Genomic DNA, 144,179 nt, shown 5'->3' with positions numbered 1-144,179 from the left:
TTTCCTCTGGATGAGCTATCGTACCCTGATATCCACACACACATATGCTGGCTTCCCCACAGGGGAAGCACTCATATAAGTCTCCCTCTGTCCCTGCAGGAAAAGTACTTCTAGTGTTCTTCCTTCCTTTCATCTTTCTGAATAAGTGCAAGAAGGATTCCCAAAGCAGTCTCTTTTGCCAGCTGCTTCTTCTTCCATTAACTTACCATCGCACAAAAACCAGAAAGCCACTAACTTCTTCTGCTCCTATCAGCCTACAAGAGCAAAAAATCTTGTCCAGCCACTTAATTCTAGACTCTTACTCACTCTGTGCGAGGGCTGGCCTTAACTGAGGAAGGCATCCTTGCCTTGCCTCTGGCTTTATACCTGTGGCTGGCTGGCCTCCTCTGACTCACGCCCCTCCAAACTCTTCCAGGACTGGCTTGCTGTCCTTGAATGCCCTTGTTTGGCTACTTGATTGGCTAATTAGCACCTTGGCTCTACACAGAGGGTTCTTGAAAAGAGAAAATTTCTTAAATGGGATATTGAATTAGTCCTACAACCTGCAGAGTGGTAAGAGGGATGTGGAAACAAATTTTATTTAAGGAGATGGTAAGATTTACAACTGAAAAGATTGCAATACTTTTAATTTTCCTATAACAGAACTAAGTTCTTTAGTTCCTAGCTCAGCTTATTACTGCTTGTTAGCTTTTCTACCTACTAGCCAGTCCACAACTTCCCACAATAGGGAAGGTACCTATAACATCACAACAGTTGCTCAGCAAATCTGCTACCTCCTGGCTAAACTTCTCTGTCCATTCCCCATGCTTCATAGCAGAGCTCCTTCAGCATCTAAGCCTGTTTTCCTGTGCATTGATTCTGAATCCTTTGGGATCTATCCCTTCTTATCTTCAGAACTTCTGCAAAAGTATTCTTGGGGGAGGGGGAGAACAAAAAAAAACCCAACCTTAATCTGTGGTTGGGTAACTTAGATTCAAACTTGGTAGATCTTAAAGAAAGGGTCTAGAAGTCTGAGAAGGTTTCAAGGTTTAGGGGCCAGAGTTAAGGGATTATGCCTGCATAACATAGAAGATGGAGTTTTTATATATGCGCCCTAAACTGTACTGCTGTAAGTTATATTATCTGATAACCAGATCATTTGGTAAGTGAGGCTCCCTGAATTATAAGATGAATTTTTAATTAATTAATTGCAACTATAGCAATGGGAAGGACTGTTTCTAAAACAAAAATTAAAATGAGACAGAAACAAGAGTGCCTCTGAAAACAGTTAAAACAAGGATTATCATGTCCTCTACTATAGTGACTGTCACCTTAAAATGGTCTTTTGGGAGTGGGAAATCATTATTTCACTCCTAGGCTTTGTTCAAAGTCTAAAGTTCCGAACTTAAAAATTTTGGCAGAGATTCCTACGACTTTTGGCACAGCACAGGCCCAAATGCACTCCTACATTTGTTGAATCCCAAGAAGTGGAAAATTAAAAAACAAGAAAAGACTACTGGGATAACTCTGAAAGTAAGAGTCAGCACGGTGGAAATCTATTAAGATATTTTCCACAGTATGAATCTCTAAGGCTTTTCCACATGGGATGAGTATTTGGATTAAGGTAGATATCTTGACAGGCTGGAGGAATGGGCCAACAGGAGCCTCATGAAATTCATCAAGGGCAAATGCCAAGTCCTGCACCTGGGGCAGACTAACCCCTTGTGCTGATCCAGGCCAAGGTCTGCCTGGTTGGGGAGCAGTTCTGCTGGAAAGCATCTGGGAGTCCTGGTGGATACAAGCTGAATGTGAGACAGCAGGGAGTTCTGGCAGCAAAGCAAGCCAACAGCCTCCTGGGCTGTATTAACAGGAGCATAGCAAGTAAAATGATGGAAGCGATTGTCCCCCTTTACTTAGCACTCATTGGACCACATCTAGATATTGCATCCACTTTTGGGGTCTCAGTACAAGACAGACATTGAGAACCTTGAGCAAGTTCAGTGGGGGGCTACCGAGACAGTTGGGGTTGCAGCACTTGCCCACTGAGAAGAGGCCGAGGGAGATAGGCTTGTTCAGCCTGGAGAAGAGATGACTTCAGGGGACCAAAGAGCAGCCTGCCAGGGCCTATGGGGAGGTTGTCAAGAAGATGGAGCCAGCCTCTTCACCAAGGTCCATGGTGAGATAATGGATGTAAGTTGCAACAGGAAACTTAGACTGGATATAATGAAAAATGTTCATTCTGAGGGTAATTAAGCATTGGAAGAGGTTACTCAGAGAAGCTGTGGGGTCTCTGTCCTTCAGTGTTTTCAAAACCCAGCTGGACAAAGTCCTGAGCAAACCCATCTGATGTAGTGTTGACTCTCCTTTGAACAGGAGGTTGGACTAGAGACCTCACAAGGTCCCTTCCAACCTGAATAGGTCTGTGAGTCTGTGATAAATGTGGAGCCTGGTTAACTCCCAAGTAGACATTGTTGTTCCCTTCCGTATTACCTGCATTTACTTCAAGAGGCTTGCTGTATGCAAGTGGTAAGCAGTACTGCTAGCAATGGTTTATTAAGAACCTGCTGGGAAGGAAAAGCTGTGATTTTCAAACTCCTTTACAAAGCAAACAGATCTTCTTCATTGAAGAAATAGCTATATAAGGAAACTCAGTACAGTGAAATTTATAGCATATGTTGATTTTTGAATGTGTATTTCTCATCTGGCCACAGAAGAGTTTTGCCATCTAAAGCAAAGGACCATATTCTGCTCTGAGGCATATACAAATCCCCTTAGCTTCAATGGGAATAGCATATACATAGCTGAGGGCATGGTTTGGCCCATGGTCAATAGCCTCCTAAAAGCTTTTTCCTACATTTTTTTTCTTGCAGTATTCATCTTTTTCCTTTCCAAAGGTTCTGATGTCATTCCTGTTGCCACAGTTATAGAGTTCAATTTAGTTGGAACATCTTTGAAGTCTAATTAGATTTCTTGAGAAAGACCATGGGTAATCTGAAATACAAATTCACAAGGTTGCTTCAGGCCAAAAGTGTCACACAGCAATATTAGATCAAATATTATGCAATTGTTCTGTAATTCATGCTCTCTTCCCACTCATGAGTTGGATTTGAAAAGCTTGTAGAATATATATGACATATCAGAGAAGTGCCAAATGTTCCTCATATAGTCCATTCTCACATATCCTATGGAAAATGTCCTTTCACACAATCTTCTCTTTCCCACATTAAGCTGAAGATTGTCCATTACACCAGGGTAACATCATCCATGTCCATGAAGTTGCAAAACATAACTTGGTTCACTGCAATTTAGAAATACTGTGAAGGGTATTGATAATTTATAGGGAATTTAAAGGGAATATATTGCACATGTATGAGAAACTTCACAACAGACTGACATCCACTGTATGTCAGCAAAGCATGGAGTACCAGTGTAGAAAATTTTCTATACAGTGTCAACATTGGGCAGAAGTGGAGACTGCCACAAGGCATCAGAGAACGACAACACAGGACAAGATGTGCTTAGGCCTTACCTTGCCTGGGCCGGCTCCACAGACAGGATAGCTCCTGTGACTTTCCCAATGAAAGCCTCAATTGTACATGAGATCTGTTCCGACTGCAGCGTCCAAGGCCAGGTACAGACTGCATCCACAGAGCTAGCAAGATAAAATATTATAAAATAAACACAGCTGGCATCTATGCCCTTTTTCTAGATATGCATAAGTAATTATGCAGAATTATTCACATATGACTATAAGAACTTGAAAATTGAACCTTACAGCCATTCTGAACCAGTGCTGGCCTTGTCCGTCTGCCACAGTGTTTGCGGTGGGTGTGAAATCAGGTCTGATTTGCCTTTGGAGGAAGGGGCAGAGGGCAGGGAGAGGAGGGGATGAGATTACACACACACATGCCCATGCTTTACTCGGGTGGCCCCTCACAAGGCTCACTGGGAAGTGCTGGGGACTGGAGAGAGACGCTGTATCCCATCTCCTAGCATCTCATCGCTTCCCTCATGCCCAGCAAGTGCGTGCCTCGGCTTTGCAGCACAGCAAGGAACGCAGATGGACTGCTCTTACACTACAGCAACTTCTTGTTTACAACTGCAACATTTTCAGCCCAGAAGATCCTGAAGTTTATTTACAAACTCTAAGTTAAAATTTACTCTTAGTAACTTACTGTTAAGCCATATTCTGTCTTCAGTGGAATAACGACAGCGAAGCTTGTGTCAGGCTTGTCCCAAGACGTGATTGTCTCCATGGGCTGAGCTCAGCCATGTTCATCTTGAAACACCACAGCCACCTAACACAGCCGAACACTGCTGCGCTTGAGGAGGGGGTGCTATAAAGAAAGGCTCTCCTGGCTGAATTGCTGCAAGAATTTAACTAGAGAGATTGCAATGCCACAAGATGAAATATCAGTGACACACTGGCCTTAACAGTTCAGCAGCTGAGCAGAGAGCAAGGCACTTCTGTGCTAGTGGCAAGTGCTTGGTTCATGTCTCCTCAGCACTGCCCCCACTGCTCTGCCAGGGACGGGGACCCCAGGGCCATCTCATCCCAAACCCTCACTTTCCTTGGAGGTTTCTCACTGAGGCACCAAGCAGGCATGACCCTGTTAAGATATTAGGAGATTGTAGCCCAGGGTTGTATGGCCACACGTCGTTACTAACACACCAAAACAGACTAGGAAAAAACAGTTGAGTTTTCCAAAAACCTTGAACCGATACAATTGAAACCATAAAATGGGTATGCGTGTTGCTCAAGGTCATACAGAATTGTTTTTTCTTTTTTGTTTGTTTGCTTATTTGTTCTTACCCCTCTGGGCATCTGTAATATTGCCTAAACTACCGGGTTGCAGCAGTAACATTTTTCTTATTAAATTTGGATCCTAAGGGGAAAACTCTTCTCATAAATTTTTGAGGTGAAAACAACTGCAGGGGTGGCTATAACTGAGGGAGAGAGTTAAGCCCTTAACTGCTGACTAATAGTTTATAAAAAAATAGAGTTTGTCAGGGAAAAGTATGATTATGAGAAAGCTTAATTCACTGTCAAATATTTTATTGCATTTCAGAATCAAATTGCGAGCTCCAAGCTATTTTAAATATTAAATAGAGGAATATAACAGTGAGATTCTATAAACAAGGCAAAATGTAATGCACTCACGATATCTTTAGGAAGGCACTCTAATACTACAGCAGTGAAGGTAGATTGATTTCATAGAGAAATAAAAGGAAAAGACACTAGATATGTGTGTATTTTTATTAATGGTTTTCTTTTCCTGTCAAAAAATGGATTGATTGACAGTCTAAAGTGAAACTGCAATAATGTTGATATTTCGAAGGAAAAAAAAATGAAGATTCCTCAACCTGGTGTTAATTTCTCATTTTATGTAATAAAAATGTCAGGAATGAGGCTAAAGAAAAGTAGTGTTGAGCTTAACTTAACTTTTGCATCAGTGCCTTCTCTGATGGTTTGAGATTGCTTTTTAACTTGTTTAACAAACAAGGAGAAAGGCAGAAGTCCTAGATTAAGACACAAACTGAATAATGCCCAAAAATATGCATTATTAGCTTGATTTGTAAAAGATATATTTCTATAGCTCCAATAAAACGTTCTTTAAAATAAATTCTAAACTAATGCATATTCATTTAATCTTCCTTGAAATTCAAGACATAATACAGTATATACTTGTAGGAATTTGAACTAACAAAAAATAGGGTTGCAATTAACTTTGCAATGTTTTAATTAAATGTTTAAATGTTTCCTTTAAAAAGGAAAAAGAACACTTTTAACTTTTTTTTTCTTACAACTTAATCCCTACTAACCTGGGAACAACAGACACAAACCACTCCTGAGACCAATGTTCTCCATATTGGCAAGGTGCAGGTTCTGATGTTTGCATTGTTCACTTTGCATCAGGATAGTAAAAGGGTGAAATCTGGCAGGACTTAAATCAATAGCAGATTTCTTATGTCAATAACACTGTGCTTTCATCAAGTTGACAAGAAACTCAATGTTGCAACCCAGGAAGGTAGCCACCTTAAGGACAGCTCATACTGGTTTCCTTTGCACTGTTCTGTCACTGGTGTCAGAAGAGTTCCTTGTGCCTCCAGCCAGGACATATGGGTTGTTCACGTATAAACTGTAGCACAGACGTGTCTTTTTGCCGTTGCAGGAAAGGCAACAGCAGTGTGCCATGAGTAAGGCTGTCTCCCCTCCTAGGGAGCTACTTGGCTTGTTTCAGGTGGACGTGTGTCGTTTGGGTGACCAGGAGAACATGGCTTCAGAGCAAAACACGAAAGGCACCAGCTTGCCAGTACAGATGCACTCATAAACTTCCTATGGATGCCATATTTACATCCCACAAAGCTATCACACATCTAAGTCTCCATGTGACAGATTAGCACACCACAAAAAATATTAACAAGGCCAAACATATTGCCCAACACTTCTGTTTTAGAGCATATTCCAAGTCTTAATCCATAGTCATAATCCTTTTCTTAGGCAGTGGTAGGAGACCTGCGGTGTATTTCTCCTAGTGGACTCATGGCCATGAAAGTTACATTCAACTGTTACTTTTTCAACAGGTAATAACTCAGATAGTTAAGGAAAAATGAACTATTAAAGCATTAAAAACCCAGATTCATCCAAACATCATTCTAATGTTACTCTAAATGCCATTTATATAACTGGAGTTATGCCATAATGAATCAGGACTCAAAGCTATGCACTGTAAACCGATGGTTGTAACCAAATATAAGCTTTAATTCACATGAAGGGATCTGTTGCTGTTTGTGGGTTGTGGCATCAGTAAAACTCTGAGAATAAATTATGGGCCTACAGTATATTTATTCTATGGGCTGTATTCTCTTGACAATTGCTTTAAATTCTTTGTGAGAAATAAGCACTGAATATACAGAATGGAAGGCTTTTATCCACAAAACTTTAATTTCAGAGACACCAAAAAAATGCTGATTTTGCCTGTGGATTCAGTACGTCCAAATAACTCCATGTGTACCTTTAATTCCATTCAAAGTGGGGTTATTATACTGCAGGAGCAGCCAAGATCCTGGTTACTCACCCGTTGTGCCGTGGGCAACACAAGCCCCAAACAAAAAGACAGTCCCCTCCCTGAGCATCCATCGAAGACAGGATGATCCGTTTGGGATGCTGTAGACAGGAGGAACATTGGTTTGGGGGCATTTGGTGGGTGCCATAGCGTGACAGGGTGGGAATCCGCTCTCCATCATTTGGTAGGGCCATGCAGATGGGCACAGATGCATGTGGAACAGCGCAGGGGCAGGAGGGTAGAGGGCTGGGTAGGACCCACCCATCCAAAAACCCCCTAGTTGGACCTCTCTGACCTATCATGCTTTCCTCCCCACTTTCTGTAGCAGCTGGTTTATAAACCAGGAGGGGGATGACAGCAGCCTAGCAGTGCCAGGGGGCTGGGGTCAGCAAGGGCCAGCTCAGGAGGAGCACCGCAGCAGAATCCCAACCCCAGCTCAGGATTTGAGCACTATGACCAGTGCCCCATCATCACAGCCCCTTTGCTCAGCAGCAGCAGTGTCCTCTCTATCATACTCCTCTTCACCTCTTTTTCTGCATTTTAAATGCTCTGAGGAGAAAGAATTAGGATCCTTAACTCATATGCCTTCTATGGAATAGCCAACTTGTGTGCTAGAGGTGCCAGGACTTCTCTTCTCCTTACAGAAAAGTGATCTCTTCCGTTATGCTCATGCCTTGGGTTTGTGTAGGAGTCTTCGGTAATATTAAGTACAGGCTTTTTCTCAGTTTCATCCAGTGGTTTTAGGTCTCAGGGGTACTACTCCTTTTCCCTGTCAAGGGGATCCCTCCTCCACACATGAACTGGTCAGCTAGTCATACAAATACTGTTTATTCTTCTGTTTTTGAATTATGCCTATTAAAGAATTTGCTTCGCTGCGAGAGCAGCGTCCCTGGGATTTGGAACTGGCCACATGCCACCATTTCCACATGGAGCTACTCTCAGCCTTTCCATCGTGGCTTTGTGCTTCTACAGCCTTCACAGGCATTGTTATTTATTTATTTCCTCTTTTTTTGATGTGCATCTGAAACTAGGCATCTGGTTGTGCCTTTCAAACTTTAAAACAAGTTAAAAAAGCATGAGTCGTGGATCTGATGAAGCCTGGTTGCTCTCCATCCACCAAAAGCTTCCCCATCATTCCCTGATAACCCCAGCACCCTCTTTCATGTCCCTGTTTATTTGGTTGGCAGACCAGAGGTTGAAGCAACGCATGCGCCGATTGGCAGGCTGGTGTGCCAACAGGCCAGAAACAGCCAGCTTTCAGAAGGGTAAGGGGGCACTGATGTTTCCATGTCTTGTATCCCCAGGTACCATTTTATTCCACCCCAAACTGGGATAAATTTCTACCTTTAAGAACTGTAAGCTGCTGTTGTCTTTCAGAAGTTATTAAAGGCAAGTGGCCAACTGAAAAATTATGTGATCGTGCAAATCTCTCTTTCTCCTGTTTTTTTTTTATTGTTATTTTTTAGAAAACCACAATAAAAGTTAAATCAGCAGTTCTTAAGCTTTTTTCTGTGGTTGCTTTGGGCAAACAATGGTGCCCACCCACTTTGCAGTTGTCACCGGGTTTGTATCTCCCCATGAAAAAACAGTCAAAATCACAGCTGAAAATAGAGTTGGGGAGGAGTGGTCCCATATGAGCAATAGGCTGCCAGTAAAGCCTATTAAAGGGACACTGCTGTTGTTGCTGTGTATTATTGATGTACTACCAAGACTGAATATCAGCCTTATATGACTGCTTTTTTCTTGAAATACTACTTGGGTAACAAGCAACGTATCTCACTGGAGGCAAATATCATATGTCATAGCCTTCCATGCTATGACTTACAGAAATCTTCCTCCCTTTTCCTCAAGGGAGCAAAAAAGGTGTGGATCCAAAGAATATCAGCAAGAAAAAAAATCAAGTAATTACAGTACACTTGACACCATGAAACAGAGGCCTTGAAACAAAATAGGCAATGAGGTTCCAAAAAGCTCAACTGGGAAATTAGGGACACTTCCATAATTTCAATGTTTAGACCTATTAATTGTAATTTATTTTTAAAACAATAAGTAGCTGATCAGGAAGCCTAATTTCATTTAACAAAATGAGCCTTTATACTTCTACATTTTCAGCCATTTTACTTTTTTTCTTTTTTTCACGAATTTCAAGCCAGTGGAGCTGCATAAACAGCAGGCAAAGCAAAGTTCAGTGTTGTGACAATTGCTCAAATAGTTGTTTTCGTTGATTGATCTATTAAAGTACTAGTGTTTGTGGGACATCATAAATTGCGCAATGACAAACTGTATGACTTTGGTTTTCTAGTTTGGTTTATTATACTGTAAATAACTCACTTGCATCTGAATTGATTTGTTTATTCACTTGCATCTGAAGAAAAAAAACGACCCAGTTTTGCAATAGTTAAATAGAGCAATTGTGCCATCCAGTGGCTAGCTGGGCTAACTCATGCCTTCTCCTTCCACATGATCATTTGGTATTTCTTGTTTCTTATTCAAAAAATAGGTAACCATTGCAATGTACAATGTTCACTCCATTGCTGCATCCCATTAATATATGTAATAAAAATGTTAATTCTATTCACACTTTTTTTCTAATATCCTACTCAAACTGAAGGCCCAAAAGAGAAGAAAGATGTGCCATATATCCTTCTGGATCAGAGATAAGTTACAGGTTACTACACATCCTATCATCAAATGTCATGGACCATTGACAACAGTGAGCCAAGAAAAACATAGCTCTTGACTCAGCTTGTCTATTGTGCCCATGGACCATGGCAGAACCTTTGATGAAGTGTTCCCAATATAACTTTTTGTAATAACAACCGTAATTGAGTTTATAAACTGGTTCGTGAAACATCTCTGTGACTGTTTGAAAGAAAGAGTCATAGCGGGCAGATAATACGACAAAATAGTCCTACAGCATGATTACATTCTTATCTGATCAGTCTCACTCATTTCACCACCATAGTTTCTAAAGCAATTCTCTGGAGCACAAGGTGAGATCTGGTCTTTGTTGCCTGACTCTTACTTATCAGTCTTACTTCAATCCCTGTGAAAGTTACGGAACGGATCTTCCTGGGGGCCATCATGAGTCAAATGAAGCCAACACAGCTTCACCAAGGGCGGATCGTGCCTGACAAATCTGGTGGCCTTCTATGATAAAGTGACCTGCTTGGCTGACATTGGGCCAGCAGTGGACGTTGTGTACCTGGGCTTCTCCAAGGCTTTCGATACGGTTCCCCATGGCCTCCTCCTGCAGAAATTGATGCGCTATGGCCTAGACAAGTAGTCTAGTGCAGTGGATGAGGAACTGGCTGGTGGGACGCACTCAAAGGGTGGTGGTAAATGGCTCTTTTTCAAACTGGCAACCTGTCACAAGTGGGGTCCCCCAGGGATCGATATTGGGCCCAACGCTATTCAATACTATTCAATATCTTCATAAGTGATCTGGATAACGGGATCAAGTGTAGCTTGATGAAGTTTGCAGATGACACCAAATTGAGTGGGGAAGCAGACACTCTGGAAAGAAGAGTCACTCTGCAGGAAGATCTGGATAGGCTGGAAGAGTGGGCTGACAAGAACCTTATGAAGTTCAACAAAGACAAGTGTAAGGTCTTGCACCTGGGAAAACATAATCCAGGAGTGCAGCTCAGACTGGGATCCCTCTGGCTAGAGAGCAGCTCCGTGGAAAGGGACCTGGGGATCCTGGTGGACAGGAAGCTCAACATGAGTGAACAGTGTGCCACTGCGGCCAAGAAGGCCAATAGGATGCTGGGTTGCATCAAAAAGGGCATCACCAGCAGAGATAAAGAAGTCATTACCCCTCTCTACTCAGAGCTTGTCAGGCCACACCTGGAATACTGTGTACACTTCTGGTCCCCCTTATACAAAAAAGATGTGGACAGGCTGGAGGGGGTCCAGAGAAGGGCCACCAAGATGATCGAGGGTCTGGGAAGCCTGCCGTATGAGGATAGGCTGCGAGAAGTGGGTTTGTTCAGCCTTGAGAAAAGAAGGCTTAGAGGTGATCTCATCACCATGTACCAGTACTTAAAGGGGAGCTACAAAGAAGATGGAGACTCCCTTTTTACAAGGTGTCACATGGTGAGGACAAGGGGTACTGGGTACAAGTTACTCCCAGGGAGATTCCAACTGGACACAAGAGGTAAATTTTTCACAATGAGAACAGTCAATCATTGGAATAATCTCCCCAGGGAAGTGGTTGACTCTGCTATGCTGAACACGTTTAAGACTCAGCTGGACATGGTGCTGGGCCATCTCGTCTAGACTGTGTTCTTGCCTAGAAAGGTTGGACCAGATGATCCTTGAGGTCCCTTCTAACCTTGTATTGTATGATTCTATGATTCTATGAGTCTGTACTGAGTAGAATGGGAAATGTGGGCATGAGTCACAACTTGAAAAGGTTTCCTCATTTCCAAACCAAAGCCTACTGTGATCACTTCTGAGGAAGAAGGACCTTCCTGATTGCAATGTTTTGTTGGTGAATCATAAGCCTGTTTGGGGGGAAAGCTTCATTGCGCAATTTAACTTTCTGGCATCCATGTGAAGCCTCCAATTTGGACAAAAGCAACACGTGGGAAAGAAAAAAACAAGCAGAAGGTGCTCAGCAGACGGGAAATGCAAGAGAAGAGACTCGGACATGTATAATGCTACACAGTTGCTACAGTGTTGAAGAAGCGGAACGGAGTCTGATGGACTATTCTGGCTCCTTTTCCTGCTCCTGTGTTTTGAGACCTTCTATTGCCCTGAAACAATAGCTTTGTGCAGACGAAGCTGCACATCCGAGGGACTGTCACCTGGAGAAAAAGTGCATCGTTCAAACCGAGTGGAGGCCTCATGTCATGGGTACGGCTCACAAAGGGAAACCGCACAGTCCCAGCATAGTTAGAGCTTGGTTCTCATACAAGAGCCCTGTGCTTTCATGACCCTGGCAGCAAAGGAGAGGAGAATGCCCAGCCACCTCCCTCTTAACAGACAGACTGTCTGTTTACTTTCACTTGGGTTTAATCGTAGCTTTTCAGCTTCTTGGGCTCTGCACACGCTCTAGCTGTGGAGTCCTTCCAGGAGCAGCATAAAAACGCATTGTGACCCCACACAAAGCACCCTACTGCAGGTACAGCAGCCAATCCAGCCCACATTCTGGCATGTCCTCCCCATCTCCCTTCTCCACGGCATTCCCAACATAGTTGTGACTCACTATATCTCAGTGTGATTCCTCGAGGATTAAGTAATTCCCAACATATTTTCTTGAACACAGGCAGCAACTTCCCCTATGCCAAGAAGGACTTCCAGGGAAATCTCTGTGTAATTGTGTCCTGCCTTTCGGTGACATGAATCACTGCACATCGGTGCCTTATGTAGTCAGCCATGCTGCGATATGAGAGACTAGTTAACACGCTGATAATCCTTTTGCTACAGAGACATGGGAAGGCTCTCCCACAAGGAAACTCTTCGATCAAAACAAAATTGTATCTTGGCCTGAAGTTTAGAAGTTGGCTAGAGATTTAGAGAGTGTCTTGATTCCTAGAGGGCCAATCTAAAAAACAACTTTTCTCCTGGCAAAACCCCAGCAATTTCAAGGCTTCTTAAAAATGAGGCAGCAAAATCACTGGTCACTTTTGAAAGTGAGTTGTTTGAGGTACTTTGTCCCTGACGCACACAGCTCACATTTACAAAACAGTGTTAGTTCTCACCATACCTCCACACCTGGAAAGAACATTCATACTATTATTTTTATTTTAGGTATCACCAGTTCTTCAAAAATGGTGGGGGGGAGGGAGAGAGAGAGAGAGAGAGAGACTTTATATATAATATATACTATATTATGTATAGCTTGTTTATTTTATGTTATGCTATGTAATGCTATGTTGTATCATATGTTACATTGTATTATGTTATGTTATGCTATGTTTATTATATTATTTACAATATATACAAATCTATTTTTAGAATAGAGATGAATAACAGCTAAATGCAGAAGTTCTCTGTTAGTTGATTTCTTTCTTTTCTAAATTGTTATAAAAAACTAATGCATTTAAAAAAAAAACCCACAACCTAGCATCGAAAGGTCAGGAGGTATGGAGAATCAAGAACTTCCCAAGCCAAATTTTTCTCACCTCCTCACGGGTGAAAGTCTAAGGAGACCAAATGATAATTTTGAATATTCGTGAAAAAAAAAAAAAAGAAAAAAAAATCCTCCCCAAGAGCAAGACCCAGCCTCCTGAGGCAGATCAAGAATTCACTGTTCTGGGGCCCTTTGAAGAAGGAAAGTGCTGACAGTTGCCACTATTTCGCTCCCACTGAGCGTGTGTCTGCTGGGCAGACGTCTGCCGCCCCTCCTGCATGGATCCCATTGATCAAATCCAGCTGAAGTTGGGGCCAGGTGTGGATACAGATTTGTGGCTGAGATCAGCATTGCTGTGATGACCGTGGTTCAGATCAAAAGAGAAAAATGTTCAGTTTGAGCCCTCTTGAAGAAACATTATTGAATTTTTACTGAAGAATTTTTACTGAATAGATGACCTAATGTGCTCTGGGAAAGCTTAACAGTTTCTTACAGCCTAAATGAATATTTTATTGGTTTATAGTAAACTACAGTCCTCATATTTAGCACACACAGAAGAAAGCAGTACTAGTGCTTTAACATGGCTAATATTCTTGCCATGTGTTTAATAATGAGCCAAATGAAGGCAAGTGCTGGTAGGGATATTTTTCCATTCTCACCATATTGCTAGGGCTATCAGCACAGCTTTTTGCGGGAAATCTGAGCAGGAAGGAGATAAGGCCATGATCATTATGCTAGAGCAAATCTTCCTCTCAGAGGTTGTTACAGTAGCTTTCCAATTTGCATGAACTCCTGAGCATTAGACTTGGTGGGGGAGATTTTTTCAAAGGCATACAAGGGGTTTTGGAGTTTTCAAAACTTTCCCATGGTATCTATTAACCAGAAGAAATTCAAAGCTGGTCCCTCAGTGACACTTGGTGGTTTTCAAAACCTTACTCCTCCATCCTGGAGCAGCTCATTCATGTAAGTTCCTTAACTGTGGTGAAGCCCCGGTGATTTCAAAGCAGCTGTGGTGAGACTTTTGCTACTTTTCACAGGAACATGCCACCTACACCCCAGAAACCCTGTGCTTTTCACCACAAGACCCCAATATGCCCTGCTACATTGCAACCTTTGAGAAGGCTTGAGCCGACTGCACCCATGGTAGCTGTCAGGTCAGATGAAAAACATGCACCCCCTCTGCTCTGGGTAGCGCCTCAGCTTCCCACGCTGAGAGAGCAGGCTGGCACCAGCGTGAGCATTAAGTGGTCACCAGCATTGAGAACATGGGCTCTGAGCTGGGAGTGGGGCCCTGAGCTGGCGTGGTCACTCACGGCTCTGCGCTAGTAGCAGATGAATCGTGTGCCTGGTGATGAGGAGGGGGAATCATAGAATCATAGAACCATAGAATATCCTGAGTTGGAAGGGACCCACAAGGATCATCGAAGGATCATCGAGTCCAACTCCTGTCCCTGCATAGGACAACCCCCAAAATTATACCATATGTCTGAGGGCATTGTCCAAATGCTTCTTGAATGTTGTCAGGCTTGGTGCCATGACCGCCTCCCGGGGGAGCTTGTCCCCTTCCAGGTGGAAGGGGAAGGAGGCATACTAAACACCCTCTACCTGGTAAACCCGCCCTGTTGGTGCAAAGGCGGGACCTGCAAACAAGACAGCAGTCACTGGGCTGAGCTTTCAGCCCACTGGGGTATGTGTGGCTTCAGTTATCCCACTGTGTTCAGATTCTCATGTGCTGGGTTTTCATGGTTCTCTATTAAGTCTCTCCACTCCTTTTCCATTCATTTTTGCCTTCCTAAGCCTGTGTCCCTTCTCCTCAGGGAGCTCTTGGATGTGCAGGCATGAACTCCTGTTGAGGTTAAAGCTAATCTCTGACAGTTTTGATATGGCCTGGCCATCTTCCAGGGTCTGCTCCGTAAAAGCAGAAACACAATGATGAGTCAGGCTCATGCTTTTTAGGACTGGATGTTTGCCCCATCTATGGCTTAGCTATAACAGAAGATAACAGCCAAGCCTGACCTCTTCTTAGGACACATTTATTGGCACAGTGTTAAATGGTTGTTTTCATTTATCATAAAAAGTAATTGCCATGATATCAAGTTTGGCAGGAAAATTTTGTCAAAAGCAATTGTCAGACATGATTCTCTGTCTTCTTCCAGCTATGAATTCTTCTGCAGCAGTAGTATTTTTGAGCTGCCCTGACACAAGTTGCTCTCGATAATTAATTTCTCTCACAGCCTGCGTGGTCACCACCCAGGGGAGGATGCCAAACCTCTTTTTCTGCTGTCTCATTAGTCACAAGTAATGAGCACATGTACAAATTGCAACTCTGATTCCTAAAACTTCAGACAGGGAGGCAGCATCAGGAATAAAGTACGAGAACTCAGCAACAAATTTGTTTTTGGCTGCACTGTTTCATGTTCACATCTAGATCTACAGCTACTTGGTAATGTGTGTTCACTCATCTTTTCTCACCATCTCAGGTTACGGTAAACAGACTTTTTCCTCCTTTTTAGTAGTGTCATCCCATGAATCATTTTCCTGCTGTGCTTTCCAGTGGACTTTTCATGTGTAAGACTCTCTTGTCTTAGGAATTCATGTTCGCTTTTAGAGAAATTATGGTTTTACTTTAAAAGTTTTCAGTAATATGTTGCATTGAAAGCTCAGGACCCAGTCAGCAGCGACTGCCTGCTTTCAGTACTGGTACGGAGTCTCGTAGACATTACAGTTCTCCAAATTTTTTCTAACATTCCTGTTCTAGGAATATTTCTGTTGTTGTGATTGCTGGTTTATAGAATATAACTGTGAAGTGAAGCAGACTACCTGCAGGATAGTCCTAATTTGTAAGAGGCTACCTGACCTTAATTTTTCACAAAGCTGCTTCCAGAAATTCACATTCACTTGTTGTCTTCTTCCACATCTGCAGCATCACTAACCTTCTGGGGATGAAAGAGAACGATTAAGTAGTCAAGCTGTGAACTATTAAAAAATTGATAGTGTTGAATGGTACAGGCTTTTGCCCATCACATCTGGCGTTGGCCTTCCTGTGACATGGGAAGGAGATTTTAAAGTGGTTTCCTCAAAATTATTCCTCTGCCCAGACCACCTCTGGTGCGTACATGTTGGCTCAAGGTCTGGTTTTTGCACATAACTAACCATGATGGGTCATAAACGCACATTGTCTGGTCACAGGTGGAGTTACTAATAAGGTAACTGACTATAAACAACTGATTATAAACAACAAGAGACATGAACTCTAATTGGATGAGATGATCCTCAGTCAATGTTAATAACAACTGCACATGGTGTAACTTACAGATCAAAATAGCTCCAGCACTGCTGTAGCTTTCATGGCTTCTAAAAAAATTTCTTCCGCTGAAAGCTCCCAGGATTCATTTCTCCCAGATTTTGGTTGATTTGATGAATAATTATTGATTTTGATGGGTTTGACTTTTCTTTTGTTCTTAGGGAGTTTGCTACCATTTCATACAGCTTTTATGGGAGAAGTTTATGGAAATACCTTTGTCCCATTTGGGGACAACTCGCAACAAGGTCCCCATGCTCAGATGAGCAAAGTGCAAGCAGGGCTTCTGTGGTCATCCAGGAAGAGCCCAGCTGTGGGGCAGATGTACACTGGCACGCAGATGTGCACAGGCACGCACCACCACATGCGGGCCCAGGTGGCAGCTGTGCGAGCTGGATCACCAGTGGGGAAGAGAGGCCCCGCGCCCCACGGAGAGTGTCACACCGTGTACAGAAACATCACAGGGCTAAGGCTGTGTCAGGGCAGGGGCAGAGCGATGTGGAAACCAGGCCTTTTTCTGTGGTCACCAAGTCACCAAAGTGCTTTAATTTGTGTTAGTCCAAAACCCTGAGAGTACCAGCATGGAAAAAATTAATCACCGTGAATGATACAACGTGAAGATGAAGGGCAAAAAGATTAAGTTTTTCTGAGATGAGGTCAGAAGAGTAAAAAGAGAAACAGGGCACAAAGGAGCAAAGTTAATACAAATTTTAGTTCACCTTACTGTAGAAATTCCCAGGTGAATTCATTTTTACCATGAAGCAAAAGTGACTAAGATAAAAGTAATTAAGTATTGAATGAGAGGCAGACTTCTCCTGCAATTACACAGATATGCAGTCCTCTCTCTTTCAGTTTCTTTCCAAATCATTGGGAGCTCCTCTGCCCAGATAGACATTTCACCCTGATCCTGTAAATTAAAACTGGTCACAGGCAATTTGCTAGACCTGACCATCAGGCCAGCACTGGGATGGGAGAGCAAAGCTTAAGGACAGAGTAGCATTATGGGCTCAGTTTGCCTATGATCTCTTGGAGTTGCTGTTGTGTCACTAGCACAAAATGCATTTGCAGAAACAGGTTGAACAAAATTTGGCTGAAAGTGCAAGTTCTAAGGTAGTTTTTAATTCCAAATTCCTTTTGTAAAATAAAATGGGCATAGAACCACGGCCATCTTTTTCTGAGATAAAATCACAGACTTAGGAACTTGTGGTGACTTAATTGGTTATTCATTTACTTTTTTTATTATTTTTTAACAGGCTGCCTTAATTTCTTTCTAAAAACTAGAACAAAGGCTTTTGCTGAGTGTTTGCTGGCAGGATCTGGGAACTGGCGCACCAGATCAAATGCTGCTGCTTAGAAATCCAGTTGTCTTTTGCTGAGGGCAATGGAATTGCATTACTGTATTTCTTTACTTCTGTTAAAGTGGCACAGACGCCCTAACCCACAACCAGCCTTTTCATGTCAGATGCAATGCACAAAGCTGTGTGACTTAAATAAATCTGTTAACACAGGGTAGGAAAAGTAAGTGCTTAATTTTGGGGAGAGAAAATAAGGAAATTAGGGCAAGACAGCAATGAAGTTGTAATGGGGGTACCCAAGAACAAGCACTTGTCTAAGGTCAGCTGCAGGGATGTGGCTTTGCTGGCAGTGAGTAGATATGTTCCTGCCTGCCTCAGGGTGGGTTAACTGCTGAGTGCAAGCAGATGTGGAGCTTATTCCCACATCATTGCTGCTTCTTATTGCAGATATTTCCAGAGTTTAAGGTAGTTTGTTTTGTAGGACTGGAAGACCTGCCGTGCAAGATGGCCTCCTCTCCTCCCCCACTGACACTGAATTTATGAGCTCTAAAGAAAAATATAGCCATTTGTACCAGGTAACACAGTCTGTTGTGGCTGTACAAAACGCACTTGCAGGTACCAGTGACCATGCTGACAAATGTGTCTACTCCTAAGTATAAGGCCAGGTTTTCAAATGTTCACCACTCAGAAGCTGTTAGTCAATGGGCACTTGAAAAAAAAAATCTATTTTCATCAAGAGCTCTTCTTCCTCACTGAGTGCCTTATTCAACAATTAATTGACTCCCAGCCTTGCTCTCCACAATTAGTGAATAAGTTGTTGAGAAGTTATTTTGGAAGGAACCCCAATTGTGGAATTTTTCTACTTTTTTCCATTTGAATAATGTACAATAACAGGTTTGGGGAAATAAGTGAGTTTTGTGACCAAAAAAAAAAATTATGTTCTTTCATGAAAACAACCCGGAAGATGAAAAAATATTTGGGTGGGGGCAGAAGAAAAGTTTGGATTTTTTCCCCAGAACAAAGAGTTCTCTGTTAGAGTGCTATATTTGAAGAGAAAAAGGAACGGAGAAATCTATTTCTAAAAAGTCAGAGGAAAAAATGTAAAAAGTTGTAATTCAGAATTAAAGAAAAACAAAATATTCTGCTTTTGAAATCCCAGTTTAAAATGTTTGGGGTTTTTTTGTTTTGTTTTGGCCAGAAGTACATGTAGGATTTGTAAAAGATTACAAACTGTTTTGGCCAGCAGGAAGGTGCATTTTTCCATGGAAGAGAAGGGTTATTTTCAATTTAGATCCACTCTCAGCTACGGGAGCTGCCCCAGCAAGCCCTGCCCATAAGAGGAACGTGTGAACTACACCTTGCTGCTCCTCTCCAGTACTGGTATCTCCAGCTGTACCCCCAGGCTATCAGTACAGGAAGGCAGAGTCCTAGAGGCTATCCTTTGCTTCCAGCTTCTGCATTTGTATTTTAAGTTCAATCAGCAGATGAAGAGTCTGGAGCAGTGATGGGGCTCCAGGACCTCAGTGCCACTCAGCAAGGGTCCAAACCTCAGTGAGACAGAGGGCAAGACTTAGTCCTCTCACTGCTCAGCTGCACAATTTGCTTTCTAACCAGCTTCATCAAAGAGAAGGAGTCCTGTCGTGGTTTGGAGGCACTGGAAGGCTTTGGGAAAACTCCAGGCTTGAAATGCCATGGATACTTGTTCAATACAAAAGTACAAATCACCAGCATGGGTGAAAAGTTTAATTTGATTTTGTGTTGTTCCTTTTCAAGTGTAGTCCCACTCATATTTTCAAGTCATGGTTTCTAGTAATTGCAGTGGGCTTATTCATACAGCACTAGAAATTCTGACTGAAGGTGTGTTTTCTAAACTTTCCCCAATATGTGGGCTGGACAATTTTCCCTCTTCGAGCTTCCACTCTTTTTTTCCATTTTACTCATCCAACAAAAGCTAGGCTATTTCTGCATATACTCTGCATGCTTTTTCAGCGAATTAGCTGATCAATTTTTACAGCCCAAAATCCAGTCATAGTGAAAAACTAGTTAATTCCGTTTTTTACATACTACTTACTCTGCACATCTGGGGTTCTTAACTCAACATGAAAAGATAAGCCTTCTATTATGGCAAACCTCCTTTTTCCCCCTTTACTTCTGGGGAGCCCTCAGAGGCCTTCCAGTTGGTAGTAGACAAACTGATTTGACCAAATGATAGCTTCTTTCTTTACATCTGTCCGTACTTTAATGACTAATTGAAAGCAACCTGTACTTTTGTTTCCTCATTAAGTGCTGTATCAGATCAGATAGCATGGAGTAAATATTATCTCAAGCTGAGAAAGGTATGAAAGCCATCAGATCACAGTATTTGCTAACATTTTTTGGTCAATTTAATGAGCTTTCAAAAATGTAATGAAAAATCTAAGAAGTGCGTGTTTGGAATAGTTCAAGCTACACAAATCGAGGTAAAACATTCCAAGCATCCTCTGCCTGCAATGGGAAATGCATAACCTGACAAGAGTACTCCTATCAAAGGGCAGCCCCAACACAGCTGCAACATCGACCAGATGCCACTGCCCTTGAAGCTATGCAGCTCTCCTCTCTGCACACCAGCAGTGCTCCTCTCCTCTTCCCTTCGGCTGTAATGCTCACCTCTTCCTGGTATTAGCTCCCTACATGCTTGTTGGCTTATGTGGCCTCCCTTTTAAAAAAAAGCCCAAAAAATCATTTACAGAAGCATCAGTCCAGATATGACAAAGTACTTAAGAAATTTTCATAGATGCTCATTACCTAACAGAATGTTTTCCACAGTATTAATAACCTCAACCTCTCTCATTAATCACATAGAGTACAGGATCCTTTAATACCCCTACTGCTGTCAGCTGGACCACTCTGCAGGTGCGAGTAGGTCCAACAGTTTTTTCTCCAGTAATGTAAGGGACATTGGTATTTGGCTGAAATGTACAATGCCATGGAATTTGTTACTCTGATGCAATTTAAAAATTGTTTGTGTGGTGATTTGGATGCAGTTGTCTCTTCAGATGCAACTTCAGTGGCAGGATTGTGAGACTGAGCTACCCAAGTGCTTTTAGTGAGGTGCTTCTAGTGACGTGCTTCCTGGACCAGCCTTTGCGGGGCTGGCTTTCTCTTCCTCTCAGAAATACATAAGTAGAAGGCCAACTGTGACTATATAGGCTTGGATCATTTAAATTACGAAGGAAGATTGGTTTGGGGTTTTTTTTTAACATTCTATATTTTTCTGTTCCCCTTCACCTGATGTCAGCATAAAGAAAAATTCTTCCTAATTAATATAATCATGCAATTGTAACATGAACTGTGGTGCAAGCTGGAAAGCACTTCTAACTGCACATCTTCAGGTTGCAAATGGAGGCTATACTTTTTCAAAGCTATCTTCCTTTAGAGATTTAACTGTGCTCTGTGATTTAGAAATTCTATAAGCATAATTTTTTCCAGCAGCATTTTGGCTTTTATACTTGCAGTCCCAGCTGGGTCCTCCAATTTTGAGATAAGCAGATCTGAAAAATAAAAGAAGACAGCCAACTTGAGCAAACCTCCAAAAATGCTGGATACTGAGTTTGGGATAAACCCAAATGCATTCTTTTATGTCATCCAGTTCCATTATCTGAGATCTGAATGGTGTATCAGAAAGAAACCAGCATTTCAGTGAAGGTAACAGCAATAAATAGTTAACTTTCAGGAAAAGCACTATCTGCTTTAACATTTCTGGGCCATTGGTTTTGATTTGTTTGGGCTTGGTTTTTTTTTCCCTCCCTTGGCTATGAAGGTTTTTAATTAGTTTCGTAAAAATGTGCAGTGTGTCAGCAAGTTCTCTGAATTGCCCCTCTCCCCTTCACATGACTTACACAGTGGAACCCATTTTCCATGTTTTTAATCTTCTTTCAGGTATTGAACATATAATAAATACAAAGTTAGAAAGCCTTACGATTTTTGCAGTGCCAGTGAGGTCTCATGTGATTAACCTGCCGAGCAGGGCATGAAATGCTAAGAAACAAATGTTCCATGAGACAGGAACTGCACACAGTAAATGAAGCAAACCATGTTTTAATGCTTTATATGAATGGTTCTGCTTTGTTTTCCCAAGGTAAATGAATATTTTATTATTTTTGGTTGCTATACTGAAACTGATAAATACACTAGTGTCAATTACTGACAACAGCTTATGGACAAAAAATAAGCAAACTACATGTGTGCGAGACAAAAAGGCATACAGTCCTGCTCTACTTAAGGTGAAATACATGAGTTCCAAGCTTAGCTAAAAAGCCTGACCGTTCTGTTTCATTTACTTATCAAGGCCACCTCCATTAGTCCAGTAAGCTGGATCAGGAGGTGACTGAATTTCTGAGTAGCACTTATTTCTAAGTAGCACTTGTGTTTCGATCTGTCACAGTGCCTCCAACAATGACAGTTACAAGTTACAGCTAAAGCCACAGTCATCCATAAGGATTTTGCTTTGGATTCTAAAGATCCACCTGGAAAAGGATCTTGAAGCAAGAAATAGTTTCTGACCAGCAGGGAAACATTCACCCAAATTTTGCATGACATAAAGTCAACTTACAATCCAGCCATGCTTAGGGCAGGATAATAGTTTTGGGGAACAGCTGCCTCCACAAAGCAAAACAGGTCCTGGAGAAAATTTTTCCTTCACATTGATTTTTTTTTCTTTGAACAAAGCCTCATACTGGTCCCCTTTGCTTGCTCAGTTATCGCTTCACAATATTTGTGCAAATCTGCACCTGCTCCAGTTTGACTTGCACTTCTCCATGTAGTGTGCAAATGCATTAAAGAATGGCAGGTACTCTGGAACAAACACATTTACCTCATAGAAGAAATCAGTGGTCTAATCAAGAAAAGTCATCAACTTTAGAAAGATCTCACTGTATTTTATCCTGCTTTCCCTTTGCCAAAGAATTTGCTGCATTCATAGTTCATGTAACCCTGGAGTAAAAACTGGTTCTAACAAATGTTTGGCTGCGGGACTTGAGCAAACTCTGTCACAGCCTTCAGTTATCTCCCTCTTTAGGATTTTCATCATTACACATTCTATAACAACCAGTTATTAAAGGACTGGCTCTTGCATGCCTCTGAAGAGAGAACTGAAATATATATAATGGAATAAGTGAAATATATATAAAATGGAATAAAGGAGATCTCAGTGGTTCATAGAACTTTTGTGAAAACATCTGAAGTCTGTCAGGTAAAAATAATAAATTTATCTCTGTTGATATTTGATTTTTCAGGAAGTGGCATGCATTTCAGAAATCCACTGTCTAGCAACCCTGTCACTTTGAAGTTGTTTTGACACTAAGTCAACCTTACTGTCTTAGAGGTAAGATCCTGCCAACCCAGGCACTGGAAATAACAAGGAAATTAGCCACTGGGATAATTTGAGAAAGGAATGAAATAAATGTTAATGTCTTTTGGAAAACTCCAGCTGAAATGCCATACAGATAGGAAAAATGTTTCAAGTGTTATACAGCAGATGTCAAATTTGGCTGGAATCTGGTTCAGTGAAGGTAGGTCAGAAGAACAACTGGGAACTGATACTTTTTAAGGAGTGGAAGACACAGCTTTGTGGATCCCTTCTAGGGAAACATGAAACAATTCCAGCTTTCCTGGGCATGGTTTTCCCAGGTGCTAGAGGAAACGATAGAAAATTCATCTTTATTATGTATTTCAGACTCCCGTTTCTTAAGCACAGTCATGTAGGAATACATAGCAGATTTGATCATGATGATGTAAATAATAATCCTTGTGTTTATAGATATTATATTATATGACAAAGACTTACCTTTTGTGGCAGGTCATTTTATCAGAAAGTAATTCATAATTTTCATTACATTTCTACCCAATAAACCTTCACACACTATGACTAAGGCTGCAAATGTTCCACAGTGTATGGTAAATTAATTTTTTGGTACGAAATGGGTGGCAACTTACCAATATTATACATGGTCTCCCTAAAAACAGTATGATTTTTGTAAGAAGATAAACATCATTTTCGACTGGTAGCTCTGAAGTTTTTGTTTTATTTTTGAGAAAATAGACTGCTTTCCAAAATTTAAAACTGAAATGTTCATCTCCTCACCTCCCAAAATACATCCCTGTGCTTGTTCCTGGACAAGAGCATGCCTGTGTCAGCTAAAACTGTGGCCTATGACAGACACAAATTTTAAAAAGTGTCTAAAATTTCTTTTTAGAACGAAAATAACTGAGACATTAGACAAACTCATATCTCTAAATTTTTTACATCCTTTTGTCGCCTTTTACATCCTTACATCACCTTGTTGTGATGTTATAGACTGTTCTGCTTACAAGGCTGGAAGTGTATTTCCCCTGAGCTGACATACAATACAGCAAAATCCAGTGCAATGTGAAGTTTGTTCTTTGAGTTCTCTGCCTGTTGGTATACATCAACCTGGTAAAATACAAGATCTGCTGAGCTGTACCCAGTAATGATTGGCTTCTAAATATTGGTCTTGTGTACCAGGGTAACTCTTTTATCTTCTGCACAGCTAAGCAGCTCTGCAGCTTACCTGGCCCCTCTGCCAGTAATGTTTGTTTGGATTAATTAGTTAACATTAGAAAGGGATGTGTCCTACTCATCACAATGTCTTGCTATGACTGTTCCTTACAGTATACGCATGGCAAAAGGCAGCTTCTCTATACTGAAAGGTAAGCTGAAATTAAGTCCACTCCCTGTTTCTGTCACCTTGTATGAATGTCAGGAGCAGGTTTCTGGTCCATAACCTTTTTATCTCTTGAAAATATTAAACATAAACCACCCTCTGATAAGCAGTGATAGTGCATTTTGTAAGGCAGTTGTAAAACAGATAAAGCAGTTAAGAAACCCGAGTTAAAGTTTTCTCTCTGGCTCAAGGGAAGTTCCTGCTCTGTGCATACAAAATCAGTCTACAGGGGAGACAATAACCAGAACTGCATGCAGGTTTGAGAGTACTACACCTCTTGCATAGTAATTGCAAATTCTAAATGATAAGAAGAAACAGGAACTGTGTTTTTATTTTAGCATTTTCTGACTCCTCCAACAAATCAGTAGTGCTCCCCCTGCCTATTTATGGCCCCTTTGGTGGAGGAAGGCATCTTATCTCTCTCTGTTAGTGGTTATGTCCAGTTATCTGCCTCCCCCTGTATAAACTTCCAGTCTATTTGCTAGTTGTTATCAAAAGTTTTAAGTGTAATTTGATTCTGATAACTGTCGCATTAAATGGAGATGAGATTTAGTAACAAAGTTCAGACTAAGCGTTGGTCAAACCAGTCACCAAATACATCCCATCTGCATGTCTCACACCAGCCCATAACCCTCAAGGGCCTTGTGGTGAGCGGGACACTTCATATCCCAAAATTTCACTTGTCTCTTTCAAATTATATTTTTACCACCGCTTTCCAAATTGTAATGCTTGATTTTGTAGCTGGAGCTCAATGCTAGGGCTCAGTATGTCTGGGCTAGGTTTACTTTACTGTAATTGACTTAACTGATTGTCTACTCAGACACTGTTCCCCAGTTTCTTGATATAAAATAAGGGAGATAAAAGGTTTTCCTGCTTCACTAGAAAGCTGACACCCAGCCAATAATGTAATGCTTGCACAACATCTTTAGTCTCAGATGACAGTCGTTATCAAAACTCAAGATATTACTAATTTAGGGGTGCTAAGTAATAACAGGTCTGAGAATAAAATCATTCCCACTGTGAGGGGGTAATGGGTGAATACCGAGTGTGATCAGAGAGGGCAGGGAAACATCTGGATTTTCCTTCAATGCCCAGGGATTTTTCGGTTTGTTCTGCAAGTTCTTATAGAGCAAAGACTGGGCCTCCTGCTGCCTTTTCTCGCTGGCGGCACACAGAGCAGCAGCAAGGGCACCTGTCCTTGGCGACCTTTGAGAGGCACGAGGCAGGGACAAGCACAGCTGAGCCTTGCCAGTAGCTGCCCAAGAAGGTTGCTGAGGCCATTGGTGGCAGAAAGGAGGAGTTATTTGAGGTTGAAGACAGAGGGGAGAAAGAACAGCCCCAGGAACTAGAGCAGGAGGCACCCTGGTTGCCACAGTGCCTTTCTATAGTGTTTTTTTATGACTATATAGCATGCAACAGAGGGCACATCTTTTATAGTGGGAAGTAAACAGGAATGACCTCAGCACAGTGTTTCAAGTTTTTTAATTAGATTGCCCTTCACATTTTTATCACATGTTTCAGCTAGAGCCCAGACTACAAACGCTGGCTACTGCAAGTCAGGCTGAGCGTGCTTGTATACGCGCGTGTCCCTGCATACTGATAATTGACCAACTTGTTCAGCTTTTTCTTACAGTGTTTCCTTACTGTTTTACTGTCATGGCAGGGTTGTTACTGAGGTAAAAAACAGTGCTGGCTACAGCTACTGAGATCTTTTTTCTCTCTTTTAAATAATTCGTTCAACATAACCTGTTCAGTATCAAGTACATATCTTACTTTTCTGTCTGTACAACCCGGGCACTTCACACTTTCTTTGCAATCTCACAGCACTTCTGTGGATCAGGGAAGGTGTATTTCATAAATTCCATTTCATAAATAGATAAATATTTAATAACTTCAATCAAATCCTCTTTTTTTTTTCCCAGTAAATGGGGGGACAAAATTATCTGCCCAAGATCATGCGAGTTAGTGTTAAGAGAGCTAAAAAAGCAAACGAATCCTAACATTCTAGATCATGTCATCTCTAACAATTGTTTTCTACGAGATTCAGTGCAAAGTTGCTATTACGAACCCAGGGGATGGATACAATAACAGGAATAAGGGATGTAATGTAAGGAAGGTTTTGCGTGGTGTATCAGTTTAATTCTCCACATTCACTTCCTTGAATCAAGGTTGAATCAACCACTTCAGTGTCTGATTTGCCTCTCCTATGAACCCTCTAGCTTCTGGTGGAAGAACTTCAGTCTAGTGTAATTCAAGATATGCACACAAAAGCAGCCGCTGGTAATACAAAAACACCCCTTAATTTCCATGTTCATGTCTCCTCAGTACTCAAAGTTTCAAATACTATCTAAAGGAAGCTACTTTGAACCTTTCTTTTGCAATATTTTTAGGAAAGCTTTTGCAGTGTAGTATTTTGAAGAATATAAAAATAATCTACCCATTTGGAGAATCTTATTTAATAAAATTATATATGAAAAGCCATTGCCTTTTTGTAGCTATACAAAAATTAATTTGCCCACAAAATAATTTTAAATGCATTTTGAAAACTTCCCTGAATGCTACATTTACTGCAACGTGCTCTTTCTCCTGAAATCCATGGGAAGAGATTCCTTCTTTGTGGAGTTTACAACCACCAGGAAACAACCTGAGGTCTCTTCAACACCATAGAAATATTGAGGCTGTCATGACAGCAGCATTTTAGAAATACTGCATGGTTTCTCACTCCTACTATTCATCTATATGGAATTTTAAAGTTATAACATGTCCTTCCCACTGTCACTGTGACACTTATACATAAAGCAAAGGAAAACAAGGTATACGTCTCTCCTCGACTCTCTACTCAACTTGTAACTCTTCCTCACCAGTTACGGTGGCAACATCGGTGTAGACAAATTTCATTATTTTATTTTCTTGTATTAAATGTGCTTTAATGGGCAGGATAAGTCTTGCCTGTGATACTGCAGTCTTTCTTCTTTAAAGAAGACATTTTAATGAGGACATCGCTAACAGCGAATTTTATCCAACACAGTAACATTCCTGGCTTTATATAAAACAGGCCATCAAAGCAGAAGAAATTAATACATATGGTTTAAAAACTGTGGATTTTAGCTAGTCTTTTTTCATGTGTGTGCCCACTGACACAACAAGCCATGCGACTTTTCTGCGTGTAAATACTCAAATCACTAAATGCAAGTCCATAATATTTACCAAATTCTTCAGTGCTGTTGATTACTGTAAACTCTTATAATATTTTCAAAACACATGTTGACATGTGAAATGAAAATCATCAGAAGGAAACAACCACAAGCACAGCTTTTTATAATGCAAGGTTCAACTGAGTGAGATGCTCTTTTCTGAAAGACTGAGCCTTATGTACTGAGTCTCAGACAGCAAGAAGTACAGGTATCCTAAACTCAACCTGATTTTTTGGTCTCCACGAGAATGTCAGCTAAGACTACTGTGATTCCTGCAGTGCACCAATTCAAGAGGATGTTAGAGCTGAATGGATTCTGTATTTTGTTTATTAAAACAAATAACATGGTTACTGAAAGTTTTGATCATCCTGAACCATCTTCTTTACAGGTTTTCACTTTGGGAACAAATGGGCTGACATTTGCAAAAATGTCATGATGTACCCCTTACATTCAAGTTGGGATACAGTTCCCACATTCAGACGGATCATTTTAGATGTCGGCTTGTAAAGAAGGCATCCGGCTCCCATTACTGTCAATGAAGGTCTAGTCTACAGAGCGAGTGAGATATCCAGAGTGCAGAAATCTGGTCAGCTCACCTTAAAGTAGACATCTACATTATTGACTAGACTCCTGTTGGCCATAATGGGAATTTGGACAAATAGCTCATATGCAGGCATTGACATGTAGTCATGTAAATGTAGGTACCTGAGTCTGTCAGCTGAATCCCATTCCCAGCGTAGGCTGTAGAAGAGCCAAGTGCAGTCCCATAATTTCCAAAGAGAATTTTAATCCTCCCCCACTAGCAAGGAGAATTTGCTAATCACCAGGTGTCTAATCTCGCCTGTAAAACCACTTCATGCGGTGTACATGACTCAGCTTTAATTGGACCAAAAGCAGAACTTGAAGTGCCCTACCAGCTATCGGATGTCCCACCAGCACAACCTCATCTCCTCTCTCCTGTTGCAGCAGGACCTGTGTCCTGGCCCTGGGGTGCCCTTTTCCTCTGGGAGACTCAGAACCAGACCCACATCCAGCAGAGCAGGAATGTAAATGTTGTGTGTCCCACAGTGTTCTGAGCTGCTGGTGGAGAAGGGCTTCTCTCCCTCCCTCTTGATTGTTTCTAGCACTTCAGTAAATCTTGGCTTTGTCCTGTCCCATGGCTGGACTTTTATGTGCTTTTGGAAAGGGAGGGATTGTTCCCTGTTGGACTCTGCTTAAAGCTATCATAAGCTCACGCTGGGCTTCGGGGCTGGAAAAGAGACAATAATCGCTTTCTTGATTAAAAAAGAAATAAATCTCCAAGATCTCAGGAGAAATAACTGGGTTCTGAGCCTAGATTCATTTTTACCAGGTTTATAGGGAGGAAAATGTTGCAGAATGTTGCTATTCCACAGCATTACAATACAAATGGCTTGGAGGTGTAAAAATGAATGACAAAATGTTCAGATTGTGTCTTCTTATTGGTTGTAGGATAGCATCCAATATAAACAGAATAAAAAATAAACTCAATGCATTCACAATGATACTGTCCAAAAGCTCCTTCTGATTGCTGTCTTGGACATATGGTATGAATTTACTTGTAATTCATTAAAAGCTTTTTTGAATGACATCAAAAAGGGAAACACACAGTGCATATTGACTTCAAGGCTATTTAGTAATGAGTTGTGCAGCTGGGATCGTCTAATTATTTCCATAAGTATCAATTCATCAGAATAGTACAACTAGAGAACGACATAGACTGTTATAGGGAGGAACAAGAGAAAAGAACCTTTTTTTTCCTTTTTCATTGACCTAAATAAATTTGTATCCATTAATAAATCAAAGTGATATTTGAGTAACAACCATTTTAAAACTGAATTTCTTCTTTTTCTTTGAGTTTACTTTTGGTGAAACTGATCCCAAGTAGTTACTTTTTAGAAAGTCTATTTTACTGTCATTCTGCAATGCAGCTAAAGATCCCTTAAAACAAAGTATTGCTTCCCTGAACATAACTTATTTTATGGGCCAGTTAATTAATTGATATGCTACCTGAATTCATTTTTGTACTAAAAGTCATTCATTAGACAATTATGAGACCATTCAGGAGCTTCAAATAGATTTTGATAGTATAGCATAGATAATTTGACATCTTTTTGAAAAGAATAAAGGAGAATTAAAAAATACATGGCAGCAGCCAGTTATTTTTCAATGTTCCTACCCTTTCTCTCATAATCACAGGCACATAAAGGAAGATCAATATATTTCAAAAGCTAGTCTCTGATAGTCTAATCTTTTTTGGCAGTCTGTTGCTAACTAGAAAAGCCTAACCATTTCCTGAATCTTAAACAGCTATTCAGGTATGTTCTTGTGCATACCTTGGAAGCACCAACTCCTCCTTAAAAGCAAATAGCCTTCATCAGACCTTTTTGATGCCCGTGTTAATTTAGGTCCAACCAGAAGTTCATTAGAGTTCTTGTAATCTGTTTAGAAAGTAAAACAGAAGGAAAGTTTGGGGAAAGCCTAAGCATGACTGTGCAGTGATGCATACAGAAATGTAAACTTACATAACTAGTTTAATATTGCAAACACAGTTAGAGCTAAAAGTTCAGCGCTGCATGAAAACAGTACAGATGGTCCTGTCCTCAGGTTTACATCAACAGGACAAAAACCAGGATCTGTATCTCACTAGCTCCCTTGGTTGCCTGAGCACTCCCCAGTCTATGTGAAGGGTTTCCTTCACTCTTGCGAGTGTAAATTGTTAAAGATTACACTGGACAAAACATGTTCCTAAACTCTGCTCACCTGTCAGCTGAAGGACTGGGTCAGGAACTTATGGGAAAAGGAGTAGTTTTAGATCCCAGTCAGCAGAGTATGCAAGTAACTAAGGTCAGTGAATACTGTTATTTCTCAAGTGGAATGAGGAAGAAGTAGAAAAAGGAGATTGTAGTGATAACTGAGAGTCTACCACATGGTACTCAAAAGGGGAGGATATTTAGAAGATGCTAGTATCTTCCTTTTAAGCACTGGGGTTTGACTAAGCTTTGGGACATGGAGTTCTTGCTATGCCTCTCATCACAAGCTATGTACATGTCAGCGAGCTGTAATATTTTGTTCCTCCCCTCAGCCCAGTCAGTCAGTCAGTCTTGTTCCCTCTGAACCAGAACTCGGTGCCATGGAAGCCAGCACCAGGACTGGCCACCACAGACACAGCAGTCTGAGATGCAGGAACCACTGGTTGGCAGAAATCCTACTGCTGTTGTCTGAATTGCGAAAACATTTTTCCTCGGAAGAGAATATGGACAAGTACATGTGAATGGGCTGCCATGGGAAAAAACCCAGCTACCCCAAGGGAAAACAATATTGTGACCACATAATGCAACTTTAAAAGCAGAAGTAACATTTTCTGTAACCCGAGAGATTTAAGCCAGGTTTACAATTAGGGTAATTTATTCTGGTGATCAGTTGTAGTTTGTGCACAAGTTGTACAAGGCAGCTGCCTTCAGAAATTTGCCCCATCTCCCCTGTTCCAAGATAATTCCTCATTAATCCTAGGATGCCTTCATCCTAGTTCATGCCCTCAGGGACCATATAACTTGGAGGTGACCATGAGGTGTAATGTTAGGGGATAGCTAGGATTTTCAACACTCAAGGCATGGAAAAAGGATTGGGAACTTCTAAACAAAGGAAAAATGTGGTTTTGGAGTGAGGGAAGTGGTGATACCAGCTGCACAGGCAGGTGCTGCAGCTCTCAGAAGAGAGGACAACCACTGTGAGGGAGGGTGTGGTAGCAGGTGATTTAGGAACAACTGTGCTCCTGAACCGCATGGCATCACCTCCAGCCCAGTCCTGATACAGCCACTCCATCAGTCAGGAGGTATCCATATATGTTATTTAAATAGGGAGTCCATTTTTATTTGTCTTCTTAACATTTGTTTTATTTTAGTTAGGGTTAAATGTTTTACATGTATCTTCAAACACTTATCTTCTGCCTCTGCTTTTTAAACTTTCCTTTTCCTAGATTAAATATCATTAGTGGAAGGTCACTGTCCATGCACATCTTTGCAAAAAAACCCATTCCATTTTAACCGTGGTCTGTGCTGGCAAGGGAAACACTCAGTGATGTGCTCATAAGAGTCATGAAGTGCATGCTTGGTGACCAAGGGTGTTTACATTGATTCCTTTAGATGAAAAGGACCGCATTCTCTGACCCTTGGGAGTATATAAACATTTAATCGGAAAATCATTCAGTAGTAAACACATGCTACCTGTATGAATAACACCTGTTTGATTCAGTCATGTTATTTAAATACAATATATATAATTATTTTTTTATATAAATATGAACAAAATCTACGAAATGGTAGATTATTGAAGGGGGAGAAGCTAGAGCAAAAGAGAGAGGTCCTTGCCCTCAAGATCTGACGCTGCATTGAGAAATACAAATATTTAAAGGAAAGTAATTGTCGCTTGTTCATTTCCTCTGAGAGTCTGGGAGTAAAGAATAAATGAACTGAAATTCTCTATTTGCCCACACCCCGTCCAGCGCTGCGCAGCACATTCAAAGTGTTGTTCAGGTCAAAGAAAGGGGCTTGGCTGGTGCTACACTTGTGGTAAAGACATCTGATATTTTCTTCATGTTTTCATATGTGAACTGTTAATAATTCACCATTACCTAACTTTTTGATGTGAGATGGGACAGTCCTTGAATAAGACCTTTCAGAAACAGAATATGTGGTTTCTACCCACCCAACTTCATTGTTCCCAGGGTTGTTAGTAAAACACTATGAAATCCTACCAGTGAACAAACTGTATCAGTAGCTACATCTACACCGCTAAAAATACCTAACTCCTGAAGAGTTTCATGGCCTTCATGGTTTCAACAGCTTTTATCCACTTTACTCAGAAATACCCCCTCTGGAGTGGGCTGGCCACATTTCTATGGTCTACCACTTAATCTGAGTTTCCTTTGGATCTCATGTGGTGCACCCAAAACCCTAAGACATACTGATTACTGAGCTGTCACAGTGATGTTACACGGAAAGCAATACCACAGAGAGATATTTTTGTAGTCCAAAGTGAAGGATATGGATTGCATGCTCTAGGATATGGCATGATGGTGTGCAGAAAGGAGGGCACAAGGACCATGTTCCAGGGCTACAGAAGATTGAAAGAACCAAAACTGTCCTATAGATATTAGTTTTTGAGAGCAAACTCAGGAATAAACTATTCTCAAAACCAAATCCCACTTTCATCTGAAAGTGAACGAATTGATTCACTCCAAAAAGAAGCCTCGAAGTTAATTAATGTGGATGACCTACCCCAGGATATGGACCAGGTAGCAAAGTCATTTGACAGTGCTTGAGATGGCACCTGGCAGTCGTGGGCTAGAAGAAGCTGCAGAAAAGGATGTTATGAATCCATCCTTGAAAACCACCCTGTCCTCTGAGGATAGGAGTTCACTCCTACATCACCCTTTCGAAGTGCTCTGCCATTAGTCCAATTTCTCATCAATTGCTTGACTTGACCTGAAAAAAAGAAAAATCTAAATGCCAACAGCTCCATCAGTAATCTGGCCCAGTGCTTAAATAGACATAGAGTTAATGCCAGTTCCCTAATACCTACTTTTTGTCTTTCTTACCGTAAATCAGTGCCACAGTACATATGGAGGACACTGGATTACATTGTTTTTGCAACAGTACCTCATATTTTTCTAAACTGAATTGCATGTTTTCCACTACACCAAACCCAATTCCATCTGTCTTTCCTCAGAGGTCATGTCTTTTATACCCCTTTAATTTCGCTTTCTTCCATAATTTCTATCACCCACATCTTTCTTGAAATAACCAAAATTAGACACAGCACTCCAGCTGAGGACCTAACAGTGCTAAGCAGAGAAAACACTACGCCATGTGTTTCGCATATGACTCTTCCGTGCTTTTGTGAATTTTGCTTTTTGTCACAGCAGTTTGACATTGTTGGCTTCTGTTCAGTTTTCCATCCAGTATACCTCCTAGATGGTATTGTGCAGAAAAGCTGCCTACAAAGTCATTCCCTACTTCTACTTATTGATAGATTATTCCTACACAAAGATAGTATCCTGTGCTTCTGCATGAAAGAATGACCTCTTATTTGTGTTTCAAGTCCATAACAAGTTTGTATTAACTGCCAACTCTTTTTATCCCCTTCGCCCTTAGTGTGCATTTCCATGAATAACAATAATCTTCCTATACTCAAACTTATTTTCTTTATTCTGGTGTCATTCCTCTCTTTTTTCCTAAAGAATAATGAACTTAGTAGTTCCATCAGCACTTTCATCCAAATTTTATTCCTTGACCGCATTCTACTTCTCAGGATGAAATGTACAAAAGTCCATCTCCAGTTAATTCTCTCACCTCTTAAAAGAAAATTTTGTTCCCAGCACTTTCCAAGAATTTAAGAGGCTTTTTTTGTGCCTCTTGCCTGTGTTGCCCAACAAATGTCCAGGCATGTAATGGTTTCTTTAGTCCTTTACTTTAACTAGACAAATGAAACATCATCTTCCTAATATTCGTGGTCTGACAGACCAAAAACCATTGGTTTGTCTTTCTCCTGATTCAGGGAAGGCCTGAGAATAAGTAACTTTCTTACATAAGGCAATTCCTCCTCCCTTTCCTTTTCTTTCCTCCCTGTCTTTCTGAAACAGGTGTATATCTTGACATTCAGTCCTGTGAATGATCTCTATAGGTCTGTGTCATCCTAACTCACCATTTTAGTAATGTATGAAGTTTTCCTCTTTAAGGTATATAAAGGGTTCAGCAGAATGGCTGCCTTCTGTGCTTCCTATGATCTTACTACTTATATCACTCTATTACTTAGAAGAAAAAAAAAATAGGTATTTTCTCTTCTTTTATAGAAAGCAATGAACCATATTGACCTGACATTTTTTTAAAGGCATGAAGAATTATAGTAATTGCTTGAGAAATCTGTAAATTCTTCATACTTATCAGTTAAGTCTCTCCTAAAACAGACGTGCAAACTTCATAGAAGAGAATAAAATGCATTCCTTGTTTTTGTTCTTTGAGCAAATGTGTACTACAGAGAACTTGTAAAACCATTTCAGCCTCAATAAATTCTTGCAAGTTGATCTGGTTAGAAACAATTATGATTAAATAGCTATCATTGATATAACTGTTTAGTTAAAAGAATCAGATATGTTCCCACTCCCAATTTCAGGAAAACCACAAATAATTGTTTTGCTTGGTTACAGCTTTAGGACTTTTGGACAACATAGCTCAGACTTTCTCAGAAAGTTCAGGAAGTGTTGTGACATATTTCTTTACTCTACTTTACCTGATTTTTAATTCTTCCAACACTCACCTCTACCCAGACTTTCTCCATCCATTGCAATAAATCCCTGATAGCTCTGCAGTTGCCAATGCTGTAGTAGTATACATATAACTTGGGTTTGGTTTGGAGATTTACAACATTTTAGTTAGCTGCTCCCTGTAAAGAAACTAGAAAACTTCTTAACTTCTAGTTTGAAAATGTGATTAATATCCCCAAACTTTTTTACTAGCTTAACCAATGGCATAATTAAGCTCACCTTAGTAAACAGAATTTACCCCAACCTCATTGCCCCAGCTGGTATCCTGAAACTGTGGGCTTTCTATTTTGTGTTACCTCAGCTAGGTTTAGCATGGATCACTGTGACAAAGAATGGTGAAAAAACTATCTAACTCCTCTGAAAGACACAGCAGCCCACAGCTGCTCCACAAGACAGTCCTTTGCATTCCCTGTGGGTACTCAATACTGCCAGTTTGTATAGCCCAACTTGGATCAGTCAGGCAGTGATAGTGATAGAGAAAACCCTACCTCTCCGCCCCCAGACATTAATTAATCTTATGCAGAATATTTCTATTCATTTTCATATTGACAAAAGTTAACTATGTAGGATATATTCATAAGTCCCATATTCATAACCCAAAAAGTGAACATAACCTATCATTCAGTAAATTCAGTGAAGAACTTTGGATGATAATGAGCCACTCATTTTATGCCCACCAAAATACGACCCTCTCTCAGAATAAGGCTGCAAGTACTGTGCCATGACTGCAGCTACTACCGGTGGTTATTAATAATACTACTGTTGAGCTTGAGTACAATACATATGTTCCTGTACCGCTGTAGATACGTGGGAGTTGATTACAACTAACGGCGACTAGCCCACAAAGCCTACAAGGTCTACAGTATCAATGTTCCATTTCATTCTGATTTCTGACAAATAAATAAGAAAACAGGACTTTTTTATTTTATTTTTTACATGATTCTGGCAAGTATCTTCTGGTGGAATCACAGGTACAACACAGATACAAAAGTCACAAAACAACTAACACCAAAGAGCAGTAAGTAAAGATAAAGGTCTTTTATAGCTCCATCCTGTTAATTACAACCCAGCTGCAGGGGAAAGGTAGGTGATCAGCTGTGATTAAGGTAATGGGTCAAATACTAGCCCTGACTCCCCACACGTGGCTTGTGGGTGCAGGCTGGGTGCTCTTCTGATGATCTTCTGATCTGCTGCAGAACTCAAAAAGCAGTAAGTAGCTGTAACACTTGTAAAATACAATAAACCTTCTTTGACTGTTATTTTGAGATGTTCCAGTAAAGTTGGGTGTCTACTACTTTTGCATACCTTACATTAGTGTTAATGCTTTGCTGGGGAAATGAGTTCTTATTTCTAGCTTGTGTTTTGGGGGTTTTTGTGATGGGGTTTTTTGTTTGTTTGTTTTTAATAATGTTGTGCTTATGGTTAACAGTTGTTTAAAGTAGATAGCTCTTCTAGTTCAGTCAGTTCTGGATGGTGTTAATTAATGATACTTAACTGTGTTTAATTTTGCTTTTCCTGTCACTGACTGCTTTTGGACAGATGACCCAAACACATGGAGGCATGGGTGAATATTGTCTGTTTGGAACAGAATACTTCTCAGATACAGCGAGCATTTTCCAAAGTTACACAAATATTTTTGGATAAAGGAAGAAATAGTATTTCCACTCCCGATCACATTACGATATTTTATCATAATGTCCCCCCCAAAATTATGAGGGCATGACTGTAAACTACCATGTCTTGTGTTGCTTCTCTGACTTCTTTTATTGATGGGAGTCTTATCTGCTTGACACATGTGTGTTTTATTCCAGAACTACATAGAGCAGTTAGCTGTAATTAGACTATGATTCCATGTTTCTCAGGATGTTAGATCAGGAATCTTTTTCTAGGAGACTATTTCTTACCCCTTCTTTTGTTCATTTTCTTTTTTCATCTGTTTGTTTATGGTTTTGGTTCCCCCTCTTTGGAGGTGCTTATTAACCTGCATAGAGTATAACATCACTCCCAAAGGAAGAAACGGGAGGGAGAGAAGGAAACAACTTTCTTCTCAACACCCCAGACTTCTCTTTTCTGCACTATCAGTTGCTTGCCCTGCTCATCTCGCACACCCTTTTTGGACTGTCTTTTCTATGCAGTGGAACTCTGAGGCTTTTTTTTACCAGGCACGCAGTGCATAGAGCAATGGACTGGAATCATAATTGACACTTTATTGCTACTGTGTGTGAGCAACTGATAATGAACTTTGAAAAGTGAAACTGTCCATGTTTCAGAGGTATCAAACACTCCCTAGATGCCAGTGATCCCAAGTAAGATGTGTGGGTGTTTAGCAGCCCTGAAAACTGGTCCAAGAGAGTTTTTTGGGTTTATACTAACTTTGTTCCTCTACTTTGCATTCTATGTGCTCTGTCAGCCCCACATCTATCATCAAATCCAGGCATTTGCTTCCTAAGTGGGATGTCTCTATGTTTAAAATTTTAAATGTGATGATAGTGTCTTCTGAAAATTACAGCTAATCAGCTGTTTTAACAAAAACTTAGACATGGTGAGGAGTTGTTCTTGCTCCCATGAAGATGAATAAGAAAAAAACCTGTTGCCTTCAGTGAAGGAAGTACTGCATACAGCTGGGAACCTTGGGGCTGGGACAGTGAAGTACTTCAGCTTGCTGTTCTGTCTCTTCTCCTAAAAATCTGTAAATTTGTATTCTTCATGGCAGCAGAAGCCAAAGCTTTTCATTCATTTTCTGGAATGGAGAACACAGCCATGGATGTGTGTTGTGCAGGCTTAACACTGTTTCAGTAAAATAAACCCTCAGTAATGCTAATGAGATAAGAAAGTACTAAAAAAGTAATAGGTCTGACATGTAGGAGTTTGAATCTAACTGAACATATAGGGTCCCAGTGGGTGGGAGACAATGATGCCTAATAATGCCTTTTCTTCTGAGGTATTTCAGGGCATCATAACCAACATGTAAAACATCACCCGAATCCTTTGGGGAATGCAGAAAAGGGAAGCTTAAATTAGGCTGAGTCCTGAATTTGTTACTTGAGAATAACTTCAGCTGAGTAACTGGTTTAATTATCTGGGACTCGGCTTTGGGATAATAGCATTTGAGTGGATGGGAAAATAACTAGGAGTTTGCCTTTCGTAAACACTAAAGGCATTACTGGAAGCAAACGATACAGATTCCAATATGTGCTGGTGGGGCGGGGAAGCTGAAGAACTGTTATTTCTAGGGTTGTGCAGAAAATCTAACTTGTTTACCTGATTGAACACACCACCCTTTGAGCTAACCCAAACCAAGAAACCGTCTTACTTTTGCCAAAACAAAACCCCACACAAATTGTGGGAAAGAGGGGGGAATTGAACAAGCAAAATGAGATGCTTCATGTCTCTAAAACCAACAATGAATTTAGCTAGCTTTGATCTTAATGTCATTTAGGAGTGGGAAATGAAAACACTTATTAAATAATAGCATTTCTTAGTTCAAATTCACCTACTTGTCTTTACTCTTAGTTGAAATTCACCAAATGCAGTGAAGCAATTCCCCAAATTTGATATGACCTTGCAGATCTAGCTTTCACAGGCCTGAATTTTTTCACTGGACAAGTGACTCTTCTTCAAATACCCCCTCACCTCTGCTTATCGGTAGACTTTTCTAAAGTAAAATTCTTCTAGTTTTAGTAGCTGTGAGACTCAAGGTGGAAGGAGATACTCTGACGAGGGGGCCGAGCGGCTCGTCGGGTGCGGTTTGCAGGGCCGGCGACTTGCGGGCTGTTTCCCAGGGGGCTGCTGAGGGCAGGAGCCCACCGGCCGAAATCACCCACCCAAAAATCTCTGCCGGGCCCCTCGCCCGCGGCGTCTCCTGCCCGGCTGCGGCACCCACCTTCACCTGAAACCCGAGCCGAGGGCGGGCGGGCGGTGCTCGCCGCTATAAAGCCCCTGGCAGGGGCGGGCTGGCGGCCGGCCGCCGGGGAGCGGGGCTGGGCTGGGCTGGGCGGGCGGCCGCAGCAGCCGCCGCGGGGCTGGGGGCACCGCGCCGCGCCCCGCCCGTACGGGGCCGCAGTCACCCGCGCCTATGGGCACAGCGTGGGTTGTAAAGGTAAGCTGAAATAACGTGAGGGGGGGGAAAAAACCGCAGCCAGAAATCTATCAAAAAGGATGTTTAAAAAAAAATAATTATTTTCTTAATGTCAGGCTGATTATGCATTTTCTTATCACTATTATTTTAGCCTTCATCAAATTCATGTGTGGTTTTTTGCTGGTTTTTTTTTTTTTTTAAACCTTTGTATGCGATACATCAAGAAGGAAAGCCCAGGGAAACTTGGAGCATCAGTCATTTACCGCCTCTAAATCTTGCTTAGTCGGTGTATGTCATAACGCGTACATGTATCTACGTCTTTATTATTGTAATCATGATCCTGTTACGACTGTTCAATAAGTTTTAATCAAACAAAATAATGACAGAAATCCTCTATTCTGTAGTTGATCATCCACGATAATTTGTATATGAATGATCTAGGGATTTAGCATAAAAGACTACTAAAACAGGCTATGGAGTTAGGTTCCATTGTAACAGTTTGCACTGTTCTTAATATCTCATTAAAAGTAGTTCTTTATCACAATGTTATGTATTTTTTTAGTCATTATATTTAAGTAGGACTGTAGTGAGACCAAAATGTAATAAGTCATGGAAAAACCCACAAATATTTTAATGTGAACTTTTACAATATCTACTATTTCTAAATGTTTTGTTGCTTTTTTTAATGCAGGCTTTGAGTAATGTGACTTTATCTCATAAGCATACAACAAAGAAGAAGAATGAAGGACTGTTTTGTAAATTCCATAGAAAAGGACCTCTCCGATGCTGGTAATCCACGGGCGTGAAAGCTGTGTGTGTGTTTGAGGAATATATTTCACAGCTCCAAATCTAAAGGTGCATTACAAGTTGCCATTGTGTTTTTACAGGAGATAACACAATGAGTTTCCAGTGAACTAAAGCCACCACCTAGAAAACGTTTATGCGTGAATCATTCTACAGAATTCATTTATATTGGTAAAACTATTTAGGTGGGTTGTAGCCTGGGCGTGAAAATGCTCCTAAGGTAAACTCAGTAAGGTGGAAGCACATTATTGCCTTCAAATGCTTGTCTAAACTAGTCTTCATAGACTGACTGACATTAAAAACAATACGTAGAAAATTCTACTCATAGTGAGTCAGCAGGTAAAGTTAAGGTAAATGTAAATTGGGGGTGGCTGGTGTGTGGACCCCTTTTCTTCCAATGTGATTCACAGCTGGCTGCCTACTGTGGCTGCTCATCAGTTTCTTCATCCATTTATTACACTTCATTTTATGCATTTAGAATAAGCTTTCTGGGGTAGGATTCCTCTTTTGTGTAGATTTCTAAGGCCCCTAGCATAAAGGAAGTGGGACATGTGCCAACTACTACAATACAAAGAAATAATGAAGATGGTTATGACAAGCAAAGACAAGATTCTTCAGTTAACTCTCATCTATTCTGTGTTACCTACAGCAACTATAACCTTCACTATAAGCAATTCCGCTTATTTCAGTAGGCCTCCTCCTTGTTTGCATTCAGTTGTGTAGGTGTTTGCAGAATTAATTAATTCTTGCTTTTAGTCTTTGATAGCCTTTTTATATAAATGTATTTTATTTGTAAAAAATGAAGTTTGTTTCCATCTCGGAAATGGAGCTGGAAGTTGTTTTTTTTTTTTTCCTGGAGTAGAGGAGATGAACTGAAGAGAAAGAAAGTTTCAAGAAACATTCACCAGGCAGTTCCAAGAACATAAGAAAAATTATTCTTTAAGCTTTAAATGCAAAAGAATCAGCAGGGAAAGTTGCAAGAAACTGGTACAAAAGATGGGTTATTATGTTAAAAAAAGGTGTGCTTTTTATTTCATAGAATCTGCAAGCAAGGGATATGACAACCCTTCTCTCCAACATGAGGAAAATCTTGAACAAAGTGACCAGCTAAAGTCCAAGAAAAAAAAGTAGGTATTCTTTGAACCTAACCCATTGGCTGCTGCTGTACTGGGTGTATGGGGGGAGAAGTTTAATATGGCTTTGCTAGGAAAAAAGCTCATCTTTAATTAGTCTTTTGTATTTTCCTCTAGGAAGGAAAATGGGAAGCCAGACAAACAGGTGGTTGGCATTTTTGAATTGGTTAGTGTCCAGTTTGATGGTCTGCTTTATATTTCCTTTTCTTTATTTGTCATGGAGTTGTTTATGAATTGCAATTAATAGGCAATCAAAAACCAGGGAAGAAGCCTGAGACCCTATTGATGCTAGACCTCTTTAAAATTTGGCCTGTTAGGTCAGATGCCCCCCTCAGTGTATGGGTAACACGGCCAGCAGTTCAGCCTTAGTGCTGTTGGGGGATGAAGCTCACCCCTGCGGAGACTGATCTAGGATGTATATACTGCACAGGCCTTTGCCTTGGCTCTATTCATAAAGGATTTATCCTGTGTTTGACATCTGAGGGATCTGGTCTCTGAGAAAACCAGTAGTATGGTTTTGTGTCTGTTTTCCATATAACAGCTATTCCCGACTAACTCTTACACGTGGATTTGCTTATTCTGGAACAAGAGAAGTTTTATTCTTCTCTGGTTTATTCCATGTCCATTTACACTTTGGAAGAGAGTTAGGACAGTCAGGAATAAAATGTTCTGATTTCAGATTGACTACATCCAGGAATAGCTATGGCAGTGTAAATTCACATCCTTCTTTAAACCAAACAAATGTTCAAGGGTAGACAAGCTTTAAGCTTTTTAAGATACAATCTCTGCTGCAAACATTTTCTACTGGTAGATGTAACCCAGGTGCTGGTCAATAACTCCAGTTTACATTTCAAAGGCATTATCTTAGTAAATATGTAACTTACTGGAACACAAAATGCAATATATGGTGCAGAGAAGATCATTACTTAGAAACATGTAGGACATACACTGGGTTTTTTCCTGCGGAGTTGGGGAAGAACCATGTGTCCTGCCGGTATTCCCTTAGCAGCCCTACTGAGTACTGATTTAAAGATGTATGGGACCTACTACAGAATTCTTAGGTTCTGAGTTTACCTTCAGTTGGAGTGTTTTTGCTACTTAGAATATGTAGGTAGAAACAAAGCATGTTCTGTAGGTCTGCTGCACTGTAACATATATGTGAACTGTCAGGCGTAACTTCACATTTTTCCTTTTTTTTAATGCTCACATAGTTTCGCTATGCTGATTGGCTGGATGTCCTTTTGATGGTAGTTGGTTTGATGGCAGCTGTTGCGAATGGTACTGGATTGCCGCTTATGATCGTTGTCTTTGGAGAGATGACAAACAGCTTTGTGCTAAGCGGCATCAAATCAAATGTGTCAGAAGGTAAAATTAGACTTCTCTACATACCAGTTATGTTTTGCTACAGGGGCTAAGATGTTTTCTGTCCTGTCCCCCCCCCACTACGCACATCTAAACAAGTATATAGTGAGCAAAATTAATCCTGCTGCAAATTACTGAATCATTTTAATTGACCTTTAATGGCTAGACCAGGACAAAAGCAGTGCATTGAATGTGCTCTTTATGAATGAACTTCAACTTTGGTAAGATAGTAAGGACTGTGACCACCTTCTGTATCATCAGTTATCAGGCAGTAATTACAAGAAGTTCCTTAAAAATAAATGTGTATTTGCCAAATCATTTTGTATTTTGCAAAACCCCACTTGCAAAATACAAAATATTCCCAAACTGATGACCCTAGATTGCTATGATTTATTTTCTACATATAATACTTTCACAAATATTACTACTTTCTTCCCCCCCACAGGTACTTCAGTAAATAGTTCCAGCTTTCCATCAGTTCCAGGCATAGATATAGAAGGTGAAATGACAAAGTAAGAGTCTTTGTAGTTATTCTGTTAACAGAATATTGGGGGATTTTCTTTTCCTGTGTTGTCCCTTTGAGCAGAAGCCAAATGTTTGCCTTCTCAAAAAGGCTTCTCAATAATCACAAGCTTCAGTATTTTATTTGATGGGGTAAATGAAGACTAATTCTTGGTTTGTGTATCTAACTTCTCTCACAAGATACAGTGGGGTCATAAGGCCTTTTGTTCCCTTGTCACAGGTTTGCTTACTACTATGTGGGAATTGGCTTTGCTGTGTTGATCCTGAGTACCATCCAAGTATGGACTTTTTTGATTGCTGCTACGAGGCAGACAGCAAGGATCCGTCAGAAGTTCTTTTTTGCAGTGCTCCATCAGGAGATGGCTTGGTTTGATACTACCCAGATAGGAACGCTGAACACCAGACTGACAGAGTGAGGGCTCTGTTCAATTTTTTACCTTGCTAAGTATGACATTTAAAAGAAAACTACCATTTAGCTTCTATGGAATAGCCTATTGAGAGTTTTTTTTAAAAAAAAAAAAAAACTGAAGTGTGAAATATTACAGCTCTGAGGGAGAAATTCATTATCCTTTTCAGCTTCATTTGTGTAGCTTCTGTGATATATGCATTGGAAGGGTTTTTGCTGTGAAATGCCTGACACTGGTTTTCTAATGTCCATGAAGTACGTGGCAGACAGTACTAGATAAACAACTCTGCTGTCTCCAGATAGTTTACAAACACTGAAAGCCCTGACACTTTATTGATTGGAAATGAGCTTGCATTTACATCCAGCCAGATCTTGGGCTGGACTCCATCCAGTCAGTTAAAGTCTTTGGAGCTTTTCCACAGACTTAAATAGACTTAGGAATGAGGACTGTATGCCCCAAGATGCAATGAACACAATTTTTTTTTTTTTTTTTTTTCTTCTGGATTCTAAGGTAGCTTTGGACAGAGTTGTGTCCTGAAAGGTGTAAGAGACACTTAAATGAAACCATTCTCAGCTCTAATATCTGTATGTGCTGGGAAGAGAAAATGCAGAAGGAAATTTGTATGAAAAACAGGTTCTTCCAAATAATGATTGTTCTGATAGAACAGAGATAACCTTTGGTCTGAGTCTGTAGCCAAAATTAGAACATAAAATGCATCAGAGCGCTGAGCAGAAGGAATCATTTGGAGATGGTCATGGGAGGTGAGGAGGCTGTTTGGCTGTTTACTTGTATTGATTCATTTGGATGCTGGATAAGGAAACTAGGTCATTTGTGACCTAGTGACATGGCATAGAAACAGCAGAGAATGATGGAAAACACAGAAAATGAGTCCTAAAAAATAGGAGGTTTCTGCTGCGTTTTGGCCACACAAGAGACTAATGGTACTGTTCAGTAGCTGTGGTTAGAAATTTCACTGTGCCAGTTAGGAAATGGCAAAGCTTCTGACATTAGGCCACACAGCATGAAACGGAGGGGGAGGGAGTTAAAATGAAAGACATTCAAAGCTAACAAAACTTTTTTTTTATTATTGTTATTTAAAGTGACATCAACACCATCCACGAAGGCATCGGAGACAAGATCTGTATATTTGTTCAGTTTTTTGCCACATTTCTGGCAGGGATTATTATAGGATTCATCCACGGGTGGAAGCTGACACTGGTGATTTTGTCAGTCAGCCCTCTGCTTGCTGCATCAGCAGCAGTTTGGTCAACTGTAAGTGTGTGGGGATTAATAAATGAAGCAAACCAGAAAAATGTTATAACTCTTATGCACAGGAAAGGGGGAGAGAATGGGAGAAACCTAGTGTGGTTTCTAAGCTGGGCGGTTGGCCCCATGCTTACTTTATGATTTCTGCTCCTCCTGTAGCTTTTCTCTGGGTTCCCAAGCTTGTACTTGTAAATCATTCCTTCTGTCCACATACTCTGTGCCCATGCCATGTGGCAGGAGGGCAGTCTGCATCAGAGCATCTTCCTCGCACAGCGATTTCCTCATGCAGAGCACTGGGGAAGCCCAGGGGTGTGCCTGTGACCCTCCCTCTTCCCTCTTTAACACAAATGCCTTGAAAGCTCTTTCCACCTGCACATATATGATACCACATCTCTTGCAAGTAATTTAACAAGTTTCGTACTGTGTACAAAGTAGACCCTAGGACGTATGTACAGCTGCTGCAGACTGGAGTGATATAAATTAGTGAAATATCTGGAGAGTTTTCCCTTTCAGATAGGAAAACATTTTCCCCTTGTGATCTGTTGCAGCTGCAATAATGGGTATGGCTTGTATTCCTGAATGGTTAATTTTATATAATACTAGGTTGTTTTTTTTTTTCTACTTGAAGCATTGTAAATAAGCTAGAAAGAACGATGTTAGAAGCTGTAATGCAACTGCCTTGCTTATCCAAATGTCTGCTGGTGCTCTAGTTTCTGAACACCTCAGACACCCCCCAGAGCAGCTATGGCACACCTCCCTGACCCCGCAGGTGTCATAGTGTAGTTCATAGGCTGTCCTCAGCTTGGGAGGAAAGTGGATTGCTTGTGAAGCTCACCTGATGCTCGTGTAGCATTTCACTTTAAGGAGGACACAATGAGAGAATGAGCTGGATTTTGGGGGAATTCAGGGCACAGAGAGAAGTTGATCCCCTCTTTCCTAAACCTCATCTTGTGCCTTGGACATTGATCATTCTTATTCACCAATACAGTGTGCGTACCCTTTCAGTAGGCTGCAATAACATCTGGTTTTCAACTTTCCAGCTCCTGGCATCCCTTACTGCTAAAGAGCTGTCTGCTTATGCCAAAGCAGGAGCTGTGGCAGAAGAAACTTTAACAGCAATCAGGACTGTTGTGGCTTTCAATGGACAGCAGAAGGCATTAGCAAAGTAAGTTTTTGAAATAAGAATTATATTTAAAATACGGAAAAGGAGTTTGGCTGTGGGGTGGGTTTGTGGGTTTTTGGTTGGGTTTGGTTTTTTTTTTTGGAGGGTCAGGGGAATGGGATTCTCCTTTCTGTCATTTCATCCTTCTGTAAGTGGACTGTCACCTGAAAATAAAGATGTGTAAATAGACCTACTCAGTGAATACAGGCTGTTTTTTATCACTGCAGCATAGACTCAAATTTCTCCTCTGATTAAGATCTGGAGTTTAATTTAAAGTGAAAGTGGTAAGAAGGTTATTTTTGCCTGGTAGTTAAATGCAGAAAAGCATGTGATTAATTGCTTAACTTCTAGAACATGTGCACTGCTGTTCTGATCTTTGATTAATGAGCTTATATTTAAGCTTCACTGGATAACAGCCTTAAGTAAAATCGCATCACTGGCTTTTATTACCTTAATGATTTGCACATAACACTAGTATTTGACCTAATCCAGTGTTGACCCTAGTCACATGTAAAAGGTGAGGTGGACACAGCTGACCACAAATTTATTTATGTATTGTAAACAATAACATTCAGTATACAAATACAGGGCATCACCAATACCATGCAGGTGGGAAAGGCAAACCAGAAGACCTGATCTATATGACCCATGAATCTTTTCTATCTTTTTCAACTTTCATGTTTCCCCTGCTCTTGTGTGAAATTTTGAAGGTGATGTTAGCCCTAGCTTGGGGTCCTACAGCCTGCTCTTGCATTTGTCTGCTTCCAAGGGCTGAGCTCTGACTATCTTACAGCACTGTATTCTGCTTTCTGAGATTTGTCCTTAAGTTGTAACAGACCCTTTCTGCTTACATAGTAAAGGCAAAAAAGTGCTAAGATGGCCTACATCAGCTATTCCTCTCTTCCCTGTCTTCTTCGTGGTCCCTGTAAATATCAGTGTCTGAAAATCCAATAGTAAGAGCTGCTTCAAACTACTATTTTTTTTTATTTTTTTTTTGAGGTCTAAAGACAATATAACTGATACCTGGGTAACTCTGTGCCAGCAAGGCCTTTCCTCCACAGTTGGCTAGTCAACTTCTTCCACAGCTCCACTTCCATTTAATGTTTAAAAAAAAAAAAAAAAAAAAAAAAAACCACCACACACATGGAACTGGTGGCTCTCCTAGGAACATCTACTAGGGACAGGCAAACTCCTATCAGGGACTGACGAGGGTGTTTCACAAACCACAGATTGTGAATCCTATACAGCTCTTGAACAATGGTCTCAGAGTTAAGAAAAACGTTTCACTGCACTCCTTGCAGTGCCGCCACTGACCGCAAATGTTTACGCTTGCAAGGGACCTTCAGTCACCTTCTGCTTCTGGCGGTGGCTTGGCTCTTCCCCTGTAGTTGAGTGATCATGTGTACTGGTAACAATGCTTAAATCTGGCTCTCATTTCCCTGGAGGACCTATGATGCTGCTGACTCAGAACACAGCCAAGCCAAAACATTTAAATATATTTAAGTAACAAATACAGCATTGGTAGCATGTGAGCAATTTACATGAATGAAATTAATGCACATTAGTTTAAGATTCCTTCCTGGCTGACTGAATTTCACGTCTTCTTACTATGGGGATGTTTTGCGCAGGAAATACATATTAGGAAAAAAGTGCAAGCTGCTGAGCCTGTTGCTGACAAGTAAAAAGATACACTATTCCTAGGCTATGCTTACCATAATGAGCTTGAGCAAGTGAAAGCTATTAGCTGGAAAGTATAGATGAATTAATATGAACCATCCTTAAAAGAAATAATTCTCTTATTGAACTTGTTAGTCTTTATAGTGGTCTCGCGTGTCTGCTTGTTTCCTATATTGCCATATTAATCAGTAAACTAACCTAAGGGAAAGATTCCTGACTTCCCAGAATGGCCAGTAAGAGAACAACTCTGGCATCAGAGGGAGCTCTGGCTTCTATTTGTTTACCTGCCTTCATCCACAGTGCCTGAGGTTTTTGTTGTTTTGCCTTTTTTCAATGTGGAAGACTAAACCTTACCTTTGATAGGTAATGTGGATAAAACTTTTTCAAGGTTTCTTTTCAGGACGAATGCAAACAAATGGCTCAAGGGTGGTATCTTGACTTCCATCATGATAATGAAGTCATGCTACTCAATTTTTTTCTAAATATATCTTCCATAGCGGTATGAGAATGTTATCAGCATATGTCAGAGCAGATTTATTCAAAGGAATTATATCCCTACTAGTCCTCTGTCAAAAAAATCTGTGTGCTCTTTGTGAGACTTTAATTGCTTTTATGGCAAAAAAACTTTTAATTAAAAAAAGGGCACTAGGAAATATCAATCAGAATGGCACGTGGTACCTGTCAAATTAATGGTTTCCTTATCCACTTTCAGGTATGATGCTAACTTAGAGATGGCTAGAAGTGTTGGAGTGAAAAAATCCATTACCACCAACACATCTCTAGGTGTTTCACAGTTTCTTATCTTTGGATCCTATGCACTTGCATTTTGGTATGGAACCAAGCTCACTGCTGAGGAGGAAGATTATGACATTGGCCGTGTGTTAATTGTAAGTACAGCAATGCAGCTTTGAAAAATGCTCTGTAATTTCCAGAAAATAGTTATATAAGTGGTGTATATAGTTATCTTTATTTTCTGCCCAGTGCTTGCTTAATTAGCTGTTAGAGACTTGCTTGGTATAAAAGAACTGAAAGGAAGGCATTCATCTTACCTAGCTTTTGGTATAACAAGTTTGAACAGAGCACCTTGAATTCTCACTCTAATCAATGCAGAGGCAAAAGCATCTGCAGAGGGTTACTTTCCTCACTTGTCTTGGACCCTGTTGTAGGGCAGGGTGAACAACATAGAGCTGGAGGCTAGCGAGCAGAGACAAGTAACCTGGACTGCCAGCAAAATTCTAGCTAGTTGCTAGGATTAATGAATCCCACTGGTGTGCTGAATACGTAGTGGGAAGTCCTCGAGATCTCATTTAGCCATAATGCCTTCTCTGCATTTTGTTGTTTACTTGCAAACATTTACCGCACATTACTAAGATGGCTAAGTTGGTATTGGTGTGAGGATATTTCACTGTCATCTTGCTATCAAAAGTTTGGCTACATGCTTAACTTTCACAAGTGACTTCTGATGTCCTGACTCAGTATGGTTCCTCACAGCATGTCAAGTTAATTTTGTGTTGGTTCCAGAGGTGGGATTTCAGTTAAGAAACTCTGGATTAAGTTTTGCAAGCCTCTTAACTTTAGAAACATCTGAAAAGCAACAGAGAAAGATATTTGTTCTATTTGTAGATGATAGAAAATGCAAAAGCATCAAAAAGAGAAGCCATTCATGCCACAAAAGCATGCATCAGTAGTTACCATTCACCCCAGGAAAAAGGGGAGTGGACAAGAGTGACTGTGAAATGCACCTTTTGCTTTTGTACTTAATTCTCCTGGAAAGGGTGCACTAGAAGGACTTGGGCATTTAACAGCCAGGCACCAGTGGTTCTGTAGTAACTGTTAACTGCGATGCTTCCCTCTGCCTCCTGCAGGTGTTCTTCTCTGTGCTCATCGGAGCCTTCTCCCTGGGCCAGGCGGCTCCCAACCTGGAGACTGTGGCTAATGCACGTGGGGCTGCCTATGAAGTATATCAGATTATCAATAAGGTAAGTATCTAAGTAGAAAAGAAGCCTTTTAAGCAAACTGATTTTTTTCCCTTGTTTCTGTTTTTTGGGTAGTTTCTTTTTTTCTTTTTTTTTTTTTTTCTCCTTGAGAGGCATAACAAAAGCATTCAAAAGTCCCTAAACCATAAACTCTATAGATGCCTACCACTGAAACCCATAATATTTCCACTCATATCAAGAAAACTGCTTCTTTATTTGTTACAGTGAATGTTGGGAAAGCTGGCATGTGTATCTGAGATTTATGGATGAGGTCTTTCTCTAATATTAGACTTGCAACTGCAGAGAGAAAGTAGTAAGGCACTATACTAATTTTTAAAAATGCATGTATGCACAATTTCAGCTGAGCTGGGGGTTTTTTGGGGGGTTAGTTGGTGGGAAGGGGATTAATAGTGCCATTGAAAGCTATAATAATATAAAGCTACAGTGGTGATGTTGCTATGAAAAAGGTTTTCCAACACCACATTGTTATTATCTTGATCTTGCTGTGTTATGCAGCAATTGGATATCTGTATATAAAATATTTTAAACAAGTAGGACTAGGAAGTTCATACAGAAATGGCTACATGGTGGTTCTTGATGTGAGTATAAAACTCTCCCATATGGATAACTGAGAGCTATGTTTTGGCTGCAAGCTAGTACGTTAAGTTCTGCAATTACAGATTTTCTGCTGTAGATTTTGTTGCATTTGAAAATGCTGTATTTGTCAAAGCAGAAATCACCATTAGATGTTCCCCTGCATTCAGTATCTGTGAGTAAAATGCAGCAGCTCTGCAATGTTGTGCTGCAGTGTAAACCAGCAGCTAAGAAAGTAAAGGAGAGAACAATGTATCCAGCTGGAATAGCAGTTCCAAAAGTGTAATAACCAGCAATATATTTTAAAAATGTCTTTCTAGAAACGGCTTATTGATAGCAGTTCTAAGGAAGGCTACAAACCAGACAAGCTCATAGGAGAAATTGAATTCAGAAACATCCATTTCAATTACCCATCCAGACCTGATGTTAAAGTAAGTGTTCATTTTAGATGAATCTACTGTACTGAAATTCTGCACCCTGTGTCCATATTATTTCTCTAATCTTGTTGCTGTTGAACACAAAATGCATTCCTATCTTGGGAGATTGTGCACTACTGGGGAAAAAATAATGTCTGAAGACAAAGCTCTAGATCTATTACCACTGGCTACCTGCTCACTATTCTCATGTGCTGGGCAAAGCTAAGAAGAATGTGTTGCTTCTAGTCTGAATTTCTGTGAACAAGAGCTCTGATAAACCAAATAAGATTTTTTTTTTTTTCTCTCCCCCCCCCCCCCCCCCCCCCCCCCCAAGTCTGTCATTAAAGCTTCCAGGCCTTACAGAGTTAAACCCTGAAGCTGCTCTTCCCAGTCCCTTGGTTGTTCTGAGTTGCTGTGATACTGCATGTGAAAAGTGACCTGTGAGAGACGGGCTTTACAACAATTATGCCACTAAATGGATTGAAACATATCATCCTAAATATACATTTGGAAGTCAAATGTTATTTTGGGCAGGTGTTAAAACTGCTGTTCAATAAACAGATGTCCCTGTTCTGCCGATTGAACTTCACTTAGTAACTGTATTGTGCAGTGCCAGGTACAGCATGTCGTGGTGATCTGCTTTCGTGGCGATACAGTTGGTTTGACCTCTTTACTGTATTCAACAGTTTATAATCTTTTGAAGACATTGACAAAGGTGAAAGGACAAGGGATTTGCTGCTGTTGTTACTTGATGAAGAAAAATGTAGAAATAGAAATTTCAAATATCAACAATTAAAAGCTGGACATGCCAATTAAGGGGTGAGAATGGGGAAGTTCATAGCACTGTGGCTAGTTCTTCAGATGGCTCTTCCCACTTCAGCCTTCTGAGGTTTGTCCCATAGTGCATCAAATCTGTTTCCAGGGTACTGGGGCTGCTGAAGGACAGACCCAGAGCTAGGCAGACAGAGGTAGGCTTTCTGCCTAACTGAAGTCAGTGCAACGCATCTTCTTTCACTCCTGGCTCAGAAATCAGAAGTGACAGAGCAGACTCTTCATCCTTCTTCCTAAAAATGCTATTCAGGCCAATGAGCTATGTTATGGGTCTGCACGCCAGATGGGAGGGAAATAAGAAATACTTTGTCGTCCTTCCCAGATCCACTGAGTCAGCAGATCTCCCTACTAAGAGTATCAGTGTTATTTAATAAAGTCAAAAGGAGTCAGCAAAGATATGTAGAAGTTATCCACAATCTCTCAAGCAATTGATGCAACACAGTGTAATCTCCCCTGTCCAAGCTAAACCAAATCAAAGAGATCTAAAGAGTCTAGTTATTGTCAGTTTTAATCTTGGCAACACCTTGCCTGATAAAGGAGACTTAGAAATAGCCTATTAGGTGGTTGTGACTATTTGCATCTGGAGAAATTATGGTATCCAGAATATAGTTCTTACTTGATAATGCAGGCACCAGGATATCAGCTTCTTGGAGATACAAACCCTGCTGGATGTAACACAGGGAGAGGAGAGCAGTATTGCAACTATTTTAATCTCTCATTGCAAAAACATGTGTAGGCAAAACTATAAATCAGCCTGGTATAAACAAGAAGAGTTCCCATAGCAGCCAAATATTTTGGCAACTACACAGCATTACTCATATAGGACATGGACATCTTTTGAAGTAAAATGTTCCTAAATGTGAAAATGGCAACAAAGATATCATTAATCTCTAACTACTCCCCAGGTTGCTGAGGCTGTTAACAGTAAGGATTGGGATTTATTATGGGCTTTCCAGCAGTTACCTTGTCAAAACAGCAATTTATATTCTAAAAATAGAAAAAGCAGGCTTGTTTTTCTGCAATAATGTTTAGCACCTTAGAAATATTTTCCTGTGAGATTCATAACTAAGTGCTATGCCATTGTCTAAGCACTGGAAAACAGAGGACAGCAGGAGAACATAAGACCCTGACCCTGCTACCAGATCACACAAATTGGAGAAAACGAGCTATCAAGTTGAGAGTACTGTGGCTGTGTATATATTGGTTGATTTGAGTGTGCTGGGGAATTTTCCCAGGCACTGGAATGCAGTGGTCTATGCAAGGGAACTCTTAAAACGTTTCTTGGCATGAACTTGGCCTGTTCCAGTTATCCATCTTCTCAAATAATTCCCAGGCTTGGTTTGGTAGCCAGAAGGATCCAGGGGCCATTCCCAAAAGGCAGGTTGCATGTAGCCATCCTGTTTTGAAGGCTAATACATTTCACAAGCATAGATGCAGGCTCTTTCGTATCAGTGCCCCAGAATATTCCCAGTAACTTACTAATATTGTCATACCTTCAGACTGCACCCCTTCCTACTGCCTTGATTCTTGCTACAGTTACCTTGATAGACTGTTCTCTAATCAAACTTGTCAAACTAAGACACAATTTTTTTTTTTCCCCAGATCCTCAAAGGTCTAAACTTGAAAGTTCAAACTGGGAAGACCATTGCTTTAGTTGGTGCCAGTGGCTGTGGAAAAAGCACTACTGTGCAGTTGCTGCAGAGATTCTACGATCCTGTCCAGGGCGAAGTGAGTGCCTGCAAATGAACTGTAAAAACTGAAAGCTGTTAGGATAAGCGTGAGTTTCCCATATTGACTGAACCTTGATTTTTATTTTTATTTTTTATTGAATTTGAGCATATCTCTGTGTAGTTCAGTATTTCCACAATTTAAATTTCAAATGAACTATCTTCTCCTGTTGGCTTGACTTCATTATTCTCCTCTTTCTTGCAGTACTATTCCAGAAGTAGTAAATACCACAAATCTTTGAATACATGCAAAGTCTGAATTTAATATTCTTTTCATCAACAATTGGCTTTTAAGGTTCTGTAAACTTTTTTAAGCAACAAGTGCCCTGCTGTATTTTAAGCAACCAGTGCTCTGCTGTATTTTACTTCCTTTTCATTGAATGTAAACTAAAACGTGGAGAGTTCTCCTATTTTAAATGGTTATTTTCTTGGCTCATTTTTCTCTATCTGCTAACCCACAGCAAAAGTTTCCATCATTACACGTTGTACAACTGCTCTACCACTAAACACTAGATCCAGTCAGTAAATGGTAAATACTTCTCATAAGAAATTTCTAAAGGAAAAAAGGAGGAAAATAAACAATATCTCTTTAAGGAAAATGTTCTTTTTTATACTTAATATTTGAAGAATGCTACTTAGTAGTTGTTGCTGCTAATTGGAACTAAGTAAGCATTTCAAATATTAAACACTGAACTATCACTACATAGTGTATCAAGGTGGCTATGTATTATCAACACAGTTGTTTCGTAAAATTACTGTTTCTGTGGCTGTTCATTCCTGCCCCCATGCCTCAGTTTGCTCTTTCTCTCCTGTGCTAATGTCAATGTTCATAGGACCACATTGCAAATGATCTAGGTTAAAAATAAGTTTCCCTTCCTTTTTAGTCATCTTGGATTATTTCTTTGGTCCGATGTAAAGCACAGCCACAGAGGCAGTTGTGTAGCTACAACTGTGAGGGCAGCAAACTGGCATAGGGGCATGAGAACAGGGTAACAAGTATGCATGGTTATTGAAGGGCGAGGAAACAAAAAAAAAAAAAAAAAAAAAAAAAAAAAAAAAAAAAAAAAAACAACACACCACCAACAAAAAAACCAATTAATATCTTCTCTGTTTATGCTGCTCCTCACCATTTTTTAGCTTCTGCAGTGGACGGAAAAACTACAGTTGCAACTTCTCCCCCAACATAGTTTTCTACTGAAGACATCAATTTTTTTTTTTTGTCCTTGTAGCTGATACTTAAATCAAGTAATACTAATTAATTGATTTATTATTAACAGAATGTATTTCCTCAACTTTGACATACACTTTTCCTCTCAGATTACCTTAGATGGTCAGGATATTCGGACACTTAATGTAAAGTGGCTAAGAGAAAATATTGGTATTGTGAGCCAGGAGCCCGTTTTGTTTGCAACAACAATAGCAGAGAACATTCGCTATGGACGAGAAGATATTTCTGATGCTGAAATTGAGCAAGCAGCCAAGGAAGCCAATGCTTTCGACTTCATATCTAGACTGCCTGATGTGAGTTCGTGAACTTCTTTTCAGTGTAAGAACGAAACGTCTATTTAGGCCGGTGTCCTGTTTCTGAGAGGGAGAGCATGGGAATTCAAGTTGTAGTATAACTTCTCAAAATACTTTTATAGCCTCCAGTAGCTTTCAGTTCAGGGACTTTCTGGATGAAATATTGTGCCTTTGTTTGGTTGCCCTCAAAGGATTTGTGCCTATGTCTGAAAAAATGTCAGTGCCTTAAGCTTCACAGCTGTCTTACCGTCCCTACCCATCTCATGAGGCATGGAAAGAGTTGGGCTTTTAAAGAGACGATCCAGAAATCTAAAATCCTTTGTCAGGAGCTGCCTGCACATCCAATAGGAAATGGAGGGTAGGAGTAAATAAGTATGCCCTGAACCAAGGCCATTTTTTTTTTAGCAGCTGGGAGCTTGAGCTCTCCCTCTGCCTGAGATTCACAGCTTTGAGCCCTCCTAGCAGTAGGTGCCTTGCTCCTTTCAGGGTGGGAGCAGGAAGTAAGATCAGTCACTCAAAACACATCCTTAGGAATGGGTGATGATATGTCCTTCTGTTTGGTCCTGCAGTTAAAAAGATGTGGAGAAAGTTCCCAGCTGGGATTTGATTTCAAATTCTACTACCTCAGAGAGCTTGACCCCCATCTCTCAAGCGTGTGCCATTTCTAGCATGTCAGTCTATTCCAAGGTTCCCTCTTCTCAGGAAGATTTATTTGATCATATTTGCTCTTAAACAGCTATATAATAAAAGACTACAGTGGACTTTGAGACTTGCCACTTTGGAGTGAGAGACACAGTCAGTAGGAACTAAGCTGTGGCTCCAGGGGAGGTGTCTCAGGTTCAGAGGAGGTAACATTAAAGGTCCTGGTGGGTTCCTATGATCCCAGCCCCATTGGAAAGGTAGGTGGTCCTCAGCAAATGCAGAGATGCTTTTATGGGCTTGTCTTGAGAAAACCCAGGGTTTGGAGCACTCTCTGAGCAAGTAGTACAGATCAAGACTTTGAAGAACCAGAAGATCAAAGTTAGGTAGGTAAAGTATGTAATGGGGGTTGGAAGGCTTGGCTAAGGGCCAAATGGATGGGTGGTGTTGCATGTTTGCTCTGCCCATGCTCAAGTCAGCCAGATAAAGCTACCTCTTTTCTAGAAGCTGAGTACTTATGATTGCACAGAGAACCAAGGAGTTCATTTGAGATGTTCCACAACTTTTGTTTTCTACTTTCTCAGAAATTTAACACTATGGTAGGGGAAAGAGGGGCTCAGCTGAGTGGAGGACAGAAGCAGCGAATAGCTATTGCCCGTGCCCTGGCAAGAAATCCCAAGATTCTTCTTCTGGATGAAGCTACATCTGCGCTAGATACTCAGAGTGAATCCATAGTGCAAGCAGCTCTCGATAAGGTAGGACTCATGTTATTGAAGCTGCCATAAAAAGATGCAACAACACTTAAGAAAAATTAACATACAATTTTCACTGCAGGTTTCCATTGGAATAAAGAACACTGGAAAATAAAATTTGGATTGATGTTTCAATTTCAGGGTTTTAACAGGGAGTTTAAACGATCAAAATTTTACATAGGAATTATGTCTATTTGTGGGGCGGGTTTTAACATTATTATTGATTACAAAGACATTTGCAGTCACTTGCAAGATACTTGTAACTCTAACTTCGGTCTCCTGCACGCTCTTCCTCAAATCACAATTGTTCATTTGCTGCGGAAATATGGATGGCATCTTATCAAGGCAAGGCATGAGGACTGAATGGCCTTTTTCAGGTAGATTAATAGAAATGTATAGTATAATATTCCTAGTACTCATTCTTCATTGAACAGTTGCTTCATAATTTTCAGAAAGCTCTTGGGATTTAGTTGTTTTCTTTCTTTACAGAGACTGAGTGCAAATCAGATCCTACACAGAACAAAAAGCAGAGCCAGTTACAAATACTGAATCTCTGCCCCTTGTGTTTTTTATCAGCCCCACACCTCTGGGGCAGGTGTTACTGCAGAGCAGAGCTGTCAGAGCTCGTACCTGTGCCTCTGTCCCACCAGCTCATGGTTCCTTCCTTGCAGCCCTCCTTTGTCAGCAGTTTCCACCAAGAAGTAGTGGAGCCTGGAGGCTTTAATTAAAAAAAAAAAAAAAAAATCACAGTTGGGCTGGAATATTGTTTCATTTCTCTAATATTTATTTTAATGTATTTTTAAAAGCTAAGTGAAGAATCCTGGCTTTCATTTCAGTAGTTGTGAACAGAGAGATATGAGTTACAAGTATGGCTCAAGGGAAATACAGAATTTACCATCTTCATTGCCAGTCAGTTTAAATCTGAGGTAAAATGTAGCTGTTGGTTATATTCACATGACTATACTGATAGTACTGAGGTAACATGTGGATGCAAAAATAATATTCATCTAATCTAATTTGTATATAAACGATATTATTGCTGCAAAGTTAAGCACTAAAAGATTGCTGCTTCAGCCATAATTTAGCTTTCTTATGCACGTTCTTTAATTCCATGATGAATACTAACCTCTTCCAGAAGCTTATTGCTTCATTTAGTGCATAACATAGAGAGACATCACTCAATTAAGCAGACTGTTATATATACTCTTCCTCATCCTTCAGCGTGTTCCCAGAACACACCAAAATGAGCCCTGAATCATAACTTGTTCATCTTTTAACAACTTTTTGATGTCCATCAACGTAGTCCCCAAATGGGATTTACAAATTTCTTCTCAACATCCCTGAGTGGAAAAAGCGGTGCTAATATCATTCATTATTTTTACAGCTGAGGAGCAGAGATATTAACCTCACAAATGCACATTATTTCTGAGCAGTCATATGCAGATGCTTGTAGTCCTCTGTTTTTCAGAAAACTTTGCATCTTTTAGAGCATTTTGCTTGTTCTGATAGCAGCTCCCAGCTGCAGTGGTGGAGGCTCTGCACTTCTGCACATTAGGGCACAGACATGAACATTGCACTGAGACAGACGTCCTGTGACAGGCTTTGAGTGACTCAGATCAGATCCATGAATCCAAATCTCCATGGAAGCATTCATCTGCTGAAACGGTCCTCATCTTCTCCACACCCCTGTTCCTGTGCCCACATGATGTATAACTTCTGTAGCAAGTAACTTCCAGCAGGCTCCTTGACTGCAGAACATTTGTTGTGTGAGGTCCCCTTGGATTTCTCCTCCTGCCGCCAAGCCACCATCTGCTCCAGGCATCAGCGAGGAGGGAAACCGCTCTCTCCAGCAGCCACAAGCTGGTGTGTGCTCATTTGCTGCGTGAGGACTGTGCACACCACTGGGCTGCATGTGGGAGCTGGAGAGGGACGGAGCATGCAACCTGCAGACTGAGGCTTCAGCAGCTCTCCCTGCCAAATCCCAGCAGGCTCCTGATTTGAGATGTAGCTTATTTCAGAAGACTGGGAGAGAGCTTTAGCGAGCGGCTAAAACCCATTTCTGACCCCAGATGCAATCCTCTAAGCTTTCCTGCTATGTCTTGTCAGAAGTCATGCTAATGTTATACTTCCAAAAATATGCATGGACAGTATATAAAGAAAATATCCTTTCTTTATGTACTAGCTATCCTAGCTTTATTTTGAGAAAGATCTAACTATTCTTACTGCATTTCCCTCCCATGCATGCATACACATGGAAACAATGGGCAACTTTAGCTCAAATAGTTCAAGTTTGGTAAAAAGTCAAATAACCTTAATTATAGCCTTTAATACCTTCATTGGCTGTCTAATAAGATTAATATGGTTTTCTCTGCCTGAATTAGGCAAGTGAAAGTGTCCTTAGACTGTTAAACAAGAGATACGAAACTGGGGGGGGGGGGGGGGGGGTGAAATCTTTGCTTTTAGAAGAAATAATTCTTTTTGAAGTTTGGATTTAATTTATATTATAAATGCCTAAAATAACTGTTTTATTTCTGTGCTGTTTTCTTTCACATTTTAATGTAAATTGCTTTTGTTGGTTTTCTGTAAGGCTCGGACTGGACGTACCACTATTGTGATTGCTCATAGACTGTCTACCATCAGGACTGCTGACACTATTGCTGGATTTGAGAAAGGCATCGTGGTTGAACAAGGAACACACAGTGAACTCATGTTGCAGAAGGGAGTCTACTATTCTCTTGTAATGCAGCAGGTAAGGGCAAATTTACTTATTTTCTTTCTGCCTTTCACAAAGTTGCAAAATGCTGGTATTCAGAGCCATTTGCTCTCTGTAGTTCCTGCATGTTGTCCAGCTGGCAGCTGCTCAGTTGCTCTAGTCTGGACACGGATGCAGGCTTGGAATTCTCAGGGGTTTTACCCATAAAAGTGTTTCATATTTACACAATCCAATATGTCAAAAACATAAGTGAGTTGAAGGCACAGACTACATAATTATAGCATAACCACAGAATTGTTAGATTCCAGGTGGACTCCATAGACTGCTTAAAGAAAAAGAGTGGGGGGGGGAAATCAGGACCAAATAGTCTACTGCTCTGCCATTGCAGACTGAAATATGTGGCCTATAGGCAACTGTGATCACATGATTGAAACAGCAGTACTCAAGAGAAAAATTTTACTTTTCCTTCTCCCTGCTCAAAATGTCTTGTGATTGTATATCCTGAATTCTCACTAGGGTTGTAGCAATCATGTTCAAGATGATGGGACATCAGACGAAAGTGAAGACACAGGGGCTGAGGAATATGAGGAAAATGACAGAAATGATCTTGTGGAGGAGCTGACTCTTCAAGATAATTTTGAAGAATCAGTGATCTCTGGGAGGGGCAGCATTCGAAGAAGATCCAGCAGATATAAGAGCAAGAGGTGTTCTTCTAAGAAAAAGTCCTCTGGAAAAAAGAAAAAAAAAGAGCTGGAGGTTGGTATTAAAACTTTAGTTTAGAATTTTAGTCATAACTTGTAAACATCAATACAAAGCACTTCATTTTGATTACCTTTTATATAGCTGGCTGCCATACAACCTTTACTCTGGTGCTATTACAGTCAGTACTCACCAGACTGAGTATTTGTCCGAGGAATATGGGGACAATCATATACATCTTACCAAAAAACTTCATTTTAACACTATTGACTTAGTGTGGAGCTGGCAAAAAACTTGTGCTGTTGAGTTGTTATCCTTCATAAAATTAAGTGTATTATTTCAGTGTTACTGATGTTTTCATTCTAATTAAAAAGAGTTGTGAGATTTCATTTGCAGGATTCTTTACTTCCTGGTACTCAGTGTTGCAAATGCTGGTGGATAATGCAATCCCTGGGGATTACATACCAAGTTTTAAGGCACTTTGGAATATCATATTACCTTTATGTCAAATGGAGGAGAGAGAGAGAGAAAAAAAAGAAATTAAAAAAAAAAAAAACACCTAACATTTTGAAGTGTGTTCTAAATAAATGAACCATTATTCTCTGTCTGTCTCTCTCCCTCTCTCTCCGTCTTAGTACATTCTTTGAAACACCCAGTTCTGGAGGTTTTTATTCAGATAAGACACTTTAGTTGACAAATGTCATATACAAATAAAAGTCATATAAGAATTTCAGGTTTTAGAAACAGAACTTTGTTTTGTCAAAGTTGAGTAAAACTTGCTCATGCCAATCAATAGGGGCAGATTTCTAGTGGACTCTGGATCAGACCTTAGATAGGCAGCTCAATAGAAACTTGATTTTTGTTTTTTCCTATTTTGTACAGCTTGAACTACAGCACTTTTTTGCATGAAATGTATCGGAAGAGTTGTTTGGTATTTTTTAGTTTTGTGGTGGGTTTTGGGGGGTTTTTTGGTGTGGTTTATTTTTGGTTGTTTTTTTTTTTTTTTTTTTTTACCTGACTTCAGGACCCTTAAAGTGAAGAAATAAAATGTAAATTCTGAAGTAAAACCATGGATTCTTTTTTAATCTATGGAAGTTAGGATCTCATCTGTAATACAGCACCTGATTTAAAATACTTATGGAAGCCTTAATGGAATTTGTGTCTATCAATATTCCTTCTCACTAAAATACAGCTTCCAGCTAATACATATTTCAAATAGTATGAAGGAGCTGGATCCATTCCTATTATCACAAAAAAGTTATGCAACTTCAAAAGATACTTTTTGTCTGTGTATTAATGCTGCTTAAGACCTCAGAGGAAGTAGTGGATGTTCATGCTCAAGACTCAGTATTCATCACACTCACGAAAAATGAAGAAATCAAGCATCCAGCAGTTGTAATTATTTCAGAAAGCTCAGCCCACTTTTATGGTTGAGGCTTAGCCACCCTCATTCAACATCCAAAACATGGGATAAAATAACCGGGAAGCAAGTGTGACTTACTCATAATCCTGCTTAATATTTTGTTTCATTTTCAATGTTTTCATTTTTTACTTTTCCAGAACTCCCCCTGTGGAGGCATAGATACTTGAATAAATTAGTAAAGCAGAACAGGGCATTTTTTGTACTGTCAAAGGAGATGCAGGCTAACTGACTGTTACATATGCCTCTTTCAGGCTTTTGGTAATGATGCATAGGCTATAGTTTGCAAAAGAGAAAGATGACCTCTCTACCCAATTGTATTACTGCCAGCCCATGAGCATTTAGCTGAACCAGAGAAATATCTTCTGTGCTCTGAACAGTGAGACTCAGTTCTTTATAAAGATTCAAGTGTTAAAGTTGCCATTCATGGTGACCAGTCCTATCTGACTTTCAATGAACTGTCCTGGCCCTTCTCCCTTCATGACTTAACCTTTTGTTAAATTTTTGCCTCAAAACTTTTACTGTGCAGTTGAAGTTCTAGGATATGAAACAGCAAAGCAGTAGATCTCCAGCGTTTGCTCACTCTGAGTGCACAGAGAGGGCTTTCAGTAAGTTTAGCAAGACAGCTCACTACTCAAAGCCTAATGAACACCCACTGTCTGGGGAATTTCATGTTTCCAAGGAAAACTTGCAGCCTTCCCTTTCCTGTAGGAAGAAAATCTCCCTGCTGTGCCTTACTCAAGAATCCTGGCTCTGAACAAATCTGAGTGGCTGTATGTACTGCTGGGAGTGATTGCTGCTGCCATCTCAGGTGGGGTCCACCCTGCATTCGCTGTTATATTTGGAAAAATCATTGGGGTAAGTTTTTTTTTTTGGGAGGGGGTTGGTTTTTTGGTTTTTTTTTTTGTTTGTTTGTTGTTTTTTGGTTTTTGGTTTTTGTTTTTTTTTTTTTGCAAATGAACGTTGCAGTCCTGAGCCTCCCTCATGCTCAGCCAGTTCTCCCTATGTAAGACTCTGGGTGGGACTCACTTGTATAAATGGATCCAATGAAAAATGGACAAATGTTGGTGAAGTGACCTTCTAGAGGCAGAGCCTGGTAGAACTGCGTCTGACTAGCAGAGGAGAGGAGGAACAATAGTTGGAGCTGGGGGAACAAATTAGCGAGATGTAGGTTAAATGGAAAGCTGGACTGTCTTTTGGCCCTCAACAGAAAGTTGACTGCAGACAGATTTCAGGATCCAGGATAGTTGCTAAGAGAAATTGAAGTAGACAAGTTTCTTGAGACGAAGGCTGGTTTATGTAACTGGCACTCATTGTCTACACACTCATTTTTGTGTTTTTTTCTTGCGTAGGCTTTTCAAGAAACAGATCCAGAAAAAAGGAATAAAAACACTTTGGTGCTTTCTTTAATGTTTCTTTTACTTGGAGTGATTACCTTAGCAGCATACATAATCCAAGTAAGTGTCACTACACTGAAATGCTAGAAGTTCTTAACTCCCCAGCAGACTGCAGGTATAACGCATAATATCAATGCAGTCTGAGAAGCAAAATACCAATCAGAGCTTACAAAAACATGCAGAAGTGTCAGGGTTCTTCCCGAGATATGAGTTTTATTGATGTGTTTACTTAAAGACACATTTGTTGTTGGCTTAAATAAGCCACTGAAGGCAACGTGGATTCAGCGCGATTGAAATCAAAGTTGAGGGTCTGGCCTTAAAAGTCAAAGTTAAGACTGACTTTTCTCTTTGACAGTCTATAGGCTCTTGCCAAAGTAAGTATAAAATAAACTCTATAGCATATGGTCTTTTTCATACAATTAAACAACCTCCATCATTTGCTGTCCTCTTATGACTGCTCCACAGCTTGCAGGAAACAGTTACTGCACATTGGTGTCCATATCATAAAAGCCATTGGTATGACTGCTGTGAGTGAATGTCAGAGTAGGGAGGCCAATGACTAGTTAGGCTGATTTATCTTTTAATGCTGCTGTGGCATACAAATAAGGCGCTACAACGAAGCTCCTGCCTTCTTTGCCATGTTGCTTCCTTTTTGTGCGAAAATAGTGTTTCAGGTTCCAGGAATGCGAATGGCACTCTTCCCAAGACTTATATATGCACAGGGCATTGTAGGAGACTTTTTGGTGGTGTTGGTTTTGTTGTGCATTTTGTTGTGCAGCTTTATAAACAACGTTAAGGCATCAGATGAGAAAACGTGACTCTCTTTTCTCCCCTAGGGATTCATGTTTGGGAAGTCTGGGGAAATACTAACAATGCGACTGCGCTCTTTGTCCTTCAGAGCATTACTTCAGCAGGTATGAGTTATGCAGCTAGGGTATCATGAGAGCCAGATAGTTTTTGCAGGCTGTTACAAGGTACGTGTTGGGTTTCAGTTGTGTGGTCTGGAGAAAAGAAAACAAAAACATGTCTCTTTTACCACTAGCTTAGGAAAAAGTACAACTTCTTCTGAAAGTCTCCTATCCTATGTGCAGTTTGGCTCGGTGCCGCTACTGCATATAGTATAATTTTGAAGGAGTGTCATTGCAAATGTGCATACTTCTGACATGCTAATATGCACACAGTTTGCAGCTGTCTGTGTCCAAGGATGACCAAAAAAGTTTAATCTCTCCGTGCTTGGGTGGTCATGATGCAAGTATGTAATATATAGATCTAAGTCTAATCCATTTAGTTATTTAGATTTAAATCTACATACTGCAATCCATAGCAAGTAGACAATCTGATAATTTTTTACTGCAAAAAATTCAAATTGCCCTATTGCATCAAGAATTACCCATGAGAAGAATAAAGTTACTTATATTAAACCCTTCCTGTTAATTTGTGCGATTTCATGTTACTTGCATAGGAGTTTTGAGAATGCATAACTTGGCACCTCAGACACCCATTGGGGACAAGAACCTGTGTGCTCACAGAAACATCTGAAAGGGACTAGGAGAGGGAAAATTACTGATTTAAAAAAAAAAAAAAAAAAAACAAAAAACAAAAAAAAAAACACAGCTGCCATAGCCTTTGGAGGTCAAAGGGCCTCATTTCCTTTCTGTATGTACAAATATAGATGAACAATTTGTCTTCTATAGTTAATGGCATAGGTAACTTGTAAGAGGAAAATAGTTAGCCTCTTTAGGCCCAAGGAAGGACTGAGTAAAAGGGGTCTAAAATAAGTTTCTAAATAGGCACATTCAGAAGAATATTACAGCTAGTAACACTTTGATTGTGAACAATTAGATGTTCACAACAGAATAATACTTTTTAAGTGTTTTCTTTTCATTTACTTGGAAGATGCTGACTACAAAGGAACAATATTGCAGTTAGCCATCATGACTTGTACTTCCATTTCCCTGTATGCTACCTGAGCTGGAAATGTTTGTTCATTTTATTAATAATCCTGATAAATCTGAAACATGATAAGAACATGTAATTTTTTTGAAACAAAAATTAGTAACAGTGTCTTTTCTTGCAGGAGGTTGGATGGTACGATGATCAGAAGAATGCTGTTGGCGTTCTGCTAACTCGGCTTGCCACAGATGCTTCCCAAGTCAAAGGGGTATGCTGATTCTTTTTTTATGTGTTTTTTAAATATTTTTTCCTTACAAATATTAATTGTAATTGGCAAGGGACCAATGAGATTATTTCAGAACACAAGGTAATAAATCTACCCCACAGACTGGCAGATGTATTTACATAGCATGATCTTGACACCCTGGAAATGGCTTTCCAAGTGATAATTTATGAGAACTATGAAAAATCCAGCAGACGTTGATGTACCTTTCATTTTTCTCCCTGCAAGTCTTTAAGCTAAGCATATATCTGTAGACAACTTCACCATGCAAAATGAAATCTGTATGTGCTGGGGACCCCAGGTTCTTATACCCTATGATGGGTGTCATCTGAGTACCATGAAGTTGCATCTGCAGATGATACAAACCTTTATTAACCTTAATAAAGAGAATTCTTCTTCCCATCCCCACCAAACGTGCTTCGCACACAAGCAGGCCAAACAGTAAGAAATGGCCCGGCATTAATAAAGAACACCAGGGAGAGCAATGGCTAAGGGGATGGAATGACTCGAGGTGCTGGTATGGGAGAGGTGGCCACTGGACTTTGGCAGGAGAACATGGCAAATTCTGCACAATTCCTCCTACTGCTCACCTCATCAGCAGTCCCTGCCAAATGTCTCTCTGTTTCTTCCCTTCTCCCTGGGGAGGAAAAAAAAAAAAAAAAAACAAAAAAACAAAAAAAACAAACAAAAAAACCAACCTGCAGAACTTGTTTTGTTTTAAGATATCTTTGCATCCTTCAAATTTGAACATCAAAAACCCTTTAATCCCTACGTTCTTCAGTCTCAGACGTCTGTTTCTCTCTCCTGTCCTCCTTCCTTATGGGCTAGTAGTGAAAAAAATAGTCTTTGACAAAGCTTAGTCACTTTCATTTTTTAAAGTTCCAGTTTGTTTCAGTGACAATGAACTATATCACCCTGTTAGGGCAGTAGAAAGGAGGGGTGCACCAGGTCCCCTAACTAAAAAAGCCAACTAAGGGCATGAATTGCTCTTCAAAGCTATTGTGTTCTCTGGAGCGCTACAGAGTGTCAGTGAGTACCATGCCTCATGCTGCACTGGCTGAAGTTTCCAAATCCATCTTTATGTGCAGCCCCTAGAACATATGGCAACAATTCACCTTGGCATTGGTTTAATTATTACTATTTTAAATTTTATTGAACAAGAAAAGTCTTTTCAGGGCAGGAAAGTCTTTGGCAAATGAGAGAAGAATTTTGCTTCCTGCCCAAGGATTTTTGTTTTTTCCATCAAGCCAAATCTTGGAAGATGAACTATTTCCACAGGGCTGTTTTCAGACCTTTTTTCTGCAGATCAGAGCCCACCCGGATGCTGGATGCTAATCATCTCTCATTTTAGAAGTTCTTAATGAAAAGGTTACACAGGCTGGGAGGAGACAGTTCTTCAGTATGAGTTCATCTTTCCCACTCATTATCCCTGCTGAGATAAAGCATTTCTGCAGGGTGGCCAAATTGAGAATTTTTTTTCTTTTTTTTTTTTTTTTCTGAGAACCCAACCCCAGGTGCAGCAGTGTGAGAACCTGAAGATAGTAGTTTCCACCACCGTTAGTGGGATGGGTCAATGGATGACTTGTTAGAAAGAAGCCCCTCTTGCCTAACGCTGGGCACCCAACAGCCAACCTGCCCTACTGTGATAGTGGCCACAGTCTCCTGTGCCTCAGATAGTGCAAGAAGTCCCAGATATATATTTCATTAAACAACTGTTAAGACTCAGGCTTGAAGGCCTGAATGCTGGCAGGTAAGAGGAACGTCTAGGAACAGTTACGTAAGTAGGTGCATAGTGTCCACACACGTGACTGTGCATGCTTTTGTTTTCCAGCTGAACCAGTGGCCTTGACTGTATAGCGATTTCAAGTGGTGATATAAGTAACAAAAAAGAAAATCTAATGATGGATATTTGGGGGTTTCTGGTTTTCTTAGGCAACTGGAAGCCGACTTGGACTGATGACTATGACTGTCTTTACCCTTCTGACTGCCATCATTATTGCTTTTGTATATGGTTGGCAGTTAACTTTGCTTATCCTGGCCTGCATTCCTTTCGTTATTGCTACAAATGCTGCGAGTGTTAGCTCTGTGTCTGGTCATGCCGCAAAAGATCAAAAAGCTTTGGAAGAGGCTGGACGAGTAAGTTCTCCACTTTTAACTACAGGGTTATGGTGCGAGATCACTTTTAAGGACAACACTGTAGCTATATTACAGCTGACTCAATTATCCAAGATAAATGAAGGGGGAGAGGAGAGGACAGGGCAGGGTGGGGGATGAAGGGAATGTTTATATATCCCCGAGAAAAGCAAAACATAGATAACACAAAACATCTGTAAATTAGCATCTGTAAATTAGGCTACAAAAATGCATTTGAAAGCCTCCACAGCGGATTTCTGGGCAGGGACAGCTGTAACAGCAGCAGCCCTGGCACTGGTACGCCGTGTGCCTAGGGCGAGCAGCATAGCTCTGCACTGCTTGGTGCTGGCCAAAGAGTTGCAGGGCTGAGCCACTAAGCCCTGATATGCCTACTTTTTTATTCCATCATAAAATGCAAACCATTAATGTGCTCAAGAGTTTCAGGGTACTGCCTTCATTCACCTGATAATGATCTTCCAGGAGGCAGAAGTAGTCCATGTGAAAGTGCAAGCTGTGTCCAGATGACTGGGGTTTGTTCTTATTTTGTGAAACAGGGTTTAAATCATCAAGATCACAACCCACAGGTTAGGGCAGGGGCTGCTGATGCTTCCTGTGTGCTGGCCCAAGGTTCGGAACTCAAATATGTTGTTGGCTTCAGCCCCCGCTTGTCTTGTGACTGTGGGGTGAATAATGTCATTGCTCTGGGCTTTCCTTCACCTGGTAACAGACCTCGATCTCTTCTCTTAAGTAAACACTTTCTAATCCAAAATAATAAATGCTAGAGAAGAGATGGAGTGTTTAAGAGATATGTTGTAGACTGCAGTTGTAAGGGATTACCTCTTATTTGTTTTATCTCCCAATTTAGATTTCAACAGAATCAGTTGAAAACATAAGAACTGTAGCTTCACTGACCAGGGAAGAAGCATTTTATGAAAGATATGTTACAAGTTTGAATGGTCCATATAGGTGGGATTTTTTTAACTTAATAATTCTTTCTTTGTACACTTTAGTCTTTCAGATGTATTGTAAATACATTTCTTGCAAACTGTCCAATATCCAAAAGATTGGGAAGGGTATCAATAGCAGTTTACATAGTTTAGAAATTTGTTCACTCAGTATATTTTAATATACATTCTTAAATGCAGAGTGAAAAAAACATTTGCAGGATTTGCCTTTTCATTACGCGAACACTTTATAAACTGCATTCTCTGCTTATGTGTAACAGAATATTGTGTTTTCTTGTGTATGCCTAGAACATAGGACACATGCTCACTCCATTTCAGTGTATTGGATTGATACTAGTTAACTCAGGACTGACAGTTAACTCCCATGCCACACCCTTTATAGTGTAAACCAGTTTTATTTCCCTCATATGACTTTGAAACCTTGAAGTGAACTTCATATGTTTCCCTTGTTTGACCCACTACATCCCACTGACTTGTCTGCTCTGAAACGCATGCAGATCATCAGGGTTACCAGATTTTTCTAGCTCCATTTTGTTTAAACAAAATAGCCCAAAATCTAATTTTGTTTCTTTCCTTCTTCAAGATAACTAATGTAAAAGAAGCAACTGAAAATGATGCATTATATAATCTGTCCTCAGCCAAAACAGTGTTAAAAGTCAGTGTCTGGTGAGCTGGTAATACCCCAGATATGGGCAGGATGCTTGCCTGGACTGTCAAAGGTCTCCGATTTACAGCTCAGACTAGAAAGGAGATTTTCATTTCCTCAGAGAGCATCCTAAACCATGTAGGCAGAGAGTCCTCTGGACTCTGATTCAGTGTGCATTCAATTAGCTACACAAAATGAAACTTCTCCAGAAGGGCGGATTGAGAAATAGAGGCTTAGTCTCTATCCCTGCGGGGATACCCAGCAATACGTCCCCGCTCTGAATCAGGATGAGAGGTCTCTGCTCAGATGGGAGGACCTGGCGGAAGCCCTCAGGGAGCTCTTAGGCTGGGCTGGAGTCTGCTTGTTTTCTTAATAAAATGGGTCATACATGGTAGTTATTAAATTTTCTTTTTTTTTTTTTACTGCTCTAGTGACCTGCCCTGCTATAGAAAAGCAAAGGAAGAGATTCAAGATAGCATAAGTGAGGATAAAGGATCTCATTGCTCTAACCTTTTCTCCTAAGGGCAGTTCTACGTCACAATGCAGGGTGCTTTAAGGGTCTGGCAGGGCTTGTTTGTGAGCGTGCATGCATTCTGGGCTGATTTGTTGTGTTTTCAAGGGGTGAGCTATATTGCTTGAAAGCTTTGACTGAAAAATCTGTCCATCCCCCAGCCAATGTCTGCTGTTTCTGTTTTACAAGTTATTTATGGAAAGTCTCTTCCTTTATCAGAGATTCCCTGAGAAAAGCCCTTTTCTATGGATTTACCTACGGAGTAGCTCAGTGTGCCAACTACTTTATTAATGCAGCAGTCTTCAGATTTGGGGCATGGCTCATTGCCCATAGTCTGAGCAACTTTGAAAATGTATTTATGTGAGTATACTTTATAAAATGTAAAAAAAAAAAAAAAAAAAAAAAAAAAAAAAAAAAAAAAAATTATGCACATGATAATGATTTCAATGCATGCAAATTATTTCATCAAATTAGAGGTAACGGGGCATAGAGATTCAGGAATTCAGTCTGGTTGGGAACGCAGTTTGGGCAGAAGGGCTGTTTTGGGGAAAGTTATGTATGCAGGCAGCGAAGCAGCAAGCATGTGGCCATGCTCAGCACGCCTGCTCTGGAGAAGTCTTTGCCATTTGCCATTTCTTCCAGGCAGAGGACATTACATAGAGAAATGATGTGACACCACTGCTCATCTGTAAAGTAGTTATAGGAACAAATAGGACTTCCTAATACTAGATGACATTTTGGGGGGTGAGGAGCTCCAGAAATGTCATAATCTAAAGATGCTAAAAAACTTTATTCTGAAGGTTTGTTTTACATGTGAGGAAAACAATGCATTGTTCTACCTGAAATGAATGATGCTTTGTCTTTTGTTTTTTAGAGTCTTCTCTTCTGTCATATTTGCAGCTATGAATGTTGGTCAGTCTGCTTCTCTAGCACCAGATTATGGCAAAGCTAGAATGTCAGCCCAAAGAATCTTTCAACTTTTGGACAGAAAACCTCTAATTGACAGTTACAGTGAAGAAGGTGAAAAATTGGTAAGAGGTTGGGTTTTTTTTCCTTTGGTTTGGGGTTTTTTGCTGGGGTTTTTGTTTTGTTTGTTTTTCCCAGAAAAATGTTGAAACAAACTAAACTAGTAGTATTTTATTGTCTGCAACTGTATTCATAGCTTCATATTTTTTTAGGGTGTCACAAAAGACAGACATTACATAAAATAGTAGTACTGACTCATTAATTTTCTTAATGGACCATATCATTGCTGTTTTTCAGTCAGAATTGTATAGCCTTAAATGTAGTTTTGCTCTGAATGAGCTAAAAAAAAAATACTTTTCCTTCTACTGACTCACATCTTAAATGGGTTCAGGAAAACACTGACAACGTCAGTTCCACTAACAGTTGCGTTGTCTTTGTAAGGGTTTACAGGAGAAATAAAATACAAATGCATTTTTCTACTCTTCTTGTAGATAAGAGAGACTAGTTCCTTCAGAGACAGAACAGTTTTTTGCCAAAGGCCATCCTCTTACAACTGTGGAAACTCTTACAAGTAGAAATGTGGTCTTGTGAAGTCAAAACTGACTTAATGAATGTTTTGCTCTAAAGTTGGGGGGGAACAGCAAGGGGGAAGAAAAAAAAAAAAAAAAAACTTAAATCCCCCAAAACTCACCTCTAAACCAAAATTGTCATTAAGGTAACTGACCTCAGCACTTATCAAATTTCTGCATGAAATGCTTTCAGTTTACGTGATCTGGAAGGATGACATTTGCACATCCTTCTAAGTTTAAAATGAACTTCCTGTGTAGGTGTTAGATGGTAGCCCCTACTCAGGAAGCTATAATCCAGTTTCTATAACTTTAACCTTATACACAGGATTTTCAGCCTTTAAAGTTATGAGCGCACATACATCTCTTCTTGAACCAGGGTCCTCTGACACAGACATTGAAAGATTTGGCAGAAGGTCCCTGGTAAAATAAAACTTAGATGAAAATATTTCTAGTATAGACTGGACTCAAATACCAGTGATGCCTGTGACTTCAGCAAAGTAAAGCTTTGAGCCCATTAAATTAGATCATCAAGTGCTGTGACAGCACTGCACTAGCAGTGCTGGTAGTATATACATAGCGCTGGCTCCTACCCCAAGTAACAGGAGAAGCAATAACCTTAATATATACCCCCTTTCTTCTTGTGCTTAGAAACTGGCCTGGCTAGAATAGCTAATTAACAACTATCATTGCTTTTTAAAACACAGCTTATTGTACATGCCTGTGAATTACCTACCAAAGAATTTAGGTCTGTTATCTTAATAGCTGATCTTGACCTTGTGCTTCAAATTGTGCTACCTGCATTGTGAGATCAGGAAAACAAATGCTATAGATTATATCAAGAGTAGAAGTGCCTCAATTAGATGTGTCAGAAATGACAAATATTAATGTCATTTATTTGTCTAAAGACACTCTTTTCAAAGCTGAAGTGAAAAATAGATACAAGAGATGCAGAAAACTTTCTCCAGAAGGATCTAGTGACTTACGTCTGCAGATCATCCCATAAACAATACTACACTGATCCAATATGCAATTGAGAAGAACTTCAAAAGCAGTTTTGAAAACACCTTCCCAAACTTCCTTTTCAGTTCTCTCACTTAAATAACCAAGTTTTACAAGTGTTACTTTAATTAAAGCTAATAAATGCTAATATGGGCATATGAACTCTCTATTACTTTTTCAGAGCAATTTTGAAGGCAACGTTGAATTCAGAAACATCCATTTTGTATATCCAACAAGGCCAGAATTTCAAGTTTTGCAAGGACTCAATGTGAAGGTTAACAAAGGGCAGACTCTGGCCTTAGTAGGAAGCAGCGGCTGTGGCAAAAGTACATCCATTCAGCTCTTGGAGAGATTTTATGACCCTGTGGAAGGACAAGTGGTAAAAATAGACTTGTGTGGCTATTAATAACAATTAAATCTACAGAACTCTTTATCTTCCAAGTTTTCAGAGGCTTTAAATGATCCTAGCAGTATCTCTGGCGAGATGTCTTTTTAAGAGGTGTGGGTTACTGAGGTGGTGGCTCCAGTGGAGCTGTACACGACATCAAGACGCCGTCATTGCCTGCCCTGTGCATTAGACACACATGCCAGCACTGGCACCCGTGTTGACATGGTGCGGTGGCTCAGAGCACTGGTCTCACTGGGGAAGAAAATGATGGGGTCAGGCTGCGTTTCTTCCCCAAAGCTGCTCACAGCCTGGTCACACAGGGACGTAATGTTCATGTCACTTGCTTGTCAGTGTGTAAGTCATCTCATTAATATGAATTCACACATTAGAGACATAGATATATGCTTCAAATAATACAAATGTAATCCCATAGGGATGCTACTCCGTCACTGCTGGAAGGTTACAATGGGCTTTTTGATGCAGTTCCTGTTAATGGGTGTAGAAGTCCAAGGAAACATCCTTGGAGGCTCTAAGGTTGAGTTAAAGGCCTGCAGCTGAAAATACTTATTGTCGTGTTCAGTTTCTTAGGGATAGGCTTTCCCGTGAGGTTCCTATTGCTTCTTGTGGTCAGTAGAGCTGGAAGGACTGCAGGAACAGCCTGTGATCTACACTCTGTTTCTGTCTGCTGGGAAATAGAAGCAAACACACACACAAAATTAAAAACTAACGAAAGGAAATACTTCGTCTACACTGCTCGTTCTTTTCCATTTTGCATGCAAAATTTACTTTATTTCAGCTGGGAATCTAACACGTAACAGGCTTCCTCTTACAGTTCGTGTTTCCTGTTTACAGTGTGTATCTATGGATAAGCTCTGCAGCCAACTTGGCATCATTTTTCTGTTGCTTTTTCTAGTTAGCAGATGGATTTGATACCAAATCTTTGCATTTACAATGGCTGAGGTCCAGGCTGGGCCTGGTGTCGCAGGAGCCCATTTTGTTTGACTGCAGCATTGCTGAAAATATTCGATATGGAGACAACAGTAGAGTGGTCAGTCAGGAGGAAATTGAAGAAGCAGCTAAAGCAGCAAATATTCATGCCTTCATTGAAAAACTGCCAGAGGTAAGGGATAGTGCTCTTCTGTTCACAGTGAGATCAGATTTTGAGTGACATGGAGAAATCTAGGCAATACTCAATTATGTCAATCAAATTAGAAATAAACATATTTGTTTCCCTTAACAGGAAAAAATATAGAATTTATGTTTTAAAATTTCAGTGTGTTTCAAGCTTAAAATCCTTGTTAGTTTGTTCAAAAAAAGTTAATGTTGCAATTAATATAGTGGTAGACAAAGCAGAATATGAGGAAAAATAAGAGGATGCTCTATGTACAAATAGGTCCTCATAATTTTCTTATTTTTTTCCTTTGACAGCTGAAACTTCTCAAGTTACTCAAAGATTTTTTTTTTTTTTTTCTGAAATAATTCAGTAGAACTAAATACTCTATTTCTAATTGGATGAGCCAGGGAGTGTTTCTTAACAAATACGAAGGGGCAATAAATCAAAAGTGAATGACATGGCATTTGACTTTCATGCCTGCCACGAATTTGGCTCTAACAAGAAAAAAATGCTTTGATAGTATGTTTTCACTGTAGTTCTGTGTAACTTGAAAATGATATAATGATGCTGAAAAATATTTGATCTTCGTTACTACTACTAACATTTGGGATTCTTTATTCACAAGTAACGCAGGATCAAGTTCTTCATGTATTTCAGTAAACATAAAATCTCTAGTTACTCTTATGATCATACGCTCATGGCCAGATGTCTGTGACGCCTTACCACTGTATCGCTGGTAAGACCTATTCCAGTCTTTGGGGAAGTAAATTTTCAGACTAGGTATAAATATGTGTAGCTCTACACAAAACTCTTTATACTAGAGGTGTTTATAAAACCTTAGCTTTCTTAAAAGCACTTACACTATTTTTCAAGATGGAAATACCTAATCATTTTTATAGCTATGCATAAAACTTTACTTTTCTAATCTTCCTTCTCTAAGAGTATTCACAGGCCTTCTTTTTTAATTTTTAACATCCAGAAATATAATACCCGTGTGGGTGAGAAAGGAACACAACTTTCTGGAGGTCAAAAACAAAGAATAGCAATTGCCCGTGCTCTGGTTCGTAATCCTGCCATTCTGCTTCTGGATGAAGCTACCTCTGCTCTTGACACAGAAAGTGAAAAGGTGAGTAATGATTATTATGTGAAATATGTATGTTCATGTACATGACTAGTTGCTTTCTGTAGAATAAAATCAATGCAGACATGCTGCACATGCTCAGCTGTGAAGCAACAGGGCAGGTATCATGGTAGCTTTTCCAGCTGCAAGCTGTGAATTGAACGACAGTAAAAAGCTGTGCATATTTAATAAATAAGTGGAAAACCCCAAAACTTTAAGTAGAAAACACCATGGGGAGCTGATATTCTTCAGCTGTTGTCCTATTACCTGTATTTGATGGTAAATATGGAATCTGTGTTCTGACTCAACCTGGATGCCCAAGAATCCCCTTCTCAATGTCTCATGCTCATCTGATCAGTCTCGCTGACCTCAGTCAGAAATTGTGTTGAGTAAGGGTGCCTTGTGTATGCACTGACTTGTACATCTACGGGAGATATATTCAAGTGATAACAAAGAAGAAGAAATCAAATGTGGTTCCTATGACAAATGAAGGCTTTCTAGGTGCTAACAGCATTTTCACGACATCTGTGTGCAGATTGTCCAGAAAGCTCTCGATAACGCCCGGCAAGGTCGAACCTGCATCGTCATTGCTCACCGCCTGACGACCATACAGACTGCAGACATCATTGCAGTGATCCAGAACGGCAGGGTGGTTGAGCAGGGCACCCACAGCCAGTTACTGGCAAAGGAAGGACACTACTATGCCCTTGTAAATGCACAAGTCTCTAATTAGTACTCTTTGCAGATTTATTAAGTTGTGGTGTTTGGGTTTTTTGTTTTCTGGTGTTTTTTGGTTTGGTTTTTTTTGTTTGTTTTGTTTTTTTTCCTGGGAAGACATGAAAAGCTTACAGAGAATGAAGGTTGGCTCTGTCTGTGCTGATGGAGCAGGGACCGTGAGTTGCAGCCTGGTTGCTGTACCTAGTGTAGTCCTTGCCCCACACATCTGTGGGGATAAGCCAGTGCGTGCCCTGGGGTGGGTCACGGAAGGTGTGCGAGGGAGTCCCAGGGGCTGAATCTGCTGGAAATTTGTGAGGACTGCATGATCTGGAGAGAGCTAGACCTGGAGTGGTCTCATCCACATGATGTCTTAGGTGGGTCACCCTGCTCTTGCTGTCCCCCCAAACCCTGGCCTACACCAGGTGCCATAGACCAAGGTGATACCAGAGTATGACAGTGTTTAAGCATTGTGGATATGCAGTGAACTGGTGCTTGTGCTTGCCCCTTGGGTTTCTTCGCTAGCCAGATGCAGCCATAAAGTCGTCTTAATTAGATAAAGACAACTGTCAATTTTTATGCTGAGATTCCAAATAAAGGCATTTATATTAAATTTAGAGAGAAAGGGTTGGATGGTTTTGTGTTTTGGGGTTTTGGGGGGGGGGGGGTTTCCAATGTTATGCCACATTTCTAATACTACTGTGCTTCACGCATTTGTTGGAGATTCAATATTCTATTTCAGACAATAATTGTAATAGTTACAAGCCTTCCATATAGAGATAAAATCACATAAAAGATACCATTGTTTAGTATTTTTCAATTGCTGACCTAACAAGAGTTTAATCACTCTTTGCATCCATCAGGGTCACTTCAAAAGTCTTCCAGGGGTGCTAGGATGGCTCCTTTTGGAGTGGACTCCTGTCAGCCGTGTAAATAGCTTTTCTTTACCAAAAAAAATAAATAAAAAATAAAAAGTGGTTTTCAATATGGAATTCTTTTATTTTGAATAAATGTGGCATTTAGGGACATGGTTTAATGGTGGACTTGGTAGTGGTAGGTTAACGGACCATCAAGTTGGACTTGATGATCTTAAGGATCTTTTACAACCTAAATGACTCTATAAATAATTTAAAAGACCTTTTTAAGTCTTGGCAAAACTTGTTTACACATGTGCTTTAATAATTGCTTATTCCTCCGATACATTCCCCAGGGTGCTGCAATACATCCTTCAACAATTGAAGAATATGTACTGTGTAGTTATAGAATGACTCAGCAGCTGTTTTTTTGGCTGGTTAAACCCAATTGCAGCATTTTAATTTTCCAAGGCTTTGCACGTGGCTTTGGGTTAGGATTTATGGCCTGGAGCAAACTGCACTACTTTATAATTTCCAGATAACTCTGCTTCATTGTAGCAGACAAAACTTACAGTAATGACTATCTCCTTTGCTCATTTCAATTGCTTTCCGGCATCAGGATCCATGAGGGGTATAAAACAGGCAAAAGAAAACAAATTCTGGTCTCAGCTTTGCCAAAATAAATACAGGCGCTCTCCCTCACAAGGTTTTTCTCAGGGACTGTTACAAAAGGAGTTATTGCTCACTCAGGCACCCCTCTTGTGTGTCCCCTTCACTTCCTCGTGGCAGGCAGATACTACAGGAACTGCTGCTCGCACTACATTCCCAATTATCCAATGCAGGCTTCAAATAATTCCCTTTTGCCTGTTTTGTTTCTGTACTGGAGTTAAAATTATAGGCAGTAGAGACTGATTCTCAGTTTTAAAAATAAAATAACTTCCTCCTTAATCCAGAAATCTTTTGGGGAAGGAAAGAGTGATTTTTGTACTTTGGGGTTAGGTGTATATGTGTTTTTCATTACGATTGTAATGAACAATGAATTTTTGTAATATTACAATTCATTACACTCTATTGCAGTAAGAATTACATAAAATGAAGTAAAAATGGGAAATTTATTTAAATTTAAATAGAGGAGATAGCCACTAAGCTAAGGTTCTGTAACAAAATGAATCATCTAACATCTGGGACTAGTTAATGGAGCATCTTCGTGGAAAATACTGCATTCACATCCATGCAGATAATGGAGAAGAATCCAAAATGTGCTTCCTTCCCACCAGCTTGGAATTATTTAGTAGCACAGGGGCAATAGGATTGAGGAAATATGCACTATTTGACCTGGAAGGTGCTGAAAGAGCTGCAGCATGGTCAGCCTAGAAAAACAAGTTCTGTGACTTGTGTTTCCCCTTATTTGCCCTTCCAGAGGTCAACATTACCTACTATGACAAGAAAAGTGACTACACATGCATCCCTTTTGGCATGTTCCTCACCCTTGTTTACATAGAGCATTCTCATGCTGTAATAGCTGGACAGATTCAGTACCGGCTATATATGTTAAGGATAAACAGAAAAAGGTCTTGAAGTAAGATGCTTGGCAGTACTGTGTCACATTGTTCCTTAGGGAAAGGTAGGTGTGGGTTTTGGTCAGGGCCAGAAGGAGCAGGTGCAGATGCTGTGATGAAGGGAGCGTGTATGCACTGCTCTGGGCTGTGGCAGCCAAGCGGGGAAAGAGCAGCGCCAGACAGATGTGCCTTGGGAACATCCTCTGCTCTTATGTGATTTAAAAAAGGGGAATAGAAAACACAATTGAAGTAAATAGCATTGATTTACTTAACAAGTGAGATGTTATGCAATGTAAGAATACACTTTACTAATTTATTTCAATACGAGCATACTAAAAGCCACTCATATCACAGTCCTGTTTAAAAGATCAGCTGCAGACATGACAAAACACCAGACAAAAGCAAGTCAAAAGGAGACTTCCCTTATCCCTGCCCAAGCAGGGGCTAGTGTTCTCCAAATGTGCCCACAATATGGTGAGTCACTGCTGGTGTCACTGGGGTCCTCATCCCTAAGATGACTGCCATGAGGATAGTGATGAAGGAAACACATCAGCCCATCCTTGTGAAGGAACACCAAAGGCCTTGTTCATGACTAGATGAGAAGTGCTTAGCCCATACACTTGCTTTATGCCAGCACTGATCTAAGCCTCCTAGGGAACTATTAAGGTATGATGTCCCAAAAAAGAGTGAAGACTTCAGAGAAGGCATTCATAAGGGATTCTGGAGAAAGAATTGAGTGTTTCTTAACCACTTGAATCCACTGTAGTATCATATATAGCTGTTAAATTTGACTAAAACTTTGCAATTGTTAGTCTAGTTAAAATGTTAATTGCTATTGCAGACTGAAGCCCCAGAGATGGGATAAGTAGTTGACAGAAACATGTGAACCAGAGGGCACAGGACCGGGTTGTCTTTATGGCCTCAAACAGTTAATTGTCCTCTTGTTTGTATGAGCATTGGAGTGCACCAGTCCCATTGGGTGTGGATGTTTCCCATTCCTGGATGTGCTATTTCAGTTTGAAATACCTGTCAGCAATTCAGGAGTAGCGCTGTTTGCAAAACAGTAAATTAATATAATGTTTAGCATCACATGCTTTTTCCCCGATGTCTGCTTTCCTCTGCAGCCTATAAAATTTCAATTTATATTCATCTAAAACCTGTAAAGTATGCATCCTCATAAAGAAGTTATCTAATAATGCTGATTGTATGGCAAGAAGGAAAGCTTTCATTAAAATTGCTATTCACAACTCTTACACTTTTAGAAAAAATCTTTTGTTTTTGTTTTTTTTTTTTTTTTAAAGTGAGGTAAAAAGAGCAATTGGACTTTTTTTAGGGTCAGCTGAAATACTATATCAATGTGTCATCTTATTTATTTTTTACCTGGATTAGGTTTATGAGTTTAGTTAAAATTTGGAGAGTTCACAAAATTCCGCTAAACAATCTGTGGCAGGCAATACCTAACCTGTCCTTTCTTGGCTACAGTCAATACACATTGTACTGCTGACTTTTCACTTATGTGCTTGCAAGTGGGAATGTCTGGCTGAGGGAGAGCTGGCAGGGCTCTTGTTATACTGAGCTTTAGGAAATTCCTGCCACACTTGGGAGCAGGCCTATTTAAATATTAAGGGTCGGTGATCTCACCTAATTAGTAAGGAAAATGCTAAGGAACTATGCAGGATCGTTAAGGTCTGCTCACCTGACATTGCTGGAGGGTTTGAAGTGAAAATGCTCTCCTGGACTGTTTGCTCTAGGAAAATAGCTACCCTGGTAACACTGGCAAAAAAAAAGCCAGATCTTGATCTACTAGATCATACCATACAGATATCAGTAGGACAGCTGATAACCTAGTGCCGATGGAGTTTGGATCTCAAGGGTTAGGTATCTTCTCTGGATGAGGCTTGCACCTCCCCTTCCATGAAGAAGTGTTTTGTCACAGCAATGCTCCAGCTTTGCCTGCGTTTATGGCTCAACCGCTGCCTGCTACTATGGGCACTCTACCCAGGGAACTCTTTTTTACGAAGGAGAAATATCCAAAAGCAGAAGAGTTCATACAGGTTATCTGGAGCTATGGCTGTGTCTTGCTGAAGAAGGAAATAAAGTAACAGCTTTTTCAAGGTTTTACCAAGCTCTTCTGTTTGCAAATGGACTTGGATTCTACTGGAGAAATGGGGCTTAGCAGTCATTACAGCTATATCCAAACTGTACATGACCTGGTCAAGACAGTGAGTGAAAGTCAATGCATTACTTGACCTCCTTCTGTGTATCCATACTGCTGTATGTAGGACAAACCTGACTTCTGTAAAATATCTCTTTTCCATGTCTGAGACATTAAGGTGTTTCTAAGATCATCAGCATAGTGAGACAAGAAGAGAAATAGCTAGGTAACAAGGCCACAAACAGCATATATGTATTTTCTTCTTGTAAAGTATACCTGAGGGACTTATTTTGTTAAGTCCTGCCCCTTAGGTATTTGTGAAGGACTGATAGTTTTCTATGCAAAGGTAGAAGAATCCAGTTGCCTTGCTATTCTTTACCAGTAGCTGCCCTATATATAAGCCTTACCGCAGACTGCCCATCACCCTGACATTTTCCAGGGTTGTAGCTCTCCCTGACCATTCTCTTGCAGTTGCCTGGGCTGCTTTTCCTCCTCAAGCACCTTCCCTAGCACACACAGCAGATGCTACACCATGTGATCTGATGCAAAAGGACAGACAGAGAGGGGAAGTGCCAAAAGCAATAGTGATGCAAAAGGATTACTTTCTAAAATTAACAAAAATTTCTCAGCAGAAGACTGGTTATTGCTCTCTGTAAGTGAATCATTTAGACTGGATTGCTTCCATCTGCCTCTGTGCTGTGCTTTGTCATCTAGACTGCAGGCAGCTCTTATCTACCTGAGACCCTAGCAGTCATCTTCTCACTTTAGCATTTATTGCCTACCTGGCTCATCAGCAGTTATGTCCAGAAACTATTTTCTGAAGCATGTCTTTCCATCTGGAAATAATAATTTGCTGTGCCCTTCGGGAAGCTCACACATCCACTCGAGTTATCCCCAGCCTGTCCAACGACATCAGTATCGCATGCTCCAAAGCAAACTTGCTAAGTCTTCCTGTAATTCTCCTGAAGATGCCAATCTTTATTTTACTGAATGCTTTCACAGAAAGATATTTTGAAGTCGTGTGTTAGCTCAACAAATAGATTTTGTGGACTTGTTTGAATTGACCATTTCCTTGCTCTGCTGTTGCCATTGGAGTAACATCCTAATTTCTTTCTAATCATTATGAACATTGTGACTACTGCCTTCTCCTATGTAGTCCAAAGCAAAACCATCTCGCAGTTAATCACCACTAGAATAGTTCCTTTTGTTACAGTCCTTGTGGTTTGAAAGAATGACCTGAATATGGCTATTTTTGTGGAAATAATTGGTCAAGTTCAATCCTGGTTGCAAAAGGCTATACTCGGTATTTGATCCACCACAGGCAGCATTCCCGGAGAACGCACATAGTATTCTACAAGAGGAAAACAAGGGGGAAACAGGTACTGCTGTGGGACACTTACCACGCAACTTCAGACATCTAGGGCTGAAGCAATCAATCAGGTTGCCTTTAAAGCACTCTAGGATATGACTTATCTGTTTCCAGATGTCTGTCTGAGCATACAGTGAACTACATCAGGGAAGTGTCTGTTTCTTACCATAAATATAAATGGGGAGTCTCAGTTTTTGTTCAGATTATACGTTTACATTAGGTGAAGGGAGTTTCACTCTGAATGTTTGATCTTTCTTAAAGAGATTGCTAGGTTAGCTTATCAGTCCTGCAAATAATTTTTGGAGGTCCATTCCAGAAAGGCACTGGAGAGCACACTCTTGCAGACAAGGAGTGCTTCAAGGAAGAGGAAGGGCTTCTGCAGCACAGGAGGGTGAAGTTTCTTCGTAGGTATTGGCAGTGCAAGAAGGCTGGAGTGAAGGATAAACATTCAGGAAACAGGAATTATTTATCCTGAATAATGTGTAAGATGGAAAAGAAATTTACAGATTGCAGAAGCACCCAAAATGGCTTATAATAATGAGTGAATTAGCAGAATCTGGGTTTTTTTCCCTCTTGGATGGCATGAGGGGAATTTTAAACAAGGAGTTAACATTTTCAGGGATCAAAATAAATGGTGTCTCTGACAATCCCATACATTGCCTGGGTTTTATGAAACCACGCTAAAAATGGTAAGTGGAGTTCCCATTTTCACATCTGCTATTCATATGAACATACACCTGGCAGTGTAGCGTGTGTGTTGCTTCAGAGGAAACTCATCCAAACAACTATCACTTTATACAGCACTAATAGTCTCGGTTATAAACCCAGTACATGTGTTTTATTTACTGTAAATGAAGTGTATATCAGCAACACTGAATCTGAAAATGAAATTTTAATAGGCCACTTTTATGATGCTAGAGCAATGTGTAGAGACATCTGCAATGTGATTTACCTTTTAATATTCAGTAATGTAGTTTTAGTTGGAATAAATATGGTTCCCAATAAAGACTCACATGACTATTTTCTTCAACTTCTTATTTCACACGTACTTTGAGACCTGGAGCAACTTTTTCCATGAATTTCTGCCAATCCTTTGGGGACTTTTCCAGTATTATGTTGTTATGTTTTCTTTCTCTCTCTCTCTTGGTTTTTTGTTTGTTTTTTTTTTGTTTTTGGGTTTTTTTTTTTTTGGTATATCTTAATACCTTGCTATAATTATTTTACAGTTATACATTTAGTTGCACAGTGTGATGATGTATATTGATTCTGATAAATTTGTCTGCATCTACCACCATTAAATAATCTTTGCATCTATCACTTCTTAATTGTTTCTCACAAATAAACAGAGTTATGGATGTGCTTTTTCTGAGAGAAAATGTCTAATCTGCCCCATTCATGGAAGAGAGGAAAGCATACACTTTGCAATATATATGAGTGTACTTAAATGGATATATAGTTTTATATTTATAAAATGTATGTTTGTATGTATTTAAATACATTAGAGATTGCTTCACGATGAGGTTTGGAAAGAATCCAAGCAAAAATTCAAATGAATCATGGGAAAATTCCATTTGCTTTCAGCATTTTAGTTCAGTCTTGCAGAGTCAAAAGTAGCTTTTTCTTCTGACAGTCATCAAGCTTTGATGATGCAATTTCTCTTTTCAGCTTACTCAGACACTTAAGCCATCACTCTTGACTCACATACTGCACTTGCCCCCATGATTTTAGTTACTCACGCATATTTATTCCATTTTTCAGTAGATAAATCTTTGTTAGCTTTTATGTCTAGGCCTTTTCGCCATACCTCCTGAGAAAGCAATTAAGCTCCTTGCACTTGAAAAGCCCAGACAGCTCACGCTATGAAAGCAGAAGCAGGTCTGTCCAGACCTCAGAAGCTGCCTGCTGGCTTCCATGAGAGATGGTATTATGAAAAGCTACACAACCCAAATCAGCTTCTGTGAAAACACTTCTTACAGCAAAATTAAACCTCTCCTCATCTCACAGCTTTGCCAGAGGCTTGCTTTCTTCTAGAAAGTATAGCTTTCCTGTGAAGGCTTCGTCTTTTCTTTCGCCCCCCAGCCATCCCGCAGTTGCCCATCATCCTCAGGAAAACACAGTGGCACCAGTGCCCCACTGCTGCTCTGAGCCCCAGTCAGCACTAACAAAATGCTCAGCAGAGAAAGAACCTAGAAGTGCCACCCACCATGGGCCAACACCCCCACACTGAGTGTCCTTAAAAACTATCTCAAGCCTACAGGAGCACAGCTTATCGCACCCTAGTCATCATTACGTAGTTACTGCCAAGCATCAGTAAAGAACTGTATTATGTGGGGGACATTTAAAATGTTTTTTGTTGAAGTTCAGCTTTTCCCGTGACTTCTTTGGCTTGTTTTCATCTTTATGGGGAGTATAGTACATCTAAAAATGTATTTTATCTTCTCTCCTGTTAAGTACACTCGATCATAATGCCACCAGAACTGGCACATTCACATAAACATTCACATGTGTTTATAATAAACTTGTGCTAACACAAGTCATATTTAAGCCGAGTCTTAGGTTTTTTAATAAAAAAAACAAAAACACATGCAAAAGAAAACAGGCATTGATAAATGTTTTTTAATGTTGCATATAACAGGTTGTGTTATTTGATTATGTGTGATTTGTGGATAACAGAATATTGTTAAAAACTGTCTACTACATAATATATATACTTTTTTACATCAGTAGTTCTAGCTGTTTGTCCTGGTTTCAGCTGGGATAGAGTTAATTTTCTTCTTAGTAGCTGGTATAGTGCTGTGTTTTGGATTTAGGATGAGAATAATGTTGATAAGACACTGATGTTTTGGTTCTTGCTGAGTAGTGTTCACACTGGTCAAGGACTTTTCAGCTTCCCATGCTCTGCCTGGTGCACAAGAAGCTGGGAGGGGACACAGCCAGGACAGCTGACCCAGACTGGCTAAAGGGCTATCCCATACCATATGATGTCATGCTCAGCATATAAAGCTGGGGGAAGAAGAAGGAAGGGGTGGACGTTTGGAGTGATGGCATTTGTCTTCCCAAGTAACCATTATGTGTGATGGAGCCCTGCTTTCCTGGGGATGGCTGCACATCTGCCTGCCGATGGGAAGCAGTGAATGAATTCTTTGCTTTGCTTTGCTTGTGCGCGCGGCTTTTGTTTTGCCTATTCAACTGTCTTTATCTCAACCCATGAATTTTCTCACTTTTACTCTTCCAATTCTCTCCCCCATCCCACCAGGGGGGAGTGAGTGAGCAAGCAGCTGTGTGGTGCTTAGTTGCCAGCTGGGGTTAAACCACGACACTGTTTTCCCCAAAATCTGATGGAATTTCCTTCACCCCTGCCATTTCTTCTCAGATTGCCCCACATATTAGTCAGTGTCTCAGCTGCAACCACTGCCACAGAGAAAGAAACTGAGCTACCCTGGTAGCTCCATCCTTCGCTAAGACTAGCAAGGCCCCACTTGGTGAGACCGTATCGCTTGAGATAATGTTTCCCTGGAAACAGGGGTACAGAAAAAGTGGCTTGCTGTGTTTCATTTACTGGGAAGGAGAAAAAGATGGCCAGATCGACTGTTAGAACTGGAAATGTCTGGGAACTTCAAGTACTGAGATGCAGTTACTGCATGTAACCCCAGCTTGATGACAAGTCAAAGTCAGAAGGGGCTTTGCTATAATTGTTACTGTGTTTGTTATTTAGGCAATTGCCTCTAAAATGTGCCAGCTTCTTTTTGACAAGGCAGGGAGAGTCCTGTCCCGAAATGAGATCAGTCTAGGAAAAAATAAAACAGGAAAAAAACCCAAGCCTTAAACACTTGAAGTACATGGTTAAATGAATACACACAAGCAGAAACATCTCCAAATCTTTCCTCAGGACTCTGCACTATTTTAACCTTCCAAAAAACTTGGCAACCATTAAAGGTTGAGTTGAATGATAGCCAGATGTGTGTGTTTTCTGGAAATATTTCATGAGGCTCAAGGGGTAAATGATGTTCTACAAGGACATTAGCCATACATCTTTGATGTGGCCTTCCCTCTTTCAGCTCATCACATTCACTTGTCCTATCTTGCTTCAGATTAAATGGCAAGGCTGTCAAGAGAGGGGAAGGTATTTCCCTGAGTTGTTTATGAAATGACTAGCACCGTTCAGCTTTGGTCCTGCCAGAATACTTTCAAGCACATGAAACACAATAATAAAGTGTCTCAAACAAAGAAGTCCTACACATGAAAAGGGTAAGCAAACTCCAGAAGCGGTGAGTAATGATGCTACAGGAAACTAACAAAAGACAGAGGATTTCTGTCGGGTATGGCTGCTCTCTGAGTGATTAGTAGTAGAGATTTCAAAAGGTCATATTTTTCTTAGAAGCCTCATTATGCTCAGATCAGAAGACAGGGTATTTTCTCCATCCAGCGACAGCCAAGATAAGCAATCTGTCCACCCAGTCCCAGGTTTCGAAGCGTGAGGGTCTGTCACAGCCCCCTGAGACTGCGCAAAGAGAGCCTTGAGGAGACAACAGGGAGGAGAGCTATAGCTGCAGAACAGGTTACTCTGTTAGATACGCCAGAGTCAGTGCCAGGATGTGTATCAGAAGGTTTCCAAAACCAGTTCAGGGTCTTACCTGACACCGTTAATTCTGCCATGGAAAGTTCTTCCATAGCAAATGGCAATTGTAAAGCCATGGCAAAGGTTCTCCCCCAAATTGTTTTGGGAGAAGTCGGAATGAAAAGGCATTCACTAAAAAGTGATTTCAGCTAAGCCAAATATTTTGAACATTTTGTTCAAGCAGAAACAGAAAGTATTGTTTCTGTTTTTAAAATTCTTCATTAGAAACAATTTCTGCAGGTAAAAAGAATTTTTTTTTGTTTTAGAAATGTTGAGATTAAGAGCTTCAACCTTCTCAGCAATTTTTTGTGACTAAATCCATTTTCCAAATTTAGCTGTGAATAGTTTTAGCTAACCTCTGCTGGCCTTTTTATTGAAGGAACTATACATCCAAATCCAATTACCCAGTCCTGTTTCTAACATACCGGAGATATAACTCCAGCAGGTGACTCCTGTGACAAGGAGAACCTGCTGGGAAAGGGAGGCTGAGGAGATGAAAAACAGGTTAATTAAAAAAAAAAAATTATTTATGTTCTGGTTATGCTCTGTAGTGCATCGCATAGCGCCATCTCATACCCTGAGTGAGCCTGCTCTGTCCCTAGTTATGCCTGCCTCTTTTGGGGAAATGGGTTTGGCTTAATAACCTGGGCCAGGGAGGAAAGTCCTTGAAAAAAACCCTTCCCTGGGGGAGGCCGGGCTGGGGCCACAGCATCTGAAGTTGGCAGCGGGAAGAGCTTGTGCACCTTGCAGAGCCATCCTCATCGAGCGGAGCCGCAGGGCGCCTGGCACCCTGATGGTCACCCCACCTACGCTCTCTGGGTTGCTGAGGCAGGACCGGAAAGAAAAATTTATGGAAAATGGATAGAGACAGATGTGTGGAAGAGGAAAGGGAGGACAATGATGGGAAGCCACAGAATCTGCTCCCCCGTGCTTTGTCCAGTGCTACCCTGACCTCTGGCCATGGCAGCTGACAGCCGCTGCCCATCCTCGCTCTGCCTCTCCCAGCACTCCCCCCACAAACACTCGTTTCGGCGTGACAAGGATGGCCGTGCCGCTCTGCGCCTGCCCACCACGGCCACCACCTGCGCCACCCCGGCGGATCCCCTGAAGCGCTGCAGGGGATGTCCCAGGTGGGATGTTTTCCTCCATATTTGGTTTGTTTACCTGATTTTAACATTTTTACTATTTAAAAAAAAAACCACCCAACTTGCTAGTATTAAATAAAAAGACACTCTTTCTCCTTCCTTAATACATGCCCTCAAAACTCTCAGTGCTTTTTAATGCTTCAACAGATCGTTGAAAATACTTTAAAGTTGCCATAAATCAAGATGTTTTTAGCCAAAATAGCTCTTGAGCAACGTTTTAATGAGAATTTCTCTGGATCCTCAATACAGGAAATGTCTGAGATTCCTGAGGAAGAGTGGTATTAGCAGGGCAAGGTGATGATAGTCTGTACCTCTAGCTTTTGTTACTGGGATGACAAGGGTTTCAAGGCAGCTTAAGTTTGAGGTATTCTGGCTTTTGACATAAGCTTAGTAGCTCACATGCTCCAAGAATTAAATTCTAATCATTTGCCAGAAATGGTTTTTAATTAGGACAGAGTAAGGGGAGATTGGAAATAATAGCCCTGATTTAAATCCTCATATGTTTTTTTCCCTTTTTTCTCAAGTATATACCTTGCAAGTTGCATGTGATATGACTGGGGGAGGAGACAAAAAAAAAATGCAGGAAGACAAAACAAAACCTTGTCACCAGTTGGACCCTTCTGTGTAATTTACAAGGCAAATTCCTCAGGTCAAAGTCTCATCCGTGGGGATTTTCCACTTTCCCACTCTTGAAGAACACAAAGGCTATTGCACACCAGCACACACTGACACCCACGGAGAAGTGAACTGTCTGATAAGAGACTGCTTTTGTTTCCCCCGAGCTCCCACGAAGGTACGCAGTGCATAGACCGGTATTTGTATTATGCCGTGAAGGGAAGGTTTTAGGCCAAAAGAAGCTGGCAGCCACAGCTTTTTAATGAGCCGTGTGCTGACAGGCCTGGTTGCGAGCTGTTACAGATGTGCGCCGGACAGTCTAATGAGATGCAGGAAATTCAGGAGGCCAAAAAAGCTCTTTGGATTTTCTGGTTACGCTGGCAGCATCAAAATCGCTTGTGTTCTACCTGGCATCACCGAGCAAGGGATATGCTTGATGTCCTTAATAAAAACATTACCTTTTGGGGTAAAGGCACTGATGCACATTGATTGCCATAAGGGGGAATAAAAGAGGGGATGAGTCATTAGCCAAGAATGAGAGCACAGGCAGGACAGGACCCTGCAGTGGCACATTAGTTAGAGTAACATTTTCTGTGATTCCCCTGCTACATAACCAGAGATGTGGGAGCATGAGAGGGGGCCGCAGCATGAAAGGAGATGGCCAGGATGAATGATTTGGCAAGTAATGGAAAGCAAACCCCTGGTGAGAGAATAAAACCCCCTGAAAAACTCTCCTCCCCACAGAGCGGAGTCTCCAGCTGATGCGGCCGGCACGAAAGAGGCGCCTTTTCCCGGTGCTTTAGCAGAGGAGTGTTCTGGTATTTCTCTCGAAGCATGAGTCAGACACAGGGGCTGCCAAAAAGCCATGCCAAGTCCTGCTCTCGGTTACATGTGCCCACAACAACATGGCACGTGAGCAGATGTTATCTCAGCACCAACTGAGACATTGGACCGGCTGTGGGCTGCTATGTGCGGCTCTGTGGCTCCTCAGTTTCACCTTTGTTATCTCTGTGAAGTCTGATTATTAACTCTGTTGCAGATGGTATTGCTAATTGCCAGGCCCACAAATTCAAACAGATGAATGGTAAAGATCTGCTTTAATCGTTATGTGACAGATAAAACTGATTTTTAACAATATCTAGCTGATGAAGCACTAACCAGCGGATGCACCAGTTCACTTGTTCTTTGTCATATGGATAGGCTTATATATAAAAAAACATAGACAAGAGCCTATGAAACAAAATAGGACACATATACAGTCCTTTCCCAGCACAGCTAAGTTGGATAGCATTTGCCAGAACTATAAAACTACATAAGATATGCAATAGTGACATCTATTGGCACACAGACTTTGCACAGATCCCTGCTTGTTTATTCTGCAATATTTTCAGCTGCATTAGCAATGCCATGACTGTGCACCACATGCTGTTGCGATATCATGCTGCTGCTCTCAGGCACGGGCCCTGCAAGCCAGCAGGGCTGCTAGGTAAAGAGCCTCTTGGATAACTTGCCCTCAAGATGCAAATAAAGTTTAGTCTCAACTATAAACGGTCTTTTCTCTTTGCACAGTAAAAACTGCAGGTAGTCCATGCTTCTGCAATCCCCACTAACAGTGGACTCCCTCTTTTTTTTTTTTTTTTTTTTTTTTAAAAAAAAAAGACATTTCCACTTGCGTAAACCTTCATTTGTAGCAAAAACTTTGTCTTGTGACATCTTAGCTTGGGGGGAGAGGGGCAAGAGATTTCACCACAAGAATTTCTACTCTCTTAGGAACCCAGTGGTTCTCCAAGGCAAAAACAGGTAGAAGCAAGACCACTAGTAAAACTGTTTCTTCTTTTTGGCTGTAAAGTCCTTGAAGCTGTGTGTTAAGTCCAGCCCCAGAGAACTATAGGGGTCTTCAAGCTCCAGATTTCCCAGCCCATGAGGCAATTGCAGAGTTATGAGTTTTGGAAGTCCTGGGTTAGTGTTTTTAGATCACTTAACTTGCCAGACCCATCTCTTTCAATTTGACAAAATTTACAGCACAGGAGTAAATGTCCTGAGGAAGATAACTAATTCTCCTCAGAGCCCCAGGGAATTTTGCAGTCAGTTCCTCTGCTGCATCCATTTTTCTGTAAGCCTGTGCATTGGGAGGGTAAAAGTGAGATGCTGCCAAGGCAATAGTTAACATGTGGGCATTAGAGACTTTATCACCTTCTCCTTACCTGGCTGTGAACAATAAACAGGCAGGTTTACTCCCTTTCTTATTTGACATTACATCGCTCTCTTATCTTTTCTGATTTGGGATGGCATGGTTTAAGTGTTTCGAGGTTTGCTTCTGACTAAAGCTGCCTGCTTACTGCATTGCCAAAATAATGATTCTAGACGAGTAGGTAGTTCAACAACTATTATTAACTCTCAGTGATCTTTTCCTATTTCCATAATTATACCTGAAAGTGTGTAGTTCAATGCAAGAGGATAAACTGAGTTCCTGGAATACAGTGTGCTCAAGTGTTTCAGAAGCATCATTAAGTCAAGTTAAATATTCAATTTTGTTGGGTTTGTTAGTTTTTTTAAGCCTTCTTTCAGTGAAACTATTTCCGATTATTTCAGTTGCAAGCAATTCACCTAGCACCATGTGGCTGTGAAGGATTGTAGGGAAAAACTTAAAGGAAGAGGTATTTTAACCAAGATACATTGGTTTGCTCTCCTTGTCCCATCAGAGAAGCCTGGGAAAAAAGAGATCCTATAAAATTGATTGTCAAGTGGATTTTAATTTCTGTTTTACCTATTTCTTGTAATAAAGTGGTGTTTAGTCAAGTTTTATTGTATGACTGAGTTTTGAACTTGCTCACATCTAAATCAGCTATCTGTAAAGAAACCTAAGCTGAGTTAGATCATACATCATGATCATTATGAAATCTTGTGTAACAAAAGCAAAGGAAGGGACTGTGAGGAGACTGGATTTCCGCTGTGGTCGCAGTCATTGCTGTTGCCCAAGGAGAAGTGGTAGCTGATGCATTCACTGCTAATGACTAAAAAAAGAGTGCAAGCAGTGACAAATGCTGCTTCTAGAAGAAGAAAGTAGCTTTCCTACATAGCAATGCAGGAAAATCCCCAGTGAGCAGTCAGGTCAGTAAACCTGTGGCATCAGAGCTATCCCGGGTGAAGAGTTTTATGCATGTAGTACATGATAATGCCCCCAGGGTTACAAGGTTGTCCCTCTTTTCATGAATAATCATCCTGCACGGTGTCATTCTCACTAAGGAGTCCCTGGAGCCAGAGCTGAAGACAAGAGAAAGCAAATTCACAGACGTTTTCACAAAGCTTCATTCCCTTCTTCCTTTTTTTTAATTTTTAAAATTAAAATATCACTTCTATCTGAGTGTTTTCTACAGCTCCCATATATTGGTTGTATTTGTGAATTCAGACATGCGTGTTTGAAAGATATCTCCAAGCTGGAGGCACTTGATCCTGATTATAAACCGAGTCACTGTTTTAGGAGCTAAAATGATACATACAGGTTAGATGATCAGTCATCATGAGGCAAAGGGAAGAAGCCAAAGTCAGAAGGGTACATTGAAAATGACCTGTATTTCTGTATAAAATGTCAGTCTAATTGCAGTACTTTCTCCATCAATTCTGCAGATAAGCTTGGCTTTTTAAAGTCTCTGAAACTGTCTGGCTGCAGAGACAATTTGCTGGGGTTCAGAAAAACACTTCATGTCTCCTCCCTAGCTTCTTTTTTACATCTGTGTCCTTTCTTGATAAAGCTGGCCAGCACATCATTGTATGTAGAGCCATCAACCAGTGCATCCAGTCACCAGCATGAGGATTACAGGGACTAGCCAGTGAAAGAATTGTTAAAGTAATATTAACACGGAGACAAATGTGAGGGGGAAACAAAACAAAAAAAAAAAAACAATAAAAGAGTAGTCCAAGAGCTTTTCTACTTTGTTCCAAACTTAGCTTGCTGTCATTTCCTGGTGTATCAAAACTAGCTTGAGCTTGGACTTGGGAAGAAGTCCTTACCTGTGGTTTTTGTCCCTAAAACAACATCCTGACAAATACTGACACTTGTGACGAATTTGGAGAGCTGGCATGGACACCCATGGCTTGAAGATGGACAACATTATTGCAAGGAGAGACGGACATGCACAAGGCTTTTTTTTAATTCCTTAGCTTTTTCCAATATGTTCTGCAAAGAATGTGCTTTGATAGGACTGAAACACAAGGTCCCTCTCTAGCAATGCTCACCCACGTGTTTTGCTGAGATCAAAGCAAATTGCAGAAGAAACATCCTAAATAAAAAGCCTGTTCCAAAATGCATCATGTCTTTCCAAGTACAACAACTTTCACAATTCTGGAGAGAAATCGCCTGTCATTTTAAAGTAAATTATTATGTTTCAGAAAAACATCTTCCTGCTCCAAGCTCCATGCTGTCCTCAGGCACATTTTCCCATCATCTAAAACTTTCTGTTAAGATAGGAAGCTGATTTTTATGGTGCATGGCCATAAGATTTATATGCACTTTTGGCAGTAGGGGAATGTTTATTTCCATCAGAATTCTCCCGTAAATTCACTAAGCCATAGAAAGAAAAAAAAAAAAAAAAAAAAAAAAAAGGTGTGAATCCAGAAAAGCTTCTGTATAAAATTGAGAAGCTATCCCACTGAACTTATGTTTTGGCAAACTATTGATTGTATGGTCAAGGCCAAACATCTCAGCAAGAAACACAGATCAGATGCTAATAAGAAAATCCTTTCAACATATCCATTGGAGAGTTGCCAGAATTTTCAAATGCTGTATGAGTCAAGAGTATTAATCCTGGGGAAAGAAAAGGTCTGGGTGGAATCTGTTCAGAAAAGAAATATCATTTGTTGGTATTTTAAAGGAAAAATACAAAAAGACAATAATGTTCATAAGCCTAAAGCAAGTCTGTAAGCATGCAATTACACAACATGGAAAAACTGATCACAGGTTTTTTAAAACAGGTTATACTCTAAAAGCAAGGATTTAATTAATTCATTAAGGAAATACCATATACTGACCCAAATTTCTGCACTCTTTCTGCAGAAACACATACATATTCAGCCGGAAGAAAATATGACTTCTATAACACATGCACAGTGTATAAGTATATATCATATGCAATGATACATTTAATACATTTAATATATTACGTGTGATATAAGTGTATAATATATAAATATATTATAAATATGTAGTAGTATTTATTTTATTACAAATATATCAAAGTGTGTAAGTAGGTCCATCACTTCAACTGGAAAAAAAACTTTTTAATGTAATTTATAGAATTTTGCTTCCCACTGCAGACTTTGCTCATGTAAGGCATCATTAATCCCCATAAAATTGACAGACAGTCTTGAGTTGCATATAGTTAGTATATTTTGTGGAAAAAGGAGATTTTTTTCTCTCAGTTTTCTTGTTTCTCATTTATCTTTTTAACTGTCAGCTTCTCCCTCGGCAGAGGATAAAGATTCAGTTGCAAAAGAAATTCATGAGAAACTTCCTTGCTTCAGATGACTGCTTTGAATGGATCGGAGGTTGCAGGTTGCATAGCCATTGCCACTTCTATTTGTTGCTTGGACATCTATATGCTTCCTCTGTGAATGCAGAGAGCAGCATTTTGCACAAAGCCAGCGTGCATCACTGCTAGTTGAAATAAGAGGAGACAGCAACCATCTCAGCTGGAAGAACCTAAAGAAAGATACAAAAGATATTAATCATAGAGAAGTATTTACACAATCTATATGTTATACCAAATGTCCTGAGTGTAACTATAGAGAAAAGTGAAGGGAGAGATATCTGTCAAACAGAAGCACTTTTCAGAAGAGCATATTTCTAACCATAGCTCAATCTTTGCAAGTTGGGTTGTGTGCTCTACACCTCATGTGTGTTGTGTCACTTATGATGATGTATTTATACATATGTAATTTATAAATTAACAGTTCTAGAAGTGCTCTAATACCATGTAAAGGCACCAATAAAATAATAATTTCTGGTCTGAGCTTCTGCTTTATCTGCAATAGTAGTGGCATAAATCACCAGTCTTAAACACAAACTTCATACACTGTAATATATCATCTGAATTTAAAGGAGTTACAGATTTAATTCTGAAATGTCTTGTAAACAGAATATTCTGGTGGATGTGACCCTGTTGCCTTGTATTACACCAGTTAATGACTTTTTTTCTGGATTTGCAGGTCATGTTAATCCCTGGAGTAGCAGGAAAAATTTGCACCAGAAACTTTAAACAAGTCCTCAGTTAGGTATTGAAAGGTTCTCTTTATTTAACCCAGTGATTTAAAATTCAGTTTTTGCTGATGTGGGAAGAGTTGATTAAATTGCTGATTATCAAATTGAATACAAATTACACTTTTCCCTGATTCCTCTTACACATACCATTAATTCAGTAAAAGAAATTGAAGATTGCTTAAACTGTTCATGCAAGTATAGAAGATGATAGAGTCATTTCTAATCAGTTTCTTCGCATCCAAAAATATTCATAATATCTATTTTCTGCCAAGTAAAGCACGCAACATGCCTCTGATGCACCACGAACGTCTCAGACTGGCTGCCTCCAGGGAGAACTTCACAGGCCATTTCCTTTCCGGAACAGAAATTATCCGAGCTGAGCCCACGAACTCCGTGACCGTGGTCATTTCCATTTCCGTGCTGTCTGCCCCTTTTGTGATTCTGCCTTTCCCACGTATGTGACATCATCAGCTTCCTGAAAAGTTAAGTCAAGGTATTGATTTAGTAGTTTAGGTCATGCCTACATTATGCAGTCATGGAGGAGTCAATTATACAGGATGGCCTTGCTGCTTCTTTCATTTTCTATCCACGTGTCTTGAGAACTATCTGATATTAGTCTTAATTTTTTGCAGCATCTGAATCTGCTTGATTTGCAGTTATGCTCACTTCATCCTTATGCATCCTGACATCTAAAATACAACTAAATTTGGTGATAAATATATTTTTCCCTTCTCGTAGGTTCTTTGCTCACTCATAGTATCTTTTCTGAGATGAGTATTTGCCCTAAAGTTGTTCAATTCCTGGTAGCTTTTGCTCCTTCTAAATAGGACAACCTTTCAGGTGTCCTCTATATTCAGTCCCGGAACTCTACAGCCCAATTGACTTCACTGGATATTCAATCCAGCTGAACAGAATTCATACTAAACTTTTCCAGTTAACATGATGAGTAGTGAACTCAGTGGAAGAATGGACTGTGATGGCTGGTAAAGGGTTTTGTTTGTCTTTCAATTTTAAGAGCATATCCCATCTATTGCTAACTATGTGTTGCCAATCATCCTAAAATTGGTCCAATCGAGTTTTTCAAGACTTCACTCTCTACTCTGTTGTTATGGTTCTGCAGTATGTAGACAATAAAATTCATGGGTTAGTTATGCTCATACATTTTTAAAAGCACTTTCAACCACTTTTTAATGCTGCCTTGGAGATTTCATGCCATCCCCATTTCCCTGCATTATAACTGAAAGCAAACAGGTGTACCAGTTTTTCTTACTCTGTATTGCTTGCTGTCATTTTATACTGCCACCCTTTCCCTCTCCCATACCTCTCACTGTTCTTGCCAGCAGTCTGGGAAGCTCTTTGTGCAAGCTGTGGTTGCTACTGGCATTCATACAGCTGTACCAGCTGGGGGACCACCTGGCCTCCTAGCACGGTTTAGATAAACGTACTCTTGAAAACAATGCTGTATAGCTGTGTTGTGGTTTTATTTGCTTCTGGAGGCAAAACAGAGGTGAGAAACTACAGATCTGAAGGTGCGGGAGGTCTCAAGAGGTTGATTTCAGTGGATGCTTCAACCCTCGAACTTACAACATCACAGGACAACTTCAGCAGTGCTTGTGGGATCCTCGACAACTGTCAGCAGCAAAGGCTCAGGGCCAAAGGCGCAACCATTGCGAGTGCCCTCTTGCCCACCACATGAAAAGTCAGCAGCTTAGCTGAAGGACTTTGATTAAAGCTAGGAGTTCCTGGAGTGTTTAACACAACAGGCTACATCTTCCATAGAAGCTGGCAGGCAGATGGTCTTTCTCTATGTTTTTCTTATCAGTCCACGAGACCTTAATTTCATAATGTTTTGCACCAGTGCTTTCAGACTATCTTTTGCTATGATTTTTGCTTCTAAAATAAAGGGCAGGAGTATTATTTCTGCCTTTACATACTATCTGAATAAGTCCATTTTTCCAAGTTAATGTTTGCTTTGATAGACTGAAAACAGTACTCCTGTAGCTATCACAACATAGTAAAGAAATACTAACCCCAGTTAAAAATAGGCTCATGTAAAATAGTCTCCTATGGCAAAGGGCAGGAAATTGGTTGCAGTTGAACTAATATTTCTCTTGAAATGATCTGTAGCTGCTATTTGCTACGCAGCGTCCGCACACCCCCAGGCAATTCCGGACACCTTTGGAAAACCCTCTGAAGCTGCGTGCCGCGCTGCCTATATATGGAGAGGCGGTGTGATTTCTCATGCTTGTAGCACTTTAGTACAGAAGAAATGCTTGTCTTTACAGGAGTGTTGTAGACAGTGTATGTTGTATCAGATGACTCATTGATAGTATTTCCCCTTTCTGAGTAGAGAATAAAGGAAGTGCATCCCAAAACAGGGAACTTGCATCCAGGCTTGTAAATTCTTCTGCCTTGGAGGTTTTAAACAGATAAACAGAGGCAAAATCACACAAAAGGGCATGTACAGTCCAGGGCAGTCTAGGTTAGAATATTGGACATAAGGCTTGTAACAATTTTTGGAAATAGATATAATGTTCTTGTTGCATTCCAGATGGACAGTTATGTTGTTCCTAGATATTGAAATTATGCTATTCCTCTTGGACAGGGAGATATGAAGACATTTCCAATCTCTTTTCTGTGTACCCTATATACAAATCATGCCCTTTACTTTCTCTCCCAGGTGAAATATTCCCAATCATTTTTTCATGTTTATATGATAGATTTCCCCATCCCCTGGTTTTCAGCTATTGTTCCTTTTACTCCAAGTGTAGCTGGGAGTAGGGACACTACAAGCAATCCGGATGTCAGAACTGGTATAATACAAAAGCTCATAGGATATTACACGTACAGTTGTATTTTTTAATGATTTCTTATAGCTGCCACACAACAGAAAGTATGTTCTTTACCAATTAAAAGATGTCACAGTAAATAATAATCTCAACATTATTATATTTTTGCAGGATAAATCAACTATAGACATGATGATGGGGAAAAAAATATTAACATACAAAAATATTCAAGGATCACATGGATGCCTGTGTTAAGTAGGTTTATTATTATTTATTCTGATGATTGACTTTTTTTCTTCAGAGCTCAGCTGTCTGAGAAGCACTCCCTAACATTTTCAGAGTAAATCTTCAGAGCTGATACTGAGATCAGCTAATGGTATTAGTGTTGTCACAAAAGCTTTACTGCTGCTGTAGCCACATTTATTCCACTGCAATTATTCAGTCCCCAGTTTAAATGAGGTCAGGGAAGGGCCCCACTGGCACCACTGGCACCACACCTTTAACTGTCCCTACCTCAGTCAGCTACCGAACAGAACTGGTATGACGGGAAAGAAAAGCAATCTTAGACATATCAAAATGTGTATTTTCCTGTCTGGTGTAAATATGGTGCTAGTAGAATTGAAACAGCTTGAAATGTCTGTGAGAGGTGACAGTAAAATTCATTTTCTAGACCCATTAAAGCAAATAATACGACTTTTGAGACATTTATTTAACTGGGTAACACAGGCAACATTATGTGACTTCATGGAAAATTTAATTTCTAGTTTCAAATACCTAAATAGAGAACATCATAAGCTATAAAAGGACATCCTAATAGCAGAAGAGGAGAGTATTCTTGGAGTATTCGTCACAAAATACTGACTCATCTAAACATCACGTGGTTACTAAAGCCTAACCAAAGCTCAGGTTGCCTTTCCTCTGAACAGCATTCTGCTGGGTAGAGCTGAGCATTTTGAATACGCAGAGATAACTGAAGCTTGATTTGTTACTTGACACAAGATTATAGATGAAATAGTGACATTTACAATGTGGCCAGATAAAAAGTTCTCCCAGTGCAGACTGCAGGAGGCTTCAGGTTTTCTGTAAAACTTGCCATAACTACTTATGTTAAGCCAATGAATATTTGAGAATTACCTTCTTGTTGGTTTTTCTGCAATAATCACTTATTCTCAACAGGAGATGAATAACATTGAAAACAACTTATTCATCAGTTTCTAACTTTTCAGCCTATAGAGCATTCTAAGTTTAAACTTAGTCATCTTTACATTTCATGCAGGCATTATTTTACCCAGTTTTAACCATCTAGAAGTTTGGTGTCTAGCCTAAGTTAATCATCTAGGTTCCCTTTGTAATCAATGGAGGGAAGATAAAGATGCCTCCAGAAAAGCTAAATGAAAGAATGGAAAATGCTGTAACCTGGGGTAACACTTATGTAGGTGGGATTAAGTATAAGAAAAATTAACAGAATTGAAGCCATTACGGCGTGCATAGTCTTTCCAGATCAATCTGTAATGTGGCAAACCATGAAAATGCATGAGGGAGTTGTTCAGCTCTGTGACCACTTGACATATACATATATATATGTGTATGTACATAATCACTTTCTAGCTGTTACCCAAAGAATCTGCAGGCACGTTTGCACATCCCCCTAAAGCAGACAAATCATAACTCAAGGACTCGTTAATCTGGTATCAGATTGCCCTGTACGTCGGTCTGATTGAGAGGTGAAAGGCCATAAAATGCAATCTTGCTCTCTGATAGAGGGTGTGATGTTTTCTTTAGATCACCCTGGAGGAACATGACGCAAAAATCATTTAACTTAAGAGGTTTCTGAGAATTCATGGGCATGCCATCCTTTTAGGATGAGACAACAGGTGTAAGACATGGCAGAGAAAATGTAACTGATGAAGAAGTTGTAACTGCAACAAAGGAAGAAAATATGTGTGTTAATCTACTGGATTTGCCTGTTATGATATTGAAATATCTTTCTTCCTTGGAAATGACTTGACAGAAAGTTCAGTATTGAATAGAAGCTGCTTTTTCCATCTGTGTGTGGGAGTTCTGTGTGCTTATCTATAAAACACATCCTATCTCGAAAACCTAACTTATTTCTAAACTCACTGAAATGAAAACCAAGGGATGAAGCACACTGAGAAAAGAGAAATGGAGATCAACAGAGTAGTAAGTACAAAGTCCAAAGCTGCAGCATGGCTGAGTGAACGTAAATGCAGTTGAAAGGTTAGACTGACACCTCGGGGCGGGGGGGCAGTTTTATATGCCAGTCCCAAGTGGGTCACATCTGCCCCTCTGCAAAACAAGTAACACAGAGGGATGGGGGGGGGGGGAAACCCCTCGATTTAAACCAAACACTGATATTCTGCAGCCACCTTGCGTCGAAAATGGAAATTGCAGCTTTCAAAACTGGTGGTTTTATACGCACAGCGCTCTGCTTCAGCAAGATGCTTGACACAAGTATAACTTGCGGCTCCTAAGTCACTGCTGTTGCCAGGGGTCCTGCTCACGTGTGTTGAGTTATGCCAGTGGGCAAACACCCTGGATTAGGGTGGATTTGCACTGATACTCAGTTTCTAGGAGGAAATGTCAGGTAGCAAGAAAACGTTACTTTCAGATCCCGCTCCTTTGCACCTTGAACTCTACAGAAATCAAAGGGGATCTTTCCATTTATTTCTACATTCAGTCAGATCTTAGGAAAAATTATTTGTTCACAGTGCAAAAAATGATAGATCTCATACTCTTCTTTTCGAAAAGTGCCACCGTTGTGGTTGAAAGAAGAAATCTGCAGAAATCGGGGGGGTCAGAAACCAGGAATGGCTGTTGACAGAGCTTTAGCGTGCAGTCCTACAATTCTTTTATTAGATGACACTGCATCTGCTCTAGACACAGAAAGCAAGATGCTAGTTCACATTGGACTCGGAAAAGTAAGTGCTTTGTCATTGATATACCCTTTCTCTTTTCTCGAATCATGCATTTAATTTAAATTCAGGGAGAAGACACAAGTGACATATATCATTTTCCACAATAGATTTGTAACAAGGACAAGGATTATTTCACCATTCATGGCAAAAAGCTGCCCACTCTTTTTCTGTGGCAATATTCTCATATCTTCTGCCTCACCACCTCTGAAACAATGATTTCCACTTGGCTCGTCTAGCTAGGGGCTGGCACCGTGCAATTGCCACCCGAGCGGCTAAGCCCTTGCTGTAACACTCCAGACAGCTTAACTGTTCTGAGTGTTTAACTCGCAATGGTTAACTCAGAAGGAAGCCGAGTCAGAGGCTTTTTGGAAGAAGTCTGTCTCTCTTCTTTGGTTATATAGGCAGCGTCCGGGTACTAACCTGTATGTTTGTTTATTCCTAGAAATTTGGTGTCTGCACTTAGGTGATATGAATAGCTTTCCTCCATAAATTACCAAATTATAAACCCTATGTTTTTTGTGTGGCATTGGAGGCCCAAAGCTACCTATTTAAGGCAAACACATTGCCTTCAGCCAGATAATGCTGAGCAATATTTACCAGTGGCAAATCACTGATGTCATGCTGTTAGAATTGGTGGGACCCAGGGAGCAGAACAGAGACACATGTCCTCTGCCAGTGAGCCAGTCGCTATGGAAATGCTCCCGACTTTGTACTTCATGGCTGGGCTTTTCAATAGCATTTTAAAAAAACAAGAGATATTCCAAGAAAAGCAAAAGCAGCAAAATAAGCCAAACCAGCAAGCAGGTAAGACGCCAGCCTGCCAGGGAAAGGAACTGCTTGTAGTTTAAGTCAGTCGGTTGTAAGAGATTCATGGAGTATACAGATGTTCAGCAAATGAGATCAATGGGATGTAACAGCAGTATCAATATGACAAATTAGAGGAATTACTCTAAACCACCAAGCAACAGGGGACAGGAATTGCAGTTTGGTATTTTGTTTACGGGCCAAGCGAGGTCAAACTACTATTATTATTGCTCATCAGCTTTCCACTGCTCAGACTGCAGATGTAATAGTGGGCATTGTGGATGGCGCAGTGGCTGAAATGGGAACACACGCAGAGCTGATGGAGAAAAAGGAGCCATATTATTCACTTCCAACCTCACAGGTACGCTTATTATTATTACTATTTGTATAATCATAGTATGCAGGATGATATATCATGGATCAAATCCCTGCTGAGCATGGTTTTAGATGCAAAAGCTAGAAATATGACCATGCACAGATGTATTTGTTACTCAGCAATTTTACAAATGCTGGTTTCTTTTATGTAGTATATTGAGTTTTATGTGAATGTCTCAGATGATGTTTAAAAGACAGCTTAGCTCATGACTCGTGCATTATCATGCTTTAAAGTAACACTTTTAAGCACAGATGCAGAAGCACTGTGTGACCTGAGAGCCAGACCATGGCCTCCAGTGGGAAAACCCTTCAGTGCTGTGCTTGTCAGTGCTGGCAGGCACTGAGATGTCATCAAAATCAACTCATCTCCAAATAGGGCCGCACCTTTCTATATTGTTCTTCTGCAATCGCCTGGCAGCAACTATGCCTGTAATCTCAGACTGAAGTGTGGGTGAAGGTTTCCACAGTTCAGACTGGGCTATAAAGACAAAAGCAGTAGCTTAGGCTGTGACTCTGGGCCCTACTTGTGCTGTTGGAGCCAAACTAAAACCAAAAGCAACGGGACACAAAAATCCCCAACATGACAGCCAGCACTTCTTTTGTGCAGACATATTAACAGCTTCGACCATTTTTCCCATGCTAGTCTACTCCATCAGCAAAATGAAAAGTGCAAATGAAAGCATAGGGAAGGGAGAGTGAGGCCAGGTATGGGCAGGTTCTCCACCATGCCATCTAACCAGGTTTGAGCAATTGTCAACACTGACAGGCAGAAAAGTGCTGGCAGCATGATAGGACAGGCAAAGTCTTGACCTAGCATTCTGTCAGTTCATATGCCATTTGTAGCAGCATAACTTGAGACACTCTTGTTTAACACAACCAAGTTAAAATGGACAGTAAAATTAGTGGGACTGGATTTTCAGGAGTTAGTAAAGCACAGTTTAAAAGCTGTGTTCTGGAAAACGTCTTTAAAACACATACTTATCGGGTCCTGCCCAGGAATGCCATGTAAACGATTTGGTAGGTGTGGTTCTGCCATGGTGTCGCGGGAGTGCACAAAGTCAAATTAGGCTGGTGTTGTAACCCAAAGTAAGATTTATTCTAATCAAAAGTGTTTTGGTACTCCAACGAACATTAGTAACCACAGGTTCAGAATGCCAAGTGGACTTAAGATGACACTTAAGCCAACTTAAGAATTCCCAAGCTTTAGATTGCTGACTCAAGATGCACAATCACTCACCTAATAAGGCGAGGGCTCTCGACCCTGAGGAGTTACTTTGGGCAGCGTCCTGACCCAAGGGGAGAGTCCCCAACTGCAAACCTGCTGCTCCGAGGAGGAACAACTCAATCCACCCTCCAGCAAGACTCCATTTATACCCTAGTCAAATCTGACCTGTGATCATATATGGCCATGTCAAGGGTGTGAGGGCACAAAAAAATAAATGTGTTTAATGGCTTCGTGTATTGTAGGGAGTGCTCATCAGTGTGTTGGGTTTCACCTGTGGCAGCTCCCCACACAATGCCAGGACAAGGTACCATTTGGCTTCCTCTGATTTCTGTATAATTACAGCATGTAGTCCAAATTGATGTGCTATTAAGCATATCCTTTATCTATCCTGCAGTGGCTCATGTATTGCCTGAACTAGAATTTCCCCAAGAACAAGATTCAAACCTATTTCCCTAACTCCAAGTATAATTAGTATTATTCTTCCATGTAAACTCAAGAGCTAGTGAGATATTAATATCCTGCACAAAGATTGGCAAAGGATCTTCTGCCAATTTGGGGGTAGGTAAACAAACTGCAACCAAAGTCACATTCATCATCCAGGCAAACCCTGCTATCATTTTCGCCACTACACTGTCGTCCAAGCCTTGATCTCCTGTGAGGTCTGGTATTGCTCCACTCGTCAGGAGGGATAGAATGACGATGGTTGTCCACCCTGTCATTTTCCTGGAAAAGGAAACTAAACCTCAGCTATGGGGTATAGCTAGGCTAAAAGTTAAAAGTCAGGAATTAATCCATTGCACACTGATACAGTGGGTCTTCCCACTCCCATCCAGAGCTTCCTTTGCATATAAGCCTCTGGGTTTTGCCAATGTCATTGGTACCACACCAATGGAGGACAATTTTACCATAACAGGTTGTCCTGCACACATCCTCAGCAGGAACTTATCCTTTTGATCATCAAGTATGGGGGTGTCACCAGTCAGTGACCCTGTAGGACAAAACGCTTGAATTTTTGGGCTCCTGTAATGTCCTTTGGGCTCCCTTTATTAACAATAAAGACTGCTTGTGGCAACCGTATACCCCAGTTGTAGTGTGAGACGTCAGTATGTCTCTTAATCAAACCATTGGTTTGTTCAACTATGCCATTGGCCTGAGGATAATATGGCGTGTGGAACACCCATTTAATGCCTTCCCCTCGTGCCCAGTCCTGTACCACTGTGGCCGTAAAATGCAACCCATTATCATTTTGAATATATTCAGGAATGGATAAAACACCAAACCACCCTCACAATGCTTGGACCATCTGATCTCCGGTGTCAGTGCTAACAGCTGTAGCCATTGACAGTCCCGATACTATCTCTACTCCTACTAAAATATATCTCTTCCCATAGGATGACCTCAAGGGCCCGACATAGTCAATCTGCCAGGTGCTCCAAAGAGCCTTGCCTTGTCTAATATGCTAGGCCAGGGCTCGATTCGGGTGATCAGCGTTGAGCCTTATTCAGCATTGTGGGCAAGCGGTGAGGATTGCCTCACAGGTTTTCATAGACACTGGCCAACCTCTAGACCAGCATTCATAAGAGATTTGCTTTCCCTGAGTGGCCTCGCTTAATGTGCAGCCATCCAGCTAGTGGATCCCAGTCTTCCTTTTCACTAGCAACCGCCCTGATCTGAGCTAGGTGGTTTGCTTGGTGCTTCCATTTTGCAGCTGGGGTTCCATCCCACGCATGGCCCTTTACCCATCCCATCTTCAAAGGTTGGGATCTCGCTATTGCCAGGAGACATTGCCAATTCTCTGCTCTCCACACCTTCATGTGACCCACTTCCCATTTACTAGATTCCCATTGACATATCTATTCCATGGCGCCCCTGCAGGTCACATAGGAATCTGTGTAAATGACAGTAGCGCCATTTTCTGCGGCCCATAGGAGAGGTCTCAATTCTCCTACTTGTGCACTGCCTTCACCCTCTTCTTTGACTGTCTTCCCAGCACTAATTTATAACACTATTGCCTTATATTGCCACCTGGATCCCACTCAGCAAGCAGATGCATCAGCAAACCATATTCCCTGCACATCTGAGTTCACCACAAACTCAGGCACTTCTTTAATCGGAGAGGGCTTGTAGGGTCAACCTATCAAGGTTGGGTCTGAGTTTACAAGTTGTTGCAACCTAGAAGCCTTGGTCGGGCCTTCTTTCAATGGAAGCAATTGGCTGACCCCTTCTAGGTATGCATACCATTTCCGAACTGTGGCTTTTTGAGCTACTCCTTTGGGAGAGGGCAATTCATTAAGATCAAGTTTAAGAGGGGAAAAGCGCCTTGGACTATGAGGTCTTGTAGGGTGCGCAACTTCTCAGCCTCTTTAACCGCTCTAGTGAGGGAAAGGACTCTTTTTTTCCAAACCAAGTACCATTGTTCGGTCTCCTTGAATGAGGTGAAGGAGAACAACAAAGGCCTCAACAGCCCCTGCAGTCCGTTTTGGAACACGCCACAGCATGAGCCATGGGTGGCAAATCCTCACTCCACTCTTAACAGATCTCGTGGGTGCAGTGGGCCTAGCCTCTGATAGGCCTTGAGTTCATCCTTCAGGATATTAAGGGCTCCTGTGTGTTGTGGAGTCCAATCTCATTTCCTATTTTTTCAAAGCAAGTCATACAGAGAGCGGGCAGTCACCGAAAACCCCAGTATATGGTTCCTCCAGTAGCCTAATGTGCCCATCAGCTGTTGTAATTCTGTTTTATTGCTTGGAGTCTGCCCCTTCTTGATAGCCGACAGGGTATCATTGGGCACCGCAATCACTCCAGCTATCCACCAGGCTCCCAGGAATTTAACTTCTTGTCCAGGACCTTGGCATTTAGAAGGCAGCATATCTAGCCCATTCTTAGTCAACAGGTTCCAGGCAGCTCCAGTCACTTGCCCTACCTGGTCTTTTTTATCTCCACCAACTAGGATATCATCTATATATTGATATATGTGGATACCTGATGGCACTTCCACAGTGTCAAGGAGTTTGGCTAGGGCACTGTGGGCAATAATGGGAGAGTGTTTGTATCCTTGTGGGAGTCAGAGGTATATTGTGTCCCTTCCCAAGTACAAGTGAACTGGGGTTTATCCTCCTCCCTTAGGGGAATCATAAAAAAACATAACCTTAACATCTAGGGTGCCCAGCCACGGGTGGGCAGCTGCCTGTATTGCTGTCACTATTGAAGTTATGCTCGAGACGGCAGCAGTTAGTGGTGGGGTATTACTATTTCACTTCCTGTAGTCAATTTTTAAATGCCATTGCCCATCCGGCTTACAGACTGGCCCGACTGGAGAGTTATAAGGGGAGGGTGTGCGACTTACGATCTGTCTCTTCTCGAGGTCGCCACTTACCTCTGAAATGCCCCATTTGGCAGTGGTTGGTACCAGATACTGAGCGACATGGGTTACCCTAGACTGCGGTAGCACGGGGGCAACTTGCAAAGTCCTCACATGGATGGCCTCTGCCCCTCTGCCTCCAAAACTCCACACCCTGCCGTCAGGCAGATACCATCATTTGCCCACCAGCACATCGAATCTCAGTATGTTCCCCTTATTAGAGCCACTTCCACAGCCGTCATCCACTTTTCCCCAGGTAGCCAAAGCTGGGTTCGAGCTAAGGGACATCATTCTGCTACATCTGTTACTCCTATTATGTTTATAGCTTTTCTTGACAGTTTAATTCCTAACTCATCAGCTTGCTGTCTATTTAGAACACTAATTTGGTCCCCCATGTCAATTAGGAGTTCTGAACTCATTTGCCTTGGCTCCACGGGAATGTGTAGATGAGGCTCCTTGTCAGAGGACCGCTGGCAGGAATTCACTATGTGGAGTGGACAGCCTGAACCCCAAACCACAATTTCTACTTTTTTAACCCTTTCAGTTCCCCTCAGAGGGGCGCGAGGGGGCTAATTGTGCTATCTTGTGGAGGGGCGGTGACCCACCTGCCTCTCTGGCCCCCGGTTTTTCCTTCTAGCAATGTCCACCAGCCTGTGGATGCAGTCGGTGGATTGCCCACCCAACACTGCCCAGGGCGCTCCCAGACCTAGCGTCTCTCGCCACAGGTGGTTCCTTCCAGGATCGCAGGTCTGATCCAGTTTACCCCGGGAGGGCTCGGACTCCCGGGGTGGGGGTGGCCGCCCGGGCTGAGCTTTGCAACCGGCCTGTCGCACCCTCCTGTTCCCACTGCCGGGGCCGGCCCATCCCATCTCGTGCCCCTACGTGACGCTGCTGTGTCACGTCTCCACCCAAGTCAGTACGTGCGCAGGCAGGTTCTGGGGGTGTTGTTGATTGTGTTCTCTGGCCCTCTGAATCTTTTCTCTGAGAGATGGAACAGGTATTTTTAAAGCGTCCGGTAGCCATCTAATGAGAGGTCTAAGATGGCTGGGGTCCACTGGTGCAGCCATTGGCACCCCGTGCCGCCCTCTGTACATCGCCTGGACGCAAGCAGCCTTTTGCCCTCCTCCTGCTAGTTCCAACAATCCCTTCACCTTGATCCTGACAGGCTCTCCTCTTTCCTTGACATCCATGCCCCCAGCCCAGTAAGCCACTCGGGACATTATGGACTGGTCACCTGCTGGCCCATCGCTCACAAACATCCCGGGGCCCCAGAACCCCGCTGCTGCCTCATGGCCCAGCAGTATGCCGTCCCCGCCGTTAAGGAGAGCCTCCAGAAATAGTCAGCTTCCGTTTCATAGAATCATAGAATCATGGAATCGTTAAGGTTGGAAAGGACCTCTGAGATCATCGAGTCCAACCTGTTAACCTAACTGCCTGTCCAGCTCTAAACCATGTCCCTAAGCACCACATCCACACATTTTTTGAATATTTCCAGAGACTGTGATTGCACCACTTCCCTGGGAAGTCTGTTCCAATGCCTAACCACTCTCTCCGTGAAGAAATTTTTCCTAATATCTAATCTAAACCTCCCCTGGCACAACACGAGCCCATTTCCTCTTGTCCTATCACTTGTTACTTGGGAGAAGAGACCGACAACCACCTCGCTACAACCTCCTTTCAGGTAGTTGTGGAGAGCAATAAGGTCTCCCCTCAGCCTCCTCTTCTCCAGGCTAAACAACCCCAGCTCCCTCAGCCTCTCCTCGTAAGACTTGTTCTCTAGACCCTTCATCAACTTCATTGCCCTTCTTTGGACAGGCTCCTGCTCTGCATGCAAACCTGGCTTGGCGCTCACGGAGCCCAGGCCCTGCCCAGGGGGGTGTGCAGCCAGTGGTGCGGGGGTCACCGCCTCGTGGGCTGGTCTGTCTGAGCAAGGGGTGGCATGTCCCTTTCCTCCTGTCCCTCGGTTTCTTTGGAGCTACTTTCATCCAGGCCTTTCCACATGTCCCCATCCCAATCCTCGGGATCTGTGCCTGCGATTAACCTCCAGATTTGGACAATGCTGGGCGGCTTTTTTGCTTGTGCGAGCATAATTTCAATTTTTTTGTTCTAAGAAATGCGTACACTCTCATTCTCTTTTCAGTTCTCCTTTTAAGCAATCAATTTCTAACTGTTTCTTCAAATTATCTTTGGCTGGCCTTTCACACTCACTGTGATGATCTTGAGCTTGAATTAAACAGGCGCCTAGGCGGGCATGCATGGTTCCTTTATTCTTGCCGCCCTTCCTACCTCCGCAGCACTGCGCTGGCCTTTCCACGGCCGCTGCCGGGTCAGACCGCTTCTCCTTGGCCCACTGGGTGCCGGGGGGAGAAGGGGTACAGCCGTGCCTCCGGAACAATTCCTCTATTGACCTCCTGCCTACCGCGCCAATTTAAATGTTGCGGAGGTGCACACAGTCCAATTAGGCAGGTGATGTAAGAAAGATTTATTCTAATCAAAAGTGGTTTGGTACTCCCACAAACATTAGTAAACCACAGGCTCAGGATGCGAACCGGACTTAATACTACACAGACGACTTAAGGATTCCGAAGCTTTAGAACGATGACTCAAGATGCGCACTCACTCGCCTCGCAAGGCGAGGGCTCTCAACCTCGAGGAGTTACCTCAGGCGGCGTCCCGACCCCAGGGGCGAGCCCCCGGCTGCAGAGCCGCTGCTCAGAGGAGCAGCGACCGAGTTCGCCCCCCGGCGGGACCCCCTTTGTACCCCACTCGAACCGGACCTGCGGTCGTATGGGACCGTGGCAGCTCCTATTGGCCGAGGGCTCCATCTACTGGTGACTCTGGACGTGACAACAGACACGGTAAGGGCGCGAAAGGTAAAGGCGCAAAAGGAAGGTAAAGGCGCGAAAGGTAGGTCAAGGCACGAAAAGAATCAGCGGCCGCCATGTTTCAACGGTCGGGAAGCCTTGGTCTTCATCAGGGAAGGTGCGCCTGCCACACATGGCTGGCAGCGTGCTGTGACAGGCATACTATCTAGAATTAGCTGCTATTTGTGTGGGGAGGAGGTGGCTGGAACTAGAAGGACTGACAAAGGAAATGACTGCAAAATTTTAAAGGTGAAATCTTGCTCTACTTGAGCTTAATGCTAGCTTTGTTAAACTGTAGACACTGGCAAAGATGCACCCACAAACTGCAGCAGCCACCAAACACATTTCCTTAAGATTTTGCCAAAGCATTCAAAAAAATGGAACTAAAAGTTGTCAATGCATGTGGGAATCTATTGTTTGCTTGCAAACTTCGCCATTTGAAGAGATCCTGAGTAATTACATCTGTCATTTCAGTCAATGGATGCTTGCAGGAACCTTCAAAATTGCACAGAATTAACCTCTCTGAGGGAAAACAAGTAGAGTTTTCCTAGGGCTTGAAACAACATGTTTGCTTTTTTTTATACTGTAGACTTGTATGTAGATTTCTTAATGACTAAGGGAAGTGCTTGTAACCTTACATAGCAATAGCTTTGAAGAATGTAGCTAATTTAGTTAGATGAATAAATCTAAAACAGAATACCAGAATACTTATGTGAAACTACAAACAGAAACTAGCCTGCTTTTCACAGCCACAGTAACCAACACAATATATTTGTGATTGAATTTTTTTCTTGTCTTGTGTTCTTTAAATTAGTTTGGATGGGTGATACTAGAGGAAATAATGACCACGGAAGATCCTAAGGATGAATTCAGCATCAACAGCTTGAAACTCAAAAGAGCAAATAGAAAATCATGCTCCATAATAAAAAGCTGAAGAAGAAGAATCAGCCTCTCAAAAGGTAGCGATTTACACCAGCTAAATAGGTCCAGGGGTCGCACTGAACCCTAAAATACCTAGCATGAAGAAGATAAACATTTGTCAAACAAACAGTGGAGCTGTGGAATCTCCATCCTTGGAGTCAGTGGAGACTCAAGCAGCGAGGCCCCAAGCAGCTGGCCCTGAGCACAGGTTGGACTGGATGACCTCCGGAGATCCCTTCAACTAACGAGGTTCTGTGAATCTATGAAAGCTAATGATAGCTTCTGCACATCACTTCCCCTTTCACATTCTGTCATCACTTCTTCAGAAGAACGCATCAAAGACTATTTCTGTAGCAGTCAGGAAGACTGTTTCCTTTTTCTAAAATCAGTGTCATTGATTCAGCACAGTTATTAAGGTGGCTTTTGTTGTTACCTGTGGTCCTGGGGGAGCACTATGGATTGGCTCAGACCCATTTCCTCACTCTTGACAACTACCTTGTTCTCTGCTACTTCAGGATTCTTCTGTTTGATTCTTCCTGTAGGCACTGAAGACAACATTCAGATCAGTTTTCCTTAAAAAAATTGAACCAATTGCCATTTCAAGATATTTGGTTTAATTTCTTATTTCTGCTTTATAGGAATCCCTGTCCCAAATTTATTGCCTGAAGATACTGAAATTAAACAAGTATGAATGGTCATTTATTGGGCTGTGAGCACTGACCAGAGTTTGAAGGGTGCTTGGTCCCTTGTTTTCCATCATGCTTGCTGAAACTGTAATGGTAAGCAAAGAAGTGGGTTTTTTTCTCCCTATAATTTAATTGTAAAAATAAATTAATTGAAGTAACCTGGTTGGTACCTTTGACAGTCTTTGATTATCCACACCATGGGGAAACATCAGCTAGAATTGTTTCTTAAACTGATCCTTTATTAAACATTATTGCCATCACTTCTCTGATCTTTAATCCCCCAATTTAAAAAGACTATGACTTCAGTTTCTAAAATGGTCCTGAATGTGGTCATGCTTGGTTCAGGAAAAGAACTGACTGAGTCCTACTATTCAAAATAGTTGTTCTTGACATAGTTTTGCAATGGTATGGTGATGCCTAGTGCTTTGCAAGGCTAGGGATTTACAAAGCATGTAGAATTAATGACGGAGCATTCACAGCACATTTATTTGTGAAGAAATTTTCCCAGAAGTACATTTTGTTATGTCTCAGGAACCTGTGAGGCTTTTGCTCATTTTACTTACTCTTACAGGTGAATCCCTGAAGTCTCTAACTCTCAGTTCTTATGTTTCCATTGCTAAATTATGTCTTTTTCTAGCATCCGCTATTGCAAATTGAAGTATTTCTGAACAGAAATAGGCTCATAGCCCCAACCTAAACTATTCTGTGATTCTGTCTGATGCAACCCCTGCACAAAGCAGAGCTAACTGTGAAGCTAGATCAGGTTGCTCAGGGTCTTGTCCAGGTAAGTCTTGAATAGCCTCAAGGATGGTGAACCCACAGCGTCTCTGGGCAGCCTGAGCTAGTGCTTGGCTGTGAAGAATGCATTCCTAATATTCAATTATAATTTCCTTTCTGTAGCCAATATCTTTTACCCCTCATCCTTTTGCTGTGGGCTCCATCTTCTCTGCATCTTCCCATTACCTACTTGTAGACAGCAACTGTTACACTTTTTTTCTCCAAACTGAATAAACCCATTTCTCTCAGTAATCTCAGTAGCTTCTCATACACAATGTGCTCCAGAGCCCTCTTTATCTTCACAGCCTTCTGCTGGACTCACTTTGGTATGTCAATGTGATTTTTCTAGCAGGAAGCCCAGAATTTGACACAGTGCTCCTGACATGGTATCAGTTTCTGAATAGGGGAGAATAATGTCTTCCCCCCACCTGCTGGCTGCACTCCTTCACCAACAGCCCCCTGTGCTCTTGCCCTTCTTTGCTGCGAGGGCACACTGCTCATCATGTCCACCAGGATCCTCAGGTACTTACAGAATAGCACTTACAGCATAAGGAAGACTGATCAGTAACCAGAAGATCAGTAGCCAGTCAGTAGCCAGAAGCTGAAAACTGGCACTAAGATAGTCTCACATAGGACAGTCAAAGCCATGGTCAAGAAACCGTACAAGTATATTCCAAAAAAAAATATGTGCATAAACAGTTTTTCTGTGTGTGGCTGAAATATGTACCTACATGTGTATCTAGGTGTATTTTAAATACATGTATTCAGTGTAGATAAGCACAAGTTAGACTGTTAGACATGTACAGTAGAAATCTTCCTGTAAGATCTAAGCAAAACTATAATGACTGTGTATTTTAAACAAAGCTACATGTAATTCCTTGTTTCTATTACCTTTTTTTTTTTCCCTATGGAAATGCTCTATGTAAACATAATGTTTCCAAAATCAGTATCCTAATTTCACCAGAATATCCTACCTTAATACTCCTATCAGCAACAGTGAATTTATTTTATTGATCAGTCTGTTAGAAAAGAGGTCAAGTTGATCTTAATATAAACCTAAAAAGTATTTCCCCAATACACGTTGTACATGGTCTGGAAAAGTCCTTTTCATTTCCATTCTTATTTAATTTGTGCTTCCTTTTTAAGATTTCATCTAAATATTGATCTGTGGGAAACAATTTCCATAAAAGTACTATATATAAATGTTTAATTCAAATTGCAAGTTTCTCCATTTTCTAATGCAGCAAACAGCCAAACCCTATTACAGTGAAGAGTTTGATATCATAAATATTTATCCTATCCCAGTGGTGATTTGTTATAGTGAGGTTAGATTGTGTCTTCAACAGAAATTTATTTCCACAGTTGCAGTTGGAACTAACAAAGTCCATATTGTCACACTGATGGTGTTCGTTCAAAATGCACATTAAATCCTAATGACTTTTACAGAGTTTACAACACAACTGCTTTGGACAATTTTACACTGAGTCTTCATTCTCAGTCTGGAAATAATCATTCATATAGTATTTTCCTCCCTTCTCTACTCCACTGTCAAGACTGTGACTAAGAACTGTATAAAATTCATCAACTACAGCACTCTTTAGTAAGTTCCTAAATCAGTATTAATTTTTTCTTGTCTTTTTACTTTTTGTTTAAATAAAGAATGATAATTAGGGGACTCAGAATGAACCCAACGTCTTTTCCATTACATTGGTGATATTTTGCTAATCACTTAAATCTTGCAGGTAATTCTTAGGTTTAACAGAATAACTTGTCAAAGAAGCAGTTTCTATTCTGCTTGTTTAAATTGGGATGGATTTAATGTTAGGCAGACTAATGAACAAAAAGCTTCTTTATTTTATTACAAAAATTAATAGGAAATAGCTTGATTCACATTTTACTATTTTCCAGTTCTATTTTATTGTATCAACTTCTACAGGAAAAAAAGAAAAAAAGAATTAATACTTGAAGCATTTGCTAATTACCTATCTTTTGGTGCACCTATCAGTCGCAGAGGAGAGCTTTGCTAAGTACATCCACAACGAAACATTATTTTCTCACACAATTTCCCTGACCAGTCATGGCACTAAAATGCAGCGGGAATGGAGTTCAGCTTCCTTTTAATAGCTGGCTCGACTTATTAAGCACGTTGCAGTAAGTGTTTGTATGTTTATCTCCAACACGCATCATACACATATGCGCACACAAAGTTTGCAAGAATCTCCCCTGTTTGGCCACCGTCCTCATTTCACTGATTAAGACACAAGACATTGTTTCTTATTTTTAGCAGTCATAACTCTGCCTGCCAAGAGCAAATGATTAATCAGGTCCTTAAAGTGACTTAACAGCTGTAAATCAAGTAGTAATTTTAAGAAGCAGAGCTCATGGACAAAGTAGCTGTTTCGTTTGCCAGGGAGCAGAAAGATATATTTAGTCACCTGTGGATGCTAAAATTGCCTCCCCATCAGATCTTTTAGAAGGTCAAGTTGATTATTCTACAGGCCTTGTCTGCATGTTGATCCTGAAAAATCTCACTGCAACATGCATAGATTTCCATTTTTTCTCAGAATTTCCAAGTATCACAGCCACAAGTCTCTTTGAACCTGGGCCTTGCTTGAGAAAACAGGAGGAGTTTCCATACCTTGCTGGCTCCGTGTCCTGGACTTTGTCCTCCACGTCTCCCTGAGGCTCCTGTCACTGCCTGCTTTTCATGCTGCTCCTTGCATCCTTACTTCTGCCAGACCCATCAGCCAAGACCAATCAAGGAAGTCTGAAAGCAGTCATTTTTTCCAGAATCACCTATATGTCTCATCATCTTGTATCCCAGCACTCATGATTATTCTGGGAGCTGATTTGTGGCCATTCTCAGTGCCAGGTTCAGCAGGTTATTTCAGGGACACTTTACTGAAAGCCATTTACAAGGTGTTCATGGTACACCAGTGTCATGCCCTTCCCTGGGTGGGAATGACCATGCTTACAAATGTGGCCAGGACAGCAATGTAGGCTGCAGGCTCCGAGTGACGAATGGTTGAAGTTGAAGTTGAAGTATTCCTGTGTATCTACTGCCCAGCAGTATTTGCCATAACTGCATTACCTGCTACAGTTGGTTCTGGAAGTAGAGCTTAAATCATCTTCTGGTTACTTTACAACCAACTTCTGTTTAAAAGGCCTGTTCTTCCACCCAGTGGAGGCAATGGAGCATCTCTTTGTTCTTCAGGGTCAGACCAATTTTTCTGATGGCAAGAAAATAGAGATTCCATATTTCATGAGCTGTGCAATACCTCCACTGAAAAGTTTTTAGTAATGATTTTTAAATTCTTTCTTTAAACCTCTAGAAGGCATTTTAGTTTTATCTAAAACCTTTTTTTTCAGACCATGTTGGAGTCATTTAGACCACAGCTTTCCCTGAACAAGTGTAGTATGAACTGTAGCGACACAATGAAAGTACTCTTAGTTGGAATCAACATCTGCATCAAAACAGCCTGCTCACTATTATAGTGAAGTTTAAGTTAGAGAAATATTTGAATAATGAAGCCTTTTCCAGATCTTCATTTTGCAGTTATCTTCACTCCACTCCAGCCTTGGAATCAGCCTTACCCAGATACTAACAGACCAGCAGGCTATCTAGTTTCTCATTGTATCCCATAATTGATCTTCAATTGATCGGTAACTAAAAGTCAATCTGATATATAGGACCACCCAAAGGCCTTACACTAACATGCCATCATTTTGAAAAGGCTAATTGCTGACCTCCTTTCCTTTCAGACTGCAGGTTGTAGGGCATAAGATTTATAGAGGGGGCAGAGCTCATAGGGAGAAAGAGGAGGTTCAGCATATAGAACTTGAAGAAAATGCAAAATCCAGGCCATCATTAGAGTCAGATACTGCCTTTACTAAGAATGCAAAAGGTCAACTTTTTAAAGCAAGTCTGTAACTGCATCTATAATACCGCCAAGAATGAAAATTGGCTGCAAAAATACCATGGAATAATTCTGTAGTAAATATAAATCAGCATAGTTTGACTGAAGTCAGTGGAGCTATGCCAGTTTACAATAGGTTAAGATCTGGCCTCAGATGGACATTTGCATGCATAAATCAAGTAATTGCATGCACAAACTGATAGTTAATGTGATTTGCATGTGTAAGTGTTCACATTAATTAGCAAGAGCACTATTGAACTAATGCATGCGGTGGTTTTTTTCATGTGCAAACAGATGCACTTGCAGACACTGAAGATTTTGTTAATAATAATGTGGGAAGGAGAGAAGAGGCCTCTTACGCACTGAATAACCCCTTTTCTTCTCCCTCCCCCCCCCGCCCCAGTTTGTTCTTATAGGAAAACCCCCACTTTGATAAAGAAAAAATAATACTGGAGGTTTGGTGACAAGGTTAGCCAGAGAAAGAGAAAAAAATCCAATGCTGTGTCTGTTTCTGGCATTTCTGTGTCAGTTTAACATTGACATTAAATATGGGTCAGTCTTAAAGGATATTAATCACGTCAAACTTACTACAGAGTGCATATTTCTATAGCAAAGCATTGCAAAGCAAGCAATGAGTCACACTTGGGAGAAAAAAGACAGGAGGGAAAGCAATCAAGTAAACCCAAGCTGTACTTGCAAAAACCCAATGTAGAGCACGTGTATTTGAACCAAAACAAATTCTAATTAAGCTCAAAGGATGAAGAGGCAATAGGCATTGAGCTGTGAAGTTTGAAGTTTGCACCACAACTTTCCAAAAGGTTGAGTCTTCTCAGATCTTTGACTAAGACGTCAGCCAACTACAGTGAGGGATGCCAAACTTCAAGGTTTCCCAAAATTTAAGTGTACTTGGGGATAAGATTTCAGACTAGCCCAGTTCCAAAAGGAGCAAGGAATCAGTGAGAAGGAAGGAGACAGAATGCATGAATGAATGTATTTCCACCGAGCTGTTACAGAGACCCCAGAGAGATAACAGATTAAACAAAAAATTTGCAAATATTAAACTGCCTATACAATCTCATTCCTCAAGAATAAAACCAACTTCTTAAATTCAGCAAATAACAAGGGTTAGAAAAGGGAAGAGAGGAATTTGGGAAAGCCAGAACATTTTGTTTTGACATTTTCAAGCTGAAACTTTCTGTTTCAAAACAGTATTTTCAGTTCAAAATTAACTTCAGCTTTACAAATAGCACTTAAGGAAGGTTGAGTAGCTCAAAAAAGGGAAAGAAGGAACTTTGAGTAGTTTTAAACAGTTTTTATAACCATTAATTTTTTTAATCACTGAAAAATACAGTAATTTTCTGATTTGGACTTTGTGCTATATGTAATTTGGTTATTTTGTTGTTCAGCTGCCAGACTGAAAATTGCTATTATTTTCAATGTCTAATTCTGTATTCCAGTCTGAACTGAAACCAGTTGATGTAAAATCCTGGGACAGGCTACTTTTCAAAGATTGGTGTGAAAATGCAAACTAGAATGGAAGAAGAGTAATTGTGAAATCTCAAGGTGTCCTAACAAGGGTAGTGTGATTCTGTCCTCCAAACATATCACTTCCAGCTCAGCGTGACCAGCAATTCTGTGCACACAGACTGCAGATGCATCCAGCCTGGGAGAGTGTTTAAAAAAGTGGGCACTGGCTGGTTGACAGATTGCGATACACATTTCTATCAAGGTAGATGAGACCATGGAGAATGACTTCTCTGACATGTTCATGGCCTCTTATTTTTCTCCTCTTCGTTTCACCGCTCCCTTATAGTGCTTGCTGTGAGCCAGGGGATGAGATTTAAAATTAATTTAATACCCAATAGCAAGCAGTAATTTTTTTGAAATTACCTGATTATAGCTTACTGGCATAAGACTTGGAGCTGTAACATAAAACATCTCTATTTTTGTTTTTTCTATCATTATCTCTTTTATGTACAAATAACTGCTGATCTTTTCTATAGCATCTGTACTCACTGTCACAGGAATGCTAGAGATCATGGCACTAAGTGCCATGGCCAACCAGGATGAAAAGGGACTTGCAGGAATTAGAAAGGGCAAGCCAGTACTGCTCCAGACCTTCAGAATTTAAAGGTACTGCAATCTGTGTTGTGGCCTTGATAAGATGTGTTTTCTATACAGCACCCTTCCTCTCCATCTATACCAGACTTGTCACAGTGGGGTCCTATAACTGAGGCTTTTGGAGCTGCCACAATGATGCATGCACAATCTCAACGCAGTAACATAAATGACCCAATAACTATCATATTTTACATATACATCTTACACAAACTTGGTAATATCCCCATCCATTCTGGACAGATGGGACATTTTTTCTATAAAGAGCACATTCAAACTCACAAAAATCACAAGGGTTTGTTTCAGAGAGTTAAAGGAGACAAGCGAAACACAGACAGCAAACATTGAGATACCTTGCATAAGTTTTGGAGGTTGACCAGAAACCTCATACAGTGGATTTCTTGCTGACACACATCACAGCTAGAGCTGGATATTCTGTCTTATGGAGAGAGAAAAGCCACGGTGTATTGCTGGAGGGCACTGCAAAGAAGCACACTCCATTCCTTCCCAGCCCTATAACCTCAAAGAATAGGATATTTCTTTTCCTCTACCTGATGCAGCAGCTACCAAAATACTCCAAACCCTTTCTAAGAAAACATCAACACAAAATGTCATTGGAAATAATAACTGACAATTTTTCCACCTTGTTTTGGGTGATTGTTTTTGCTGTTTCACTAAAGGTAGCAACTGAAGCCACGAAGTACATACATTTCATTAGCAAAGGAATACATCTGAAAAAAGGAATAAAGAAAATCCACAGAGGCTGTATGTGTCAGAAAAGATTTGGGTAATTGGGTCTTATCAACCTGAGTGATCTCAGTCGTTGTTGGAAGCACTGAAGATGTATGCATTGTCTTTTTCATCCCTTTTGCAATCATCCCTTTCATTTTTTCAATTTTGTTGACAAAATTAAAGATTAAATCAATTAATAAAGTCAACAGGAACAAAAGGCAGGAGGGAAAGGCTAGCAAAAAGCTGTATTAGTATAGATAAGCGCAGAAGTTTCTTAAGGAGGAAACAGCCTTCGATACCAACTTGAGGGTGAAAATCAAAGAATGCAGAAGAAACACAGACAGTATGGCATCATACATTGTTCTTTGCTCATCCTTTTCAGCTAGTTGTAGTATTTCCTGTGACCATCATTTCTCATGTTTAGGTATTTCTTATGTGGGAAAGCTGTTACATTTGGCTGACTAGAGGTTAAATCCTGTCCTATTAAAAACGGTTGAAAACAACATTTATTTTTGTAGTTCTGTGACCTTATCCTGCAAATAATTCTGCTCTGGTATATGAGAGAGAGGTATCTCTTGCTTTGGGTGACCCAAGGAGAGTGCGACCAAGTTCCTGTTGATTTTTTAGACAGAAGCAGAAAGAGAAGTGTTCAGATTAACTGACCTCTCACTAAAACTGCCAGGAATATACTGACAGACAGGCTTCCACGGAGTATTGGTGGAGCAATATGTTGTTAGCAACCACTGTCCAGATGCCTTGCTTGAAGGACACTGTTCTTACTCATTCCAGAAAGCTTTTCGCCCTGTTTTCTGGTGATGGGCAGCTTTAGGGATACAAGGTCTGGGCAGACCAGGTTATTATAGAATCATAGAATGGTTTGGGATGGTAGGGACCTTTAAAGGTTATCTAGTCCAACCCCCCTGCAGTGATCAGGGACATCTTCACTTAGATCAGGTTGCTCAGAGCCCTGTCCAACCTGACCTTGCATGTTTTCAAGGATGGGGCATCTACCACCTCTCTGGGCAACCTGTTCCAGTGTTTCACCACCTTCATCATAAAAAATTTCTTCCTTATATCTAGTCTGAATCTACCCTCTTTTAATTTCAAAACATTACCCCTTGTCCTATCTAAAAAGCCTGTCCTATTTTTCTTATAAGCCCCTTCAGGTACTGGAAGGCTACTACAAAGTCTCCTTGGGGCCTTCTCTTCTCCAGGTTGAACAATCCCAGCTCTCTCAGTCTTTCCTCATAGCAGAGGTGTGCCATCCCTCTGATTATTTTTGTGGCCCTCCTCTGGACCCAGTCCAACAGGTCCATGTGTTTCCTGTGCTGAGGGCTCCAGAGCTGGACACAGTACTCCAGGTGGGGTCTCACCAGAGGGGATCTGTAGTGGTAGATGCTTTGGATTAAAAAAAACATATTTACAAGTTTTCAGCAACCACTCATTTGCCTGTAACCACACCTGGGTGATAATTCATCACTTCGTATACAGGTTCCCTAGTGAGAGCAGTGGGAAAGATGTAGCATTAGGCAATATTGTGTGTATTTCCACTTATGCATGCAGTCTGTGTGTCGTGCACCTTACTGTGCACAGGATCTTTCCGCATATATGGACTACATCTACAAGTGAAGCTGTCTCATTTACAGAAGTCCCTGCCTTTCCAAATGGAGGTGATGTTGAGTTTTTACAACTGATTTATGTTTATAAATAGTGGGTATTGCAGAAATACGTAGAACAGAGCTGAGATAGGTGGGTCCTGTTAAGGATTCAGTCTGGATTTTCTGTATTTCCGCTGTACAGTGGGATTCCAGTTGAGGGTGTATCTAATTGTTCATGTGAGACTGACTGTGAAGGCTGTTTTCATGCAAGGCTTATAAATTAATAAACATAAATGTGTTTATTAAAAGTGTGCAGATTTACACCTCCCTTCATATCCTGGAGAATATTTCACTGTCACAGAGATAAATTGCCTTCTGAGTAGAAAGAAATAAATTTCTGGCTTACATCTGTATTCTTTAAAACACCAGAGACTCTCTCAAAACACTTCAGCCCCAATTTCAGCAACAGCCTTTTGTGACAAATGCCGAGACTTGCCATAGAGAGTTCGCAACATGGAGAGCTGTTCTTAAGAAGTTTCCTCTCATTTTTAATTGGGCCCAGGAGTCTGTTTGTGCCAGATCTGTGAAGCTTTGCCCAGGACCTACCATGAAATTTTATTACAGGACTGAGATCCCGGAAAATGACCGAATCACTGATATCTGATTGCTGCCTCCAAGGACATGCACATCCCGATATGTGTGGCAGATTTAGAAGAAGCACATGAAGACCTTATTGATCTTTGCAGCACGACGACTGGCTAGAACTCTTACACTCACCACAACCGCGCCTGGTATATTTGCACACCCAAAATGCAAGATACACCCAGGAACACTCTGAGAGCACATAGCGTGTCGAGCACATGAGTAAACTGGAGCCTGGAGGAAAGGATGTGAATATGAAGCGTGCCTTGCTAAGAATTTTACAGTTAAATTGAAATTACCTTAAAAAAGTTTCTCAGCTTGTCAGTGTTTGTTTATCTCCTCTTCAGGCACCCCTTCTGTCCCCTTACCACTTTGCATTTTGTGGTAATTAGTAAAATATGCAGAAAGATTTTTTTTTAGCTGAAAAATGAAAAGTCTAGGCACAGTCTGCGTTTTGATCCGAAGCTTCTCTGTGGATGACATATTTTTGGATCATCTCTGATTCTGGTGTCATACTACTGGCAATAAACTGTATTTACTCTTGTTGTGCCTAATCATATATTCTAGTAATATCTGGGAAGATATTGGCAATGTAGGTGAGACAGATCTGAAGGACAGATGATCCAAAATTTTAAATAGCTCTCCAAGAGGGGGAGTGTCTGGCAAAGAAGTCTGCCATATTAAAAATGTTTAAGTCCTAAATGTAGTTGTTCCAAACAGAGATGTATATTGGAGTAATATGACCACCCAGAGCCAGGGAAGAGAATTGCATCAGTGGACAGAGCACAGTGGATCGGCACAAGGCAAGAGAGAGGCCACTGGTGAACAGGGGTGCATTTTTAGTGGCTGACTATTAAAATGAAAGCTTATGAAATTCACTTTTTATCCTTATTTGCACTGCAAGTCAGTCCACTGGTGTTGGTAATATTGTTTCAAAAGGAGAAGTAGGTTAAGAAATAACTTTGTTCCTTCTTTTTTCCATCAAAGGATGAGGCAGCCTTGCCAAGACCCATGCTGGCACCAGCGTAACCCCGACCCTCGGGTACCCCGGCCATCTGCCAAGCTGGGCTATCACCATGGAGGACCTCTCACCACCACTGACCAGATCAGTCCCATGGCTTCCTGGTAGCACCCACCCCTCGCTCCCCACAGATTCACCCGGCTTTCCAAGTCTCACCACCCCAACCCCTTCCCTCATCAGCCTGCCTGCCAGCAGTACTGGTGCAGGGACAGCCAGAGCATCACAAAGGCAAAATCTAGGCTGTAAACTAGTTTGGGGGAAGTTTCAGAAGGTCTCTGACTGGTGTGGCTGCAGGATGGAGCAGCTCCTGGGAGCAGCACCCTGTCCTCTCCAGCCAAGTGTCGTGGTTTAACCCCAGCCAGCAACTAAGCACCACGCAGCCGCTTGCTCACTCCCCACCAGTGGGATGGGGGAGAGAATCAGAAGGGTAAAAGGGAGAAAACTCGTGGGTTGAGATAAGAACAGTTTAATAATTGAAGTAAAATAAATTAGAACAGTTAAATAGGCAAAGCAAAAACTGTGCACGCAAACAAAGCAAAGCAAAGCAAGGAATTCATTCACTACTTCCCATCGGCAGGCAGGTGTTCAGCCATATCCAGGAAAGCAGGGCTCCATCGCGCGTAATAGTTACTCGGGAAGACAAAGGCCATCATACCCCATATCCCCCCTTCCTTCTTCTTCCCCCAGCTTATATACTGAGCATGACGTCATACGGTATGGAATAGCCCTGGGGCCAGTCTGGGTCAGCACCCCCCTCCGGCTGTGCCCCCTCCCAGCTTCTTGTGCCCCTGGCAGAGCAGGGGAAGCTGAAAAGTCCTTGACCGGTGTGAGCGCCACTTAGCACCTATTTAGCAACAGCTTAGCACTACTTAGCAAGAACCAGAGCATCAGTGTATCATCGACATTGTTCTCATCCTAAACCCAAAACACAGCCCCATACCGGCTACCAAGAAGAAAATTAACTCTATCCCAGCTGAAACCAGGACACCAAGGCAGGGAGGCTGCCTCAGGGTCCTGGGGCAATAACCATCTCTAATGTCCCTGGCCAGCCTCTCTGGGGCTTCACCCTCCAGCTCCCCAGCAATTCAACCCAGCAGACCCAAAGAGTGCCTCATTTACCAAAAAAAATTACTCTTCAGAGTGCAAACTGGAGTTGGCTGCATCTCCCTGTACCTTTCCACGTTTGTCTTCTAAGAGACAGATAACTGTAAATATAGATTTAGTTTGTTGCGGTTTTTTCCCCTCTCCAAGAGATACGAGGATGCTGAGAAAGAGCAGTCTATCAAATACCAGGGATAGCTATGCTACAGCACTTCAGTCTGACAACTGCTGTCCCTTTCTCCAGTGACAAAAATATTTTAATCTGGGCTATTCTCTGGAAACCAAAATTCTGGAAAATATTTTTTCATATGTCGCTTGAATCTGTTTGATCTTTGACAATGTCTTTTACTGTATTTCCAATTAGATATCCAGCTTTAAAATGTCCTCATAACAACTTAGCAAGTTTTCAGATGACATAAAACCAGAAGAAGGATCAGTATGTCGGACAATAGGGCTGCCATTCAGAGGGATCTAGATAGGCTGAAGAAATGGGCTGACAGAAACCTCATGAGGACCCTGTACCTGAGACAAAGTAATGCAATGTAGCAGGACAGTCTGGGAGCTGACTGGCTGGGGACCAGCTTTGCAGAGAAGGACCTGGGGATCCTGATGGGTGGTAAGTTGGGTGCTATGATCTTGCAGTGACAAAGGCTAACCATATGCTGGGCATCATTTACAGTACTGCATTGGCTGAAGAAAATCTATACAGCACTTGTAAGGCCACTCCTGGGGTGCTGTGTTCAGTTTTGGCATCCCCAGCAGCAATTTAGCATAATGTTAGATTAAACCTGTTCCTGGAAAATGGGAAAAGATGCAGAAACAGGGTTCTAAAGCATAAATCTGACCACTGTAAAGTGGTTTCTATGTCAGACATTCAAATAACACTACTTATGGTGTTCACAAACAGCACAGCACCTCATGGTTGATTTAGTACATATATTGAATGGGCCTCACTTAACACAAGGCTTATGTGGAGAAAGGCTACGCTGCAATGTTGCTCTCATCTGTAGGAGGACAGTTGGGATGCAATGTCTCTAATATCTGTAGTCTGTTTAAACCTACACAGTGCCAACTTCCATACTGGTTGGCAGTGAGGCAAATTCAGCCGTTTGTGTGATAGATGAACTTGCCTTTCTGTATGTTGTTTGAAGAGCAAAATAATCCCCTTGCCTCCTGCACCTTCAAAAACATAAGCAAGACAAAAGAACAAAGAAAATTTTAAAATCTCTCTTTTCTGAATTCTCTTTGAAGGCGTGTTTTAGCAAGATTATTTTATGCTTCCTTTTTCAAAATATAGGAGTGGTTTTTGCCAAAATATATTAATCTGTCAAAATGTGTCAGTTTTCATTAAACTTTTATCAGGATATGAAATGAGTAAGTGGCACTTTAGCCTGAGAATAAGGAAACTGCTTGGACTGTAGAAGACTCATTTCCCTGCTTTGCCTCATTTGAAGAGATTAGAGAGTAAAAATAATATTAAGGGTTATTGTTTTTTTTCTAGTCCTATCTGCTCAGCTATATTTTTGGTGGAAGGGCTTGATTTTGTGCTGCACACAGTCAAAAGTTAAATTTGTTCTGAAACTTTGGTCACTATCACAAAACAGTGCTGTTCTGCTGGTCTGCTTTAGAGCTCAGTGTCTCAGAGGCTGGGCTTGATGCCTTCTTGCTTCATATCAGGTTGGTGCAGGAACAGGTCGTCACTGTTGCTTGAGTCACTGGCAAGAGGCAGAATCTGCAGAGAAGTTGTCTGAGAGAAAAATATACTTGATACACAGTCAGAAACCATGCAGGAGAGCTCTTATTATTTTGTTTTTCTCACATTACTGTGAGATGCCCTGCTTATTTCTCTGTCTCCCTTTTTATTTAATTCCCCAAAGTAACTGCACTACACCTGATAATCCTTTTAAAGTAATATTGTGTTTGCCTCCCATTACTGAAAATTTGCATTTTTCACATTGATTCTTTAACTATAGAAAATCAGATGAAATAAGGACTATTCCAAGAGCTACTGTTGGGCAGGACAAAAAAATCCAGTTTGCTAGAGATGCCATGAACTTTGCTATTAAGAGTCTGGTGATGAAAAATGGTCGTTTCCAAGATGATTTTTTTTTTTTTTTTGTAATGTAAAAAGTCCTTTATGTTGCAGAAATCAGCAACATAAAGCTAGAACAACCTAGCAAAAAAAGGCTGTATCCCATTGTGGCCTTTGATAACCAGAAAATGTGATCTCTTTCACAATAAGTTCATAACCTATAAAAATAAAGTTCAGAACAAACATGATTTAACTGGCGTGGGTGTTTTAATTATACTTAGTGTATACCACCCTCCCTCATACTGCAGTTTCATTGGCCATTAGAAGACCTGATAATACTGCATTATATAAAAAGATAGCAGAGTCATTGTGTCTTGGTATGATTTTCAAGGGATCATAAAGGATGGGCACTCAGGCCACAAATGAGTAGTGTGGTATTTAAATCATAGGAGTTTCAGAGCCCAGAAGCTGGCATAGTTATATAATTGTGTTGTATCTGAGTGTTTTAAAATTGTTTGGCTCTGGAAGGACATCACACATTCCCCTACATGGAGACATATATGGTCAACCTTTGCCATTATTTTCCATGCAAACACTGAGCAAATTCTTTTCCTGGAAATGTTAAGAATACAGCTTCAGACCTAAAATTAAAGACTGATTATAGCAGAATAAAACTGAAGAACAGCTAATAAGTGTTATTCAGAATAGTTAGTCACCATTACACCCACACCAGCATTTCAAGGACATTGCAGAAATCTTTTGGTAATACTTCAGGGCATCCAAGTATGGTGGAGCTATCTAAAAACATATGTCTGCAATAGATTCTTAATCTGACATGAGCATTTTAAGGCAAATGTCTAAATGGAGATATTAGTTTTCAGAACATAAGTAGTATGTAAACATTGTCGATCACATCTCAAAGGACACATTTGATGGAAGTTGAGAGCTCTGTGACATTTCTTTTGTGCATCCATCTCACTCGGCTGTCCCTGTCCTAGAAGGCTTGTCCCTTAAAATTGAGATTTGACACATTAGCATTTGTTGGCACCTGTGGATGAGGGAAAAGCACTTCCCTTCGGTTGCCCTATGGAAGAGCAAGTGCTAAAAATGCAATTTATGATTTACCTAATTAGTGCCACAGCTGTAGAAAGAGGATCCAGTCTTGAGGGGTTTACAAGGAGGATGATTACTACTGTTACTTATTACCAACCTAGTGAAGTTTAATATTGCTAATCTGTAAGAAAACAGGATGCAGCTTAAAAATGAGTATCAGCAAGTCGCAGACTAAGAACAGGAAAGCTGTTATTTTGCTTTGCTTCAGCATGACTCCATTGAGTCCAATTGAGCTATAGCAGTTTGCATCAGATAAGACAGATAAACTGTTATCTTGTCACTGCCAGTCCAGTTTTACTGAGGAATAATTCCAGTTGATCTAAGTGGAAATGGAATGCTACTTTCAGCCTCTGTATCAGGGAGGATGATGAAGACTTAGTAGGGGAAGGTGGTTCAACTTCAGCAACTGCCAGCACTTTGGGTTTTAGAAACCTCCTTCGACCCCTTGGGTTGGTCACATCCCCTCAGCCAGTGTACCCTCCTGTCCTTGTCACTGTTCCACTTCACTGGGGGATGTACCAGGACTGTGCTGGCATTGCCTATTGCTGCTACCCAACAAGGAAAACCAGTTATCACACCAGGTCCACCTGGCAGCCACAGAGACAGCTGCTGTTCAACATCCACCTTTCCCTGTCTTCTCCAAGGAAAAGCAAAAAAAGATTTTTCACTGCAAAGCCCTCAGAAAAGACAGATCTTGTGGTCTTGTACAAAAATGTACAGTTCTTTAGCAAGGTACAAGAAAAGGGGAAAGGTTAAGACCAGCGGGGATGATTTGATCCAGTGTGGATACTCCAGATGAAAACCCAAACTTGTGCCCTTGCCACAGTGGAAGTACAAAATGGATAACAACTTGTCCTTGAGTTTCTTATGTTACTCCACTGTACACAGCTAGATTGGATTATTACCTTGTCTGCTTGCTCAGAAACATGTTCAGCTAATACTCTGCAGGGCAAATGCAGGAACTTGGTGCAAGTTCTGTGCTTACTTCAGTTTGAAAATAGTTTCCTGAGTTTGTTTGTGCTTCCCTTTTGTTTTTTAAATGCTTAGGTCTCAAAATTCTGAACTTTGTTTTAATCCTTAGTTTCTACTTTATTGCAATTTTGTGTGTTTAACTTTGCCAGATGTCTAATTTGTCTGATGCAAACAGGAAATGTTGCCCAAATTGGTAATTCTTTACTGTCTTTTCACCTCTCTACCAATTTCCTTGAATGGAGAGAAATTACAGCCATCCTCATAAAAGCAAACCAAAGCCCAAAATGTTATTATGAACTGATGAAACTAAGTGCTCAGGAATTTTTTAAAACAACTGTAGACCTTGTTGAAGCCTGTTAACTGCCATTTTAATACAAGTAGCTATTTCAGTGCCTCCTTTCACAGTGGCATTTTTTGAGGTTTTAGAAGCTATCTGGACATATCCACTATCCACTGGCATTACAACTGTTCGAATAAGTCTTGGGTATAAATCCTGTTGTACAAACTCATTTTTTTTTTACAATACATAGAGGGGAGACTGTTGGGATTTGGGGAGTTTTCTGAGTATTTTGGGTTTGTTTGTTTGAACTAAGACAGGTATTAAGATCTTAAAAGCATGGTTAAACTTGTGCATGCCAAAAGCCTTTAAAATCCAGCAAAAAACAGTAAAACCAACACAGAAGGATAGGCAGTCATGAGTTTCTTTAGCATTGAGAAGATCTAGAAGGTGATTTTGGTAGCTTACACCTTGAGAGCGAGATGAAGCCTGCAATTGCAGGTATCTGAAAGACAATTCCTGGGTGGACTTCCCTGTTCTAGTCAAGATACTTATGCCCTAAATTCACATGGAGTAGCACTTTATTCATAGTTTCTCATGACACATGGGTCTATGTGTACTTTGTATACCTTCTTATATTTTACAAGAGAGTAAACAAAAAAATTTCTGTGGCTTTCAGTGAGATTGGTTGTCACCCCTGATAATATATTCAGAAGTAAGTGGGATATAAAAAGTCATTTTAATGTGTCTTCTGCTGCTGGTCTAATGTTACTCTTTCAGTACTTACGTAGTGTAAAAAAATACACAACTATTTCTCCAACGCCCATCTAAACTACAAAAACAGCAGTATGGGATTACCACCAGACTCTAATCCTACTCCTGCAGAACAGGTAAAATATCTCTCAGTAGATAACTACCCATATTTTATGCTGCACTTCTAACAACTTTACTGCACTATTTCCAGTATAGACTTGAGTTTTCTGGGAGCAAAAAGATTTTTAAACATTCCTCTAGGGGGTTTTTGCTTCACAAAATTGCACCCAGGGTCACAGACAGCCACGCTGTGCAAAGCTGGGCTGTGGTTTACAGGATGAATGAGTCCTGACAGAATATGGCAGGGAAAAACAACCTCCTTGTAACACAACTGCAGGTAGCCGTGTCTTAAACTTGTTTGTTGTATATGTAGTTATGACCAAAACCTGATGAAAGTATGTATATATACTACTCCCCCAGGAGAAATATTTAATTTAGCAGTGTTTCTTGAGTTGTCTGGACCTGTCTCAATAGGAAAATTTACCAGCTTAACTATACCCCTGTAATTCCCCATGGGGATGGAAGGAATAAGTGTGTCTGTGAAGGCTGTTATAGTTCTGGCAGTAAATTTCTCCAGATAGACAAACCCTTCAGGTTTTTACCACAACAGGAAAATTCAGACTTGATATTCACAAGACATAATTGATGAAGTTGCAGCATAGACATGACACAGCTGCTTAACCTTAAGGGAAAGAGCAAGGGGACCTGCTTGCTACTTTACAATGTATCCTAACATATAAAGGACTATCATCACCTAGTTTGGTATCATTCTGTGCCCGCTCAGGGTTCTCTACACATCAATTTTATTTGGATTAGATATTGATCATTTGAACCAAACTCATAACTGATTTAGCTCATTAGACTCAACTTCACAAAGAAGCCTGTGCTGTCCCCATCCCCGTGGTGGACGGGTATTGTCAACAAAGTGCCAGGTTTTGCCAGCAAAGAGTTACAATGTGTGAGAGGCATTGTACTAAGATCCCAAATGGATGTAACCTATCCTAGAGAAGCAGACCTACAAAAGCACATTATTTCCTTATCTAGTCAATGACAGAGACATTACACAGAGATGCTTTGCAGATTTGCAGAAATGGATCCTATCAGTCTTAATTTGCCTAAATTTGCATATCCAGAGGTGCCTTTAAGAGGCTTCCAAACCCATTTCACTTCTTGCCTGCCCGCATAGACATATGCTAACTTTTCTTCTTTTTCTTCTTGGTGGGACAAGCTCTGGCCTCTGCCCAGAATGGAAGGACCTGCATTACGATCATTTACCAACTGTCACCAGCACAGAGCACAGTTATTCTTGTTGTTGTCACCAATGGAAAAATAACAAGAATTCACCAGCAGTGATGGCAAGACATGAAGCATATTTTAATTTAGTAAATGCACAAACACTGCCATAAAACATCAGTAGCTTGAGGTCTTCTTTAGAAATGAGCTGTCAGGAGGAGAAAAAAAAAAAAGAGCAGTTAGTATCAAAGGGTGTTGTCTGACCTGGTGGTTTTACAGCCTTTTTTTTCCTAGTTCATAAGTCCTATTTAGGACTAGAGTCTTTTAACCTGATCAGTATTCTTGCCTTCAGAGAATAAATACACACTTTTTCTATTGAGCTGAATATGAATGTGGGCTGCAGATAATTTTTCAGCTTTTCACTCAAGTGCTTACCCCCTCTTTTCCTACTCCATAAAATATGCAATTGAGCAGACTCCCTTGGAGCTAACAGTGACAGATATAATTAATTAGCTGCATAATCTGAAATTGTTGTTCTAGTTTTTATATTAATTTTTGTAAGAGGTAGTTTAAATCATTAAACTGAACTCTTGATGCTACGGACTACAGTGATGGACCTGATCTGGAAGCTCAAATTAAACAAATTAAAATTTGTAAAATAGTTTGTTGTGGTTTCAGACCTCTTAGCTCAGCGCAGCTCAAATTTAAGTTAAGTTAGTATTTAGTCCTTTAACCACTTCCAGTCCCAACTTAAACTGCTACAGATCCCTTTTAGAGATTTGTATTCTGCTCCTGAATTGTCTATCCTTGAACACCCTACGCTTCAATTTCTCTTTGTGTAAATCTTTATTACGGCTAGCTACCTCTACCTGTAAAGTACCTTAAGACCAACCGATAGAAAAATGCTAATAAGGAGCAAATATGACAAAAAATATTTGTCATGAGGGTCACATTTTGCAGAGAAGCTTGAGATTTGTGACTAATGAAATGTCTGTATTTTTTTTTTCACATTTGTACATAAATCATAATTTAACTGGCAGTGTGGTTGGCACACATTGTGGTTACATGGAGTAAGTGTAGGTGCACGACCTCAAGGCTAAATTGGGCTTCTTTAAAGGAGAATTGGAAAGGAAAAGGGTTTTTTATCATTTTTATCAGTCAATTTTCAGCATATAACATCAAAGTTTCATGGTTTTCTTAAGATTTTTCTTCTGCTTATTTTCTGGAAGAAATCTCAGTTCACTGGTTGTGATGAAGTATCCTGCAGCATTAGATGCCCAGAATAAGAAATCTCAACCTGTAATAAAAGACTACTGTCTCCCTCAGAGATGCACATAATCCCACAGCTGCTGAGCATATACCAAGAGTTCAAGAAGTGTTAATAAAACACGTATTCTTGACAAATTGGACAAATTTTCTGAAAAATAGGCTGCATAAGTGCTTAGGTTTCAATCTCTTGGTATGTTGAATCCTTCAATGCACTAAGGGATTCACCACTAGTTCAATAAAGATCATGACTTTACCAATGGTTTGGAAAATGGTAGGAGTTTTGTTTTTCATTTATTGTGTGACCCATGATGTTTTTGAAGTTACATGGGGAAGTAGGGGGTAAAAGCTTTATTATTAATCAGTCTAATTATGACTCAATCATGGGTTTAGGAAATTAGAAATGCATTTCAAATTTGTCAAAGCACTAAAGATCTTTAAAAGTTTTATGGCTAAATAATCTGTGCATCTTTTTTAAATTAAGAATAAGCTTGGCTGAAATACATAATGATACCTGAGATGCTTCTAAACAGCATATGCCAGACGTGGCCCACTTCTGAGCTTAGGGCAGATACATCTTCTAAAAGCATTTACTGAACCAAAACTACGTCTCACTACGGTGTACAAAGCCTAGAATAAACACAAGCCAATCTCACTGAAAGGATTTATTAGACTTGCAGGTGGAGTGCCTAAAGCAGACCTTCAACTTTCTCAGATAAGGATAGATATACAATATATCAAAGTATAATGCATAAAATAGAATGAAGTGCCCTTGATTCATATTGCTTTAAAATAGAAGAATGAAGATATTCACATGATATTAGCATTTGAAATTAATAAAGAATACAGAAATATTATCAAGATGATTTTCCATAAGCCAAAAATTATTCAGGCAGCCTGAGTCAAACACATTAAAACTGAATCTTATCTGTTTTATCTCAGATACAAAAAAAAGCTACTGAATAACATTTCCCTGAATTCAGCCTGAAATATATAAGAACATGAGACAGTCTCTAACAGTGTACCTCAAGACTAGTATTCATCTCAATCATTGAGACTAAGCTGAAAAAGAATTGCTGAATATAACGAGCTTGGTTTTTTCCATTACAGTCATGAAACTGTGTTACTCAAGATAGTGGGAATGTAGGCAAATAAGCCAATGTCATTTTGCGCAAAGAGGATGCTCAATGCAATTTTAACTTACATTCAGCCCTCATATACTGTAACTAGATTGAAAGAAATCAACTCTTAAGCTCAAAATAGAGCATCTGCTCAAGACACGGACTGAGTCAAACCTGCAAATAAGCCAAAAGGTTGGTCCTCTTTGACCAGTGGAGCTGCAGTACTCTTTGCGAAAAACCTGCAACAGTCACTGAGAAGTGTGAAGCCTCCCAGAAAGTGTGGCAATAAAAGCAGGCCCTGACAGCTGGGCAACAGCAGGGCTCCCAGGCTGATAGTCACAGCGGGGCTGAAACAACAGGCCACCCTTTACATCAGGGAAAGAACAGACCAGGCAGACTTTCTGCATAAAAACAGGTCCATGGATTCAAGTTCTGAAATCCTCCCTTTTTTACATGAGCTAGGACAAATCTAAAACAATTCACTAAATCACAGGTGTGAGCAAGGTGACTCTTCTGACTTCTGCCAGAGCCAGTCACCCAGCATAAGCCTTCCTGAACCAGAGGGCTGGAAAAGACCCAAGAAGGTCACCCTGTATATCCTCAAGGCAGGATCAGATACACCAGTGTCATTCATGAAAGATGCTTGTTCAAATAGTTCTTTAAGGTTTCCAATGCTGACAATGCCTAACCATGAGCAATCTCTGCTTCATTCTCCTTAAGGTTAAAAGCACTGCTTTTCCCTGATATCTAGCCTGAATCATCTTTACTGATCATTATCATTGTTTTCTGCTGGGCATTTTCCAGCTGGCACACATCCTTCATGAAATCTTTTGCCCAAAGCCAGGTAACATACTCTAGCTGAGGCATTCCCAGTGCTGAGCAGAGCAGGAGGATTATTTGCCGTGTCTTGTAATCTGTATTCCTGCCTAGCATATCTCAGGAGGGTGTTTTGCAACAGCATGACATTGTTGACTTCTGTCAAGATTTCATTCAACCATAAACTCATATCTTCCTTTCCATAAAAATGCCACTTAGTCACTTATCATGGTTAGCCCGCAGCCTGTACTTGTTCAATTGGTCATTCCCCACTGAGTTTAGTTCCTAGAGCATGTCCCTGTTGAATATCACTCTGTTTTTTCAGACAATTTATCCAGTTAGTCAAGATCATTTCGAATTCTAATCCTGTCCTCCAGCTTCCAGTCTTTCTCAACTTGACGTTCTCTGGAAATGTAATAAACACACTCTTTGCATTATATATATATATATATGCATTATATACATATTATATAATATATTTTTATTATATAAATAATTATAATATTATAATTTATATATATTTATAAATAAAAATTATAATAAATATAAATATTATAATATATTATAATAACATATTATAATGTATTATATAATTTCTAATATATTATAATAATAATTATATATAATATATAATATAATATATAATATATATTATTATATAATATATAATATATAATATATTATAATATATTTTTAATATATATATATATAATATAACACAATCAGGGCAAGCTCTTCCAGAATTCCATTTATGCATCTGGTAGCAGGAGGGATTCATAGAGAAGCAATCAGTAAAAGTTAGTAGGCAGATGCATTTAACTGTTACAATTACCTCTTCTTCTAAGTCAGCACACTTCGGCATGAATGCAAGCAATTCAAGTTCAAGCTGTACGGTTTAAAAATCCAAAGATGATTGCATCTGTTCTCATCTGAGCAGTCCGTTTCACAAGGGACCCATTTCAAAGCTCATTATAGTTAATGAATGGCCCCTATAAATTTCAGTGGGCCATGAATCAGGCTCAAAAAGAAGGCTAAACATGATCCTTTACCAACACTAAAATAAAGTTCTGCAGAAGTCAGCATTTGATTTTTTTAAAATATTTTGATTAATTAAATGAATTAATCAGCAAACTTGCCAAAAATGGATTTTTCTCAAACTTTGGATTTTCATCAAATTATCAAGGAATAAATTCAACAAATTTCAATTTTACTATGCAAACATCTAAGGGTAAATGAATAACCCACTTAAACCTAATTACTCAAATAATATCTCAGCATGGGCTCATGGTGGGCCTCACCAGAACAGAACCATGAGTTCAGGGTTGGCCTATTCCAGCTCTCACAGAGTTTGAAATGCTAAATACGGATTAGAGCATCCTACAGCCTCCAGCAGTCAAATAATTTTGCAATTTTGTAGCTAATCACTTGATGGCTTATCTCCATAGATTCAGAGATAGCAAACTCATTGTAGAGGACTGCTGTGGTTACACCTCCATAATGCTTATCAGGGAGTTCCTTAAACTAATTCCTGCCTTGACTACATTTTATTTCCTTTAGAAAATAAAAGCAATTAAAGAGTTACCATTAGCAAGAGTTTTACTGTAGCCTTTGGTGATGATTCCAGTAATGGGTTATTTTAATTCCAATGACTGGTTATCATCACCATTACAAATTTGCAACCTGGAGTCTAAACTTGACTCATATCAGGCAAGCTTGCAAAAAAATGAAACTGAAGGATCACAAGAACCTTTTCCTTTTAAATTTCTGTTTTCCACACAAATACTTCAGGTGTAACCACACAAGCTAGAAATAAGTGTTCTTACAGTCTTTTTTGTCCAGCAACCAGTTGTTCAGTCATTCCTGTGGATCTTCACTAAATTATTCTTACTTTTTCTGCATCTTCTTTCAACCTAGTTTTGAGTCCCCTTTTAGTGCAAGTACACGCTATCACTAAATAGCAAGCTAAGACACACAATCTGTGTATCTTGACAAGGCAGGTTTTTTAAAATATGATCATTTCAGTTACCACTAGATGTCTGCAACATTCAAATAAAATCGCTTACACACTGGAGGCAGACATCACCAGAATTTCTTAGTATGACTTATTTTCTACTGTTTGGACCATCTTTACTGATTCTTCCCAGTCAGCTGCCCCTCTTCTTCCTTGTCACGTTCCAACATCTAATTCTGCACCTAACTTTCCGCAGTGCCCCTTACATGTGCACTGCTCTCAAAAAGACCAGTTGCTTGCTTTTTTGTGTAAACTCATTCACGTCAGGGTATCAGCAAGAGAGCAGTCACTGCTGAGAGTAGGGCAGCCCAGCAATAATGCTGGGCAGGAGACTGTCCCGTAAAAGCTTTAGGTGACAATACACACCAATGCAAACAAGACTGTTCTTTCAAGAGGGAAATGAAGGGAGGATGGAAGAGAGGAAAAAGGAAGACTATTGAGAGACAGGCTAGAGTAACATGTCTGAATAGACAGATTGCATTTCTTAAAGATAAGCTTACAATTTTTCGCCTTTGCATTTCTTACAGCTAAGCTTATAATATTTCATCTTACTGTATTTTGTTTAACAGCAAGATTTGTCTTTTTCTGAATTTGAGTTACCTTGATTGTCTTCTTCAGGATGCCTTATATGTTAGGTCTTCTGTTCATCCGTCCCTTTTCTCTGGGAATTGCTCTTTCTCTCTAGGGTGCAAGCTGAGACTGTTAGAAGTGTATGGCTCCCTGTTTGCATAATGTTGAATACCTTTTCTTCTGTCAGACAGCTTAGTGAATTGGTGGCCTAGCTGGAAATATCTGATTTATATTTTGAAATCTGGAAAAGAAAAGCCCAAACCATGTAACAGTTGGGAACCTTCAGCTGGGACAGTCACTTACCCTGCAAGTAGGTACTGCTGCTCGCCCAGGCCCTCCACCCTCTTGTCCTGCTCACTTGTTTTGACTTGTTTCAGGTGCTTTAGGGAACTAACTGTGAATGCGCCTATATGAAAGGTGTTTGGGTTTTTTTACAAATCCTCAAGTAGACACTTACTGTAATAGTGTTACTTCCACCTGAGCTTTGCCAGAGAGGGGTAGTCTAGCCTAGCATCCTGTAAAAACATACTCTCTATCTTTCACTAGACAGGACAAGTATTGACCTGAGCACCCAGCACTAGACCTTCAATGTTGACTGAAGTCTTCACGCATTCTTCTCGTGCTAGTAATAGACCTAATCAGTTTGTACATCGTTGCTAAAAAGACCTGGTTTGTGTAAAAAACATAGGAAAGAGAAATTCAATATATTATTATAGACTTCACTTGTGATTCTTAGCTAGCTGCTTCAGCATCTGTGTTTTGGTTTTACTTTCAGGAAGTAAATTTTGACACTTCTGGCTGGAAACTACTATGAATATGTGAAAAGCTTCTCAGAATATTTTTGCAAATAAAGCAAAGTAAGGCTTGTCTTTTCATAGAAATTACCAGGCTATCTAATAAGTTCAGATTTCTTGTGAAGATCGTTACTCCCTCTATCAGTAGTGTTCTACAGATAGGAAATTTTATATGTTTAGATACATGACTTTCCTGTTAAATTTTGAAAGTACCACAGGTATTCTTGTAGTTTATTTGAACTGCAGTAGAACTTGGGCACATTTCCACTTCCACTTAAGTGTGCACTTAACCATTACAGCTGCTGAATTTTGACTCCATGACTCTTGGAAGGAGGATCAGAGCTGCTCCTTACTCAGTGGGAAAGAATATCTTTTAAACAGCCCTAAATCCATCCTAAATATGCTGCTTTCCACGTTGCTATAGTCCTGTGATACAGAATATCATCACGATAGCAGTTTTAACTCTCCCAGCTTCCCACAGGGAGGAACACAACTGGTCCTGGTGGCAGGATTTGCAGTATGTGAGATGCCTTCCCATCAGTTAAAAATGAAATCTAAGGTTCTGTCTGCTCAGGGATAATTGCTGACTTAACTTTATCAAACAAAAAGTATTCCAGAATGATTCCACGTGCAGAAACTAGGCTGTAAGGTAATACTTTTAAAGACAAGTAATGTATGGTTCAGTGATTTTAGTTTGCAAGCCTTTTTGTACCAGGTTCTGCATTGAACAGTCTTTTGTTAATGAATTAGTTAATAAGTGTGGGATAAGTGTGCTACCATTCCCTTCTGAATTTCACTTATTAGAATAATCCACAGGAAAGTGAGTTTTGGTCAATCATACTTGGTCAAATGTAAATACAACCTCAAGAAAACAGGCAGTCTCTAGTCATACTGGGAACATATTCTTGTACTAATAAAAAATGTAAAGGTTATTCTGAGTTCATGAGATTCTGGTTGCTAGTGTTGTGCATGTGAAGTTAAATTTGTCTTTATTTTGAAGCGATTGCTTATGGAAACAAACCTCATATGATCTAACTACCAGTCTGCCTCTGTACCTCTCCTCACCGGAACTCTTGTATCTGTTGGCTGGTTTGAGGGGCAATTAGCTTTCCAAAAATTACAGGAGATAGGCAGCTAGGTAGTGGAAATTATTAGTGTCGCAATTAAAGAGGAGGCCAAGCTCACATCATGTTACACATTACGGCATCTATACAGCACAGCAGCTTTTGTAAATGTTCCCATTGCAGAAGAAGCTTTCATCAGAATTTGCTTCTTTGTAAAGATATAGATCTCTTTGTTGGTTGGCATGAATCCAGGAGAAACCAACTATCATTTGATCTCTGGAGAAAATGCTTAGTTTTGCCTGTGGGCATTTAGCAGTTAGATAACGCCCAGGGGCAATGTGACTGAAATTCTGCTCTCTGCTCGGCTTGGGCACCTCTGCTCTGCCTACTTGGAACTCCTACCTTGTCGGGTCCCAGGCAAGCGGTGGTTTCGCAGGAAATGGAGATGCACTGCTGTGTCCTTCCTCTCATCGTTCATTAAAAGCAGTTTCCTGTACATTATATGGGGAGTTAAACCCTGATGGTGTGCGTGGGGAATCCTCAAAGCACATCAACAGGATCAAGCTCATAAGGGACCTGGCAGGATAAGACACCAAAGTGGTCAGCCATACAGATCCTGAGGGCATGTATGGAGATGCATACCTAGGCACGCAGGGACCTGTAACGTAAGGTACCTATAACTGCTTGCGGGTTTGGCAGCAGCCGAGTGCCTACGTCCTATTTCCTATTCCTGTTCTCTTTATTGGGTCTTATCTTGCATTTTTTTTGGCAGCAGTGGGAAGGGAAAAACCTTGCCTACTTTCTCTGCTGGTATTGTACTCTCTGGAAATATAGGTTATGCCTCAGAAGACTGAAATGCCAAACTAGAGAAACCCATGTTAGCAGGGGAAGCACCATAGTAAAATCAGCCTTGAGATCTGCCCATAATCAAGATCCTTGCTTCTCCCACCTGTCCTCAAGCACCTTACCATGAAGGCACCGCCTGAGGTCTTACTGACTTTTCAGCTCAGTCTTCACCCAGGCAAAGTCCCAGTAAAATCAGTGTTTAAATGAGAATGAAAACTTGTCCAAAAAAGACTAAACACAGATTTTATCAGAGAAGTTATTACAGTTGGGCTAGAGATGGCAGCTGACAAAAAAAAAAGTAAGGGAAGGATACCAGGTTTAGCAAGATCATGATGGCTCCTGCTAATAGTGGAGGTGTGGCTAAATTATGTGCCAAAAATATATCTAGTAGATGCAGTTATTCCCTTCTGATCCCTTCTGTGCCTGTAGAAACACAATAAATTATATGAAAGTATTTGTAACATAACTTTCTTGAATTAAGCCTGACTTCGCAAGTGCATTTTTCCCTGCTCCCAACTGGCAAAATCCACACATCTTATTTTAAACATATTGCAGCAGGTAGAATGTGTGCTCAGCCCAAAATCAGTAAATGTGATTCACCAAGCATTTTACAAAAGGCTTAAAATTATTTGCTTTCAAATTTAGCTCTTTGGTCTCTCTCTCACTCCTTTCCCACTGTTTACATGAAGAGAAGTGCTGATGTGAGTATATTCTTGGGTTTCCTTTTTTTTTAAAAAAAACCCTCCTGTTAATTGTCCCATGAGCATTTTGGTAGCAAGCCAACAATTACATTATGAAACAAACTTGTCTTTCTGCTACCAAATTGCAGAATCAAAACAAAACAGAAAAATACTAGATTAGATAAGAAAAGAGACTTGTTAACTGAGACCATTAACCATGTTTTGTTCTTGGCTTTCATCTTTTATTAAAGTTTAATTGAAAGATATTGAAAGTAGGCAGTCTATCCTGTATAATGTGTATTATCTCGAGGAGGCAACACAGTTTCTCCTATTGTCTGCGATAATGTTATGTAGTATTACTGGCAACAGGAAGTATCATTGCCTACTGTAATTTAAGAATAAAAAATACTGAGGCAAAAGGAGAAAGATCTTTTGTTCTGCTTATCTATATTTCAACTTGGACATATTTGTAAGAGATTTTTTACACCCACTCTCTGATACACCATGATGCTGAATAAAATGCACCTTGGAATATTTATCTGCCAAGAGGCAAGAGAGAAGCTATGTGGAAACTTAGCACCTTGGCTAGTAATTAGAAGTCCATCATCTTTCTTGCCTGACTCATACAGTTGGAAAAAAACCTAATGTCTGCCACAGCAAGTGAGTGAAAATTATCAGGGCCTGACACGAATATAAATGCTGGCCAGGTTTTGATTTAATGTCTAGAAAACATTATAAACCCTTACATACCATATGTTTTATAACTGAACTCATGTTTGGGTATGCAGTAGCCATCCAGAACAGAAGCAAGATCCACATCACGGTTTTGACATCAAGTGCATGCTTTCATTTATGAGTAAAACCAGGTCAGGCTAAATTTTTGGTTTTGTGTGTCATGAAGGGAGAAGAGGCAAAGGATTAGGCAGAACTACAAACAAATATGTTGCACCTACTTTTTCAAGGGTGTCCTCGGTAAGAGTAAATTTTTCAGGATCCAAGTCTTTCAGAATTCACAGAGCTTTCAAAACTTTTTTTTGAATAAAGATATGCTGTTTGCGTGTGTTTTCAATTCATTAATTCTTCTAAAAATTCTGTGCTTGGCAAAATAGGAGGTAAATTTAGTCTGCAGCTGTTCCCACAGGCTGTTGGGTTTAATTGAAAGTAGCTGTGACCCAGTGTCAAAGTGGGCATTAAAACAGAAGACTGCTGGAAATCTTAGGCTTGGTGCATGAGACTGATAAACTCCCTGGCTGCTGAGCAAGGGATGCATTGCTGTATGTGGGAGTGACAGCAGTGCTCTGGAGGGAAGAAGCCCTGCTCTGGACCCCTCTAAAAGATGAGACCTGTGTTTATCATAACACAGAAGATGGCTGTACAGAGTTAGCAGCGTGCTGCTGCATTCAGCACAGTAAGCAATTGAAAACTGTGTTTGGCAAGTGTTTTCCCCATTCGGCTTTGTCCTTTCATATGTATATGGATAAGCAAATTAAGCCCCATTCTTAGTGTGGTAATGGTTCGACTATCCAAAGCAAAGCAAACACACGCAGCAGACGCTGCTACTGCCTCTTACTGACATTCCAGGTACCCATTTCTTACCAGTTAGGGATTTATTTCCTCCTTGAGAGAGCCTGTTTCCATTGCCCAGCTAAATTCCTCACCCAATCTCACCCTTTGCTATTCAGCAATTTCACTTTATCGGTAATTTATATTTCTCTGGAGAAAACTAACCCTGGCAAATAGTTGTGGCATGCCTGCTTTCCCCTGCTAGAGGCGGGGAGCCCAGGACTCACCTGGCGACTCTGAGAAGGCAGTTGTTTGCTGGGGGGGTTGGGAGGTTTTGGGTTGGTTTGTCTTTTTTTTTTTTTTCTTTGCAATAGTCAAGGTTTGCAGGGATAGGCAACATCTTCACACCAGATCGATTACTTTAATGGAGAAGAAAATCCTCATACCTGTTGCCAGGCATTCATGTCTGATCTTCAGGTATGAACATTAAAAAAAAAAATCTCTGAAGGGTGAAGGAGAGGAGGTGAATGAGGGGTTAAAAACACGCGAGGGCTGTGTAAGAAGGGGCAGCAGTGAAGATGGGAAAGCCCCTGCAGTTCTGAGCGTTAAAACTTCTTCCTCCAAGTAGTTCAAAATCCGGTGGTCTCTTCCTTGCAATCGGAGGCAGGAAAGCGGGCGGCGTTAGTACTTGGACCCCTCGTTTGCAGGCTGAAGGTGTTTTCCTTGCCGGCCACCTTTCCTACGAGAGGACAGCTTTGCTCGCTGTGCCCGTTCCGCCGCAGCCTGCCCCCATCAGCCCCGGCCGCCGCCGCCTCCCCGTCCCGCGGGGCTGCAGCGCGGGGAGCGCCCGCCCCGCTCCCCGTTAGCCCTCTCCTCGGCGGTTGCCAGCGGGGTCGTAAGAATTTAATAACAAGCTGAACTCTTTGATTAAAAGGAAAAAAAAAAAAAAAAGAAAGAAGGAAAAAAGGCTTTCTATGATGACTGCGAGCTCGGGAGCAGCGTTAATTAAGTGTAGAGCAACTTTAATCGGCAGGAATACACTTTCTGCCTTTCGCACGCACAAGTCGGCGTGGGGAACCCCCGAGCTACCCTGAGAAGCAGAGTTTACAAAATATAGGGAAGTACTTCGAAGCGTCTCTTTGGGTCTGAGTTCTCCCCAGTATAACTCGCAAAAAAAGCCTCCTCCGACCTAGCATTAAACGACACGAATGAGTTCAGCAACACAGTCAACAGCCCTTGTCACCGTGTCAGCCCCCCCTTAGTAGCTTTCAAAGAATTCGGGGATGGAACACCTGAAAAATAGATCCCAAATCCTGTCCTAGTGACTGCTTTCGCATTTCCAGCGTCTCTTCATCTGCGACGAGGGCATCGTCCTGCCCCGGCGGGGAGCCCCCGCCGCCAGGCGCTGGGTGCTCGGCAGAGCCGGGGGGCGGCAGGTACCTTCCCCCTCTTATTTATTTCCAGGCGACTCCACGGAGATTTGCTCTCCCATAAAGGCGGGGAGCTGCAATTCTGACCATTTGCTCCGTAAATAAATAATCCCACCCTCCTAACGAGCATCGCGGAGTGTCGCTTGCCGGGGGGAGCCGGGCAAGGAGGGGAGGAGAGGGCAGCTCTTCCTCAGGGGGAGGGAGGGAATTGGCTGTGATTTGGAGTAAAAAAAAAAAAAAAAAAGTTTGAAGGACACTTGCGGCTGGTGTCTGAGAAGCCTCACTTGGCTTCGCAGGTGGAGGGGTGATGCTTTTTGGGGATGGGGTCGAGAGCTCAGCAGTAGTCCCCACTCCGGCAGCCCAGGAAATATTCCTGCAAAACCCATACACACATCGGCGCCCGGTGCGAGGATCCGTGGGGTGCCGCCGTTCCGCGCCTCCCGGTCGCCTCCGATGGCATCCCACGGGTCATCCGCGGAGCTGCGCGGAGCCGGCGAGGGTCCCCCCTTTTCCCCTCGCCCAGGCATCGCCAGCGGTGCGGCTGGGTCCCCCCTGCATCGCAGGGCAGCCCCGGGACCGCCGCCGTCGGGGCGCACACACCGGGTGGCGCTGCGAGCCCACGGCAGGACGGGCCGCGCCGCCCCACGCACCCCCGTGTGCGTGTGGGGGGGGTCTGTGTCCGAGCCGGGGCAGAAAAAGGGAAGAAGAAGGATGAGGAGGCAGCATCCCCCTCCCGAAAGAAGCAGCCGTGCAGCGATGGGGAGAAAATCCAAGCGAGGAGCCGGACCAGAAAACGGAAGGGGAGGGATGGAGGGAGCAGCTCCTCGTTCCTGAAAGAAGCAGCCCTGAAGCGATGGGGAGAAAGCCCAGGCGAGGTGCAAAGCCTGCCGCCCCGCAGTAAGCCTGGCCGGCTTTATTGCCAGGGGAAGGCGCGCTTGTAACGCGGGGAGCAGCTGAAGGTTGCACCGAATATATAGGTACACGCATACACATGCTTCTGCCTCAAGAGATGTGGCCCGGCGTAAAGCACAGTGTGTTGCCGGCAAAAAAAAAAAAAAAAAAAAAAAAAAAAAAAGAATTATTTCCCCCGTCCCCACAAAGGAAACTTGCACGGGGTTACATCTCCCCAAGAGCAAAAGCCGTTCAAAAGGAGCCTCCCGCCCATCCATCGCTCTTTCCCTAACCAGGGACGAAGTTTCTGTGTCACTGTTTGAGGAGCTGCAGTATTACAAGGGCACAGGCCTCCCTTCTCCGCCCCCGACCCGAAGGGAAGCCCTGGGGCCCGGGCCGCAGCAGGGGCTGCCCCGCAGCACCGCCGCCCCGGGGCACCGGCCCTTCCCCTGCAGAAGCTGCCGTGCTCCGTGACTGCTTTTTGCACTTGCAGGGCAACATCGCTCAGCCTGAAAAACAGAAATCTCCAAATCCCAAGACCGAAGTGGCTCCCCGGGAGATGAGTCCATTACCCAGCCTCTCACCGGGCCTCACAGGCCGTATAAACATGCCTCTTGCAGACTTGTTCACCGTTCAAGGAGTAATGCGGGGTCCCAGTTTTTTTTCGAAATCCACAAGTGTAAAATGGAGTTACTCTCTATTTAGAGTGCCCCACTAAAGCTCCTATGCAGTATTGCTTGCCATTATCCCCTATTTCCCTAATCCCTTTTTTAAAAAAGTGAGTAATTCCAAGCGGCAGTTAGAAAACCATAGAACTGGAAACGCGGTAATTGTCCTAAATGGTGCAGTTTTTCTCAATGCACACCTTCCTGATGTGTAACGATTTCCCCATAGGCTTTAGCACAAGGCGGCCAGCTAGCTTGAAAAGATGCCACACATACCATAGTCGAAAAATTGGTGTTCTACATTTTAAAGCAGGTATTGCAGAATGTGCTTTCCTCCATGGAAACATTGAGGAATTTTTTTTAATAACTTTAGGATAATAGAAAAAGTGTAATGGAGCGAGCTGAGAAAGCAGACCCCGATTTATGCTGAGGAACGCAAAGCTATTCTGATACAGCAAAAGAGTCTTGTCCTTTTATCATAAATCTGGTGAAAGTGTGAGCAACCGCACACCTAATCTGTTCACACCTTTTCCCAGCTCTTTCTTCCCACAGCGAAACCAGAGGTCGCTTCACGGAATGTAACCAAAGTGTGGCGGGTTTTGGCAAGAGCATACTCACAACCGTTCATACTGAAAGATTTGTTGGACTGCATCACGTATCCTTACTCCACCACCTTTACAGCTGTGGAGGTGTTGACGGCTGGATTAGCCATCACATCCACAAATAAAGCGTTTGAGCTTTCATTTCTTGCTTTCTACTTTCACATTCCTAGACTGGAAGCAAAGGAGAAGCCAACACCCTTTGATGGCTGTTTAGTCTCGGCGGGCACAGGCCGAGGGTAGTGGGAAAGGCACTACGACAAGCAGAAATGAAGCGGTGTTTTAAATCGCTTCAGCTGTGCACATCTCCCATCACCGCTCTATTGAAAATTTAAACTGGAAAATGACAATGAAAGGCCGGAATAATGGGAAAAGCAGGACACGAAATTCGATAGACATTGCTACGAGCTTGAAGGGGAGAGACTTAAAAGGTCAGAGAGCAAACGGGAATGGCCACAATCATCTGAAGGCTGTTGGAAGGTAAGTTGATGGACACCGGTTTGACCTGTGGGTCAGCAAACTAGTTTAACTCTACCTTGATCTGCACAACGCAGAGACAAGTTCCCGGCTCCTATCAAACAACTCAATGCCCTTATCTGGAAGGGTTTTGTAAAAGTAAATCAACTACAAAAAGGAGCTATTCAGCCTTCAAGTGCTGGGTTTTGCTGCTCAAAAAAAGAAAAAATATGTGTGTTCTCACACAGCCGGCATCCAAACAGGCAGCTCCCGAGCAGCAGAAACACATGCTCTTTCCCGGGTGAAGGATGAATTTTGTCGCCGGCTCTATCCCACTGCCAGACTGCCCCGAGACAGAGCAACCAGTGCCCTAAACAAACCAGCAAGCTCCTGGCTACTGGCATTTTGGTAGCACTTTCTTTTCAGAGGAATATCAGAGAAGCAGTAGTAGAAGTTACCCGCTGCTCCATTTCCCTTTCCTTTTCACTTGGTGCTCAACCTACTCCATCAGGATGGAAACCTCCAGGTAACATAAACGCTGCCTCTCGCTCCCGTTGGGGAAAGCTGGTGCTGCTAAGCCACTGCATTTACATGTCATTAAAAAAAAAAAAAAAAAAAAGAAAAAAGAAAAAAAAAGGCAGAGCAAACTGTTGCTTTGTTTCAGTAGGAAACTTTGCAGGCCTCTGATGGTTGCATCTGTAATGAAGCAAATGCAGAATGCAGCTCAGAGAAACTCAACCAGAACAACTCCTATTTCCAGTGGACGTTAAAAGCCCCTTCTAATCCCTACACCATGCAGAGAACCAAAATCTTCAATGCATCTGGAGTTGACTCCTCTGCACTCTTTAGCTCCACATTTTAATACCTGCTGTTTAGGTTATCGCTAATAACGTGCTTTACAAGTACGCACAAAATACCTTTCTGCTATGCCGGTTCCATGCCCTACCCCTGATTTTTCAGTGCCCCGAAAGTGAGCATCGCTTCCCTATGTAATCCAAGAGGGCAGATTTCCAACTGGGAACAACACTTCCCCCACGTCCGTCCTTCCCCAAAAAAAAGTGTTAAGAGAAAGTGTGAGGGTTTTTCTTTTTTTTTCTTTTTTTTTTTTTTTTTTGCCAAAATGCGAAGCGAAGGCCCTAACTGCTTTTCTATCTCGAGCAAAAAGACGCTAGTTTTGAGGAAACCCTCGCCATAGCGGTTGTATTGCTGTTCAGGGAGAGCTCCGGACAAGATGCAAAGGGCTCAGCGAGGGCGGGAGCGCGGGGCCGGGCGGCGGGCAGCCCCCCGCAGCCCTGCCAGCCGCCCCGGCCCCGGCTCCCGCTCCGCTCCCGGGCCAGAAGGGAGTTTTCACGCACAACCGCGAAGTTTCCCACCCCCGAGACCTGCAGAAGTTCACCCTCGCTACGGCAATTAGCATCGCTGCCGGCCACAAACACGTCACCTAAAAAGAAAAGCGGCGGACCACTTTTTATTTTGTCTTTTAAAGCCGTAATGACCCTTAGCATTTCAGTATTAAATCGCCCTCACAAAGGATCTGAAAAATAAAGTCCGAGGAGGAGGTATAGGCAAAGCAGTCCCTCGTTCACAGTCGGGTTTGCGAGAGGCACCGTACCGGTAGTTTGAGAAAAATAAATTTAAGGAAGAAAAAAAAAAAAAGGTGTTAATGCCTTCCCCTTGCTTTCCTCTACTAGTGCATTATGAAAAGCACGAAGCAGAATGCCAGCTTATTCGTTTTAACGCCTCCCAGCTGCTCTCATTAGGTGCTACAATTTACAACGGGACTGAATTCGTTGTGTTTTCGCTTTTCTCAGAAACTCTAGAGAACGACTGGTGCCATATGAGTTCAAAGTAAATCATTGCCTGCAACGATGGAATTGAAAAGAAGAAAAACAATTGGCTGACCTAAGGTAGAATGTTTTATCTGGAGTTTATTAATACCATTTAAAATATTACAGATAAAAATCAATTACATTTCATGCATTTAAAATGCAAATCTAAAATGTTCCAGCGAAGGGCTTTCCATTTCAATGTGAAATATCCAAATTATTTCAACATTACAATGAGACAATTAGTTTGCAGCATTGCAAACCGCTAATGTAGTGTCAGGAGTGTTTATTAACATTTATCAATATTATTTTCAGGAAATACACATAGGCCAACGTTAGTTCAGTTTCACTTGGACAGTTTATTTAATACATGGGTCGTGGCAAACC

The 144,179-nt window shown here is 41.0% G+C and overlaps 1 protein-coding gene across 1 annotated transcript; it reads left to right on the top strand.

Moving 5' to 3' along the window:
- Positions 1-39,797: 39,797 nt before the first annotated feature.
- On the top strand, positions 39,798-94,643 carry ABCB5 (ATP binding cassette subfamily B member 5; the record flags this gene model as incomplete). The annotated part of the gene is made up of 28 exons (XM_082336458.1): positions 39,798-39,846; positions 40,901-40,988; positions 41,112-41,160; positions 42,206-42,359; positions 42,802-42,868; positions 43,099-43,290; positions 44,386-44,557; positions 45,592-45,716; positions 48,103-48,277; positions 49,256-49,369; positions 50,281-50,391; positions 52,810-52,935; positions 54,252-54,455; positions 55,679-55,849; positions 58,434-58,595; positions 59,076-59,315; positions 61,390-61,536; positions 62,031-62,135; positions 62,912-62,989; positions 64,153-64,236; positions 66,184-66,387; positions 67,250-67,350; positions 68,726-68,866; positions 69,381-69,537; positions 71,222-71,419; positions 72,342-72,548; positions 73,522-73,672; positions 94,444-94,643. 28 exons carry the CDS (start codon positions 39,798-39,800, stop codon positions 94,641-94,643), a joined length of 3,972 nt encoding a protein of 1,323 aa, XP_082192584.1.
- Positions 94,644-144,179: the final 49,536 nt, after the last annotated feature.

This window comes from Platalea leucorodia (assembly GCF_965183815.1).
Source record: "Platalea leucorodia genome assembly, chromosome: 1".
Classification (NCBI taxonomy): Eukaryota; Metazoa; Chordata; class Aves; order Pelecaniformes; family Threskiornithidae; genus Platalea; species Platalea leucorodia.
This window is presented reverse-complemented; position numbering and strand designations above follow the sequence as displayed.